Raw genomic sequence first — 144,179 nt, 5'->3', positions numbered from 1 at the left:
ATATTGTTGGTTTATTATTTTTTTCTTTGTCACAGAGCAAGGGTCTTCAGCCAGTGGATTGAGCGTACAATAAAATGTTGCAACAAACGGTGTGTTTATTTCATTAAAAGACTTTTTAATAATGTGTGTGTGTTTTTTTTAACTCTTTCATACAATTGGATTAATAATGGATAGGTGTCAGAATTGACGCCTCTCCATTATTAATCTGGCTTAATGTTACCTTACAATAGCAAGGTGGTATTAACCCTTCATTACCCCATATCCCACCGCTACACGGGAATGAGAAGAGAGTGGCCAAGTGCCAGAATAGGGGCATCTTACAGATGTGCCTTTTCTGGGGTGGCTGGGGGCAGATGTTTTTAGCCAGGGGGGGGGGGGGGGGCAATAACCATGGACCCTCTCCAGGCTATTAATATCTGCCCTCAGTCACTGGCTTTACTACTCTGGCGGAGAAAATTGCGCGGGAGCCCACGCCAATTTTTTCCGCCATTTAACCTTTTAATTTAATAGCTAGAACAACCAAATTTTGCACATACACACTACTAACATTAGTAGTGTGGAATATGCAAAAAAAATGGGGATATGACATGGTTTGCTGTATGTAAACCATGTCACATATCATGTCGGGTTTAGGAAGGAGATAGCAAAAGCCGGCAATTGAATTACCGGCTTTTAAGCTATCTCGCGCTGGATGAAATATTAATATATATCTATATATATAATTGCCTAAGGGTTTTTCCGTCTGTCTGTCTGTCTTTCTGTCTGTCTGTCCTGGAAATCCCGCGTCTCTGATTGGTCGAGGTCGCCAATCAGGACGTCACAAAGGACATAGAAATCCCACGTTTCTGATTCAGCGACGGGCACAGTATCGACGTAGATGTCATAATGGTTGCCATGGCGACGATGATGTCATAAGGGTTGCCTCGACCAATCAGCGACGGGCACAATCTGCCGCGAATTCTGGAATCATCATTGTCCATATACTACGGGGACATGCATATTCTAGAATACCCGATGCGTTCGAATGGGGCCACAGCATGGCGACGATGATGTCATAAAGGTTGCCTCGACCAATCAGCGACGGGCACAGTCTGCCGCGAATTCGCCTCGACCAATCAGCGACGGGCACAGTATCGACGTAGATGTCATAATGGTTGCCATGGCGATGATGATGTCATAAAGGTTGCCTCGACCAAACAGCGACGGGCACAGTCTGCCGCGAATTCTGGAATCATCATTGTCCATATACTACGGGGACATGCATATTCTAGAATACCCGATGCGTTAGAATCGGGCCACAATCTAGTATATATATATACTAGCTATTGAACCCGTTCTACGCCCGGGTGGCGAGCATTTATATTGGTATATGGTCTCCATCCTGGTATGTGCTGCTCCATCCTGCGCCCCCATCCTGTCATGTGCTGCTCCCATCCTGCGCCCCCGTTCTGTCATGTGCTGCTCCCATCCTGCGTCCCCGTTCTGTCATGTGCTGCTCCCATCCTGCGCCTCCATTCTGTCATTTGCTGCTCCCATCCTGTCATTTGCTGCTCCCATCCTGCGCCTGTTCTGTCATTTGCTGCTCCCATCCTGCGTCCCCGTTCTGTCATTTGCTGCTGCCATCCTGCGCCCGTTCTGTCATGTGCTGCTCCCATCCTGCGCCCGTTCTGTCATGTGCTGCTGCCATCCTGCGCCCGTTCTGTCATGTGCTGCTGCCATCCTGCGCCCGTTCTGTCATCCTTCGCCCGTTCTGTCATGTGCTGCTGCCATCCTTCGCCCGTTCTGTCATGTGCTGCTGCCATCCTGCGCCTGTTCTGTCATGTGCTGCTGCCATCCTGCGCCCGTTCTGTCATGTGCTGCGGCCATCCTGCGCCCGTTCTGTCATGTGCTGCTGCCATCCTGCGCCCATTCTGTCATGTGTTGCGGCCATCCTGCGCCAGTTCTGTCATGTGCTGCTGCCATCCTGCGCCCGTTCTGTCATGTGCTGCGGCCATCCTGCGCCCGTTCTGACATGTGCTGCTGCCATCCTGCGCCCGTTCTGTCATGTGCTGCTGCCATCCTGCGCCCGTTCTGTCATGTGCTGCTGCCATCCTGCGCCCGTTCTGTCATGTGCTGCTGCCATCATGCGCCCGTTCTGTCATGTGCTGCGGCCATCCTGCGCCCGTTCTGTCATGTGCTGCTGCCATCATGCGCCCGTTCTGTCATGTGCTGCTGCCATCCTGCGCCCGTTCTGTCATGTGCTGCGGCCATCCTGCGCCCGTTCTGTCATGTGCTGCTGCCATCCTGCGCCCGTTCTGTCATGTGCTGCTGCCATCCTGCGCCCGTTCTGTCATGTGCTGCTGCCATCCTGCGCCCGTTCTGTCATGTGCTGCTGCCATCCTGCGCCCGTTCTGTCATGTGCTGCGGCCATCCTGCGCCCGTTCTGTCATGTGCTGCGGCCATCCTGCGCCCGTTCTGTCATGTGCTGCGGCCATCCTGCGCCCGTTCTGTCATGTGCTGCGGCCATCCTGCGCCCGTTCTGTCATGTGCTGCTGCCATCCTGCGCCACCATTGTATTATATGCCCCCCGCTCCAGTGTGTATGCCCCCGAATGCTGCTGCCATATAAAAAAAAAAAAAAATACCATACTCACCTATCGTCCGGCTCCACTGCAGGTATGTCTTCAAGAAAATGGCGCCGGAAAGCGGGGACTGCGCAGGCGCCAATTCCGGCAGCAGGAATCGGCGCCTGCGCAGTCCGCGCTTTCCGGCGCCATTTTCTTGAAGACACACCTGCAGTGGAGCCGGAGTGTGTCTTCAAGAAAATGGCGCCGAAAGCGCGGACTGCGCAGGCGCCGATTCCGGCAGCAGGAATCGGCGCCTGCGCAGTCCGCGCCCTCCGGAGCCGGGAGCAGAGGAGCCAGGAGACGGAGCCGCAAGCAGCGCTGGAACCGGGAAAGGTGAGTATACTTACCCTCCCTCCTGGCGGTCCCTGACTCTCCGGTGGAGATGGCGGTATGCGTTCAGTGCTTACGCATACCGCGATCTCCCGGGAGCGTCGCTCTGTGAGGCCCAGACTGCGCCGGCGCTTGCGCTTGCGCAGTCTATAGAGGCTTCGGACAGAGTGACGCTCCCAGCGTTATATTATATATATATATATATATATATGTGTGTCTCACTAACATATATATATATATATATACAGTATATATGTTTTTATTATTTTTTGAGCACGTGGATCCCTTGTATATCCGTGTTTTGCGAGCCTGCGAGAAAATCTCGCAGTACGGATGCCATACGGATTACATACGGAGGATGCCATGCGCAAAATACGCTGACACACCCTGCCTACGGAGGAGATACGGACCACTATTTTGGGGCCGTAAATTACGGACCGTATTTTTATACGCTGAGTGTGACGCCGGCCTTCTAAGTGACATCCTCTCTTCAGACTCTCAAAGTCATACTGCTCTCTGTGTGACACAAAAGTGACTTTTACAATGTAAGCGTATGGTGTCTCAGAATGAAGATTCATAGACTTTTTTCAGAGTGAGCCGGCTAGTCTGAAAAGTGGTGACGTCCCTGAGAAAAGGAGCGGAATAGCGCTGGATCCTAGAGAAGGTGGCGGTAGGTGAGTATATTAACATTTACATAGTACACTACAATAACATACTGTATACACATATTTATACAGTGGGTACGGGAAGTATTCAGACCCCTTTAAATTTCTCACTCTGTTTCATTGCAGCCATTTGGTAAATTCAAAAAAGTTCATTTTTATCTCATTAATGTACACTCTGCTCCTCATCATGAGTGAAGAAAAAAAAACAGATGTAGAAATTTTTGCAAATTTATTAAAAAAACAAAAAATTGTAATAGAAAAATTGCATAGAAAATTACTATTTAGTTTTACTGTACAATCAACTATTAAATGGTAGTTTAGTTATAGAGTTTTTAATTCAGTACATGCTACTGTCCCCGAAATCTGTGGTCTAAATGTCCACATTTCTCTTGAAACCAAAGTGTTATGAAAATATCATAACATAGTCATGTAATCATGTATGGAGACCAAGTCTTATTTATTGTGGTGTCATGTTAGGGCGCCTGCAGATGAGCGTATGCATCAGACACTTGACATCTGATTCTTAACCCCTTAATCCCATATGACGTACTATCCCGTCCAGGTGACCTGGGACTTAATTCCCATGGACGGGATAGTACGTCATATGCGATCGGCCGCGCTCACGGGGGGAGCGCGGCCGATCGCGGCCGGGTGTCAGCTGCCTATCGCAGCTGACATCCGGCACTATGTGCCAGGAGCGGTCACGGACCGCTCCCGGCACATTAACCCCCGGCACACCGCGATCAAAGATGATCGCGGTGTGCCGGCGGTGCAGGGAAGCATCGCGCAGGGAGGGGGCTCCCTGCGGGCTTCCCTGAGACGATCGGTACACGGTGATGTGCTCACCGTGTACCGAGCGTCTTCTCCCTGCAGTCCCCGGATCCAAAATGGCCGCCGGGCTGCATCCGGGTCCTGCAGGGAGCACTTCCGGGTCAGGATCAGGCTGCAGCTGCAGCTCTAATCCTGCCCGGCTGTATGTCAGATCACCGATCTGATAGAGTGCTGTGCACACTGTCAGATCGGTGATCTGTGATGTCCCCCCCTGGGACAAAGTGAAAAAGTAAAAAAAAAAATTTCCACACTTGTAAAAAAAAAAATAAAAAAAAAATTCCTAAATAAAGCAGAAAAAAAAAAATATTATTCCCATAAATACATTTCTTTACATAAAAAAAAAACAAAAAAACAATAAAAGTACACATATTTAGTATCGCCGCGTCCGTAACGACCCGACCTATAAAACTGGCCCACTAGTTAACCCCTTCAGTGAACACCGTAAGAAAAAAAAAAAAAAAACGAGCCAAGAAACAACGCTTTATTATCATAACGCTGAACAAAGAGTGGAATAACACGCGATCAAAAAGACGGATATAAATAACCATGTTACCTCTGAAAACGTCATCTTGTCCCGCAAAAAACGAGCCGCCATATAGCATCATAACCAAAAAAATAAAAAAGTTATAGTCCTCTGAATAAAGCGATGCCAAAATAATTATTTTTTCTATAAAATAGCTTTTATCGTATAAAAGCGCCAAAACATAAAAAAAATGATATAAATGAGGTGTCGCTGTAATCGTACTGACCCGAAGAATAAAACTGCTTCATCAATTTTACCAAACGCGGAACGGTATAAACGCCTCCCCCAAAAGAAATTCATGAATAGCTGGTTTTTGGTCATTCTGCCTCACAAAAAAATCGGAATAGAAAGCGATCAAAAACGGTCACGTGTCCGAAAATGTAACCGATAAAAACGTCAACTCGTCCCGCAAAAAACAAGACCTCACATGACTCTGTGGACCAAAATATGGAAAAATTATAGGTCTCAAAATGTGGAGACGCAAAAACTTTTTTGCTATAAAAAGCGTCTTTTAGTGTGTGACGGCTGCCAATCATAAAAATCCGCTAAAAAACTCGCTATAAAAGTAAATCAAACCCCCCTTCATCACCCCCTTAGTTAGGCTAGGTTCACATTGCGTTAATGGGTTAACGCTAACGGACAGCGTTGCACGGCGAAAATGTCACAATTAACGCCGTGCAACGGGTCCGTTAGCACAACCATTGACAGCAATGTGATTTTCAGGTGTAGCGCATCGCTAGAGCGTGCCATTTTCGGCTCGCGCTAGCAAGGTGCCATTCTTTTGTGGCGCGCCTCAGACGCTGCTTGCAGCGTCCGCGGCGCGCCCGAGGTCCGATCCCCGATCTTCCAGAGCGGGGACGTTAACGCGACCACTAAACACGACACCTAAAAAGACATTGTGTTAGCGCAATCCGCTAGTGCTAAACGGATTTCCCTAACGCAATGTGAACCTAGCCTTAGGGAAAAATAATAAAATTAAAAAAAATGTATTTATTTCCATTTTCCGGTTAGGGTTAGGGTTAGGGCTAGGGTTGGGGCTAGGGTTAGGGTTTGGATTACATTTACGGTTGGGATTAGGGTTGGGATTAGAATTAGGGGTGTGTCTGGGTTAGGTGTGTGGTTAGGGTTACAGTTGGGATTAGGGTTAGTGGTGCGTTTGGATTAGGGTTTCATTTATAATTGGGGGGTTTCCACTGTTTAGACACATCAGGGGCTCTCCAAACGCGACATGGCGTCCGATCTCAATTCCAGCCAATTCTGCATTGAAAAAGTAAAACAGTGCTCCTTCACTTCCGAGCTCTCCCGTGCGCCCAAACAGGGGTTTACCCCAACATATGGGGTATCAGCGTACTCGAGACAAATTGGACAACAACTTTTTGGGTCCAAGTTCTCTTGTTATCCTTGGGAAAATAAAAATTTGGGGGGCTAAAAATCATTTTTGTGGGAAAAAAAAGGATTTTTATTTTCACGGCTCTGCGTTGTAAACTGTAGTGAAACACTTGGGGGTTCAAAGTTTTCACAACACATCTAGATAAGTTCCATGGGAGGTCTAGTTTCCAATATGGGGTCACTTGTGGGTGGTTTCTACTGTTTGGGTACATCAGGGGCTCTGCAAATGCAACGTGACGCCTGCAGACCAATCCATCTAAGTCTGAATTCCAAATGGCGCTCCTTCCCTTCCGAGCTCTGCCATGAGCCCAAACAGTGGTTCCCCCCCACATATGGGGTATCAGCGTACTCAGGACAAATTGAACAACAACTTTTGGGGTCCAATTTATTCTGTTACCCTTGTAAAAATACAAAGCTGGGGGCTAAAAAATCATTTTTGTGAAAAAAAAAAGAATTTTTATTTTCACGGGTCTGCGTTATAAACTGTAGTGAAACACTTAGGGGTTCAAAGTTCTCACAACACATCTAGATAAGTTCCATGGGAGGTCTAGTTTCTAATATGGGGTCACTTGTGGGGGGTTTGTACTGTTTGGGTACATCAGGGGCTCTGCAAATGCAACGTGACTCCTGCAGACCAATCCATCTAAGTCTGCATTCCAAATGGCGCTCCTTCCCTTCCGAGCTCTGCCATGCGCCCAAACAGTGGTTCCCCCCCACATATGGGGTATCAGCGTACTCAGGACAAATTGGACAACAACTTTTGGGGTCCAATTTATTATGTTACCCTTGTGAAAATACAAAACTGGGGGCTAAAAAATTTTTGCGAAAAAAAAATAAATTTATTTTAACGGCTCTGCGTTATAAACTGTAGTGAAACACTTGGGGGTTCAAAGCTCTCAAAACACATCTAGATAAGTTCCTTAGAGGGTCTAGTTTCCAAAATGGTGTCACTTGTGGGGGGTTTTAATGTTTAGGCACATCAGGGGCTCTCCAAACCAACATGGCGTCCCATCTTAATTCCAGTCAATTTTGCATTGAAAAGTCAAATGGCGCTCCTTCCCTTCCGAGCTCTGCTATGCACCCAAAAAGTGGTTTACCCCCACATATGGGGTATCGTCGCACTCAGGACAAATTGCACAACAACTTTTGTGGTCTAATTTCTTCTCTTACCCTTGGGAAAATAAAAAATTGGGGGCGAAAAGATCATTTTTGTGAAAAAATAAGATTTTTTATTTTTACGGCTCTGCATTATAAACTTCTGTGAAGCACTTGTTGGGTCAAAGTGCTCACCACACATCTAGATAAGTTCCTTAAGGGGTCTACTTTTCAAAATGGTGTCACTTGTGAGGGGTTCCAATGTTTAGGCACATCAGGGGCTCTCCAAACGCAACATGGCGTCCCATCTCAATTCCAGTCAATTTTGCATTGAAAAGTCAAATGGCGCTCCTTTCCTTCCGAGCTCTGCCATGCGCCCAAACAGTGGTTTACCCCCACATATGGGGTATCGTCGCACTCAGGACAAATTGCACAACAACTTTTGTGGTCTAATTTCTTCTCTTACCCTTGGGAAAATAAAAAATTGGTGGCGAAAAGATTATTTTTGTGAAAAAATATGATTTTTTATTTTTACGGCTCTGCATTATAAACTTCTGTGAAGCACTTGTTGGGTCAAAGTGCTCACCACACCTCTAGATAAGTTCCTTAAGGGGTCTACTTTCCAAAATGGTGTCACTTGTGGGGATTTCAATGTTTAGGCACATCAGGGGCTCTCCAAACGCAACATGGCATCCCATCTCAATTCCAGTCAATTTTGCATTGAAAAGTAAAATGGCGCTCCTTCCCTTCCGAGCTCTGCCATACGCCCAAACAATGGTTTACACCCATATACGGGGTATCAGCGTACTCAGGACAAATTGGCCAACAATTTTTGAGGTTCAATTTCTTCTCTTACTCTTGGGAAAATAAAAAATTGGGGGCGAAAAGATCATTTTTGTGAAAAAATATGATTTTTTATTTTTACGGCTCTGCATTATAAACTTCTGTGAAGCAATTGGTGGGTCAAAGTGGTCACCACACATCTAGATAAGTTCCTTAGGGTGTCTACTTTCCAAAATGGTGTCACTTGTGGGGGGTTTCAATGTTTAGGCACATCAGTGGCTCTCCAAACGCAACATGGTGTCCCATCTCAATTCCTGTCAATTTTGCATTTAAAAGTCAAATGGCGCTCCTTCCCTTCCGAGCTCTGCCATGCGCCCAAACAGTGGTTTACCCCCACATATGGGGTATCAGCGTACTCAGTACAGATTGTACAACAATGTTTGGCATCCATTTTATCCTGTTACCCTTGGTAAAATAAAACAAATTGGAGCTGAAATAAATTTTGTGTGAAAAAAAGTTAAATATTCATTTTTATTTAAACATTCCAAAAATTCCTGTGAAACCCCTGAAGGGTTAATAAAGTTCTTGAATGTGGTTTTGAGCACCTTGAGGGGTGCAGTTTTTAGAATGGTGTCACACTTGGGTATTTTCTATCATATAGACCCCTCAAAATGACATCAAATGAGATGTGGTCCCTAAAAAAAAATGGTGTTGTAAAAATGAGAAATTGCTGGTCAACTTTGAACCCTTATAACTCCCTAACAAAAAAAAATTTTGGTTCCAAAATTGTGCTGATGTAAAGGAGACATGTGGGAAATGTTACTTATTAAGTATTTTGCGTGACATATCTCTGTGATTTAAGGGCATAAAAATTTAAAGTTGGAAAATTGCGAAATTTTCAAAATTTTCGCCAAATTTCCGTTTTTTTCACAAATAAACGCAAGTTATATCGAATAAATGTTACTACTAAAATGAAGTACAATATGTCATGAGAAAACAATGTCAGAATCGCCAAGATCCGTTGAAGCGTTCCAGAGTTATAACCTCATAAAGGGACAGTGGTCAGAATTGTAAAAATTGGCCCGGTCATTAACGTGCAAACCACCCTCGGGGCTTAAGGGGTTAATCATACAGCACACTGACCCATGTTATTCAATAGCGCTGTTCAGATGAATGTCTATTTTTCTTGGTCTGAGTGTACATAATAAAAAAATCACAGCATGCGCTACTTTCATTCTAGATTCAGATGAGACTCACATATTCAAGTCTACGGGTGTGACAAAAAAATCGGATCCCCCTGTAGGCATCGTTAGAGGAATAATTAGGAAGCATGGGTATACATTTTGAAGCAAAACATAGATGCTTCCAGCTACATCTTTATATCAGTGAATGTATACTCCACCTGCACACAGACTACTTGCTAATGCAGTTTTCTCATTCCCTTAAATGGGTAAAATTGCAAAGTGCTTGAAAAATTAGCAGCTTTCAATTTACCCCTTATTAAAATTCCTCTCCCTTCTCAACAATGAATTGACTTTTAATTCTGTTGTGTGCTGCTCGTTGCGTAGTTACCAGCCACAATGCAGTCCCAGTATGGCCTTTGTTCTGGTCAAGGAGTGTGCGGCATTAGCAAGTTTTATGCTTTAGGTCGGGGTCACACTAGTGTATTGCATCCGATGCGAGAGCATCAAATGCGATATTCTAATGACCCTCGGCTCCTGCTCGGCTCTGAGTGGTGTGCACTGTCAGGCTGCCTTCACACTAGCAGTATTTGGTCAGTATTTTACATCAGTATTTGTAGCCAAAACCAGGAGTGGGTGATAAATGCAGAAGTGGTGCATATGTTTCTATTATACTTTTCCTCTAATTATTCCACTCCTGGTTTTGGCTCACAAATACTGATGTAAAATACTGACCAAATACTGCTAGTGTGACGGCAGCCTCACACTCGCACCCATAGGCTTATATGGGTGCGAGTGAGCCGACAGTCGGCCAAGTGTCCGTGACAATCGCAGCATGCTGCGATTGTCTCGGACCCAGGAAAACAGCCCAAAAAAAAAAAATCGGCTGCTGGGATCTGCCCCCTAGCTTAACATTGGAACGAGTGCAATGCGATTTTCAATCGCATTGCACTCGTCCGTTTAAGTCGCTGGTGTGACCCCCGCCTTACAGCCAGCTCACACCAAGCTAAAACTTGCTGCTCATTAAAGTGGTTTACTCATCCTCATAAGAGCTCACTGTTAGGCCGGCGTCACACTACTGTGTTTTACGGACGTAAGAGGGGTGCTGAAAATACGGATTGCATACGGTACAATGCTTCTCTATGCCCCTGCTCCTATCAGCCGTATTTTACTGATCCGTATTATACGTTCTTCTACGGCTGTAGAAAATCGCAGCATGCTGCGTTTGTCACCGTATTGCGAAAAAAAAATATGCCAATGAAAGTCTATGGGGGCCAGAAAAATACGGAATACACACGGACCAGCAGTGTGACTTGCGAGAAATACGCAGCTTTGTTAGAGAGAAAAGCCGGCAATTCAGCTCGGTGTACAGTAAAATCACACTGACAGCTTACAATAGAATAGGTAGAATAAATGTGCACACATAGAATAGGTATATATATATATATATATATATATATATATACTAGACTGTGGCCCGATTCTAACGCATCGGGTATTCTAGAATATGCATGTCCCCGTAGTCTATGGACAATGATGATTCCAGAATTCGCGGCAGACTGTGCCCGTCGCTGATTGGTCAAGGCAACCTTTATGACATAATCGTCGCCATGGCAACCATTATGACATCATCACACAGTCACACACTACACTTCACACTCCGGCCACCAAGGGGAGGAAAGGGCACTATGTACTAGGCCACTCCTCACACTGGTAAAACTGGGGGTTGGATAGGAAGTTAAGTAAGAACGCAGCCTGGGAGAGTTTCAGGGAGGACCTGTCAGAACTGGGAATCTGGCAGGTACCTAGCAGAAAGGACAGTTTGTTATGGGACCGCGCCTGCACTACCTTGCGGCGGTATCTCAAGGAAGGACATGAAGAGAAGGATATTGTGGAGAAGTGGGATCATAGTACGAAGGAGATAGAACCAGAAGGAGTTGTGCCCCGAGATTGGCAACATCCTTCTGAGGCACGTAGCCGATTGCCGGAGCACCGAGGAAGTAACAGACTCCACGCATTACTTCAAACAGCGGCAGGACAGTTGATTACAGGTTGGCTGTCTACCTTAAATCACCTAAGAAGACATAGGAGGTAATCTTGGGAGAGGGGCATCTCTAGGGTCCCAGAATAACTCCAGGCCTACCTGTCATAAAGGTGCGTCCTAGCCATATAATCTGGGAGACGGAGAGAGAGAAGGAACAGATACGACAGTTGTGAGGACTATCCCATGGTGCTCAGCAGGGAAGGACTACAACACACAGGCGCTAGAAGGTAGACACTGATTCCCACCTGCAAAGGGAACTCTGGATGTGCCCTCGGACCGGCCGGTCTCAGCCAGCCCCGTTAGCAGTGCTCTGGACTGCAGACCCTGAAGCCTTCAGTAAAAAGGTAAAGAGACTACAACCCTGTGTCCTCGTTATTCCTCGCATCTTGCACCACGCACCATTACCTTTCATTGGACGCCCCTTAGCAGGATCACGGACCGGGTCTAGCCACCGTGACAACCCCGGATCGAGTACCCTGTGGCCCTGTGTCTGGGGGTGCTCCAACTACACGTAAGTCAAACAGGGATAACAAAAAGCAACTTAGAGAGGAATAAAGGGAAGGATAGGAAGGTACAAACCAAATGGGAATAGGACAATGGAGAAAACATACACTCAAAAACAGTAGACAACAATCTCAAGCAGCGATTACGAACTCCAACTTCAGCACACCAACTACAGCCAGACAGGAAGTAAAACTTTCACAGGCAGGGATGAGAAGGTTTGGCCAGGTTTTATAGGGAGAGAAAATGAGCAGGTCAGGAGCAGCTGTGAGATGGAGCTGCATGTCTCTAACCACCATACAAAGAGTCGTTAACCTCTTCAGCGCCAGAGGAAGCAAAGTCCATTTAATATGAGAAGCAAAAAACACAGGCTAAATGAAAGACCTTCGATTCACAGTACGTAAAGATCGCTTAACCCCAGATTCCACAGGAGGACGTGACACACTATGCAGATCGTATTCAGTCATGAAAGTCAGTAAGTGCATGGAAAACATGTGACTGCACTCGCATGACATTTGAGTGCAGTCTGATTTCCACGGATTGACACAATGGACAAGATGGAGACATTTTTTTCTCCATCTTCTCATCATCCTAGAGAATCAGCTCACACTCTGATCAAACTCTGATCACATTTATATAATCTGCTTGATTCTCTTGGATGAAAGAATATATAGTCATATGATCCTAACCTAAATGGGCAAAACTGTAAAGTGCTTTTAAAAACAAGCAACTTTGCAATTTAAAGTAACTCTTATTAAAAATCTTCTCTGTTATCATGAAATAAAGTATTTTCATATAGGTTACTGCTCGTTGCCTAGGTTACCGGCCACCTCTTCAATTTATCATATGGGTCCAATTTTCTAGGCAGGGAGCATGCACTTGCAAAGAGTTTCAGTGCCCCCGCACTACTCCTTTGCTGCCATTGGTCTGAACTGTCAATCGTTCAGGAGTCTCTTGGCAAGAAGGAAGGCAAGAGAGCGGTGCAGTGAAGACCTATAATGAGAATATCCCTTTGTCACAATAAGGTCTGGGTCAGACAGGCATATGTTCTCTCATGCGAGATAATCTGGCCGGTTAGACTAGTGTCACTGTTCAAACTCTGTCCAAGTTGGAGCCGAGTGTCATTTGAGTCTGATCCGATTCTCTTGCATGAGAGAATCGCAGCACAGATGCGATTAACTTTATATATCCATCTTCTCCATTGTCTATGTGCGTGTACATAGGACTGCACTTGGATAACATCCTAGTGCAGTCTGATGTTTCACATGCACCTATAAACCAGTATGGGTGTGCATGGTCCAAATATTGGATGCACTTGCAGCATGCTGCGATGGTTTTCTCATGACAAATCTGCATGGGAAAAAAATTGCAGATCTGCACTGTCTCATAGTAAAACATTAGGCCAATTTCTATCCTATAAAACATCGGCTAACACTCGTCCGAGTTATACGCTAGTGTCGCGCACCCTTAGGCCGGGATCACATATGAGAGAAATATGGCCGAGTCTCGCATGTTAATACCCGGCATTGCCGCCGTCACTCAGGAGCGGAGCGTCGGCCGCATAACAATACATGGAACCACACGCTCTGCTCCTGAGTGACGGCGGCAATGGCCGGTATTAACATGTGAGACTCGGCCGTATTTCTCGCATGTGTGATCCCGGCCTTACCCTGCTTCTCAGGCCCCTCAGCACATTGAGAAATGGTCTGCTGTGTATTTACACATGCACAGGAGCTTGTCAATCAGCACCCTGAAGAGTTCTCCTTATCTACTATATAATTGTCTACGGGTCACTTCCGTCTTTCTGTCTGTCTGTCCTTCTGTCATGGATATTCATTGGTCGCGGCCTCTGTCTGTCATGGAATCCAAGTCGCTGATTGGTCGTGGCAAAATGGCCACGACTAGGGTTGAGCGAAACGGATCGTTAATTTTCAAAAGTCGCCGACTTTTGGCAAAGTCGTGTTTCATGAAACCCGACCCGACCCCTGTGTGGGGTTGGCCATGTGGTACGCGACTTTCGCGCCAAAGTCGCGTTTCAATTACGTGAAAAGCGCCATTTCTCAGCCAATGAAGGTGGACGCAGAGTGTGGGCAGCGTGATGACATAGGTCCTGGTCCCCACCATCTTAGAGAAGGGCATTGCAGTGATTGGCTTGCTGTCTGCGGCGTCACAGGGGCTATAAAGAGGCGTTCCCGCCGACCGCCATCTTACTGCTGCTGATCTGAGCCTAGGGAGAGGTTGCTGCCACTTCGTCAGAAGCAGGGATAGCGTTAGGCAGGGTCCATTAACCACCAAACCGCTTGTGCTGTAGCGATTTCCACTGTCCAACACCACCTTTTGTTTGCAGGGACAGTGGAAGCTACATTTTTTTTCCTCAGCGCTGGAGCTCATTGGGCTGCCCTAGAAGGCTCCCTGATAGCTGCATTGCTGTGTGCACGCCGCTGTGCAAACCAACTGCTTTTTTCAAAGCACAAATCCTGTTGTTCCTTCCTTTCTGCACAGCTATCTTTTTTGTTTGTCCACACTTTTGATGTAATTTGTGCAGCAGTCCACTCCTTATTGCTGCCTGCCATACCTGGCTGATATCACTGCAGGGAGATAGTAATTGTAGGACAGTCCCTTTTTTTTTTTTTTTTTTTTTAATTCTCCCTAAAAAAATAAGTTGTGGGAGATTAAGATTGGCATTTCTGCTAGAGTGCCATCCCTGTGTGTGCCATCTCTCTCACATAGTGGGCCATAGAAAGCCTTTTTTTTTCTTTTTTTATTATTGGGTTTATAAATTATCCCTGAAAAAAAAAACAGTGGGAGATTAATATTGGCCTTTGGGCTTGTGTGCCAGTCCTGAGTGTGCCATCTCTCTCTCAAATAGTGGGCCATAGAAAGCCTATTTATTTTTTATTTTTTTAATTTGGTTTCTAAATTCTCCCTGAAAAAATAACAAAAAACCGTGGGAGATTAATATTGGCCTTTCTGCTTGTGTGCCAGTCCTGACTCCTGAGTGTGCCATCTCTCTCTCAAATAGTGGGCCATAGAAAGCCTATTTCCTTTTTTTTTATTTGGTTTCTAAATTCTCCCTGAAAAAATTAAAAAAAACAGTGGGAGATTAATATTGGCCTTTTTGCTTGTGTGCCAGTCCTGACTCCTGAGTGTGCCATCTCTCTCTCAAATAGTGGGCCATAGAAAGCCTATTTACTTTTTTTTATTTGGTATTTTTTATTTGGTATTTAAATTCTCCCTGAAAAAAAAAAAAAAAAAAGTGGGAGATTAATATTGGCCTTTTTGCTTGTGTGCCAGTCCTGACTCCTGAGTGTGCCATCTCTCTCTCAAATAGTGGGCCATAGAAAGCCTATTTTTTTATTTGGTTTCTAAATTCTCCATGAAAAAATAAAAATAACAGTGGGAGATTAATATTGGCCTTTCTGCTTGTGTGCCAGTCCTGACTCCTGAGGGTGCCATCTCTCTCTCTCAAATAGTGGGCCATAGAAAGCCTATTTTTTTATATTTGGTTTCTAAATTCTCCCTGAAAAAATAAAAAAAAAACAGGGGGAGATTAATATTGGCCTTTCTGCTTGTGTGCCAGTCCTGACTCCTGAGTGTGCCATCTCTCTCTCAAATAGTGGGCCATAGAAAGCCTATTTTTTTTTTTTTTGGTTTCTAAATTCTCCCTGAAAAAATAAAAAAAAAAACAGTGGGAGATTAATATTGGCCTTTCTGCTTGTGTGCCAGTCCTGACTCCTGAGTGTGCCATCTCTCTCTCAAATAGTGGGCCATAGAAAGCCTATTTTTTTTTTTTATTTGGTACTAAATTCTCCCTGAAAAAATAAAAAAAAAACAGTGGGAGATTAATATTGGCCTTTCTGCTTGTGTGCCAGTCCTGACTCCTGAGTGTGCCATCTCTCTCTCAAATAGTGGGCCATAGAAAGCCTATTTATTTTTTTTTATTTGGTTTCTAAATTCTCCCTGAAAAAATAACAAAAAACCGTGGGAGATTAATATTGGCCTTTCTGCTTGTGTGCCAGTCCTGACTCCTGAGTGTGCCATCTCTCTCTCAAATAGTGGGCCATAGAAAGCCTATTTCCTTTTTTTTTATTTGGTTTCTAAATTCTCCCTGAAAAAATTAAAAAAAACAGTGGGAGATTAACCCCTTCCCAACCTGTGACACAGCGTATGCGTCATGAAAGTCGGTGCCAATCCGACCTGTGACGCATATGCTGTGTCACAGAAAGATCGCGTCCCTGCAGATCGGGTGAAAGGGTTAACTCCCATTTCACCCGATCTGCAGGGACAGGGGGAGTGGTAGTTTAGCCCAGGGGGGGTGGCTTCACCCCCTCGTGGCTACGATCGCTCTGATTGGCTGTTGAAAGTGAAACTGCCAATCAGAGCGATTTGTAATATTTCACCCATTATAACGGGTGAAATATTACAATCCAGCCATGGCCGATGCTGCAATATCATCGGCCATGGCTGGAAATACTAGTGTGCCCCCACCCCACCCCACCGATCGCCCCCCCAGCCCCCCGATCTGGCCGGTACACTGCTCCGGCTCCCCTCCATCCAGTGCTCCGGTCCCCCCCGTGCTCTTGTCCGCTCCCCCCGTGCTCCAATCACCCCCCCGTGCTCCAATCACCCCCCCTGCATTCAGATCCACCCCCCCCCGTGCTCCGTTCCACCCCCCCATGCTCCGTTCCAGCCCCCCCGTGCTCCGTTCCACGCCCCCCGTGCTCCGTTCCACGCCTGCCGCGCTCCGATTCCCCCCCCCGTGCTCCGATCCCCCCCCGTGCTCCGATCCCCCCCCCCCCCGTGGTCCCCCCCACCCCATCATACTTACCGATCCAGCCGGGGTCCCGTCCGTCTTCTCCCTGGGCGCCGCCATCTTCCAAAATGGCGGGCGCATGCGCAGTGCGCCCGCCGAATCTGCCGGCCGGCAGATTCGTTCCAAAGTGCATTTTGATCACTGAGATAGATTATATCTCAGTGATCAAAATAAAAAAAATAATACATGACCCCCCCCCCCCTTTGTCACCCCCATATGTAGGGACAATAAAAAAATAAAGAAATTTTTTTTTTCCACTAATGTTAGAATAGGGTTAGGGTTAGGGGTAGGGTTAGGGTTAGGGTTAGGGCTAGGGTTAGGGTTAGGGCTAGGGGTAGGGTTAGGGGTAGGGTTAGGGCTAGGGTTAGGGCTAGGGTTAGGGCTAGGGGTAGGGCTAGGGTTAGGGGTAGGGCTAGGGTTAGGGTTTCGGTATGTGCACACGTATTCTGGTCCTCTGCGGATTTTTCCGCTGCGGATTTGATAAATCCGCAGTGCTAAACCGCTGCGGATTTATGGCGGATTTACCGCGTTTTTTTCTGCGCATTTCACTGCGGTTTTACAATTGCGCTTTTCTATTTGAGCAGTTGTAAAACCGCTGCGGAATCCGCACAAAGAAGTGACATGCTGCGGAATGTAAACCGCTGCGTTTCCGTGCAGTTTTTCCGCAGCATGTGTACAGCGATTTTTGTTTCCCATATGTTTACATTGAACTGTAAACTCATGGGAAACTGCTGCGGATCTGCAGCGTTTTCCGCAGCGTGTGCACATACCTTTAGAATTAGGCTATGTTCACACGGTGCGGATTTGGCTGCGGATTGGTCGCTGCGGATTCGCAGCAGTATTCCATCAGGTTTACAGTACCATGTAAACATATGAAAAACCAAATCCGCTGTGCCCATGGTGCAGAAAATACCGCGCGGAAACGCTGCGTTGTATTTTCCGCAGCACGTCAATTCTTTGTGCGGATTCCGCGGCTTTTTACACCTGTTCCTCAATAGGAATCCGCAGGTGAAATCCGCACAAAAAACACTGGAAATCCGCGGAAAATCCGCAGGTAAAACGCAGTGCCTTTTACCCGCGGATTTTTCAAAAATGGTGCGGAAATATCTCACACGAATCCGCAACGTGGGCACATAGCCTTAGGGTTAGGGTTGGTTGTGGTTAGGGTTGTGATTAGGGTTATGGCTACAGTTGGGATTAGGGTTAGGGGTGTGGGGGGGTTAGTGTTGGAGGTAGAATTGAGGGGTTACCACTGTTTAGGCACATCAGGGGTCTCCAAACGCAACATGGCGCCACCATTGATTCCAGCCAATCTCGTATTCAAAAAGTCAAATGGTGCTCCCTCACTTCCGAGCCCTGAAGTGTGCCCAAATAGTGGTTTACCCCCACATATGGGGTATCAGTGTACTCAGGATAAACTGCGCAACAATTACTGGGGTCCAATTTCTCCTGTTACCCTTGTGAATCTAAAAAAAATGCTTGCTAAAACATCATTTTTGAGGAAAGAAAAATGATTTTTTATTTTCACGGCTCTGCGTTCTAAACGTCTGTGAAGCACTTGGGGGTTCAAAGTGCTCACCACATATCTAGATAAGTTCCTTGGGGGGTCTAGTTTCTAAAATGGGGTCACTTGTGGGGGGTTTCTACTGTTTAGGCACATCAGGGGCTCTGCAAACGCAACGTGACGCCCGCAGAGCATTCCATCAAAGTCTGCATTTCAAAACGTCACTACTTCAATTCCGAGCCCCGGCATGTGCCCAAACAGTAGTTTACCCCCACATATGGGGTATCACCGTACTCAGGAGAAACTGGACAACAAATATTGGGGTCAAATTTCTCCTGTTACCCTTGGGAAAATTAAAAAATTCTGGGCTAAATAATTATTTTTGAGGAAAGAAAACGTATTTATTATTTTCACGGCTCTGCATTATAAACTTCTATGAAGCACTTGGGGGTTCAAAGTGCTCACCACACATCTAGATAAGTTCCTTTCGGGGTCTAGTTTCCAAAATGGGGTCACTTGTGGGGGGTTTCTACTGTTAAGCCACATCAGGGGCTCTGCAAACGCAACGTGACGCCCACAGAGCATTCCATCAAAGTCTGCATTTCAAAGCGTCACTACTTCACTTCCGAGCCTCGGCATGTGCCCAAACAGTGGTTTACCCCCACATATGGGGTATCAGCGTACTCAGGAGAAACTGGACAACAACTTTTGGGATCCAATTTCTCCTGTTACCCTTGGGAAAATAAAAAATTGCAGGCTAAAAAATCATTTTTGAGAAAATAATTTTTTTTTTTTTTTTTCATGGCTCTGCGTTATAAACTTCTGTGAAGCACTTGGGGGTTCAAAGTCCTCACCACACATCTAGATTAGTTCCTTTGGGGGTCTAGTTTCCAAAATGGGGTCATTTGTGGGGTATCTCCAATGTTTACGCACACAGGGGCTCTCCAAACGTGACATGGTGTCCGCTAATGATTGGAGCTAATTTTCCATTTAAAAAGCCAAATGGCGTGCCATCCCTTCCGAGCCCTGCCGTGCGCCCAAACAGTGGTTTACCCCCACATATGGGGTATCAGCGTACTCAGGACAAACTGGACAACAATATTTGTGGTCCAATTTCTCCTATTATCCTTGGAAAAATAGGAAATTCCAGGCTAAAAAATCATTTTTGAGGAAAGAAAAATTATTTTTTATTTTCATGGCTCTGCGTTATAAACTTCTGTAAAGCACCTGGGGGTTTAAAGTGCTCAATATGCATCTAGATAAGTTCCTTGGGGGGTCTAGTTTCCAAAATGGGGTCACTTGTGGGGGAGCTCCAATGCATAGGCACACAGGGGCTCTCCAAACGCGACATTGTGTCCGCTAACAATTGGAGCTAATTTTCCATTCAAAAAGTCAAATGGCACGCCTTCCCTTCCGAGCCCTGCCGTGCGCCCAAACAGTGGTTTACCCCCACATATGAGGTATCAGCGTACTCAGGACAAATTGGACAACAACTTTCGTGGTTCAGTTTCTCCTTTTACCATTGGAAAAATAAAAAAATTGTTGCTAAAAGATCATTTTTGTGACTAAAAAGTTAAATGTTCATTTTTTCCTTCCATGTTGCTTCTGCTGCTGTGAAGCACCTGAAGGGTTAATAAACTTCTTGAATGTGGTTTTGAGCACCTGGAGGGGTGCAGTTTTTAAAATGAGGCGAAAAGAATTTTTTTGTGAAAAAAAAGTACTTTTTCATTTTTACAGATCAATTTGTGAAGCACCTGAGGGTTTAAAGTGCTCACTAGGCATCTAGATAAGTTCCTTTGGGGGTCTAGTTTCCAAAATGGGGTCACTTGTGGGGGAGCGCCAATGTTTAGGCACACAGGAGCTCTCCAAACGCGACATGGTGTCCGCTAACGATGGAAATAATTTTTCATTCAAAAAGTCAAATGGCGCTCCTTCCCTTCCGAGCCTTACCATGTGCCCAAACAGTGGTTTACCCCCACATATGAGGTATCGGCGTACTCAGGAGAAATTGCCCAACACATTTTAGGATCCATTTTATCCTGTTGCCCATGTGAAAATGAAAAAATTGAGGCTAAAAGAATTTTTTTGTGAAAAAAAAGTACTTTTTCATTTTTACGGATCAATTTGTGAAGCACCTGGGAGTTCAAAGTGCTCACTATGCATCTAGATAAGTTCCTTGGGGCGTCTAGTTTCCAAAATGGGGTCACTTGTGGGGGAGCTCCAATTTTTAGGCACACGGGGGCTCTCCAAACGTGACATGGTGTCCGCTAAAGAGTGGAGCCAATTTTTGATTCAAAAAGTCAAATGGCGCTCCTTCCCTTCCAAGCCCTGCCGTGCGCCCAAACAGTGGTTTACCCCCACATATGAGGTATCAGCGTACTCAGGACAAATTGGACAACAACTTTCGTGGTTCAGTTTCTCCTTTTACCATTGGGAAAATAAAAAAATTGTTGCTAAAAGATAATTTTTGTGACTAAAAAGTTAAATGTTCATTTTTTCCTTCCATGTTGCTTCTGCTGCTGTGAAGCACCTGAAGGGTTAATAAACTTCTTGAATGTGGTTTTGAGTACCTTGAGGGGTGCAGTTTTTGGAATGGTGTCACTTTTGGGTATTTTCAGCCATATAGACCCCTCAAACTGACTTCAAATGTGATGTGGTCCCTAAAAAAAATGGTTTTGTAAATTTCGTTGTAAAAATGACAAATCGCTGGTCAAATTTTAACCCTTATAACTTCCTAACAAAAAAAAATTTTGTTTCCAAAATTGTGCTGATGTAAAGTAAACATGTGGGAAATGTTATTTATTAACTATTTTGTGTCACATATCTCTCTGGTTTAACAGAATAAAAATTCAAAATGTGAAAATTGCGAAATTTTCAAATATTTCGCCAAATTTCTGTTTTTATCACAAATAAACGCAGAATTTATTGACCTAAATTTACCACTAACATGAAGCCCAATATGTCACGAAAAAACAATCTCAGAACCGCTAGGATCCGTTGAAGCGTTCCTGAGTTATTACCTCATAAAGGGACACAGGTCAGAATTGCAAAAAACGGCAAGGTCTTTAAGGTCAAAATAGGCTGGGTCATGAAGGGGTTAATATTGGCCTTTTTGCTTGTGTGCCAGTCCTGACTCCTGAGTGTGCCATCTCTCTCTCAAATAGTGGGCCATAGAAAGCCTATTTACTTTTTTTTATTTGGTATTTTTTATTTGGTATTTAAATTCTCCCTGAAAAAATAAAAAAAAAAAGTGGGAGATTAATATTGGCCTTTTTGCTTGTGTGCCAGTCCTGACTCCTGAGTGTGCCATCTCTCTCTCAAATAGTGGGCCATAGAAAGCCTATTTTTTTATTTGGTTTCTAAATTCTCCATGAAAAAATAAAAATAACAGTGGGAGATTAATATTGGCCTTTCTGCTTGTGTGCCAGTCCTGACTCCTGAGGGTGCCATCTCTCTCTCTCAAATAGTGGGCCATAGAAAGCCTATTTTTTTATATTTGGTTTCTAAATTCTCCCTGAAAAAATAAAAAAAAAACAGGGGGAGATTAATATTGGCCTTTCTGCTTGTGTGCCAGTCCTGACTCCTGAGTGTGCCATCTCTCTCTCAAATAGTGGGCCATAGAAAGCCTATTTTTTTTTTTTTTTTGGTTTCTAAATTCTCCCTGAAAAAATAAAAAAAAAACAGTGGGAGATTAATATTGGCCTTTCTGCTTGTGTGCCAGTCCTGACTCCTGAGTGTGCCATCTCTCTCTCAAATAGTGGGCCATAGAAAGCCTATTTTTTTTTTTTATTTGGTACTAAATTCTCCCTGAAAAAATAAAAAAAAAAAACAGTGGGAGATTAATATTGGCCTTTCTGCTTGTGTGCCAGTCCTGACTCCTGAGTGTGCCATCTCTCTCTCAAATAGTGGGCCATAGAAAGCCTATTTTTTTTTTTATTTGGTTTCTAAATTCTCCCTGAAAAAATAAAAAAAAAAACAGTGGGAGATTAATATTGGCATTTCTAATTGTCTGCCAGTCCTGACTCCTGAGTGTGCCATCTCTCTCTCAAATAGTGGGCCATAGAAAGCCTATTTATTTTTTTTTATTTGGTTTCTAAATTCTCCCTGAAAAAATAAAAAAAAAACAGTGGGAGATTAATATTGACATTTGTGCTTGAGTGAGAGTCCTGCGTGTGTGGCATCTCTCTCATTTGGTGCCACAGAAAACAGAGTGTGTAACATTGTGCCTGATTTTCCTTGCGGTCTCACCCACCTGTAAAGGGATATCTAAATCATACTGAAGTTATAGCTCACCGTGTAAGTTGTTTGACAGCAACAAATACCGTTACTTTGGTTACGTTTTTAAAACAATGAGGAAGTCTAGTGGAAGAGGTCGTGGCCGTTGGCATTCATTGCCAGCTGGTAATGTTGGTAGTGGTAGTGGAGCATCAGGTGGTCGTGGGAAAAAAAATATAGCACCTAAGTCTGGAGCTGTGGAGCCAGGTTCATCGTCTGGCTACACAAGGCCTCGAACGCTCCCTTTTCTGGGAGTAGGAAAACCGCTTTTAAAGCCAGAGCAGCAAGAGCAAGTGTTGGCTTACCTTGCTGACTCAGCCTCTAGCTCTTTTGCCTCCTCTTTTGAAACTGGTAAATGTAAAAGCAGCGCGTCGTTAGTGGATGTTCACGGTCAGGGACAAGTCGCTTCCTTGTCCTCTTCAGCAAAAACAACAACAGAGAAGGATGCAGCAGGCGACACAACGGGTTACTCCATGGAGCTCTTTACACATACCGTCCCTGGCTTAGAAAGTGAAACAGTTAACAGGCCATGCCCATTACTAGTTGAATCGGACATAGAGTGCCCTGATGCACAGCCACAGCCAGACTACTATGCCTTTGACTCAGACCACAACATTGCCCTCGCAGGATACTGATCCAGAATCAGACCCTGATGAGACTATGGTGCCCCGTCACGAACGCTATACCACCGACTTACAAGGTGACACAGACGAAGTTGCACACGAGATAGAAGAGGAGGTTATAGATGACCCAGTTGTTGACCCCGATTGGCAGCCATTGGGGGAACAGGGTGCAGGCGGCAGTAGTTCTGAAACGGAGGAGGAGGGGCAGCAGCAGGCATCAACATCGCAACAGGTTCCATCTGCCGGGCCCGTATCTGGCACAAAACGCGTGGCAAAGCCAAAACCTGTTGGAGGACAGCGTGGCCATCCGGTTAAAGCTCAGTCTGCAATGCCTGAAAAGGGATCCGATGCTAGAAAGAGTGCAGTCTGGCATTTTTTTAAACAACATCCAATTGATCAGCGCAAAGTCATCTGTCAAAAATGCTCAACTACCTTAAGCAGAGGTCAGAATCTGAAAAGTCTCAATACAAGTTGCATGCATAGACATTTAACCACCATGCATTTTCAAGCCTGGACTAACTACCAAACGTCCCTTAAGGTTGTAGCACCCTCGGCCAATGAAGCTAGTCAGCAACGCTACATCCCTTCAGTCACTGTAAGGCCACCATTTTCTGCACCACCTGCAGTATCTGTGCAGGTTTCTTTGCCAGGCCAAAGCAGTCAGGGTCAGGGAATCACCAGTTTCGTAGTAGGAAACACTGCATCTAGGGCACCGGCGGAAACAATACCGTCTCCAACCGTCTCTCAGTCTGCCATGTCCACCGGCACACCCGCTAGTTCCACGATCTCCAGCTCTCCAGTCCAGCTCACCCTACATGAGACTCTCGTTAGAAAAAGGAAGTACTTATCCTCGCATCCGCGTACACAGGGTTTGAACGCCCACATAGCTAGACTAATCTCGTTAGAGATGATGCCCTACCGGTTAGTTGAAAGCGAAGCTTTTAAAGCCCTGATGGACTACGCTGAACCATGCTACGAGCTACACAGTCGACACTTGTTTTCGAGAAAAGCCATCCCAGCCCTCCACCAGCATGTTAAAGAGCGCATCGTCCATGCACTCAGGCAATCTATAAGTACAAAGGTGCACCTGACAACAGATGCATGGACCAGTAGGCATGGCCAGGGACGTTACGTGTCCATCACGGCACACTGGGTGAATGTGGTGGATGCAGGGTCCACAGGGGACATCAATTTCGGGACAGTTCTGCCTAGCCCACGGTCTAGGAAACAGTTGGCTGTAGGCATTCGCACCCCTTCTCCTCCTCCTCGTCCTCCTGCAGAAGCGAGAGCTCGTCCACAGACCGCAGTCGCCCAACCACTCCATCCGCAGCTGCCACTGTTGCACACCAGTTGTCCCATTATGGGGCAGCTACTGGCAAGCGTCAGCAGGCTGTATTGGCTATGAAGTGTTTGGGCGACAACAGACACACCGCGGAAGTTCTGTCCGACATCTTGCAGAAAGAAACACAGTCGTGGCTGGGCACAGTAGATCTTGAGGCAGGCAAGGTAGTGAGTGATAACGGAAGGAATTTCATGGCTGCCATCTCCCTTTCCCAACTGAAACACATTCCTTGCCTGGCTCACACCTTAAACCTGGTGGTGCAGTGCTTCCTGAAAAGTTATCCGGGGTTATCCGACCTGCTCCTCAAAGTGCGCGGACTTTGCTCACATATCCGCCGTTCGCCCGTATACTCCAGACGTATGCAGACCTATCAGCGGTCTTTGAACCTTCCCCAGCAGCGCCTAATCATAGACGTTGCAACAAGGTGGAACTCAACACTGCACATGCTTCAGAGACTGTGCGAACAGAGGCGGGCTGTTATGTTTTTGTGGGAGGATACACATACACAGGCAGGCAGTAGGATGGCAGACATGGAGTTGTCAGGTGTGCAGTGGTCGAAGATACAAGACATGTGTCAAGTCCTTCAGTGTTTTGAGGAATGCACACGGCTGGTTAGTGCAGACAACGCCATAATAAGCATGAGCATCCCCCTAATGCGTCTGCTGATGCAAAGTTTGACGCACATAAAGGATCAGGCGTCTGCAGCAGAGGAAGAGGAAAGCCTTGATGACAGTCAGCCATTGTCTGGTCAGGGCAGTGTACAGGACGAGGTAGTGGGCGAAGACGAGGAGGAGGACGAGGAGGATGATGGGGATGAGTATATTTTTAATGAGGAAGCTTTTCCGGGGCCACTGGAAATTGGTGGCGTGGCAAGGCCGGGTTCTGTTTTTTTGAGGGACACAAATGACGTAGATTTGCCTGAAACTGCCCCTCAACCAAGCACAACCACAGATTTGACAACTGGAACTTTGGCCCACATGGCGGATTATGCCTTACGTATCCTCAAAAGGGACACACGCATTACTAAAATGATGAACGAGGACGATTACTGGTTGGCCTGCCTCCTTGATCCTCGCTATAAAGGCAAATTGCAAAATATTATGCCACGTGAGAACTTGGAACTAATATTAGCAACCAAACAATCAACTCTTGTTGACCGTTTCCTTCGGGCATTCCCAGCACACAGCGCCCGTGATCGACCTCACACGAGCTGCAGGGGGCAGCAGACCAGAGGTGTTAGAGGTGCAGAAATCAGAAGTGGCGTTGGCCAGAGGGGTTTTCTGACCAGGTTGTGGAGTGATTTTGCTATGACCGCAGACAGGACAGGTACTGCTGCATCAATTCAAAGTGACAGGAGACAACATTTGTCCAGTATGGTTACTATTTTTCATCCTTTATCGATGTTCTACCTCAACCGTCATTCCCATTTGATTACTGGGCATCCAAATTAGACACCTGGCCAGAATTGGCAGAATATGCATTGCAGGAGCTTGCTTGCCCGGCAGCTAGTGTCCTATCAGAAAGAGTATTCAGTGCTGCAGGTTCAATATTAACCGAAAAAAGGACTCGTCTGGCTACCCAAAATGTTGATGATCTAACCTTTATTAAAATGAACCACAACTGGATTTCGAATTCTTTTGCCCCACCTTGCCCAGCCGACACCAAGCTTTCCTATGAAAAGGTCTTGCCTGTGGACTACTCTGAATGACTTTTCCAATCTCATAATTTGCAGCAGCTGATTGTCCAGCATACGACATGTTTACACCTCCCTAAATGGCCAACCTCCCCACACGGGGCCGTGGTATCGCCACTTGGCGCAAGCACCCGTGAGAGTGCTGTTTGTCTGAAGAGGTGGGTGTGCCCGCTTTTGGTCGACGGCACTGCCACTGGGTCCCTCATAGTACAATAAAGTGTCTCTGGCGGTGGTGGTGCGCACCCAACGTCAGACACACTGTTGTAACATGAGGGGCCCTGGGCCTGTACCGCCGGCCACAAGAGAGTTCCCCCACTCCCAGCTCAAACATTGCTCTACCACTTGCACAATTATCTCTCACAGTTCCACTAATGTTTAGTCTATGCGCGGACATCCTTAAATTCCTGCCACTGACAATACCATTGTGTTGACATGTATGATGTTACTTAACATATTCAGGGGCAGTGTCCTATATTTACCCAAGTAAATACTTTGCGCCAAATTACTAGGTCTGAAACTACGCAGAGGAGCCCACCCCTGTACCTAATGATTGCACCCTTTTGTGTTTTCGTTTTGTTGTAATGCGTGACATTAACATGTATTTATTGTTTGGGACTACTAACTGGCAGACACTCATTACAATCGGCCTCCGCTGACAACACCAATGCTGCCTGTGTACCCCTGCAAGAGAATTCCAAGTGCCTACAGCCATATTTTATTATGTTAGGCCTTCGAAGCCTGTCTGCGGGCCCTCCTTCCACTAGTCCTCCACTGACCAGACCACTGCTGCCCGTGTACCCCTGGAACCAATTTTAACCCCTTCATGACCCAGCCTATTTTGACCTTAAAGACCTTGCCGTTTTTTGCAATTCTGACCAGTGTCCCTTTATGAGGTAATAACTCAGGAACGCTTCAATGGATCCTAGCGGTTCTGAGATTGTTTTTTTGTGACATATTGGGCTTCATGATAGTGGTAAATTTAGGTCAATAAATTCTGTGTTTATTTGTGATAAAAACGGAAATTTGGCGAAAATTTTGAAAATTTCGCAATTTTCACATTTTTAATTTTTATTCTATTAAACCAGAGAGTTATGTGACACAAAATAGTTAATAAATAACATTTCCCACACGTCTACTTTACATCAGCACAATTTTGGAAACAAAATTTTTTTTTGCTAGGAAGTTATAAGGGTTAAAATTTGACCAGCGATTTCTCATTTTTACAACGAAATTTACAAAACCATTTTTTTTAGGGACCACCTCACATTTGAAGTCAGTTTGAGGGGTCTATATGGCTGAAAATACCCAAAAGTGACACCATTCTAAAAACTGCACCCCTCAAGGTGCACAAAACCACATTCAAGAAGTTTATTAACCCTTCAGGTGCTTCACAGCAGCAGAAGCAACATGGAAGGAAAAAATGAACATTTAACTTTTTAGTCACAAAAATGATTTTTCAGCAACAATTTTTTTATTTTCCCAATGGTAAAAGGAGAAACTGAACCACGAAAGTTGTTGTCCAATTTGTCCTGAGTACGCTGATACCTCATATGTGGGGGTAAACCACTGTTTAGGCGCACGGCAGGGCTTGGAAGGGAAGGAGTGCCATTTGACTTTTTGAGTGAAAAATTGGCTGCACTCTTTAGCGGACACCATGTCACGTTTGGAGAGCCTCCGTGTGCCTAAAAATTGGAGCTCCCCCACAAGTGACCCCATTTTGGAAACTGGACCCCCCAAGGAACTTATCTAGATGCCTAGTGAGCACTTTAAACCCTCAGGTGCTTCACAAATTGATCCGTAAAAATGAAAAAGTACTTTTTTTTCACAAAAAATTTCTTTTCGCCTCAATTTTTTCATTTTCACATGGGCAATAGGATAAAATGGATCCTAAAATTTGTTGAGCAATTTCTCCCGAGTACACCGATACCTCATATGTGGGGGTAAACCACTGTTTGGGCACACGGCAGGGCTCGAAAAGGGAAGGCGCGCCTTTTGACTTTTTGAATGGAAAATTAGCTCCAATTGTTAGCGGACACCATGTCGCGTTTGGAGAGCCCCTGTGTGCCTATGCATTGGAGCTCCCCCACAAGTGACCCCATTTTGGAAACTAGACCCCCCAAGGAACTTATCTAGATGCATACTGAGCACTTTAAACCCCCAGGTGCTTCACAGAAGTTTATAATGCAGAGCCATGAAAATAAAAAATAATTTTTCTCTTCTCAAAAATGATTTTTTAGCCTGGAATATCCTATTTTGCCAATGGTAATAGGAAAAATTGGACCACAAATGTTGTTGTCCAGTTTGTCCTGAGTACGCAGATACCCCATATGTGGGGGTAAACCACTGTTTGGGCACACGGCAGGGCTCAGAAGGGAAGGCAAGCCATTTGGCTTTTTAAATGGAAAATTAGCTCCAATCATTAGCCATGTCGCGTTTGGAGAGCCCCTGTGTGCCTAAACATTGGAGATCCCCCACAAATGACCCCATTTTGGAAACTAGACCCCCAAAGGAACTAATCTAGATGTGTGGTGAGCACTTTGAACCCTCAAGTGCTTCACAGAAGTTTATAACGCAGAGCCATGAAAATTTTAAAAAAAATTTCTTTTCTCAAAAATGATTTTTTAGCCCGCAATTTTTTATTTTCCCAAGGGTAACAGGAGAAATTTGACCCCAAAAGTTGTTGTCCAGTTTCTCTTGAGTACGCTGATACCCCATATGTGGGGGTAAACCACTGTTTAGGCACATGCTGGGGCTCGGAAGTGAAGTAGTGACGTTTTGAAATGCAGACTTTAATGGAATGCTCTGCGGGCGTCACGTTGCGTTTGCAGAGCCCCTGATGTGGCTAATCAGTAGAAACCCCCCACAAGTGACCCCATTTTGGAAACGAGACCCCCCAAGGAACTTATCTAGATGCATACTGAGCACTTTAAACCCCCAGGTGCTTCACAGAAGTTTATAATGCAGAGCCATGAAAATAAAAAATAATTTTTCTTTCCTCAAAAATGATGTTTTAGCAAGCATTTTTTTATTTTCACAAGGGTAACAGGAGAAATTGGACCCCAGTAATTGTTGCACAGTTTGTCCTGAGTATGCTGGTACCCCAGATGTGGGGGTAAACCACTGTTTGGGCACACGTCGGGGCTCGGAAGTGAGGGAGCACCATTTGACTTTTTGAATACAAGATTGGCTGGAATCAATGGTGGCGCCATGTTGCGTTTGGAGACCCCTGATGTGCCTAAACAGTGGAAACCCCTCAATTCTGACTCCAACACTAACCCCAACACACCCCTAACCCTAATCCCAACTGTAGCCATAACCCTAATCACACCCATAACCCCAACACACCCCAAACCACAACCCTAATTCCAACCCTAACCCTATGTGCCCACGTTGCGGATTCGTGTGAGATTTTTCAGCATCATTTTTGAAAAATCAGGCACTGCGTTTTACCTGCGGATTTACCGGGGATTTCCAGTGTTTTTTGTGCGGATTTCACCTGCGGATTCCTATTGAGGAACAGGTGTAAAACGCTGCGGAATCCGCACAAAGAATTGACATGCTGCGGAAAATACAACGCAGCATTTCCGCGCGGTATTTTCCGCACCATGGGCACAGCGGATTTGGTTTTCCATATGTTTACATGGAACTGTAAACCTGATGGAACACTGCTGCGAATCCGCAGCGGCCAATCCGCTGCGGATCCGCAGCCAAATCCGCACCGTGTGCACATGGCCTAATTCTAAAGGTATGTGCACATGCTGCGGAAAACGCTGCGGATCCGCAGCAGTTTCCCATGAGCTTACAGTTCAATGTAAACCTATGGGAAACAAAAATCGCTGTACACATGCTGCAGAAAAACTGCACGGAAACGCAGCGGTTTACATTCCGCAGCATGTCACTTCTTTCTGCGGATTCCACAGCGGTTTTACAACTGCTCAAATAGAAAATCGCAGTTGTAAAACCGCAGTGAAATGCGCAGAAAAACCGCGGTAAATCCGCGATAAATCCACAGCGGTTTAGCACTGTGGATTTATCAAATCCGCAGCGGAAAAATCCGCAGAGGAACAGAATACGTGTGCACATACCGAAACCCTAGCCCTAACCCTACCCCTAACCCTACCCCTAGCCCTAACCCTACCCCAAACTTAGTGGAAGAAATTTTTATTTTTTTTTTTATTGTCCCTACCTATGGGGGTGACAAAGGGGGGGGGGCATTTACTATTTTTTTTATTTTGATCACTGAGATAGGTTATATCTCAGTGATTAAAACTCACTTTGGAACGAATCTGCCAAACGGCAGATTCGGTGGGCGCACTGCACATGCGCCCGCCATTTTGGAAGATGGCGGCGCCCAGGAAAGAAGACGGACGGATCCCGGGAGGCTAGGTAAGTATAAGGGGGGGGGAGATCAGGGCACGGGGGGGCGTCGGAGCACGGGGGGGTGGATCGGAGCATGAGGGGGTGGATCAGAACACGGGGGGGTTGATTGGAGCACGGGGTGGGGGATCGCTGTGCAGGGGGGTGGATCGGAGCACGGGGGGGAATCGCTGTGCGGGGGGGTGATCGGAGTGCGGGGGGGTTTGATTGGAGCACGGGGGTGTGATTGGAGCACGGGGGGAGTGGACAGGAGGACGGGGGAGCGGAGCACAGGACGGAGGGGAGCGGACCACAGATCGGAGGGCTGGGGGGGGCGATCGGTGGGGTGGGGTGGGTGCACATAAGTGTTTTCAGCCATGGCCGATGATATGCAGCATCGGCCATGGCTGGATTGTAATATTTCACCAGTTTTTTAGGTGAAATATTACAAATCGCTCTGATTGGCAGTTTCACTTTCAACAGCCAATCAGAGCGATCGTAGCCACGGGGGGGTGAAGCCACCCCCCCTGGGCTAAACTACCACTCCCCCTGTCCCTGCAGATCGGGTGAAATGGGAGTTAACCCTTTCACCCGATCTGCAGGGACGCGATCATTCTGTGACACAGCATATGCGTCACAGGTCGGATTGGCACCGACTTTCATGACGCATACGCTGTGTCACAGGTCGGGAAGGGGTTAAAGTGCCTACAGCCATATTTTATTATGTTAGGCCTACTACGCCTGTCTGCGGTCCCTCCTTCCACTAGGCCTCCACTGACTAGACCACTGCTGCCCGTGTACCCCTGGAACCAATTTTAAAGTGCCTACAGCCATATTTTATTATGTTAGGCCTACTACTCCTGTCTGCGGTCCCTCCTTACACTTGTCCTCCACTGACCAGACCACTGCTGCCCGTGTACCCCTGGAACCAATTTTAAAGTGCCTACAGCCCAATTTTATTATGTTAGGCCTACTACGCCTGTCTGCGGTCCCTCCTTCCACTAGGCCTCCACTGACCAGACCACTGCTGCCCGTGTACCCCTGGAACCAATTTTAAAGTGCCTACAGCCATATTTTATTATGTTAGGCCTACTACGCCTGTCTGCGGTCCCTCCTTCCACTAGGCCTCCACTGACCAGACCAATGCTGGCCGTGTACCCCTGGAACCCAGCTGAAAACGCATGGAGCCTACTTTTTTTCTTTGTTTTATATTTATAAAGCCCAGATGAACTATGCTGTACCACGGTTCAAGCTACCCAATCGACACTTCTTTTGCGAGAAAAGCCATCCCAGCCCTCCACCGGCATGAAAAAGTCTGCATTGTCATAGCACTCAGGCAATCAAACAGTAGAAAGGTGCACCTGACAAGAGATGCATGGACCAGTAGGCATGTCCACAAAAAGTTTGGTGTCCATTACGGCGCACTGGGTTAATGTGTTGGATGCATGGTCCACAGGGGACAGCCTACAAAGTCTGTCTGCAGTCCCTAATTCAAATTGTCCTCCGCTGACCACACCACTGCTGCCCGTGTACCCCTGGAACCAATTTTAAAGTGCCTACAGCCTAATTTTGTTATGTTAGGCCTACTACGCCTGTCTGCGGTCCCTCCTTCCAATACTCCTCCACTGACCACACCACTGCTGCCCGTGGACCCCTGGAACCTATTTTTAATTGCATAGAGCATCCTTTTTTTAATAGTAGGCGTACAAAGTCTGTCTGCGGTCCATAATTGAAATTGTCCTCCACTGACCAGACCAATGCTGCCTGTGTACCCCTGTAACCTTTTTTAAACTGCATTGAGCCACATTTTTGGTTTAAGGCCTACTACCTGTGTCTGTCTGCGCCACTCAATACAGCTGTCCTCCTTTGAAAAAAGCTGAGCGTCAATAGTCTGGTTTTCAGCCTCTAGGAATTTGAAAACTGCATTGGGGCTACTACTTCGGTAGGGCCTACTAACGGTGTCTGCCGCTCCAAGGTGTTCCCCAGGTTTCCTCGCCATTGCTTCAATCTTCTGACTCTCGTTTAGTAGTTGTTGAAAACTACACTGCATTAGGCCTACAAATTGGGTATGGGGTGTAGACACGGTGTGTTCCACTCCAAGGTGTTCCCCAGGTTTCGTCTCCATTGCTTCGATCTTCTGGCTCTTCTTAAGTAGTTGTTGAAAACAACACTGCATTAGGCCTACTAGTTGGGTTGGGGCCATCTATCTGTGTCTGCCGCTCCTTGCTGTTCTCCTACAGTGAACAAAGCTGTGCCGCCGGTTTACTACTGTTGCCAATTTTGAACTGCATTTAGAATACTTACTGATTTGGGCCTACTCTCTGTGTCAGCCTCTCATTCCAGTTGTCCTCCACTGAACAAAGCAATGCCCCCTGGTTAGTCCTGTTACCAATTTTGAACTGCATTTAGCCTACTTTATTCTTTGGGCCCATGTCTGTTTCCCCCTCATCCTGCCCATTGCCCAGCCAGTGATAGATGAGTCTGCTGGTACATTGACCCATAACGCAACATTCCCCGTGCATGCTACACTGCAAGATTGTGACCCTGCTGAAAGTCAGGTCCCCCTTCCCGCATACCATACCACATTACACGGGGACAAAGAGGAAGGTGAAGATGAAGGTGCAGGTTCCTTCATCAGGTGGGGGGAGGAATACTCGTTGGCGACGTCACTGGCACAGGGCCTCTCATAGTACGCAAAAGTGTTGCTGCCGGTGGGAGGCGCCCCCGCCGTGCAAACACACCGCTGTACTTTGAAGGGCCTTGTGCCAGTGCCAACGAGTGGGCCCCCCCTGCTTGCTCAGGATCACAGCACTTGCAAAGTTGAAATACTTACCTCTCCCTGCTCCACTGCCGTGACGTGGTCCAGATGTCCTGGGCCCACTAATTGCTTGTACCAGTCCTACCCCCCACAACTTTAGCCAAATGACCCCCAATTTCAAATGCCTTACAATTATAAGCTAAATTACGATTGACAAGCTTCAGTAGCAAGAATGGATGTTTTTGCCAATACAATGGGCTCTGTACATGTTTTCCTGGCCTCTACTCACTGCCGACTATGCTCCCCCATTGACTTGCATTGGGTTTCGTGTTTCGGTCGATCCCCGACTTTTCGCGATAATCGGCCGATTCCACTCGACTCGACTTTTGAGATAGTCGGGTTTCGCGAAAACCGGCTCGACTCTAGAAAGGTCAAGGTCGCTCAACTCTAGCCACGACCATTGCCACGACCAATCAGCAACGGGCGCAGTCCGGCAGCATCATGGCTGCTCCTTCCTCCCCGCAGTCAGTGCCCGCTCCATACTCCTCTCCAGTCAGCGCTCACACAGGGTTAATGGCAGCGCTAATGGATCGTGTTATGCCGCGATGTAACGCACTCCATTAACGCTGCTATTAACCCTGTGTGACCAACCTTTTTACTATTGATGCTGCCTATGCAGCATCAATAGTAAAAAGATCAAATGTTAAAAATAATTTAAAAAAATCATCATATACTCACCTTTCGGCGCCTTTCCCGCTCCTCGCGACGATCCGGTGACCAGTCCATGCATTGCGATCTCGCAAGATGATGACGTAGCGGTCTCGAGACTGCAATGCACTCTTGAGACCGGAGCGCGCGAGGAGCGTCGGTAAACGCTTCCTGGATCCAGGGGCAAACGGAGGGTGAGTATATAACTATTTTTTATTTTAATTCTTTTTTTTAACAGGTATATGATGCCCACATTGCTATATACTACGTGGGCTGTGCAATATACTACGCGGGCTGGGCAATATACTACGCACGCTGGGCAATATACTACGCGGGCTGGGCAATATACTACGCGGGCTGGGCAATATACAACGCGGACTGTGCAATATACTACGTGACTGTGCAATATACTACGTGACTGCAATATACTACGTGACTGTGCAATATACTACATGACTGGGCAATATGCTACGTGACTGGGCAATATACTATGTCGCTGGGCAATATAGTACGTGACTGGGCAATATAGTACGTGACTGGGCAATATAGTACGTGGTTGGGCAATATAGTACGTGGTTGGGCAATATAGTACGTGGTTGGGCAATATAGTACGTGGTTGGGAAATACAACATGGCTGGGCAATATACTACGTGGGCTGTGCAATATACTACATGGACATGCATATTCTAGAATACCAATGCGTTAGAATCGGGCCACCATCTAGTAAATACATAAGATCCATACAGTATGGGGCATATTTGGCAAGGTAAATACATCACAAATAAAACTGTCTTTCATGACTTGCATCATATTCAATAATATATTTTAAACACTTTTTACGTCTTGTTCAACAAGGCGGTGTTGCTCAATTAAAATAAATGGGCATGGCCTCACATAAGACATCGTACAACAAAAAATTAGCCAAAATTGTGGCACTTATTTCTGGCATAAAGAAAGCCAACTAATGTGTGGTGTAAACTCAGACTAAACCGTCTTAAAATTAGATTAGATTTATAAATCAACATGAAAAACTAAACAATTTGGTGCATTTTAACTCTGTCTAGTCTTTTGGCTCTATCTAAATATTAGGTAACGTTGATAAATATACCCCACTGTGACTTGGGTATTCTTTCAGTACTTTTTTTTACTTTTTTGTCTGCTTGGAATATTGTTCTGTAACCTTAATATAATGCCTTTACAGCAGCCTATAAAAGCACAAAATCCCCAGAGAGGATAGTTGGGGTGATGGTTTATCGCTGCAGTATAATTGCTCATACATAAGACAAAGCTTGTGGCACAAATAAAGTGACACTAAGGCAAAGGTTTTTACAGTACCCGAGTGTCTTGAAATAATTAAATGTTGGGTGGAAGGGCTAAAAAAGTATGTTGTTCTAAGGCTTGCTTTCTATGCAAACAAAAAAACCAGCCCTCCTAGCCATTCCAGTGCTGCCTCTTTATTGATTCCCATTAGTCTATGTTTACATGCTCGCAATCTACCTCTACAACACATGACCTCTGCAGCTAATCACTGAGCTTAGCTGTATCTTTACATCAAATGTCATGTCTGCTCAGCGATTGGCTGCAGCAGTCATGTGCCATAGATGTGATGTCACCCCTGCCGCTATGTCAACAAAGACCATCAGTGAATAGCGAGCAATAGGTGATGTTGAAGTTGTGTTATTTTCCATAAAGATCAAACTTTGAGGAGATCAAGCTTTAAGGGAAACACCACTTTAGCCTTATAGCGGTGAAATGCTACATTGCTGAAACAAATACTATATGCAATTTTGTTGTAATGTACGATTTTTCCTTAAATAGATGACAGGACATGTGGTAATGCAGTGGTTCTTGGCTAGAGAATGCTAATTGGTTACTACTGCCATGTACTTACGACACTGTGGCATGTTTGTGTTAGGTGGTCCATCTCATAGTTCCTCCCCATATTCCTCCATCCTAGTGATCAGTGGGGGTCCCAATAGTTGGACCTTCATCAATCTAACAACTATCAGCTATCTCTTTAATGCAGTCACAATTTGGGGTCCCAGCTAAGTTGTAGTTTGCAGCTACTTGATTATAGATGAGGGATCCAGGTGTTAGGCGCACAGAAACAATATTAAAAAATCATCCAAAAATGAAAAAATATTTAAAAACATGTATTTAAAACCACAATGTGTTTTGAATGCGAACAGCCTTCCTCAGGTGTCTGGAAGACCTCAAGGATAATTATCTCATTAGCTTTTCAGACAGCTGAGGAAGGCTATTGGCAAGCGAAACGCGCTGTCATTTTAAATAAATTTTTAAACCTTTTCTCCATTTTCGGATGAATTTTTTCTATTGTTTGGGAGCGCCTAGCACCTGGATCCCTCATCTCTGATTGCTCTCTGCTGGAATTTATCCTAGAAGATTTCCTTACAGCACACCAGGTCAGCTGCAACTACACTTGCTTCTAACACACGTATACGGAGTTGTGCCCTATCTGCATTACTTCACCAGGTGAGATACTTTACTCACCATTATGATTTTAATTTCACACTTATTATGCTCAGAAAGCCCTACCATTTCTCCCTTTCCTGCAGGGATTATCCACATATCATATATAAGCTACTTGACTATGAACATGTAGTCGTGGCAACTCCAAACAGGCCACTTGTTCTAGCCACATTATAGTGGTAGGCTCCAAAGCAAATGATCAGGCTATAATACTTCAGTGACTTATGTAGGTTAGATGACATGTATATATTCTGTAATATGCAATGTCCCTAAAGATTTGATACAGATGCAGTATATGGATTTCTCCCCAGGAGCGGAGAAGAAAAGACTTTGTATTTATTAATATTCATGTATAGATCAGGGAGATTGTACATTTCTCTATAGTGTGACTATATGAATACAAAAACTTATCACAGTTTGCATAGTTGAAAATCATATTTGTAATAAAATACTGATTGGTTGTATCATCTGAGGCAGTTACATGGTAAAGACAAACTGTAAGAAATGGTCCACATTAATCAGATTTTTCCTGAACTTGTGTAATGGTAGCTGTAAAGGGGACGTGTCACTCAATTCATGCTGCCCAAACCACAGACGGCATGAATCTGGGCCTGACCGCACGATTACAGCCAGGTATTTTCTCTCTTAAATGTTTCATGTAAACAGATTGAAGAGGGGGCCGGGGACTATAGGGAGAGACTGACTTGTCCGGCTTCTTCTCGCCCCGCTGTAGTTGATCGACAGGTCTCTTCTATGTTTGTGCATAGCCAAGGACCTGTCAATTAACTGTAGTAGGATGAGGAGGACCCAGACTAATTGATCTCTACCTACAGGATCCATGTGGTTCTTCAAACTATGTTCTATCTGAAACAATGCAGAAATTAAAAGAAAAACATATCAGGCTGCCAGGCTCTGATTCATGCTGCTCATGGTTTGGGCAGCATAAATCAAGTGACAATTTCCCTTTCACCTGAGATTTGTTTTACACCATCCATGTTTTCTTCATAATCAAACAGAAATTGCTAATATGCTAAATCTGATGAATTCATTATCAAAAAGGAGACACACGTGTCTTATAATGGCTGAAGAAACGTTTACAATAAACATTACCTGGCAATATGATTCTTTCAGATCATAATTTTTAGTTTAGACGGATTACAACAAGACACCCCGTCCTCTGGAGAAAGTGCCCCATTGATCACGTGATTTCACCTGAATCTCCAGCAATGAGCTGATATCGCTGGAGTGAAATTTCAGCTATCCAGACATTTATATAATATTACGTGCCAACCCAGATTTTTTTCATAGGAATCTTGGTGAATGCCATTTCACACTGAAGTTTTAGGCTATGTGCACACGTTGCGGATTAGGCTTAGGAATTTCTGGTGTGGATTCTGCCTCTCCTGGCAGAAAACGCACCTGCGGATTTGTCGTGTTTTTTGTGCGGTTCCGCAGTGGTTTTTGTGCATTTTTGCTGCGGTTTTCTTGCGGATTTGCTGCGGTTTTTACCCCTGCGGTTTTCTATAATGGAATGGGTACAAAACCGCTGCAGATTCACAGAAAAGAAGTGACATGCTACTTCTTTTAAACCGCAGCGTTTGCATTTTCCGCAAAGTGTGCACAGCATTTTTTTTTTCTCATTGATTTACATTGTACTGTAAATCAATTGCGGATCTGCAGCGTTTCTGCACTGCAAAAAACGCTGCGGATCCGCAGAGAATCCGCAAAGTGTGGACATACCCTAACAATGCATTCCTAGCTGAGGCCCTATGTATGCACAATGTTACCTTTAACTAAAGCACAAAACTGACATATTTATCACATATTATTAAACACCTATAGCTGCTATAGAATTATCTAACTATAACCAAGCAACAACACCCAACAAATATTTCCTTGACAGCAATTTACAACACGTATGTAAAATCATGTGCAAACCACACAGTGTTCAGTCCAGCAGCTCCATCCACCGGATCAGTCCCTGCTGTCAGTGGCTTATTCTAGATTGTGAGTGATGATCCCGTGTGACCCCAGAAGCCGCAGGCTACAAACCTGAGCACACATTTATTGTATCCGGGCCATTTTCTCCAGTAAAAGATCGCTAATTAATACATTAGATGAAATGGATCCAGCTCTGCTCACAGTCTTTTGGCATTTTAAGTCTATGGCTCTTTGATATAAAAGTATAGTTTTTACCATAGTTGTTATCCCAATAATCTTTGCCAGCAACCTGGTACCTTATGGCAAATTGGACCACAGAGCAAATTTGCTGGAGGAAGGGTGGTAACGGAATAACAAAGGCAAATATATCTGTGCCAGGAACAACTGTGGCGTCGCTTTTTTGCCAAGTAGCTTTTGCTTCATAATGAGTTTTCCAGTTGGTGAATGAATACCTCACTAAAACCATTTTCTCAAAGGCAAGATTTACCACTCGAATGGTGCCAGAAATGCCCAGCTCTTCCGAGCTGGTAACCTTCTCTAAGCAGACACAATATTGATGGAGACGCTCCGGAAAATCTCCACCCTCCACAGGCTGTTTGAAGTCGGGCTCCAAATATTGGATGGAAACTTCGAAATCTTGACTGCAACACAAGTCTGAGTTGATGGACAACCGGGAGAGAACATGGAGAGGGATGAATGGATTGTCCCCAGTGTTGAATACCTTCACTTCAGCCAACTCCAAGCCAAGTGAATCTGCAAACCTGACTTTCTGGCACCGAGGCCGACATTTGGCAGCAGTCTTTCTCTCCGGAGAACTAGGCAGAGATTTTGTTCTGCGCCGCATAATAGGCCGCAGTTCTGGGTCGCAGCTGTTGCTCACCTTATTCTCTGGCCGAGGTGGCAGGCTTGATCTGTGTTGCTCTTTGATTAAGGAAACTCCTGGTGAACCAAATCCTTCTGGCAGTTGTGCATGTTGGTAAAGGTTATTGATATAACTTATGCTGCGGGGGATACTGAGCTCAGCTTTTTCTTTGCGAGTTATTATAGAAGGATGCATCGTGAAAGACATGATGAGTTGAAAATCGTCACATACTGGAATTTCTCCAACAGCTTTCATTTCCCATGTTGCTGACCTGTGAAAAGTTGAAAGCAGCAGATACTTTAGTCCCAGAATGTGAACAAATGCTCCTCTAAGGGTATGTTTTCACGTTCAGGAAACGCGTTTTGACGCAGCGTTGAGCCGCGTCAAAAACGCAGCATCCAGATGTTACAGCATAGTGGAGGGGATTTCATGAAATCCCGTCTCCACTATGCATTAAAAGACGCATGCGGCATACCCACAAAAACGCACATGCGGCGCGTCTTTTAAGAACGCAACATGTCCTTACATTGCAGAAACAACGCAAGGACAGCGCAGGTGACCTGCCAGTGACCTCAGGTGCAGATTTGGTCAGGATTTTACCTGCATAAAATCCTGACCAAATCCTGATGCAATCCTGAACGTGGACACATACCCTAATTCCAGATCAGTAGACTGCATGAGGGTTAACGCACCTTTTCCATTTCCGGGTGTAGCTGCAGCAGTCTGCTCATCACACCCCTAGCCTGGGAGGCACTGGCAGCAGTCTGCTCACACCCCTAGCCTGGGAGGCACTGGCAGCAGACTGGTGACACCCCTAGCCTGGCAGGCACTGGCAGCAGACTGGTGACCTTATGAATGAACACTCCCACCTGACAGACAGCAAGCAGCATTGGAGGAGCAGCAGTCACAACTAGCTTACAACCTTTCTGTATGGGGAGGGCATGGGATTGTATTCAAATGTCCTTTCTGGTGATTGGATCAGACAGTGCACGGTCACACTGTGCTGACCCAGCCTCCATAGGGTAGAACCTTTCCTCATTCTGATGCCAAGAAATGGAACCTTGCAGAAGCAGTTCTTATCCAGTCTTCAGATTATATACAGCCTTCAGTCACTCGGTACCAGTATGATGTAGCCTAGGGAGTCCTTTGAAACGTATACGTGCCTCTTGGCATGCTCACCAAAGTGGATTCTAGGAAACGAGCAAGAGCAGCTGCACATCATATGTCACAGCTATGTGTGCATTGTCTCAGGTATCAGCAGCTCTACTGTGGCAGGCACTACCCATAATCCTCTGCTCTGGGAATGCCAGCCCTGTCCCTTTGAGGTTGGAGGGGAGGAGTGATGCGCTTTATTTACTCACCTCATAGCAAGACCATCTCCCTGTGACAGCAGCACAACAAATGGTGGCAGGAATGGCACATGACGGAGATGGGCAGGCAAGTAAAGAGTGCACAGTGTGCTGATACTGTGTCTGTGCACAGGGTGTGTGATGTCGGGATGGATCTGTTCTACATTTTACAATAGAGGGGCTTATTTCCTGCAATCTGTGATGGGATCCCAAGTCCAGGATTGCCAGTTGATAGGATGCCCTGCATGGTAATGTAAATGTTGGTATCCTACATGCTTCGTCATTGCTGTAGACTGAGCATGGATATGGTGATAGCTGTGTTTTCTGTTCTCTCACTTTTAATATGACCATATGGTGCACATGAAATCAAGGGCTTATTATTAGGATTTTAGTCCAGGTTTCCTAAAGCCTGAAACATCATTATTGGGAAACCGCATTCATATTAAAATGTTGCAGTAATCAACATTAAATGTTGATAATACATGTAAAGTACACACTGGTCATCCTCAAAAAAGTTTTGGTTTGCATTACGTTTAGGGCAGGTGCAGACGACCGTATGTTCTCCATCAGAGAAAAACGGTCCAACTATGCTAATCCGATTCTGATCAGAGATTGCTCAGAGTGGCATCCGTTTTTCTAGGATGTGGAGAATAAAAAAAAAAAAAGTTTCTCCATTCAGGCTGTTCTTGAAAATCTCCATCTGATTATTGGAAGCAATTCATGCATGCTGCGATATTATTCATTTGACCATTTGGAGGAAAAAATTGGATATGTGCACAGCCCAATAGAATAACATTGATCCTAGTGCGATCCGATGTTTTGATGGATCGCACTCATACCGAAACTAGATTGTCTGCACGAACCCTTAGGGTATTTGTCCACGTTCAGGATTGCATCAGGATTTGGTCAGGATTTTACGCAGGTAAAATCCTGACCATATCTGCACCTGAGGTCACTGGCAGGTCACCTGCGCTGTCCTTGCTTTGTTTCTGCAATGTAAGGACATGCTGCGTTCTTAAAAGACGCGCCGCATGTCCTTTTCTGCAGGTATGCCGCATGCGTCTTTTAATGCATAGTGGAGACGGGATTTCATGAAATCCCCTCCACTATGCTGTAACATCTGGACGCTGCGTGTTTGATGCTGCGGCTCTACACAGCGTCAAACACACAGTGTTTCCTGAACGTGGAAACATGCCCTTAGTGTAAGTTGCTAATACGGAAAGTCAGATTAATTATTTCATTTTCCCACAGTTAGGTTCTACTGTATAATGAATTAAGATTTGTATTTTTAATCAAATCTTTTAGATCTGTCAAGATGCCCAATTCTGAATGCAGCATGTGACACTCGCTGATTTTAGCAGACTGCCTCTTATATATTTTTTATGTCACGGTTGTGCAACGTTTACAGCCAGCAGTTGGGAAGATTTAACATATTTTCCCCCTTACCACAACAGCACCACGAGAGAGAGGGTACGCTACTGGGAATGGAAACCTGTAGATAAAAAAAGAAATGTCTCCTTCCCTAGCGTCAGTGCTTTCTTGTCCCTATGGGACATACCTGGAAGTAACTGCCGTGCTGCTGGAGCTCTTTCTTTGACTTGCTTTAGAGAACACTCTTAAGGCCGGTTTCACGCGTCCTGATATTTCTGGTACTGGGAATAAAAAACGGTACTGGAGATGACAGTGTCCTTGTGTGTAATACTTGCGGCACACGTGAGCCGCATCAGTACCACACGGACAGGTGCCAGGGAAGAAGCACTACAATAAGAGCTGTTCCCCGGCGCCGGGTGCTGAAGACGGCTCTCACCATTCTCCCCTACTCTGCTGGTGATCAGTGAGAACAATGACAGCTGCTGTTGCTAATAACAGTGACAACAGAAGAGGCTGATTGGAGGATTCATCACCCACCGCCTGCCCTATAAGTAAATAAATAAAAGAAAAAAACAGCGTGGGTTCCCCTGTATTTTCTATAACCAGCCAAGCAAAACTCACAGCTGGGGTCTGCAACCTTCAGCTGTCAGCTTCAGCAAGGCTGGTTATCAAGAATAAAGGGGTCTCCATGCTGTTTTTTTTTTTTTTAATTATTTAAATAATTAAAAAATATGGCGTGGAGTACCCCTCTCATTTTTGACAACCAGCCTTGCTGAAACTGACAGCTGTGGGCTGGTATTATCAAACTGGTAACGCTACTTTCACATTAGCGCCGTGCACTGCACGTCGCAATGCGTCGTTTAGGAGAAAAAACGCATCCTGCAAAATTGCTTGCAGGATGCATTTTTTCTCCATTGACTAACATTAGCGTCGCATTGCGACGCTTTGCCACACGTCGCAACCGTCGTGTGACGGTTGCGCCGTGTTGTGGCGGACCATCGGCAGCAAAAAACGTTACATGTTTTTTGCTGGGTTGTGTCCGCCATTTCCGACCACGCATGCGTGGCCGGAACTCCGCCCCCATCTCCCCGCAACTTACAATGGGGCAGCGAATGCGCTGGAAAAATGCATCCGCTGCCCCCGTTGTGCGGCGCTTGCACAGTATGCGTCGGTACGTCGGGCCGACGCAGTGCGACGGCCCCGTACCGACGCTAATGTGAAAGTAGCCTTAGGGGCCATTGATATAGGCACACCCAGCCTAAAAATGGCAGCCCGCAGGTGCCCAGAAAAGGTTAATCTATTAGATGAGCCAATTCTGGCTCTTTGCCCGGTTCATCCCACTTGCCCTGTAGCGGTGGCAATGGGGGTTCATATTTGTGGAGTTGATGTCACCTTTGTATTGTCAGATAACATCAAGCCCACGGGTTAGTAATGGAGAGGCGTCTATAAGACACCGATCCATTACTAATCCTATGGTTACATGGTAAATAAAGACACAGCCAAAATAAAGTCCTTTATTAGAAATAAAACAAAACACAGTTTTCCATTTTTATTAAAAAATAGAATACACAGTTAGGCTACGTCCCCACGGTCAGGAATCAGCAGCGCTTTGGACGCAGCACATGTCCGCTCTGTCCAAAGCACTGCTGGCTTTTGAACGCAGGTGATTCCGCAAGTTTATTGGTGATATTTATCATGCGGGGACTGAGTGTCTCCACAAGATAAATAGACCTGTTGTGGTCTAGAAAGATGCGCTGCATGTCTGTCTCCGCAGGAAAGCTGGAGGCGTCCGTGCACGAATAGTGGAGATGGGATTTATTGAAATCTCATCCACTGTGCTGTAACATCTGGCCACTGCGTTTTGGACGCTGTGTATGTTCGCAGCGTCCAATCCGCAGCATTTACTGACCGTGGGAACATATCCTTATACTCAAAATATATATATATATATATTCCACTGGTGCTAGACACAAGGTTCTTTGGGGGTTCTAGCTGCCTGTTTGGGTGACAACAACCACCTGTTGTCAAGAAGTAAAAATTAGAATAAAAATAGTAAAAGTCCAAAACAGGTCTAAGAAACCAGTTGCTATGCCACTAGTGGTATAGCAAATCCTCAATTAAAAAGAACGTATGTCCTGATATGGAAGTGTTCCAAGGGCCAGTACAGACCCTTACGTTACCTGATAGACCTCACCATAGGTACAGGAGTGATGTCACTACCTTAACTAGTAGCGGTATGCACCGCGTAGGTCAACCGGCAGTGATTCTTGCACACTTGCCACCGGCCAGGGCAGCGTTCGTTCATTATCACTGCCCAAACTAAGCCCCTTCTAGCACTTTTGAACTTCATCACAATTGTCATCCTTGGACCAACATGAAGCAGGTCAGTGGATAGTATCTGCTGGTGCGATCGTCTGCTTGAACCGGCAGCACAGTCTGATTGACACCACCGCACCCAGCTTTCCACAGAAGTCTTCAAGGTGTGACTTTCCTAACATCCAGTGCAACTAGCTTTTCCAACATTGATCGTTAGGCCGGGATCACACACAGCGAGATACGGCCGAGTCTCACAGGTTAAAACCCAGCTCTGGCACCTGTACTCCAGAGCGGAGCGTGCGTCTCCATGTATTGCTATGCGGCCGCACGCTCCGCTCTGGAGTGCCGGTGCCAGAGGTTAGTTTTAACCTGCGAGACTCGGCCGTATCTCGCTGTGTGTGAGCCTGGCCTGACCCATTTTCTCTTTACAACTAACACAGCAGCACAGCCAGATTGCTACCACCACACCCAGCTCTCCACAGCAGTCATTATTAGGGTTGAGCGAAACGGGTCGTTCATTTTCAAAAGTCGCCGACTTTTGGCAAAGTCGGGTTTCATGAAACCCGATCCGACCCCTGTGCGGGGTCGGCCATGCGGTACGCGACTTTCGCGCCAAAGTCGCGTTTCATTGACGCAAAAAGCGCCATTTCTCAGCCAATGAAGGTAAACGCAGAGTGTGGGCAGCGTGATGACATAGGTCCTGGTCCCCACCATCTTAGAGAAGGGCATTGCAGTGATTGGCTTGCTGTCTGCGGCGTCACAGGGGCTATAAAGGGGCGTTCCCGCCGACCGCCATGTTACTGCTGCTGATCTGAGCTTAGGGAGAGGTTGCTGCCGCTTCGTCAGAAGCAGGGATAGCGTTAGGCAGGGTCCATTAACCACCAAACCGCTTGTGCTGTAGCGATTTCCACTGCCCAACACCACCTTCGGTGTGCAGGGACAGTGGAAGCTACATTTTTTTTTTTTTCCCCTCAGCGCTGTAGCTCATTGGGCTGCCCTAGAAGGCTCCCTGATAGCTGCATTGCTGTGTGTACGCCGCTGTGCAAACCAACTGCTTTTTTCAAAGCACAAATCCTCTTGTTCCTTCCTTTCTGCACAGCTATCTTTTTTGTTTGTCCACACTTTTTATTTAATTTGTGCATCAGTCCACTCCTTATTGCTGCCTGCCATACCTGGCTGAGATTACTGCAGGGAGATAGTAATTGTTGGACACTCCCTGTTTTTTTTGTTTTTGTTTTTTTTTGTGGGAGATTAAGATTGACATTTCTGCTAGAGTGCCATCCCTGTGTGTGCCATCTCTCACTCAGTGGGCCATAGAAAGCCTATTTATTTTTTTGCTTGATTTGGGTTATAAAATCTACCTGAAAAAATCACTACATCAATCAGTGGGAGAAAAATATTGGCCTCAGGGCTTGTGTGCCACTCTTGACTCCTGTGTGTGCCATCTCTCAGTCAGTGGGCCATAGAAAGCCTATTTATTTTTTTGCTTGATTTGGGTTCTAAAATCTACCTGAAAAAATCACTACATCAATCAGTGGGAGAAAAATATTGGCCTCAGGGCTTGTGTGCCACTCCTGACTCCTGTGTGCATCATCACTCACTCAGTGGGCCATAGAAAGCCCATTTTTTTTTTTTTTTTTTATTTATTTGGGTTCTAAATTCTACCTGAAAAAATCAATAAATCAATCAGTGGGAGATTAATATTGGCCTTTGGGCTTGTGTGCCAGTCCTAAGCGTGCCATCTCTCTCTCTCAGATAGTGGGCCATAGAAAGCCTATTTATTATTTTTTTTATTGGGTTTATAAATTTTCCCTGGAACAAAAAAAAAAAAAGTGGGAGATTAATATTGGCCTCTGGGCTTGTGTGCCAGTCCTGAGCGTGCCATCTCTCTCACAAATAGTGGGCCATAGAAAGCCTATTTATTTTTTTTTTTTGGTTTTATAAATTCTCCCTGAAAAAAAAAAGGGAGATTAATATTGGCCTTTGGGCTTGTGTGCCAGTCCTAAGCGTGCCATCTCTCTCTCTCAGATAGTGGGCCATAGAAAGCCTATTTATTTATTTTTTTATTGGGTTTATAAATTTTCCCTGAAAAAAAATAAAAAGTGGGAGATTAATATTGGCCTCTGGGCTTGTGTGCCATTCCTGAGCGTGCCATCTCTCTCACAAATAGTGGGCCATAGAAAGCCTATTTATGTTTTTGGTTGATTTGGGTTCTAAATTCTACCTGAAAAAAATCAATAAATCAATCAGTGGGAGATAAATATTGGCCTCTGGGCTTGTGTGCCACTCCTGACTCCTGTGTGCGTCATCTCTCACTCAGTGGGCCATGGAAAGCCTTTTTTTGTTTTATTTGTTTTCTAAATTCTCCCTGAAAAAATCATTTTATTTTATTTGGTTTCTAAATTCTTCCTGAAAAAATCATTTTATTCTATTATTTTTTTTTCCTAAAGTCTCCCTGAAAAAAAAAAAAAAAAAAAAATCAGTGGGAGATTAATATTGCCCTTTCTGCTTGTGTGCCAGTCTTGACTCCTGGGTGTGCCATCTCTCTCTCTCTCTCCAATTGTGGGCCATAGAAAGCCTAATATTTTTTTAGCTTGATTTGGGTTCCAAAATCTACCTGAAAAAATCACTACATCAATCAGTGGGAGATAAATATTGGCCTCTGGGCTTGTGTGCCACTCCTGACTCCTGTGTGCGTCATCTCTCACTCAGTGGGCCATAGAAAGCCTTTTTTTGTTTTATTTGTTTTCTAAATTCTCCCTGAAAAAATCATTTTATTTTATTTGGTTTCTAAATTCTTCCTGAAAAAATCATTTTATTCTATTATTTTTTTTTCCTAAAGTCTCCCTGAAAAAAAAAAAAAAAAAAATCAGTGGGAGATTAATATTTACATTTGTGCTTCAGTGACAGTCCAGCGTGTGTGGCATCTCTCTCATTTTTTGCCACCAACAACAGAGTGTGTAACATTGTGCCTGATTTTCGTTGTGGTCTCACTCACCTGTAAAGGGGTAGCTAAATCATACTGAAGTTATAGCTCACCGTGTAAGTTGTGTGACAGCAACAAATACCGTTAGTTTGTTTACGTTTTTAAAACAATGAGGAAGTCTGGTGGAAGAGGTCGTGGCCGGGGGCGTTCATTGTCAGCTGGTAATGAGGGTAGTGGTAGTGGTGGAGCATCAGCTGGTCGTGGGAAAAAAAATATTGCACCTAAGTCTGGAGCTGTGGAGCCAGGTTCGTCGTCTGGCTACACAAGGCCTCGAACGCTCCCTTTTCTGGGAGTAGGAAAACCGCTTTTAAAGCCGGAGCAGCAAGAGCAAGTTTTGGCTTATCTTGCTGACTCAGCCTCTAGCTCTTTTGCCTCCTCTCGTGAAACTGGTAAATGTCAAAGCAGCGCGTCGTTAGTGGATGTTCACGGTCAGGGACAAGTCGCTTCCTTGTCCTCTTCAGCAAAAACAACAACAGAGAAGAATGCAGCAGGCGACACAACGGGTTACTCCATGGAGCTCTTTACACATACCGTCCCTGGCTTAGAAAGTGAAGCAGTTAACAGTCCATGCCCATTACAAGTTGAATCTGACATGGAGTGCACTGATGCACAGCCACAGCCAGACTACTATGCTGGTCCTTTGACTCAGACCACAACATTGCCCTCGCAGGGTAATGATCAAGAATCAGACCCTGATGAGACTATGTTGCCCCATCACGAACGCTATACCACCGACCGACACGGTGACACAGACGAAGTTGCACACGAGCTACAAGAAGAGGTAATAGATGACCCAGTTCTTGACCCCGATTGGCAGCCATTGGGGGAACAGGGTGCAGGCGGCAGCAGTTCTGAAGCGGAGGAGGAGGGGCCGCAGCAGGCATCAACATCGCAACAGGTTCCATCTGCCGGGCCCGTATCTTGCCCAAAACGCGTGGCAAAGCCAAAACCTGTTGGAGGACAGCGTGGCCATCCGGTTAAAGCTCAGTCTGCAATGCCTGAAAAGGTATCCGATGCTAGAAAGAGTGCAGTCTGGCATTTTTTTTTAAACAACATCCAATTGATCAGCGCAAAGTCATCTGTCAAAAATGTTCAACTACCTTAAGCAGAGGACAGAATCTGAAAAGTCTCAATACAAGTTGCATGCATAGACATTTAACCACCATGCATTTGCAAGCCTGGACTAACTACCAAACGTCCCTTAAGGTTGTAGCACCCTCGGCCAATGAAGCTAGTCAGCAACGCAACATCCCTTCCGGCAGTGTAGGGCCACCATTTTCCGCACCACCTGCAGTATCTGTGCAGGTTTCTTTGCCAGGCCAAAGCAGTCAGGGTCAGGGAATCACCAGTTTCGTAGTAGGAAACACTGCATCTAGGGCACCGGCGGCAACAATACCATCTCCCACCGTCTCTCAGTCTGCCATGTCCACCGGCACCCCCGCTAGTTCCACGATCTCCAGCTCTCCAGTCCAGCTCACCCTACATGAGACTATGGTTAGAAAAAGGAAGTACTTAGCCTCGCATCCGCGTACACAGGGTTTGAACGCCCACATAGCTAGACTAATCTCGTTAGATATGATGCCCTACCGGTTAGTTGAAAGCGAAGCTTTCAAAGCCCTGATGGACTACGCTGTACCACGCTACGAGCTACCCAGTCGACACTTTTTTTCCAGAAAAGCCATCCCAGCCCTCCACCAGCATGTTAAAGAGCGCATCGTCCATGCACTCAGGCAATCTGTGAGCACAAAGGTGCACCTGACAACAGATGCATGGACCAGTAGGCATGGCCAGGGACGTTACGTGTCCATCACGGCACACTGGGTGAATGTTGTGGATGCAGGGTCCACAAGGGACAGCAAGTTTGGGACAGTTCTGCCTAGCCCACGGTCTAGGAAACAGTTGGCTGTAGCCGTTCGCACCCCCCCCCCTCCTCCTCTTCGTCCTCCTGCAGAAGCGAGAGCTCGTCCACAGACCGCAGTCGCACAACCACTCCATCCGCAGCTGCCACTGTTGCACACCAGGTCTCCCATTATGGGGCAGCTACTGGCAAACGTCAGCAGGCTGTATTGGCTATGAAGTGTTTGGGCGACAACAGACACACCGCGGAAGTTCTGTCCGAGTTCTTGCAGAAAGAAACGCAGTCGTGGCTGGGCACTGTAGATCTTGAGGCAGGCAAGGTAGTGAGTGATAACGGAAGGAATTTCATGGCTGCCATCTCCCTTTCCCAACTGAAACACATTCCTTGCCTGGCTCACACCTTAAACCTGGTGGTGCAGTGCTTCCTGAAAAGTTATCCGGGGTTATCCGACCTGCTCCTCAAAGTGCGTGGACTTTGCTCACATATCCGCCGTTCGCCCGTACACTCCAGCCGTATGCAGACCTATCAGCGTTCTTTGAACCTTCCCCAGCATCGCCTAATCATAGACGTTGCAACAAGGTGGAACTCAACACTGCACATGCTTCAGAGACTGTGCGAACAGAGGCGGGCTGTTATGTTTTTGTGGGAGGATACACATACACGGGCAGGCAGTAGGATGGCAGACATGGAGTTGTCAGGTGTGCAGTGGTCGAAGATTCAAGACATGTGTCAAGTCCTTCAGTGTTTTGAGGAATGCACACGGCTGGTTAGTGCAGACAACGCCATAATAAGCATGAGCATCCCCCTAATGCGTCTGCTGATGCAAAGTTTGACGCACATAAAGGATCAGGCGTCTGCAGCTGAGGAAGAGGAAAGCCTTGATGACAGTCAGCCATTGTCTGGCCAGGGCAGTGTACAGGACGAGTTAGCGAGCGAAGAGGAGGAGGAGGACGAGGAGGATGATGGGGATGATTATATTTTTAATGAGGAAGCTTTTCCGGGGCCACTGGAAATTGGTGGCGCGGCAAGGCCGGGTTCTGGTTTTTGGAGGGACACAAGTGACGTGGATTTGCCTGAAACTGCCCCTCAACCAAGCACAACCGCAGATTTGAGAACTGGAACTTTGGCCCACATGGCGGATTATGCCTTACGTATCCTCAAAAGGGACACACGCATAACTAAAGTGATGAACGATGACGATTACTGGTTGGCCTGCCTCCTTGATTCTCGCTATAAAGGCAAATTGCAAAATATAATGCCACATGAGAACTTGGAACTAATATTAGCAACCAAACAATCAACTCTTGTTGACCGTTTGCTTCTGGCATTCCCTGCACACAGCGCCCGTGATCGTTCTCACACGAGCTGCAGGGGCCAGCAGACCAGAGGAGTTAGAGGGGCAGAAATCAGAAGTGGCGTTGGCCAGAGGGGTTTTCTGACCAGGTTGTGGAGTGATTTTGCTATGACCGCAGACAGGACAGGTACTGCAGCATCAATTCAAAGTGACAGGAGACAACATTTGTCCAGTATGGTTACAAACTATTTTTCATCCCTTATCGATGTTCTCCCTCAACCGTCATTCCCATTTGATTACTGGGCATCAAAATTAGACACCTGGCCAGAATTGGCAGAATATGCATTGCAGGAGCTTGCTTGCCCGGCAGCTAGTGTCCTATCAGAAAGAGTATTCAGTGCTGCAGGTTCAATACTAACAGAAAAAAGGACTCGTCTGGCTACCCAAAATGTAGATGATCTAACCTTCATTAAAATGAACCACAACTGGATTTCGAAATCTTTTGCCCCACCTTGCCCGGCTGACACCTAGCTTTCCTATGAAAAGGTCTTGCCTGTGGACTATTCTGAATGCCTTTTCCAATCTCGTAATTTTCTGCACCTGATTGTCCAGCATACGACATGTTTACACCTCACTAAATGGCCAAACTCCCCACACGGGGCCGTGGTATCGACACTTGGCGACAGCACCCGTGAGAGTGCTGTTTGTCTGAAGAGGTGGGTGTGCCCGCTTTTGGTCGACGGCACTGCCACTGGGTCCCTCCTAGTACAATAAAGTGTCTCTGGCGGTGGTGGTGCGCACCCAACGTCAGACACACCGTTGTAATATGAGGGGCCCTGGTCCTGTACCGCCGGCCACAAGACAGTTCCCCCCCCCCCAGCTCAAACAGTGCTCTACCACTTGCAAAAATTATCTCACAGCTCCACCAATGTTTAGTCTATGCGCTGACATCCTTCAATGCCTGCCACTGACAATACCATTGTATTGACATTTTTGTTATGTTAGGCCTTCGAAGCCTGTCTGCGGTCACTCCTTCCACTATGCCTCCACTGACCACACCACTGCTGCCCGTGTACCCCTGGAACCAATTTAAAATTGCCTACAGCCAGCCCAATTTTTTTATTTTAGGCCTTCGATGCCTGTCTGCGGTCCGTTCTTTCTACTACTACTACACTGACCAGGCCACTGCTGCCCGTGTACCCCTGGAACCAATTTAAAATTGCCTACAGCCATGTGTTATTATTTTAGGCCTTCGATGCCTGTCTGCGGTCACTCCTTACAATATGCCTCCACTGACCACACCACTGCTGCCCGTGTACCCCTGGAACCAATTTAAAATTGCCTACAGCCATGTGTTATTATTTTAGGCCTTCGATGCCTGTCTGCGGTCACTCCTTACAATATGCCTCCACTGACCACACCACTGCTGCCCGTGTACCCCTGGAACCAATTTAAAATTGCCTACAGCCAGCCCAATTTTTTTATTTTAGGCCTTTGATGCCTGTCTGCGGTCCGTTCTTTCTACTGCTACTACACTGACCAGGCCACTGCTGCCCGTGTACCCCTGGAACCAATTTAAAATTGCCTACAGCCAGCCCAATTTTTTTATTTTAGGCCTTCGAGGCCTGTCTGCGGTCACTCCTTCCACTAGGCCTCCACTGACCACACCACTGCTGCCCGTGTACCCCTGGAACCAATTTAAAATTGCCTACAGCCATGTGTTATTATTTTAGGCCTTCGATGCCTGTCTGCGGTCACTCCTTCCACTAGGCCTCCACTGACCACACCACTGCTGCCCGTGTACCCCTGGAACCAATTTAAAATTGCCTACAGCCAGCCCAATTTTTTTATTTTAGGCTTTCGATGCCTGTCTGCGGTCCATTCTTTCTACTACTACTACACTGACCAGGCCACTGCTGCCCGTGTACCCCTGGAACCAATTTAAAATTGCCTACAGCCATGTGTTATTATTTTAGGCCTTCGATGCCTGTTTGCGGTCACTCCTTCCACTAGGCCTCCACTGACCACACCACTGCTGCCCGTATACCCCTGGAACCAATTTAAAATTGCCTACAGCCAGCCCAATTTTTTTATTTTAGGCCTTTGATGCCTGTCTGAGGTCCGTTCTTTCTACTACTACTACACTGACCAGGCCACTGCTGCCCGTGTACCCCTGGAACCAATTTAAAATTGCCTACAGCCAGCCCAATTTTTTTATTTTAAGCCTTCGAGGCCTGTCTGCGGTCACTCCTTCCACTAGGCCTCCACTGACCACACCACTGCTGCCCGTGTACCCCTGGAACCAATTTAAAATTGCCTACAGCCATGTGTTATTATTTTAGGCCTTCGATGCCTGTCTGCGGTCACTCCTTCCACTAGGCCTCCACTGACCACACCACTGCTGCCTGTGTACCCCTGGAACCAATTTAAAATTGCCTACAGCCAGCCCAATTTTTTTATTTTAGGCCTTCGATGCCTGTCTGCGGTCACTCCTTCCACTAGGCCTCCACTGACCACACCACTGCTGCCCGTGTACCCCTGGAACCAATTTAAAATTGCCTACAGCCAGCCCAATTTTTTTATTTTAGGCCTTCGATGCCTGTCTGTAGTCCGTTCTTTCTACTACAACTACACTGACCAGGCCACTGCTGCCCGTGTTCCCCTGGAACCAATTTAAAATTGCCAACAGCAATGTGTTATTATTGTTAGGCCTTCGATGCCTGTCTGCGGTCACTTCTTCCACTAGGCCTCCACTGACCACACCACTGCTGCCCGTATACCCCTGGAACCAATTTAAAATTGCCTACAGCCAGCCCAATTTTTTTATTTTAGGCCTTCGATGCCTGTCTGCGGTCCGTTCTTTCTACTACTACTACACTGACCAGGCCACTGCTGCCCGTGTTCCCCTGGAACCAATTTAAAATTGCCAACAGCAATGTGTTATTATGTTAGGCCTTCGATGCCTGTTTGCGGTCACTCCTTCCAATAGTTCTCCACTGACCAGACCAATGCTGGCCGTGTACCCCTGGAACCCAGCTGAAAGTGCATGTAGCCTCCTTTTTTTCTTTGTTTTATATTTAGAAAGCCCAGATTAACTACGCTGTGCAACGGTTCAAGCTACCCAGTCGACATTTCTTTTGCGAGAAAAGCCATCCCAGCCCTCCACCGGCATGAAAAAGTCTGCATTGTCATAGCACTCAGGCAATCAAACAGTAGAAAGGTGCACCTGACAAGAGACGCATGGACCAGTAGGCATGTCCACAAAAAGTTACGTGTCCATTACGGCGCACTGGGTTAATGTGTTGGATGCATAGTCCACAGGGGACAGCCTACAAAGTCTGTCTGCAGTCCCTAATTCCAATTTTCCTCCGCTGACCACACCACTGCTGCCCGTGTACCCCTGGAACCAATTTTACAGTGTCTACAGCCTAATTTTGTTATGTTAGGCCTACTACGCCTGTCTGTGGTCCCTCCTTCCAATACTCGTCCACTGACCACACCACTGCTGCCCGTGGACCCCTGGAACCTATTTTTAATTGCATAGAGCATCCTTTTTTTAATAGTAGGCGTACAAAGTCTGTCTGCGGTCCACTATTGAAATTGTCCTCCACTGCCCAGGGCACTGCTGCTTGTGTACCCCTGTAACTTTTTTAAGCTGCAGTGAGCCACATTTTTGGGTTAAGTCCTACTACCTGTGTCTGTCTGCGCCACTCAATTCAGCTGTGTTCCTTTGAAAAAAGCTGAGCGTCAATAGTCTTGTTTTCAGCCTCTAGGAATTTAAAAACTGCATTGGGGGTACAACTTTGGTAGGGCCTACTAACGGTGTCTGCCTCCCCAAGGTGTGCCCCAGGTTTCCTCGCCATTGCTTCGATCTTAATGCTCTCGTTTAGTAGTTGTTGGAAACTACACTGCATTAGGCCTCCAAATTGGGTATGGGGTGTAGAGAGATGGTGTGTTCCACTCCAAGGTGTTCTCCAGGTTGCCTTTCCTGAGCTTCGATCTTCCGGCTCTCGTTTAGTAGTTGTTGGAAACTACACTGCATTAGGCCTTCAAATTGGGTATGGGGTGTAGAGAGATGGTGTGTTCCACTCCAGGGTGTTCTCCAGGTTGCCTTTCCTGAGCTTCGATCTTCCGGCTCTCGTTTAGTAGTTGTTGGAAACTACGCTGCATTAGGCCTACAAATTGGGTATGGGGTGTAGAGAGATGGTGTGTTCCACTCCAAGGTGTTCTCCAGGTTGCCTTTCCTGAGCTTCGATCTTCCGGCTCTCGTTTAGTAGTTGTTGGAAACTACGCTGCATTAGGCCTACAAATTGGGTATGGGGTGTAGAGAGATGGTGTGTTCCACTCCAAGGTGTTCTCCAGGTTGCCTTTCCTGAGCTTCGATCTTCCGGCTCTCGTTTAGTAGTTCTTGGAAACTACACTGCATTAGGCCTACAAATTGGGTATGGGGTGTAGAGAGATGGTGTGTTCCACTCCAAGGTGTTCTCCAGGTTGCCTTTCCTGAGCTTCGATCTTCCGGCTCTCGTTTAGTAGTTGTTGGAAACTACACTGCATTAGGCCTACAAATTGGGTATGGGGTGTAGAGAGATGGTGTGTTCCACTCCAAGGTGTTCTCCAGGTTGCCTTTCCTGAGCTTCGATCTTCCGGCTCTCGTTTAGTAGTTGTTGGAAACTACGCTGCATTAGGCCTACAAATTGGGTATGGGGTGTAGAGAGATGGTATGTTCCACTCCAAGGTGTTCTCCAGGTTGCCTTTCCAGAACTTCTATCTTCAGGCTCTCATTAAATTGTGGTTAAATGGAACAACTGCATTTGGCGTACTAGTTGGTTTGGGGCCTACTATCGGTGTCTGCCACTCCTTGCTGTTCTCCTGGTTTCCTGTCCTGAAATTCCATTTTCAGGCTCTCGTTAAGTAGTTGTTAATGTTAGACTGCATTTGGCCTACTAGTTGGGTTGGGGCCTACTATCGGTGTCTGCCACTCCTTGCTTTTCTCCTCCACTGAACAAAGCTGTGCCGCCTGTTTACTACGGTTGCCAATTTTGAACTGCATTTCGACTACTTACTGATTTGGGCCTACTCTCTGTGTCAGCCTCTCATTCCAGTTGTCCTCCACTGCAATGCCCCCTGGTTAGTCCTGTGTTACCAATTTTGAACTGCATTTAGCCAACTTTATTCTTTGGGCCTATATCTGTGTTTCCTCCTCATCCTGCCCATTGCCCAGCCAGTGATAGATGAGTCTGCTGGTACATTGACCCATAACGCAAAATTCCCCGTGCACGCTACACAGCAAGATTGTGACCCTGCTGAAAGTCAGGTTCCTCTTCCCGCATACCATACCACCTTACACGGGGACAAAGAGGAAGGTGCAGATGAAAGTGCAGGTTCCTTCATCAGGTGAGGGGAGGAATACTAGTTGGCGACGTCACTGGCACAGGGCCTCTCATAGTACGCAAAAGTGTTGCTGCCGGTGGGAGGCGCCCCCGCCGTGCAAACACACCGCTGTACTTTGAAGGGCCCTGTGCCAGTGCCAATGCCAACGAGTGGGCCCCCCCTGCTTGCTCAGGATCACAGCACTTGCAAAGTTGAAATACTTACCTCTCCCTGCTCCACTGCCGTGACGTGGTCCAGATTTACTGGGCCCACTAATTACTTGAACCAGCCCTACCCCCCACAACTTTAGCCAAATGACCCCCAATTTCAAATGCCTTCCAATTATTATAAGGTAAATTACGATTGACAAGCTTCTTTAACAAGAATGGATGTTTTTGCCATTAAAATGGGCAGTGTAGGTGTTTTCCTGGCCTCCACTCACTGCCGACTATGCTCCCCCATTGACTTGCATTGGGTTTCGTGTTTCGGGCGATACCCGACTTTTCGCGATAATCGGCCGATTCCACTCGACTCGACTTCTAAGATAGTCGGGTTTCGCGAAACACGGCTCGACTCTAAAAAGGTCAAGGTCGCTCAACCCTAGTCGTTATGGTGTAGCTCTCCTAACAGCCAGTGTACCCAGCTTTCCTAACATTGATCGCTATCCATCTGCTTTCTACAATCAACGCACCATGCCAGGAACAACTTACATTAACTAAGGTAATTCCTTTATTGCAACCAATTACATGGTATAAAATATCATTTTTAGTAGTGGCATTTAAGGCACCAGATCATTGGAAAATTCACTGGGTTAACCCAGGGACCTTATCTGAGTCATTATATACAATTTTTTGTGTTCACTTTATACTCTGGAATTTCACCAAACTTTTGGAGTTATACTGGCACACTGCTGCCCTAATTTATCGTGTGGACCTAGTTGTTTCCACTTCTTCCACCTTCCGGTAATATTAAATATATTTTCCCACAGCGTGATTTCAAGAACGGTATTGCTACTTGAACCAGCAGCACAGTTAGATCGACACCACTGTACCCAGATTTCCACAACAGTTATTAGGGTGTGGCTCTCCTAACAGTCAGTGCACCCAGCTTTCCCAACATTGATCGGCATCTATTTTCTCTTTACAACCAACGCCTCATCAGCAGCACAGCCAGATTGCTACCAGCACACACAGTTTTCTACAGCAGCCATTATGGTGTGGATCTCCTAACAGCCAGCGCACCCAGCTTTGCCAATAGTGGTTGCTATCCATCTTCTCTCTACAGCCAACACACTGTGCCAGGAACAACCTACATTCACTAAGGTAATTCTTTTAATAATTACACGGTATAAATATTGCTTTTAGTAGTGGCACTTAAGGTACTGGATCATTGGTAAAATTCACTTGTGTGACCCAGGGACCTCATATATTTTATCGGAGTCATTATATGCAATTTTTTGTGTTCATTTGTACTCCTGGAATTTCACCAGACTCTTGGTGATGCCACTAGCACACTGCTGCCCCAATCTATACCTTTATTGTGTGGACCTAGTTGTTTCCACATCTTCCACCTTCTGGTGATATTAAATATACGGTACTTTCCCACAGCGTTGTTCCAAGTGCAGTATATTCTTGTATACTGGCCCTTGGAAAACTTCCATATCAGGACATACGTTCTTTTTTTTCTTGTGGATTTGCTATACCACTAGTTTCATAGCGACTGGTTTCTGAGCACCGTTTTGGACTTTTACTATTTTTATATCCTTATACTCGCCTAACGACTAATTCCACCGAAGCCATCGTCTTCTGTAATAAAACAAAATCAACAATATCCCTCACCTGTCAGTCGTTCTGTCCCACACTGTAATCCATGTCTGGGGGATAAATAGTTTTCAACCTGAACGGTGCCAAGATGCGACTGTCCAGACTGAGAACCACTGATGAATGAGCGCAGCATCATTGACCAGGTTACCGCCAGTCAGTGAGGCTATGTTCCCAGCAGGGCTGAAATGTATTGACCTCAGCACCATGGGAAAAGTCAGTGATCAGGTCACCACAATTCAAGCTCAGTGAGTTCACAGCAGATCACGGTGAGGAGCCGCTGATGAGAGTATTCATCATACGCCGCCTGCGCTATAAATGAAAAACCCAGCGTGGGTTCCCCTGTATTTTCTATAACCAGCCAGGCAAAACTGACAGCTGGAGGCTACAACCCTCAGCTGTCAGCGTTAGCAAGGCTGATAACCAGGAATAGAGGGGTCCCCACGCTGTTTTTTTAAATTATTTAAAGGGACACTGTCACCTGAATTTGGAGGGAACAATCTTCAGCCATAGAGGCGGGGTTTTCGGGTGTTTGATTCACCCTTTCCTTACCCGCCAGCTGCATGCTGGCTGCAATATTGGATTAAAGTTCATTCTCTGTCCTCCATAGTACACGCCTGCGCAAGGCAAGATTGTCTTGTGCAGGCATGTACTACGGAGGACAGAGAATGAACTTCAATCCAATATTACAGCCAGCATGCAGCCAGCGGGTAAGGAAAGGGTGAATCAAACACCCGAAAACCTCGCCTCCATGGCTGAAGATTGTTCCCTCCGAATTCAGGTGACAGTGTCCCTTTAAATAAAGCTTGAGAACTTATAGCACACAATGTACGTGTTTTGTAACATACTTTTGCATAGATAAGTGTAGGCAATTATGTTTTTCCATACAGTTCCGGAGAAAGAGCACCAGCTTGTTGGATGCCAAAAGGGTATTCTTGTGTGGAGTAAATGGAAAATTTCTTGGTCACATGCCATATACTGAACATACACTACAAGTGGAGTTTGAATATAGCCTTTTAGCTCTTCTGCTGCCCTATCTTTATTTGCGCGCTATTTGTGCAGTGTTATCACCAGTGTTTCTTAAGGTACCTTCACACATAACGATTTTGTTAACGATATCGTTGCTTTTTGTGACGTAGCAACGATATAGTTAACGAAATCGTTATGCGTGACAGCGACCAACGATCAGGCCCCTGCAGGGAGATCGTTGGTCGCTGGGAATGATCAGGTCCTTTTTTTTGGTCGCTGATCACCCGCTGTCATCGCTGGATCGGCGTGTGTGATGCCGATCCAGCGATGTGTTCACTGGTAACCAGGGTAAATATCGGGTTACTGAGCGCAGGGCCGCGCTTAGTAACCCGATATTTACCCTGGTTACCATTGTAAAAGTAAAAAAAAAAAAACAGTACATACTCACATTCCTGTCACGTCCCCTAGCGTCAGCTTCCCTGCACTGTGTCAGCGCCGGCTGTAAAGCAGAGCACAGCGGTGACGTCACCGCTCTGCTTTACGGCCGGCGCTTACACAGTGCAGGGAAGCTGACGCTGGGGGACGTGACAGGAAGTGTGAGTATCTAGTGTGTTTTTTTTTGTTTTTTTTTACTTTTGTAATGGTAACCAGGGTAAACATCGGGTTAATAGGCGCGGCCCTGCGCTTAGTAACCCGATGTTTACCCTGGTTACCCGGGGGCTTCGGCATCGTTGGTCGCTGGAGAGCTGTCTGTGTGACAGCTCTCCTGCGACCACACAACGACTTACCAACGATCACGGCCAGGTCGTATCGCTGGTCGTGATCGTTGGTAAATCGTTTAGTGTAACGGTACCTTTAGCTTCCAATTTTATGTACTGTAGATGACAAAACATTATTGTCAAAGGTTATCCTGCATTTTGATTTAGTTCTTGTTTTTATTTTCCAGGAAGGAATTAAATTATAACTGCTATGAAAAAAACAACAAATCCTCAGTCATGCATACCAGGTAGTTTTTCTACTTTTTATGTAGTTTTAGCCTTCTAGAAACACTTTATGGTTTCTCCAAATTTAACACAAAATGCCTCTCTAATGATTCCTGCAGTCTCAGAATTACCCAACTCCCTGATTAGAAGCCCTCATAACAGAGCACATTTGCAAATCCGGTTTTATCTGATGTAACTAATCTAGAGGCTAGCTGGTCATGAAAACAAACACATTAAATGCCTAGACTGACTTGGGTTTTTTACTTTGTTTGATTGCAAGTCAGAAATATGGCCAAAAAGTAGTCCAAGTTACAAAATGTTATTAGAAGCGATCATTACCTTGCACAACAATAAGAAAAAGTTACAAAAAGCTTGAAATTTAATGTTTCTAGAAATATAGATGGAAGCATAGTTTAAGTTAAAAGGGGTTGTCCATGCTTTTCAGAAAAGTCGTTATTCACTCTGTATGACTCCAGACTTATGAATCCACAGCTGGAGTCGAGTGTTATTAGCATATCGCATCCAATGTTATACGCTAGTGTCACTCTGACCTAAGAGACTAGTCGACTTATTACCGCAAGTATGACCTACCCCCTCGCATTGGGACTGTAGGAGAATTATGACAAGTGTTTTCATCACACACTGTTATGATCCAGAAGTCTGTAGGCAGATGGAGTGGCTTCAGACACTAACTGGAAGTTCCAAAAACAAGAAGTTGTCACCAGATTGCTGAGGAGGCAGGTAGTTGGAAACCCTTAAGTGACTGCAGCAATATTTGGTGGTAGCGTATACTGAGGTTTCAGTGTATACCTCAAAGTCCACCAAGACTTGGTGTCAGAAGAAGTCCTGGAACATCCTGGAAGGCCAGCAAGATTTTCCTGACTTGATCCCCATAGAAAATCTTTGCTGGGATTTGAAGAAAGTGGTTTCTGCACACAAACCGAAAAACATTAGAGAACTGGAGGTCATGGTTGAATGGGCTAAGATTCCGCAGGAACACTGCCATAAACTAGAGTCTGGTATGCATCACGTTTGCAGCATGTAAAAAAATCCAACAGGGCTCTTCTAAATACTAAAGAGGTTTGTCATGAAGGGGGTGAATAATTCTGATACTGCCATGTTCAGTAAAAGTGTCATTTTGCGATGAATTTGTTGAAACCACTTTTCATATTATGTGTGTTGAGATATTTAAATCCTTCTTGTTTCTGTGGTTTATTGCAAACAGAAGAAAATGTGTATGTTTTGCAAATAAATCTAATTTACTATGGGAGGTGAATAATGTTGTATCTTGATAGACATCATGAATTAACATGTCAGCATACTCTTTCAGCACTACAGTCTTAAGATTTGGCCCACAACATCAAACAACCATTCCTGAATCTAAAATTAAAATATTGCGCTCGTTTTCCCATTCTATGGTACAAAAGGAGCCTTCTTTAAGTTACACCTAATTCATTCCCAGCGACACCTTCTGTGAACACGAAGTCTTATCTGGATAATCCTCAACAGCTGATATCGCATATACTCTTGCTGACTGTCCTCTACCGGTATCTCATGTCTTGTTACTCCCTTGCTTGAGCGAACCGCAATAAAGCATTCATTACCACTTTCATATTATATTCATGAATGAAAGGCCATAAAGCAATTTGTTTCACCACTTTATATACCTGTAATTGGAGATTTTTTGTTAAACAGTGTAATCATTATAGCTCTTGAGTATCAGGCTATGGGGATAATGTTCGGAAATCAATTGCCTATGGTATAGTGTGAATGGTACTGGGCACATTAACAATGCAAATTGCAACTGGAACCAAAACTGTTTACTTTTTTATTAGACAGCATTTACTTACAGTGTTAAGTCCAAATGAAATCTGGGGACCTCATGATGAATTATCACACATTGTCTAGTAAAGGCGAACCATGAAAATTCAGATGTTTTCATACAGTATATTCTTTCCATTGTCTGAATGTTTATTAGCAATGGAAACAGGAAAAGACTAACAGGATTTCTGGGTTGGGAAAAATGGGTCATTTTCTCATTGCAGTTATTTTATATCTAGGTTCACATTGCATTAGCAGCAGCCTGTTCAGCACATACGCTAACGGGCTGCTGCTAGCGCAAGTGCCTGCGCTACATCACGCTAGCGCAGATGGAGCATCTGCTAGCTCCATCTGCGCTAGCAGTGACGGACCCGGAAACGCTGCAGTCAGCGTCTCGGGTCCGGCACTCAAACGACGGCACATCGCTAGCGCATGCCCATTGTGGGCGTGCGCTAGCGATGCGTTCGCCATTGCATTCAATGGCGGCGTTAACTGACTACGTTACACCGCATTATGCCGCGGTGTAACGTAGTCCGTTTAACGTAGTCAATGAACGCAATGTGAAACTAGAACCTAATTTCTCAACGCATCCGCTGCCCAGTCTATGTCCTGGGGAGGAGGGGGCGGAGTTACGGCCATGCATGCGCGGTCAGAAATGGCGGACGCGACGTACAAAAAAAGTTACATTGAACTTTTTTGTGACGACGGTCCGCCAAAACACAACGGATCCAGTGCACGACGGACGCGACGTGTGGCCATCCGTCGTGATCCGTCGGCAATACATGTCTATGGGCAAAAAACGCATCCTCTGGGCACATTTGCAGGATCCGTTTTTTGTCCAAAATGACGGATAGCGACGGATGCCACACGACGCAAGTGTGAAAGTAGCCTTAGGGCTAGGGTTAGGGTTGGGGCTAAAGTTAGGGTTAGGGTTGGGCTAGGGTTAGGGTTGGGGCTAAAGTTAGGGTTGGGGCTAAATTTAGGGTTAGGGGTGGGGCTAAAGTTAGGGTTATGGTTGCAGCTAAAGTTAGGGTTAGAGTTGGGATTAGGGTTATGGTTTGGATTAGGGTTGGTATTAGGGTTAGGGTTGGCATTAGGGTTATGTTTGGGATTAGGGTTAGGTTTGGGATTAGGGTTAAGGTTAGGGTTGGGATTAGGGTTAGGGGTGTATTGGGAATAGGGTTAGGTTTGAGGTTAGGGTTGAGATTAGGATTAGGGGTGTATTGGATTTAGGGTTGAGATTAGGGTTGTTTTGGGGTTAGGGTTGTGATTATCGTTAGGGTTGTGATTAGGAATATGGATCGGGTTGGGATTAGGGTTATGGGTGTGTTGGGGTTAGGGTTGGAGTTAGAATTGGGGGGTTTCCACTGTTTAAGTACATCAGGGGGTCTCCAAACACGACAGCCAATTTTGCGCTCAAAAAGTCAAATGGTGCTCCCTCCCTTCTGAGCTCTGCCGTTTCTACTGTTTAGGTACATCAGGGGCTCTGCAAACGCAACATAATGCCCGCAGACCATTCCATCAAAGTCTGCATTCCAAAACGGCGCTCCTTCCCTTCCGAGCTCTGCCATGCGCCCAAACAGTGGTCCCTCCCACACATGGGGTACCTGCTTACTCAGGACAAATTGTACAACAACTCTTGGGGTTCAATTTCTCTTGTTACCCTTGTGAAAATAAAAACTTGGGGGCTAAAAAATCTTTTTTGTGGAAAAAAAAATATTTTTTTATTTTCACTACTCTGCATTATAAACTTCTGTGAAGCACTTGGGCATTCAAAGTTCTCACCACACATCTAGATAAGTTCATTAGGGGGTCTAGTTTCCAAAATGGGGTCACTTGTGGGTGGTTTCTACTGTTTAGGTACATCAGGGGCTCTGCAAACGCAACATAACGCCCGCAGGCCATTCAATCAAAGTCTGCATTCCAAAACGGTGGTCCTTCCCTTCCGAGCTCTGCCGTGCGCCCAAACAGTAGTCCCCCCCCCCCCACATATGGGGTATCGGCCTACTCAGCATGAATTGCACAATAAATTTTGGGGTCCAATTTCTCCTGTTACCCTTGTAAAAGTAAAAATTTGGGGGTGAAAAGATCATGTTTGTGGAAAAAATATGATTTTTTTTTTATTTTCATGGCTCTACATTATAAACTTCTGTGAAGCAGTTGGGGGTTCATAGTGCTCACCACACATCTAGATAAGCTCTTTGGGGGGGTCTAGCTTCCAAAATGGGGGTCACTTGTGGGGGGTTTCTACTGTTTAGGTACATCAGGAGCTCTGCAAATGCAACATGACGCCCGCAGACCATCCCATCAAAGTCTGCATTCCAAGCGGCGCTCCTTCCCTTCCGAGCCCCGATGGGTGCCCAAACAGTGCCCCCCCACACACATATGGAGTATCAGCATTCTCAGGACAAACTGGTCAACAGATTTTGGGGTCCAATGTCTCCTGTTACCCTTGAGAAAATAAAAAATTCCAGGCTAAAAAGTCATTTTTGAGGGAAAAAAAAAGGATTTTTTATTTTCACGGCTCTACATTATAAACTTCTGTGAAGCACATGGGGGTTCAAAGTGCTCACCAAACATCTAGATAAGTTCCTTAAGGGGTCTAGTTTCCAAAATGGGGTCACTTGTGGGGGGTTTCCTCTGTTTAGGCACATCAGGAGCTCTCCAAACGCGACATGGCGTCCCATCTCAATTCCAGCCAATTCTACATTGAAAAAGTAAAACGGCACTCCTTCTCTTCCAAGCTCTGCGGTGCGCCCAAACAGTGGTTTACCCCCACATATGGGGTATCGATGTACTCAGGAGAAATTGCACAACAACTTTTGTGGTCTAATTTCTCCTGTTACCCTTGTGAAAATAAAAATTTTGGGGCAAAAAGATTATTTTTGTAGAAAAAATGGGATTTTTTATTTTCTCGGCTCTACATTATAAACTTCTGTGAAGCACCTGGGGGTTTAAAGTGCTCACCACACATCTAGATAAGTTCTTTATGGGGTCTAGTTTCCAAAATGGTGTGACTTGTGGGGGGTTTCCACTGTTTAGGCACATCAGGGGCTCTCTAAACGTGACATGGCATCCGATCTCAATTTCAGCCAATTCTGCATTGAAAAAGTCAAACGGCGCTCCTTCACTTCCAAGTTCTGCGGTGCGCCCAAACAGTGGTTTACCCCCACATATGGGGTATCGGCGTATTCAGGAGAAATTGCACAACAAAATTTATGGTTACATTTCTGTTTTTACACTTGTGAAAATAAAAAAAATTGTTCTGAAGTAAAATGTTTGCAAAAAAAAGTTAAATGTTCATTTTTTCCTTCCACATTGTTTCAGTTCCTGTGAAGCACGTACAAAGGTTAATAAACTTCTTGAATGTGGTTTTGAGCACCTTGAGGGGTGCAGTTTTTAGAATGGTGTCACACTTGGTTATTTTCTATCATATAGACCCCTCAAAATGACTTCAAATGTGATGTGGTCCCTAAAAAAATGGTGTTGTAAAAATGAGAAATTGCTGGTCAACTTTTAACCCTTATAACTCCCTAACAAAAAAAAAATTTGTTTCCAAAATTGTGCTGATGTAAAGTAGAATGTTATTTATTAACTATTTTTTGTGACATATCTCTGATTTAAGGGCATAAAAATACAAAGTTTGAAAATTGCAAAATTTTAAAAATTTTCACCATGTTTTTTTTCATAAATAATCGCAAGTTATATCGAAGAAATGTTACCACTAACATGAAGTACAATATTTCACGAAAAAACAGTCTCTGAATCAGCGGGATCTGTTAAAGCGTTCCAGAGTTATAACCTCATAAAGTGACAGTGGTCAGAATTGTAAAAATTGGCTTGGTCATTAAGTAACAAATTGGCTCTGTCACTAAGGGGTTAATATATATTTGACTCTCTAATCATTAACATTGGGGGAACAGCACTGTGGGTATATACCCTGTAGGCCGGAGTCACATTCAGCGTAGGGAAATACGGTCTGTAGTTTACATGCGTAATACACAGAAATATTCCCAAAATAGGGATCCATATGTCATCTGTAGGCAGGGTGTGTCAGCGAGATATATATATATATATATATATATATATATATATACCGTATATACTCGAGTATAAGCCGACCCGAGTATAAGCCGACCCCCGTACTTTTGCCACAAAAAAATGGGAGAACTTATTGACTCGAGTATAAGCCTAGGGTAGGAAATGCAGCAGCTACCGGTGAATTTCAAAAATAAAAATAGATGCTCTATACCGTTCATTATTGCCCCATAATATGCTCCATATAAAGCTGTGCCACATATAATGCTGCATACCGTTCATTATTGCCCCATAGATGCTCTGTATAAAGCTGTGCCACATATAATGCTGCATACCATTCATTATTGCCCCATAGATGCTCTGTATAAAGCTGTGCCACATATAATGCTCCATATTGTTCATTATTGCCCCATAGAAGCTCCATATAAAGCTGTGCCATATAGTGCTCTGCACCGTTCATTATTGCCCCATAGATGTGCCATATAAAGCTGTGCCATATAGTGCTCTGCACCGTTCATTATTGCCCCATAGATGCTCCTTATAAAGCTCTGCCATATAGTGCTCTGCACCGTTCATTATTGCCCCATAGATGCTCCTTATAAAGCTCTGCCATACAGTTCTCTGCACCGTTCATTTGTGCCCCATAGATGCTCCTTATAAAGCTCTGCCATATAGTGCTCTGCACCGTTCATTTGTGCCCCATAGATGCTCCTTATAAAGCTCTGCCATACAGTGCTCTGCACCGTTCATTTGTGCCCCATAGATGCTCCTTATAAAGCTCTGCCATATAGTGCTCTGCACCGTTCATTTGTGCCCCATAGATGCTCCTTATAAAGCTCTGCCATATAGTGCTCTGCACCGTTCATTTGTGCCCCATAGATGCTCCTTATAAAGCTCTGCCATACAGTGCTCTGCACCGTTCATTTGTGTCCCATAGATGCTCCTTATAAAGCTCTGCCATATAGTGCTCTGCACCGTTCATTTGTGCCCGATAGATGCTCCTTATAAAGCTGTGCTACCGGTATATATAATGCTGCAATAAAAAAAAATGCCGTACTCACCTCTCTTGCTTGCAGCTCCCGGCGTCTCGTCCCGGCGTCTCTCCGCTCTGACTGATCAGGCAGAGGGCGGCGCGCACACTATATGCGTCATCGCACCCTCTGACCTGCACAGTCAGTGCGGAGAGATGCCGGGAAGATGGAGCGGCGCCCGGCGTGTGGAACGGGGATAGGTGAATATGCGATACTTACCTGCTCCCGGCGTCCCGCTCCTTCTCCCGGACAGCTGGTCTCCGGGTGCCGCAGCCTCTTCCTCTGTCAGCGGTCACCGTTACCGCTGATTAGAGAAATGAATATGCGGCTCCAACCCTATGGGAGTGGAGTCCATATTTATTTCTCTAATGAGCGGTCCCACGTGACCGCTGAACAGGGGAAGAACTGCGGCACCCAAAGACCGTGGGACTGCAGGGACAGCGCCAGGATCGCCGGGACTAGGTGAGTATGCCTCAGCCCTCTCTCCCCCCTCTCCCGCCGACCCCACCGCCGACCGTGACTCGAGTATAAGCCGAGAGGGGCACTTTCAGCCCAAAAATTTGGGCTGAAAATCTTGGCTTATACTCGAGTATATACGGTATATATATACATACATATGTGTATATATATATATATATATAAAGAGAAAAAAAACCAACCAGCACTCCCAATGTGAACACATGCAAGCTGCATCATATAGATATAAAGAAACACAGCAGCACATGTATATGAATCTAGGCCATGTGCTGCTGTGTTTCTTTATATCTATATGATGCAGCTTGCAGCTTCCATGTGTTCACATTGGGAGTGCTGGTTGGTTTTTTTTCTCTTTGGTTTTCACATGGCCTAGATTCATATACATGTGCTGCTGTGTTTCTTTATATCTATATGATGCAGCTTGCAGCTTGCATGTGTTCACATTGGGAGTGCTGGTTGGTTTTTTTTCTCTTTGTTTAGTGTATGGATGTGGCTGCATCCAGACTGATCTTGCACTCCTCCCATTGACCTTGCAGGTGGCGGTAATCATCTCTACTTGCCCATAAATTGTAGGTTTAGCCCAGAGTGACATGTTTGTCCTAAGTTGTAGGCTGGTGGCCCAAGAGTGGCATGTACAGTAGAGTTAGGACCCATCAGAGGGAGATCACCTTGCCGTGGTTGATGGGCACACATGAATTGGCCAATTTATGCGCTAAGAATCTTCATTTTATCTATAACTGTAAGTTTTATGAAAAAAAAATTTTTGAAAATTTTTTTTTATGAAAAAATATTTTTGAGTAGTATGATTCATATCGAATATTTGTCTGTGTTTTCACATGGCCTAGATTCATATACATGTGCTGCTGTGTTTCTTTATATCTATATGATGCAGCTTGCAGCTTGCATGTGTTCACATTGGGAGTGCTGGTTGGTTTTTTTTTCTCTTTGTTTAGTGTATGGATGTGGCTGCATCCAGACTGATCTTGCACTCCTCCCATTGACCTTGCAGGTGGCGGTAATCATCTCTACTTGCCCATAAATTGTAGGTTTAGCCCAGAGTGACATGTTTGTCCTAAGTTGTAGGCTGGTGGCCCAAGAGTGGCATGTACAGTAGAGTTAGGACCCATCAGAGGGAGATCACCTTGCCGTGGTTGATGGGCACACATGAATTGGCCAATTTATGCGCTAAGAATCTTCATTTTATCTATAACTGTAAGTTTTATGAAAAAAAAATTTTTGAAAAATTTTTTTTATGAAAAAATATTTTTGAGTAGTATGATTCATATCGAATATTTGTCTGTGTTTTCACATGGCCTAGATTCATATACATGTGCTGCTGTGTTTCTTTATATCTATATATATATATATGTATATATATATATATATATGTATGTATATATATATATATATATATATATATATATATATATATACAGTACAGACCAAAAGTTTGGACACACCTTCTCATTTAAAGATTTTTCTGTATTCTCATGACTATGAAAATTGTACATTCACACTGAAGGCATCAAAACTATGAATTAACACATGTGGAATTATATACTTAACAAAAAAGTGTGAAACAACTGAAAATATGTCTTATATTCTAGGTTCTTCAAAGTAGCCACCTTTTGCTTTGATGACTGCTTTGCACACTCTTGGCATTCTCTTGATGAGCTTCAAGAGGTAGTCACCGGGAATGGTCTTCCAACAATCTTGAAGGAGTTCCCAGAGATGCTTAGCAGTTATTGGCCCATTTGCCTTCACTCTGCGATCCAGCTCACCCCAAACCATCTCGATTGGATTCAGGTGTGGTGACTGTGGAGGCCAGGTCATCTGGCGTAGCACCCCATCACTCTCCTTCTTGGTCAAACAGCCCTTACACATCCTGGAGGTGTGTTTAGGGTCATTGTCCTGTTGAAAAATAAATGATGGTCCAACTAAACGCAAACCGGATGGAATACCATGCCGCTGCAATATGCTGTGGTAGCCATGCTGGTTCAGTATGCCTTCAATTTTGAATAAATCCCCAACAGTGTCACCAGCAAGGCACCCCCACACCATCACACCTCCCCCTCCATGCTTCACGGTGGGAACCAGGCATGTAGAGTCCATCCGTTCACCTTTTTTGTGTCGCACAAAGACACGGTGGTTGGAACCAAAGATCTCAAATTTGGACTCATCAGACCAAAGCACAGATTTCCACTGGTCTAATGTCTATTCCTTGTATTCTTTAGCCCAAACAAGTCTCTTCTGCTTGTTTCCTGTCCTTAGCAGTGGTTTCCTAGCAGCTATTTTACCATGAAGGCCTGCTGCACAAAGTGTCCTCTTAACAGTCGTTGTAGATGTGTCTGCTGCTAGAACTCTCTGTGGCATTTACCTGGTCTCTAATCGGAGCTGCTGTTAACCTGCGATTTCTGAGGCTGGTAACTCAGATAAACTTATCATCAGAAGCAGAGGCGACTCTTGGTCTTCCTTTCCTGGGGCGGTCCTCATGTGAGCCAGTTTCTTTGTAGGGCTTGATGGTTTTTGCAACTGCACTTGGGGACACTTTCAAAGTTTTCCCAATTTTTCAGACTGACTGACCTTCATTTCTTAAAGTAATGATGGCCACTCGTTTTTCTTTACTTAGCTGTTTTTTTCTTGCCATAATACAAATTCTAACAGTCTATTCAGTAGGACTATCAGCTGTGTATCCACCAGACTTCTGCACAACGCAACTGATGGTCCCAACACCATTTATAAGGCAAGAAAACCCACTTATTAAACCTGACAGGACACACCTGTGAATTGAAAACCATTCCCGGTGACTACCTCTTGAGGCTCATCAAGAGAATGCCAAGAGTGTGCAAAGCAGTCATCAAAGCAAAAGGTGGCTACTTTGAAGAACCTAGAATATAAGACATAATTTCAGTTGTTTCACACTTTTTTGTTAAGTATATAATTCCGCATGTGATAATTCATAGTTTTGATGCCTTCAGTGTGAATGTACAATTTTCATAGTCATGAAAATACAGAAAAATCTTTAAATGAGGTGTGTCCAAACTTTTGGTCTGTACTGTGTGTGTATGTGTGTATGTATGTATGTATGTATGTATGTGTATATATATATATATATATATATATATATATATATATATATATATATATATATATATATATATATATATATATATATAATTTCATACAGCGCTAGATAGCATAAAAGCCGGTAATTCAATTGCCGGCTTTTGCTATCTCCTTCCCAAACCCTATAACACATTAACCCCTATTGTATATTAATCAATGAGGTAGAGCGTTTTTTCAAAAATATCAATATTTTATTATATATATATATAAACAAGATTCATTTACATGGGAATAGAGTACCACAAACCAAGCAAGTTAAAAGGGGAGTAAAACCAGGTATGTTACAAGTAACAATTTATACCATCAAAATTTAATGAAGTATTATTATGTAAACATAAATGCCAAGACCACCATAAAAGGTTTCATATATATCGAAACCAAGTTTTTTGTGCAAAGTTGCTGTGTATAGTGAGAAACCAAAGATGTCTGGCCCTTTAAGAGGGAAGTACGGTAAATGTAGAGTGACCAAGGGCGCTTATATGTATACAGCTAATTTATCCTAGATGCTAACTAAAGCTGATAGGAAATCAAATATAATCTGCAAGTGCGGTATAATACAACCCCACTACCGGGTAAGTTCCAAGTGCTATGCAGAGATTAAGAGCCTAAGTTATACAGCCTGTATTGGAATATAGCTTACTTCAAAATGGAGACCTGGACCCCTACCCTGGAGACCTATTCTGTGTAGACATTTATTTTAGCTATTCTATTCTAACCTGTCAGTGTGATTTTACTGTACTGAATTACCTGCTTTTCTATAGAACACTGCTGCGTATTTCTCGCAAGTCACACTGATGGTCCGTGTGTAATCCGTATTTTTCTCGCCCCCATTGACTTTCATTGGCGGATTTTTTGCGCAATACGCTGACAAACGCAACATGCTGCTATTTTCTACGCCTGTAAAATACGGCAGAGAAATATACGGCAGATAGGAGCTGCCCCATAGAGAATCATTGGTCTGTGTGCAATGCGTAGTTTTTCCGCCTCTCATACGTCCGGAAAACTCGCTAGTGTGAGCCCGGCCTTAATAGGAGTCTGACACTGTAGAATATCAAATCCCCTACCTGCTGGCTGTACCCTCTCCTCCAATTCTAAACATTTATGCCTAATCTGTGATGGAGGCAGACAGAACCTGTGTCTAGTCTGCTGCTTTTTTTAACCCCTTTGTGACCGGGCCAAATTTTTAAAATCTGACCAATATCACTTTATGTAGTAACTAGATGGTGGCCCGATTCTAACGCATCGGGTATTCTAGAATATGCATGTCCACGTAGTATATTGCCCAGCCACGTAGTATATTGCCCAGCCACGTAGTATATTGCCCAGCCACGTAGTATATTGCCCAACCACGTAGTATATTGCCCAGCCACTAGTATATTGTCCAGTCACGTAGTATATTGCCCAGCCACGTAGTATATTGCCCAGCCACTAGTATATTGTCCAGTCACGTAGTATATTGCCCAGCCATGTAGTATATTGCCCAGCCACGTAGTATATTGCCCAACCACGTAGTATATTGCCCAGCCACGTAGTATATTGCCCAGGCACGTAGTATATTGCCCAGTGACGTAGTATACAGCACAGCGCCACGTAGTATATTGCCCAGCCACGTAGTATATTGCCCAGCCACGTAGTATATTGCCCAGCCACTAGTATATTGTCCAGTCACGTAGTATATTGCCCAGCCATGTAGTATATTGCCCAGCCACGTAGTATATTGCCCAACCACGTAGTATATTGCCCAGCCACGTAGTATATTGCCCAGGCACGTAGTATATTGCCCAGTGACGTAGTATACAGCACAGCGCCACGTAGTATATTGCCCAGCCACGTAGTATATTGCCCAGCCACGTAGTATATTGCCCAGTTACGTAGTATATTGCCCAGTGACGTAGTATACAGCACAGAGCCACGTAGTATATTGCCCAGCCACGTAGTATATTGCCCAGTTACGTTGTATATTGCCCAGTGACGTAGTATACAGCACAGAGCCACGTAGCATATTGCCCAGCCACGTATGTCACAGGTTAAAAAATAAAAAACATATACTCACCTTCCGAGGGAGCCCTTGTAGTCATGTCACCTGTGTGCGGTGCACTCGGCAGCTTCTGGTCCCAGGGTTGGTAGCACAGGACCCGTGATGACGTCGCGGTCACATGACCGTTAAGTCATGGCAGGTCCTTCTCGCACAGGACCTGTGATGAGGTTGCGGTCACATGACCGTGACGTCATGGCTGGTCCTTGTCACATACCATCCTTGCCACCGGAACCTGCCGCTTGCATGGAGCGGTTACCGGAGCGTCGCGAGGAGCGGGGAAGGCGGCGGAAGGTGAGTTTATAATAATTTTTTTATTTTTTTAATTATTTTTAACATTAGATCCTTTTACTATTGACGCTGCATAGGCAGCATCAATAGTAAAAAGTTGGGGACACACAGGGTTAATAGCGGCGGTAACGGAGTGCGTTACCTGCGGCATAACGCGGTCCGTTACCACTGGCATTAACCCTGTGTGAGCGCTGACTGCGGGGAGTATGGAGCGGGCTCCGGGCACTGACTGCAGGGGAGTAGGGAGGGACTAATCGGACTGTGGCTGTCGCTGATTGGTCGCGGCAGCCATGACAGGCAGCTGGCAAGACCAATCAGCGACTTGGATTCCATGACAGACAGAGGCCGCGAGCAATGAATATCCGTGACAGACAGAAGGACAGAAAGTGACGGTGTCCGTGTGCTCACGTAGGCAATCCGTGTGGGATACGTGTGATGTCCGTTAGTACGTTTTTAGGGTCCGTGTGCTGTACGTGTATCCGTGTATTGCAACAATTTTTACCCTATGACAGGAAAAACGCACACGGACAGCACACGGATGGCACACGAACATCATCCGTGTGCGGTACTTGTTTACACGGACCCATTGACTTTAATGGGTCCGTGTGATCCGTGCGCTCCCACGAACACTGACATGTCTCCGTGTTTTGCAAACGGACACACGGTCCGTGAAAACACGTTGACATGTGCAGAGACACATTTATTTTAATGTGTCTATGTGAGTCAGTGTCTCCCATACGTGAGGAAACTGTCACCAGACTCACCACACGTACCGGAGCCACTGACGTGTGAAACCGGCCTAATGTTTACTTTACATCGGCAACATTTGTAAAATGTTATTTTATTTTGTTAGCATTTTAGGAGGTTTAGGCTATGTGCACACATTGCGGATTTTGCTGCGGATCCGCAGCGTTTCTGCAGCTGCTGATCCGCAGCGTTTCCGCAGCTGCTGATCCGCAGCAGTTTCTCATGAGTTTACAGTACAATGTAAACTTATGGGAAACCAAAAACGCTGTGCCCATGCTGCGGAAAAAGCCGCACAGAAACGCAGCGGATTATTTTCTGCAGCATGTCAATTCTTTGTGCGGAATCCGCAGCGGTTTTCCATCTGCTCCAATAGAAAAAAGCAGATGGAAAACCGCAGCAGAATCCGCATTAAAAACCGCGATAAATCCGCAGTAAAAACCGCAGCAGTTTTGCACTGCGGATTTATCAAATCCGCTGCGGAAAAATCTGCAGCGGATTTTTCTGCATGTGCACATAGCCTAAAAAATGCCGCAGCAGCAATTTTTCATTTTTTTCATGGAAATCTACAAACTTTTTTTTTTTTAGGGACCTATCCAAGTTTGAAGTGACTTTATATTGGAAAAAAAACCAAAGTTAGGGTATGTTCACACGTTCAGGATTTCCATCCTTTTTTTTTCCTGACTGTTTTTTAAAAAACTGCAGCTCTTGGCAGAAAACGCAGGTCCTTTTTTTGGTCCTTTTTTGGTCCGTTTTTGATGCGTTTTTTGATGCGTTTTTTGATGCGTTTTTTTGATGCAGTTTTCTAGCCAGAGTCTGTGTGTTTTCTAGGAATTTTTTTAGGGTTAAAATGGCTGAAAATACCCTAACCCTACCCCTAACCCTACCCCTAACCCTAACCCTACCCCTACCCCTAACCCTACCCCTAACCCTACCCCTAACCCTACCCCTAACCCTAACCCTAACCCTACCCCTAACCCTACCCCTAACCCTAACCCTACCCCTAACCCTACCCCTAACCCTACCCCTACCCCTATTCTAACCTTAGTGAAAAAAAAAAAAAAAAAAAATTCTTTATTTTTTTTATTGTCCCTACCTATGGGGGTGACAAAGGGGGGGGTGTCATTTACTATTTTTTTATTTTGATCACTGAGATAGGTTATATCTCAGTGATCAAAATGCACTTTGGAACGAATCTGCCGGCCGGCAGATTCGGCGGGCGCACTGCGCATGCGCCCGCCATTTTGCAAGATGGCGGCGCCCAGGGAGAAGACGGCCGGACGGACACCGGGACGCCGGGTGAGTATAAGGGGGGGAGATTAGGGCACGGGGGGGGCATCGGAGCACTGGGGGGGGGCATCGGAGCACGGGGGGGGGGGGGCATCGGAGCACGGGGGGCGGGATCGGAGCACGGGGGGGGCAGCCACACTCCGCCCACGCACTTCCGCCCGCTCCCCGCACTTCCTGCTGCAGCGGTTCTGCACATCAAACCGCAGTAAAACCCGCAGATATATTTTTGATCTGCGGGTTTTACTGCGGTTTGGACCTCACAATGGAGGTCTATGGGTGCAGAACCGCTGCGGCTCCGGAAAAAGAATTGACATGCTCCTTCTTTTTTCCGGGAGCTATTCAGCGCGTCTTTTTTTTTTTCAATTTCCGGACCATGTGCACAGTGTGTCGTGTTTTCCATAGGGTACAGTGTACTGTACCCTGCATGGAAAACAGCTGCGGAACCGCAGCGGCAAAACCGCCGCGGTTCCGCGGTAAAAAACGCACTGTGTGAACATGGCCTTATACCATTTTAAAAACTGCACCCCCTGACATATTTAAAACTGCTGTCAGGTAGTTTATTAATCCTTCAGGTGCTTTTCAGGAATTAGTACAAAGTGGCATGATAGGAATGAAAAAGTATATTTTTTATCTCCTATAATGGTGCTGACTTCTGAACAGGCCTCTATAGCCGGCAGACTCTAATGCCACTATTTGGCTGTGAACTGCCATGGCAAACATCAAGACCACACAATTATAATCTCAGGGTACCAGTGGGGATAAAGAGGGAGCCCCCACACTCTTTTAACCATTTATATCATATAATCATTATTGACAGCATCATCTAAGGGGTTAAACAGATATGGAAGGTGCCAACACTGATTTTGGCTGATGCAGCAAATTGTCAGCTATAGTGTACAGCCGACAGCTGCTGGATTGTCACCTGTATGGGGATGCTATTCTCTTATATTTCAGGTCAGTAAAAAGACGTATTGGCTGTCATTAAAGGGTTTAACCTTTCTTTTTTGTTTTTTTACTACTTTATATTCTCTTTTTTATGCTTTGTGGATGTCTCCTATGTTTATTTTGTTTTGTCCAGGTAGGCTACAGTTTTACTTCACACTAGTAGATCCTTCCTGGGGGATGTCAACTGTGGTTCCCTGAAAAATGCCCATATGAAAATTGCCCACATGAAAAATGCCCACATGAGAATTGCCCAGACGGAAAATTGCCCACACGGAAATTTGCCCACACGGAAAATTGCCAATTGCAGCATCACAAAGTTTCAGATCTATGATATATGAGGTGAAAGGTGAGGATATTCACATGATGTGTGATCAACTTGTGATTTACAGCTGACCTAGTGCAAAACTGCAAACATGCTGAAGATCTGTGGTTTGTAGCAGTCTGTCATTAACAGCAATAGATAGATCTAGTCTGCTCTCATCTCTCACTCATTCTGCCTTACTCCTCCCACCAGCCCAGAACAGCAGCACATGCATAAACAGCAGCAGTGGGATCCAGAGGAGCCATCACTGCTATCAGTACCCACAAAAGAATCGCTGTATTATCTGTGGAGTTACATGGGACTGCGGGTCAGATCTAGTAGATTATCATCTCAGTCGGTGCCCACCAAAAGCAGGGTGCTGCTGGTTGAAATAGATGGTCCTGGAAGCCCAGAAGGCACCGCAGAAAGGTGAGATTCTGTCAGAGGAGCGGAAGTGCCATAGCAGCACTGCTCTCCCATTGACTTCAGTGGCAGTGAATCTGGGGCCTGCACTTCCTCCCCTGTCCACTTATGACTACCAAGAGTAAGGCTGCCGTCACACTAGCAGTATTTGGTCAGTATTTTACATCAGTATTTGCAAGCCAAAACCAGGAGTGGAACAAATAGAGGAAAAGTATAATAGAAACATATGCACCACTTCTGCATTTATCACCCACTCCTGGTTTTGGCTTACAAATACTTATGTAAAATACTGACCAAATACTGCTAGTGTGACGGCAGCCTAAGAGTGAACAGACCCTACCTAGTTATGTATCATACACATATACTGCAGGTGCATATGAACTCATATGAACTCGAGCGTGGGAAAATATTCTGAAAAGTTCTCAGGCTCAAGTTCATATGAGTTCATCCAGCAGAGGGCGCATCACCGCGACTTGAGTGTTAAACCTGTCACCCCGAAAATCGCGGGTGAGGTAAGCCCACCGGCATCAGGGGCTTATCTACAGCATTCTGTAATGCTGTAGATAAGTCCCCGATGTTACCTGAAAGAGGAGAAAAAGACGTTAGATTATACTCACCCAGGGGTGGTCCCGCTGCTGGTCAGGTCGGATGGGCGTCTCCGGTCCGCTGCGGCGCCTGTTGTGAATTCCGCTCTTGGGCTCCCTCCGGTGGTTGTAAGTGGCACTTTTGTGAGTTCTGCTCTTGGGCTCCCTCTTGTGGTTTCAAGTGGTATGGCTGCTCCTTGGAGTTAGCTGTCTTCAGCTGCTTCCACTTATCGTCTTTTCTGCTCGCCTATTTATGTCTGCTCTGTCCTTCAGCCAGTGCCACTTGTAATTGGTTCCTGGTTGGATTCACATCTCTTTGGAGTTCCCTGTTATCCTGACCAGTTCAGCTAAGCTAAGTTTTTGCTTGCTCTTTTCTGTCCATAGTTTGTGGACTTATCCATTCTGTGCTTTCTATGTTTGTCCAGCTTATCAGTGTGAATTTATTCTGTCTTCCTGGAAGCTCTGGGAGGCAGATTTGCCCTCCACACCTTTAGTCAGGTGTGGAGATTTTGTGTAAACTCTGCGTGGATTTTTGTAGTGTTTTATACTGACCGCATAGTATTCCATCCTGTCCTATCTATTTAGCTAGACTGGCCTCCTGTGCTCATCCTGGTTTCATTCTGTGTATGTCTTTTTCCTCTCCACTCACAGTCATTATTTGTGGGGGGCTAATCTATCCTTTGGGGATTTTCTCTGAGGCAAGATAGCTTTCCTGCTTCTTTCTTTAGGGGTAGTTAGCTCGTAGGCTGTGACAAGATGCCTAGGGAGAGTTAGGAGCATTCCACAGCTACTTCTAGTGTTGTGTTGAGCTTAGGGACTGCGGTCAGTACAGTTACCACTTCCTTCAGAGCTCGTTCCATGTTGCTCCTAAACCACCATATCATAACAAGCGCCTCCCATCTTCATTACAAAACGTCCTCTTCTGATCTTCAGCCACGGCACCGGCGCAGGCGTACTTTGCTCTGCCCTCTTGAGAGCAGAGGATAGTACTGCAGTGCGCAGGCGCCGGAAAGGTCAGAGGCCCGGCGCCTGCGCACTGCAGTACTTTGTCTGCCCTCAACAGGGCAGAGCAAAGTACGCCTGCGCCGGAGCCGTGGCTGAAGATCAGAAGAGGACGTCTTGTAATGAAGATGGGAGGCGCCGCAGCGGATCGGAGACACCCATCTGACCAGCAGCGGGACCGCCCCTGGGTGAGTATAATATAACGTCTTTTTCTCCTCTTTCAGGTAACATCGGCGGCTTATCTACAGCATTACAGAATGCTGTAGATAAGCCCCTGATGCCGGTGGGCTTACCTCACCCGCGATTTTCGGGGTGACAGGTTCCCTTTAAATATTAATTGAATCATTCATATTCTCAATTCTGTACTGAGCACATTGCTTCTTGCGGACATTACAAAAGCTATTTCTGTGTATGTAGCTCAGAGCATAAGTTATCACCATATACAGGGAACACGTGATCTGTGTTGGACATATAAATAACGTCTCTAAGGAGGGTGTGGGAGCCTTTTGTCACGTGGGACTGTCACCCCTGCCTCCACCATGGACGTCGGACAAAGAAGCAACAACAGTTGATAGCCATGATGACTTCAGACTTCACACAGACAGACGGTTTTACCATTCAGAACCTTGGGAAAGATGAGTAACAAGACAAGCGCTGATTTTTACACATGTGTAAGAGGGTAGTGCTGTTATGGACGGAAACACGCTGCCACTTTAATAGACAGCAGCCCCTTGTCTGGTACGATGGAATGTCCTGCTTCCCCCTGCTAGACGGTGGAGAGGGGAGGAATTGAGCCTGAACTGTGGTTTGTGATCAGAAGCAGCAAGAGAGAGAGGCTGCAAGAGAGAGAGAACTGTGTGTTATTTTGCTACAAGAAAGGTCCCACAGCTTGGGACGAAAGTTTACTTGTGAACTTTGCAAGACTATTCTGGGTTACAGCAGAGGTGGCCGACCTGTGCTAGTTTGTGAAGCCACGAAGATACTGAGAAGGGGACTTACAATTTCCGGGAGCATCCCTAGGATCCTGAGGCAAGGAGAAGACCACGCTTCGCAGAGCTGACAGGAATCTGTGCGCACCACTGTTTTGGACTTCGGGGGCCCCCTGGGACTGTACTGGTGTCCCCAACATCACCGTGAGTTGTTCCTGTTTGGTGCACCTGTTAGGGCCTAGTGCAGGCTCCAGTAGTTAGAGCACGGTAGCCGTGTGGCCTGCGTAGTAAAGGCCAGAAAGGTTATATGCAGAGTAGCCTCAATATACAGTGGGGCAAAAAAGTATTTAGTCAGTCAGCAATAGTGCAAGTTCCACCACTTAAAAAGATGAGAGGCGTCTGTAATTTACATCATAGGTAGACCTCAACTATGGGAGACAAACTGAGAAAAAAAAATCCAGAAAATCACAGTCTGTTTTTTTATCATTTTATTTGCATATTATGGTGGAAAATAAGTATTTGGTCAGAAACAAAATTTCATCTCAATACTTTGTTATATATCCTTTGTTGGCAATGACAGAGGTCAAACGTTTTCTGTAAGTCTTCACAAGGTTGCCACACACTGTTGTTGGTAGGTTGGCCCATTCCTCCATGCAGATCTCCTCTAGAGCAGTGATGTTTTTGGCTTTTCGCTTGGCAACACGGACTTTCAACTCCCTCCAAAGGTTTTCTATAGGGTTGAGATCTGGAGACTGGCTAGGCCACTCCAGGACCTTGAAATGCTTCTTATGAAGCCACTCCTTCATTGCCCTGGCGGTGTGCTTTGGATCATTGTCATGTTGAAAGACCCAGCCACGTTTCATCTTCAATGCCCTTGCTGATGGAAGGAGGTTTGCACTCAAAATCTCACGATACATGGCCCCATTCATTCTTTCATGTACCCGGATCAGTCGTCCTGGCCCCTTTGCAGAGAAACAGCCCCAAAGCATGATGTTTCCACCACCATGCTTTACAGTAGGTATGGTGTTTGATGGATGCAACTCAGTATTCTTTTTCCTCCAAACACGACAAGTTGTGTTTCTACCAAACAGTTCCAGTTTGGTTTCATCAGACCATAGGACATTCTCCCAAAACTCCTCTGGATCATCCAAATGCTCTCTAGCAAACTTCAGACGGGCCCGGACATGTACTGGCTTAAGCAGTGGGACACGTCTGGCACTGCAGGATCTGAGTCCATGGTGGCGTAGTGTGTTACTTATGGTAGGCCTTGTTACATTGGTCCCAGCTCTCTGCAGTTCATTCACTAGGTCCCCCCGCGTGGTTCTGGGATTTTTGCTCACCGTTCTTGTGATCATTCTGACCCCACGGGGTGGGATTTTGCGTGGAGCCCCAGATCGAGGGAGATTATCAGTGGTCTTGTATGTCTTCCATTTTCTAATTATTGCTCCCACTGTTGATTTCTTCACTCCAAGCTGGTTGGCTATTGCAGATTCAGTCTTCCCAGCCTGGTGCAGGGCTACAATTTTGTTTCTGGTGTCCTTTGACAGCTCTTTGGTCTTCACCATAGTGGAGTTTGGAGTCAGACTGTTTGAGGGTGTGCACAGGTGTCTTTTTATACTGATAACAAGTTTAAACAGGTGCCATTACTACAGGTAATGAGTGGAGGAAAGAGGAGACTCTTAAAGAAGAAGTTACAGGTCTGTGAGAGCCAGAAATCTTGATTGTTTGTTTCTGACCAAATACTTATTTTCCACCATAATATGCAAATAAAATGATAAAAAAACAGACAATGTGATTTTCTGGATTTTTTTTTTCTCAGTTTGTCTCCCATAGTTGAGGTCTACCTATGATGTAAATTACAGACGCCTCTCATCTTTTTAAGTGGTGGAACTTGCACTATTGCTGACTGACTAAATATTTTTTTGCCCCACTGTACCTTTTTATTGTGTAAAGTTGCTTGTGAGACAGATACTGAGTTTCTAATTGTTTAAGCACTGTGTTATTTTACAGAGAAGATTATTCATGTGCATAATCTTTTGTTACTGTAATCCCCTGTTTGCACCTTCCTTGTCCCTTCCATTCCCTGTCTCCCAATAAATCTGTCCTTTGTTGTTAGCACCTCATCTTGTGTACAGTAGTCTTTCTGCACCGTGGTGGTCCATCGGCCATCGCTTTTAACCCCTTACCGGCATCGGACGTACTATACCGTCCGATGCCGGCTCCCCTGCTTTGATGCAGGGCTCCGCGGTGAGCCCGCACCAAAGCCGGGACATGTCAGCTGTTTTGAACAGCTGACATGTGCCCGCAATAGGCGCGGGCAGAATCGCGATCTGCCCGCACCTATTAACTAGTTAAATGCCGCTGTCAAACGCAGACAGCGGCATTTAACTACCGCTTCCGGCTGGGCGGCCGGAAATGACATCATCGCTGACCCCCGTCACATGATCGGGGGTCGGCGATGCTTGTGAATGGTAACCATAGAGGTCGTTGAGACCTCTATGGTTACTGATTGCCCGTCGCTGTGAGCGCCACCCTGTGGTCGGCGCTCACAGCACACGTGCAATTCTGCTACATAGCAGCGATCAGCAGATCGCTGCTATGTAGCAGAGCCGATCGTGCTATGCCTGCTTCTAGCCTCTCATGGAGGCTATTGAAGCATGGCAAAAGTTAAAAAAAAAAGTTTAAAAAAATGTGAAAAAAATAAAAAAAAACATAAAAGTTTAAATCACCCCCCTTTCGCCCCAATCAAAATAAATCAATAAAAAAAATATCAAATCTACGCATATTTGGTATCGCCGCACTCAGAATCGCCCGATCTATCAATTAAAAAAAAGTATTAACCTGATCGCTAAACAGCGTAGCGGGAAAAAAATTCGAAACGCCAGAATTACGTTTTTTTGGTCGCCGCGACATTGCATTAAAATGCAATAACGGGCGATCAAAAGAACGTATCTGCACCGAAATGCTATCATTAAAAACGTCATCTCGGCACGCAAAAAATAAGCCCTCAACCGACCCCAGATGATGAAAAATGGAGACGCTACGAGTATCGGAAAATGGCGCAATTTTTTTTTTTTTTTTTTTTAGCAAAGTTTGGAATTTTTTTTCACCACTTAGATAAAAAATAACCTAGTCATGTTAGGTGTCTATGAACTCGTACTGACCTGGAGAATCATAATGGCAGGTCAGTTTTAGCATTTAGTGAACCTAGCAAAAAAGCCAAACAAAAAACCAATGTGGGATTGCACTTTTTTTGCAATTTCACCGCACTTGGAATTTTTTTCCCGTGTTCTAGTACACGACATGCTAAAACCAATGATGTCGTTCAAAAGTACAACTCGTCCCGCAAAAAATAAGCCCTCACATGGCCAAATTGACAGAAAAATAAAAAAGTTATGGCTCTGGGAAGGAGGGGAGCGAAAAACGAACACGGAAAAACGAAAAATCCCCCGGTCATGAAGGGGTTAATGGACAATCTGTTCATAACTATTTCATCTACCTTTATGTTTTTGCTGCAATGGTGGATAATTCAATTAACCACTATATTTTTCATGAGAATACCGTGACATTTTTCTTTTAACCCCTATCTGACCTTGGACGGGATAGTACGTCCAAGGTCAGATCCCCTGCTTTGATGCAGGGCTCCGCGGTGAGCCCGCATCAAAGCCGGGACATGTCAGCTGTTTTGAACAGCTGACATGTGCCCGCAATAGGTGCGGGCAGAATCGCGATCTGCCCGCACCTATTAACTAGTTAAATGCCGCTGTCAATCGCAGACAGCGGCATTTAACTACCGCATCCGGCCAGGCGGCCGGAAATGACGTCATCGCCGACCCCCGTCACATGATCGGGGGTCGGCAATGCGTCTCCATTGTAACCATAGAGGTCCTTGAGACCTCTATGGTTACTGATGACCGGTGGCTGTGAGCGCCACCCTGTGGTCGGCGCTCACAGCACACCTCCATTTCTGCTACATAGCAGCGATCAGCAGATCGCTGCTATGTAGCAGAGCCGATCGCGTTGTGCCTGCTTCTAGCCTCCCATGGAGGCTATTGAAGCATGGCAAAAGTAAAAAAAAAAAGTTAAAAATGTGAAAAAATTAAAAAAATATAAAAGTTTAAATCACCCCCCTTTCGCCCCAATCAAAATAAATCAATAAAAAAAAAATCAAATCTACACATATTTGGTATCGCCGCGCTCAGAATCGCCCGATCTATCAATTGAAAAAAAGCATTAACCTGATCGCTAAACGGCGTAGCGAGAAAAAAATTCGAAACGCCAGAATTACGTTTTTTAGGTCGCCGCGACATTGCATTAAAATGCAATAACGGGCGATCAAAAGATCGTATCTGCACCAAAATGCTATCATTAAAAACGACATCTCGGCACGCAAAAAATAAGCCCTCAACCGACCCCAGATCACGAAAAATGGAGACGCTACGAGTATCGGAAAATGGCGCAATTTTTTTTTTTTTTTTTTTTTAGCAAAGTTTGGAATTTTTTTTCACCACTTAGATAAAAAATAACCTAGTCATGTTAGGTGTCTATGAACTCGTACCGACCTGGAGAATCATAATGTCAAGTCAGTTTTAGCATTTAGTGAACCTAGCAAAAAAGCCAAACAAAAAAACAAGTGTGGGATTGCACTTTTTTTGCAATTTCACCGCACTTGGAATTTTTTTCCCGTTTTCTAGTACACGACATGCTAAAACCAATGATGTCTTTCAAAAGTACAACTCGTCCCGCAAAAAATAAGCCCTCACATGGCCAAATTCACGGAAAAATAAAAAAGTTATGGCTCTGGGAAGGAGGGGAGTGAAAAACGAACACGGAAAAATGAAAAATCCCAAGGTCATGAAGGGGTTAAGAGTAAGCACCTGGTGAATAGTCCTGATTAAATATTTTTGCGAAATAATCATTTTTAACATTGAGGTAACTACAGTACATTCCCCTGCATTCTATTCATTCACCAAGGTTTACCGGCAGGAGCATAGCTGCATTAGCAGAGCTCCTGGGTGTAAAATGATTTAACCCCTTCAGATGGATTTACAGCGTGGGACAAGACTGTAATGACGGAAGGTATGGAATATTGTTTGTTTGTTTTTTTAACTTTGTTTCAGGTGACAAGGGTCTTCAGGTGGATTAAGAGTATAATAAAGTATTAAAACACCATGTGTCTTTATTTCATTAAAATACTTTTTAATAATGTGTGTGTTTTATTAACCATTTCGTACTATTTGATAAATGATGGATAGGTATCATAATTGACGCTTCTCCATTATTAACCTGGCTTAATGTCACCTTAAAATAGCAAGGTGACATTAACCCTTCATTACCCCATATCCCACTGCTACACGGGAGTGGGAAGAGAGAGGCTAAGTGCCGGAATAGGCGCTCCCAATCTGGCGGAGAAAATTAAGCGGGAGCCCACGCCAATTTTTTCTGGGATTTAACCCTTTAATTTAATAGAGACCCCAAATTTGACACAAAGACACTTCTTACATTAAAGAGGAATATGTAATAGAAGAAGGGATATGAGATGGTTTACTGTATGTAAACCATGTCTCATATTCTGTCGGGTTTGTGAAGGAGATAGGAAAAGCCGGCAATTGAATTACCGGCTTTTATGCTATCTAGCGCTGAATTAAATATATACCTATACTATGTGTACACAATTATTCTACCTATTCTATTCTGTCAGTGTGATTTTACTGTACACCGCGCTGAATTGCCGGCTTTTCTATAGAACACCGGTGCGTATTTCTCGCAAGTCACACTGATTGTGTGTAATCCGATTTTTTTTTCTCGCCCCCATAGACTTTCATTCGCAATTTTCGGCCAAGATACGCTGACAATTGCAGCATGCTGCGAGTTCACTCAGATCCTGAATACGGACGAGAAAACAACGGATAATAGGAGCTGCCCCATTGATTAACATTGTGCCGATTGCTATGCGATTTTTTTTTTTTTTATCGCATTGCACTCGGACGTATTACGGTCTAGTGTGACTCCATAGAAACAGCTAGAAGAGCATAACCCAATAGAATAAAACGTAACTTTTACTAATAATATTAAAAAGTGGACAAAACAATACAACATATAAAATAAGTGCTCACGCCGAAAACTGTGCTCAGATAAAAAATGGTTTGATCTCACCAATTATGGACAAAGGGCCAATGATGTTTCCTAAACCCCTGTCGTGCCCCAGTAATGACTCCTGTCCTCACAAGGACAGGCCCAAATCAGTCCCACTACGGACACCCTCCAAAAAGTATTAGATGTAGATAGCGCCTCCCTACGCGTTTCTTCTCCAATCACGGAGATTCATCAGGGGAGTTTTCAATGGCCAACTGGCCCAGATACAGCTAACAAGTCCGTGGATAATAGTTAACAGTCCAAACGAGCAGAGCCTATACGCAGTGGCTGTACGGCTTCCCAAGTAAAGGCAGACCTGTGTGCTGTCTGCCAGCATAAATTGAGTGACTCCAGCCTAAGGCTGCTAAATTGTACCCACCAAACCATGTAGAATCTTCCTAAGGCCGGTTTCACATTTGCGGTTGTGTCCGCAACGTTTGTGCCGCAATTTTCCGCCTGCGTCGTGTATTCCTATATTTAAAGGGAACCTGTCACCCCGTTTTTTCAGATTGAGATATAAATATAAATATATAAGATATAAATATAAACGCTGTGCGTTACTATAGTGTATGTAGTGTACCCCGATTCCCCACCTATGCTGAGAAATACATTACCAAAGTCGCCGTTTTCGCCTGTCAATCAGGCTGGTCAGGTCAGGTGGGCGTGGTGACATCGCTCTTTTCTTCCCCAGCTTTCCGTTGGTGGCGTAGTGGTGTGCGCATGTCCAAGTTCCGAATTCCCTGCGCGCACGTGAAGAAACAGCGCGCGATCTGCGCTGTTATCCCTTTCATCGGTGGGGGCGGCCATCTTCCTGGGGCCGCGCGTGCGCAGATGGAGTGCTCTGCTGCACCGGGCTTCAGGAAAATGGCCGCGGGATGCCGCGCGTGCGCAGAAGAGATCGCGGCGGCCATTTTCCCAAAGCCGAGTTTGCATCTCATGTGTCTGTGATCGGTTGCGTTTTGCCGCGTTTGACGACACATGCGTCGTTTCGTCATCTGTGGTTTGGCGCGGTAAACGCTGCATGTGTAATTTTGGAGGCGTCAATTTGCCGCCTAGAAACGTGTGCGGTTGTTAGCGGCAGGAATGTGGAAAAAAAATGCATTGCTGTCTATGTCAACGCATGCGTTCACAAGCGCATGCGTTTGTGAACGCATGCGTTGCACCACAGGAAAACATGTCTAGACACTGATTAGCCACCGCCCACATACAAAGTGATAAAGGGAGGGAGTGGACATTTGCAGATCACTACCCAGCAGACAGACAAGCAGAGCAGATGCAGGCAAGAACCTTGGAGGAAACAAGACACTGAACAATGTGAGTATATCCTAGCCAATGTCTTTATTTTCTATTTTCTGTCTCTATATGTCCTAATTTCTGCTATTTTTTTCTTTCTGAGTGCAACAGAATGTTATCTTCTGATGAGGAGCAACGCCCTGGGCCTGCACAAGCCGAACATGTCAGTGAAGTGAGTACTCACCTCCTCAGATTAGTAAGTATTCACTGTCACATCTACACATATGACAATTTTTTTTTTTTTAGAGCAATTCTTCCACTGCAGCAGAGGCTGAGCAAGAGCAGCGGGGTCACGGTCGGGTGGCAAGGCAGCAGCGTGTACATATACGTGGCTGACTTTTTATTGTATCCTCACTTTACTATTTTTGAATATTCATTTCTTTACTTTCCTCTTTCTTTACTTTTTTTCTTCTTGACTCCTTTCTTTTCTTGAGTTTCTGTTTTTCTTTATTTTCCTTATGTTAATGTCTCCAACATTAATGTCTTTATTTATTTTTTAGGTTCCAGAACGGGATGAGGACCTCATTGAAAATGACCTCCTTATCTCCCTGGTCCATGAGCAAGTCCCGTTGTGGGACACCCGTGTTCCGCAGCACTCGGACAACGTCACGATCCGGCGGCTATGGAATTAGGTGGCCAAAGCGATGTGGGATGGCTGGGACAACGCCCCGACTCGGGTCCAAAATGCATTTTGTAAGTATTGCAATGCAGTGTGATGCAGCAGTGACCTTGGCCGTGATCACTCAACTGTGTGTGATGAGAGAAACTCTCTGGAGTTTCTCTCATCACACAGAGTTGTGTGATCCCGGCCAAAAGTCCATTGTCTAACCATTCTTTTTTGTTTTCCAACAGTGCTCAAAGTCAAAACACATTGGCGTTCGATGAAGGATCGCTTCAACAAGGACCTTCGTCAAGAGAGCCGGGTACCTAGTGGTTCTGGAGCAAGGATCCAAAAATATAAATACCACCGCATCCTGGCATTTTTGAGACCGGTCCTTGCCCAGAGAACATAAGTATTTTTTTGGTGTATTAGGTTGTGTTGTATTGCCTTAATCTGTATGTTTCTATTCCACAGGAGTTGGCGCTTAACTTTTGTAAATGTTTGGTATTAATTTTTTTTTCTTCTTTTTTCACAGCACATGGAGCAGCACTCTTGACCCTGGTTCTGGAGTGGTCCTTCATCAGACAGCCACGGACCCGTCCCAGCCATCCAGCAGCACTGCAGCAAGTGGGCCTGCCACACAGACTGGAGACCAGGAAGCTGGTCCATCAGGTGTTCCCCTGTCCCAGTCCTCTGCCTCTGCCCCTTTTTTGGGGGGCTCCTCCCGGCAGCGGCAGAGGGCCTCGGACAGGTCACGCATGCCCGAGTTTTTGCAATTGAGCTCGTTTTTTTATGATGGACTCAAGGCGATGGGTGACCGACTGGATACTGCCATTAGCCATATGAATACACGTATCCAGGAGGTTACCAAAAGCCTTGAACAAGTAAAGGCCGACCTCCAGAAGCCAGCACATAATTTTTTAAATCAAATTGAACAGGGCATGTCGGAACACCTTACTCCTGATCTCCAGCTTAGTGTTATGCAGGCCTGCAATGCTGCTTACGTGCAAGCTATGCAGCAGAGTCGGTATTTTCAGCATACAGTGGCGGCATATCCACCTGTGCCTACACTGTCACGCTTGACGTCAATGCCGAGCTCTGCTGCATACCACTGCACGGCTACCTCCATTCCAAGCACTGCCGTACACCACTACAGCACCACCACCATACAATTCACATAGGTTGCCCCTCAGTAGAATACCCCTGAATTGGGGATATAAGTACCACTAGATACTAGAACATAAATCACATAGTTTTGGTGATAATACTACACAGCAATCCCAAAACAAAAGGTACTTTCTAATAAAATATAATTTATTATACAAAAATAAAACATACATAGACATCAAATGACAAAAAATATATAAACACAAAATCACAAAAATTCACAAAAAAAGGGTACAAAGACCATTAAAAAGAGGGACATATCCATAGGAGAACCACTAAATACTATGATGCTGCGGTGCTGTGAAGTAAAGAGAGGCCAAATACCTCACTAATAGAAAAAGATCATAGTCTAGTATGGACCATATGTAGTATCATGTGTTCCTGTCTAAATTTTTAGACCATCCTATATTGTACAAGTGACACATATGGTACTCTAAGGGGAGAAACCCCTATGACTAAAGTGATAAGTGCCGATATCGGCATAAAAAGATGTTAGTTACCCGCAGTATGCAGTGTAGTCTCTCCTCGGCGTCCCTCTGCCCCAACGCGCGTTTCACTGACGGCTTCTTCAGGAGGCGTGTCTAGGCAGGGGGATAGCCGGTTTATATACGCAAGGGAGCTATTCTCATTGGAGAAAACATAAGCAATAGGTGGGTCCTTGGTGCAGTCACTTCCGCTTTAGCCCTGCTATCAGCGCACATCGCGCGTGCGCGGAAAAGTCCCCGCGAACATAAAGGTGCATATATACATAGTAACAGTCTGATCACCCCAGTTGAAATGCAGCTGGCGTTGCGCATGCGTGGGAAGTTACCGCACGCACCAGTATATGCGCGCGGAAATCCCCGTAAATACTATAACCGGCCATAGCGCGAGCGCACTTAATGCCAAAATGTAACAGGCATTGCGCATGCGCAATAAATCCCCACCATATAAACAGCAACCGTATATCACGCACGCGCCAAATGCCGTACATCGAAGTATACTTCTAAGGTGAGTATAGAGGATTAACCACGGAGATGTTTAACAGCACAACCGCTAAAAATGTGATACAGCGCTATAAATGTGATTCGGCTCCGCTACACTAGAGGTGACTACAGCGGAAACCATAATATACAACCAATGGACCAACCTATAAATGTATAAGGAGCAATATCAAAACTGAAAATAATAAAAGGGGAGGAAATACAGCAGCCCATATGACAATGTCACGGCTACAATAAAAATTACCTAGATGGATATCATAATGTGAAACTAATGGATCAAACTAAAAATACTGAAAGTGCAAAACTAAGCTACGGATAATAAAAGGAGGAGATACAACGGCACATGTACCAATGGTAGACTGGTGAAAAAACGGAGATGAGTCGCAGACAGGCGGTATCCAGGACCCATCATCAATTTGATGACAAGGACCATGGAAGCGCCAGTGTCCGTCCCCCATCTCCTACCAAAGTCCACACATCGAGGCATGTGCTCCACTCCTAATAAGAAAAACTGAATTAGATTGTAAGGTCGAATAAGACCGACATAACGCAATAATTTCATGATTAGTGATGATAACGTAAAAACCAATCTTTTGCCGTTATATAAGAGGAATTAATGCAAAAAGTGCCATGTGCTAAAGTGCTTTAAATATCTTACTCAAGGTTAAACTGTACTAAGCTGAATGATTACTGATATAATCCATATAAACCATCATATGATGGTACATATATATAAGAATGGCACCTAATTAGTGCACTCAAAAAAAAATTTTGTATCTCACTTATGGGTTTCCTTTAGCCCTTTTTAGTTTATTTTTTCTTCTCTTTTCTGTTTGTGGTTGTTTTTTAGTACTGTTGCTAATTATTAATCATCTGTTAAAATAGGGTATTAATATGTTGTCTACCCAGCACTGTATGCAAAAATAGGGCACTAATATGTAATTTACCCAGCACCTATATGTCACATTTGAGTGCACTAATTAGGTGCCATTCTTATATATATGTACCATCATATGATGGTTTATATGGATTATATCAGTAATCATTCAGCTTAGTACAGTTTAACCTTGAGTAAGATATTTAAAGCACTTTAGCACATGGCACTTTTTGCATTAATTCCTCTTATATAACGGCAAAAGATTGGTTTTTACGTTATCATCACTAATCATGAAATTATTGCGTTATGTCGGTCTTATTCGGCCTTACAATCTAATTCAGTTTTTCTTATTAGGAGTGGAGCACATGCCTCGATGTGTGGACTTTGGTAGGAGATGGGGGACGGACACTGGCGCTTCCATGGTCCTTGTCATCAAATTGATGATGGGTCCTGGATACCGCCTGTCTGCGACTCATCTCCGTTTTTTCACCAGTCTACCATTCTAAGGTTTCTCCCCTTAGAGTACCATATGTGTCACTTGTACAATATAGGATGGTCTAAAAATTTAGACAGGAACACATGATACTACATATGGTCCATACTAGACTATGATCTTTTTCTATTAGTGAGGTATTTGGCCTCTCTTTACTTCACAGCACCGCAGCATCATAGTATTTAGTGGTTCTCCTATGGATATGTCCCTCTTTTTAATGGTCTTTGTACCCTTTTTTTGTGAATTTTTGTGATTTTGTGTTTATATATTTTTTGTCATTTGATGTCTATGTATGTTTTATTTTTGTATAATAAATTATATTTTATTAGAAAGTACCTTTTGTTTTGGGATTGCTGTGTAGTATTATCACCAAAACTATGTGATTTAAGCACCACCACCATGCCAAGTGCTGTTGGACAGCCCACCGCCACTTCCATGACAACTGCTGCTCCTGCTTGGACATCCTCCACTGCCACCAGCATGCAGCAGCATCAACAGCAGCATCGGACCCTGGAATGGCTTTCCGAGCCACCACCATGCAGCAACAGATGGACCCTGGCATGGCCTTCCACACCACCACCATGCAGCAGCAGATGGACCCTGGCATGGCCTTCCCCACCACCACCATGCAGCAGCAGCCGGACCCTGGCATTGCCTTCCCCACCACCACAACCATGCAGCAGCAGCGGCACACGGACCCTGACAGGTCGGCCACCATGACCAGGCCGCAAGAAATTAGCCTACTGAGGCTCCCCAGACAGCAGCATTGATCCCAAAAAGGGAAAAAAATAAAAAGCAGCGTACTATCTTGATTCCTCCCCCCTCACCTCCCAATGTGTCTGTAATGTCAGGTTTGTCTCACCCTTCCAGTGTCTCTCTGGCCTCTCATGCGTCAAGCACCATCCCTGAACTGCCAGACCCCAGTACTTTAATTGCCCCTTCTCCTGCCACCCCTGCGTCGTCCACAGTTAGCTAGGCCTCACAGCTACACGCACACCCTTTCCGGCGCTCTACCCCAAGCAGGCGCAGTTAAATAAATTTGTTGTTCAAAAATAAATAATAATGTTTTTTGCCCCCAATAATGTTTGGTTAATTGTGTATTTCGCCGCCGGCAACACACACCGTGTGCCTAATAAAACAATACGCCGCACATTTTTTTTTTTTTTGCCAACTCATAACTCGGTTAGTTATTAAGTAGAACACCGCACCTTTTGTGTGTTTAGTATAGAGCTATGAGGTGGCAAAAAAACCCAAAATTACTTGTATTTTCTCCATAATCTCTTTTTAGTATGATTAATCTGTGTCGCACATTGAAGATAAAATGGCGGTAATATAAAGCAGAACTATACTGAACAGGTCATGTTTAAAAAAAATAAAAATTATTTATGACACCTGACCTGGTGAGTATAGAACTGCCTTGTATAACCTCCATTTTCTCTTCTGTGTACGTAATCTATTTCACACAAAGTGAAGGGACAATGGAGGTCATACAAGGCATATCTATAGTCACCTGGACATGTATCAGAAATAGTGAATTCATGAGGCTGTTATTTGTGCATCGTGAATTCATTATTTCTGACACCTGACTTGATGAGTATAGATCTGTTTTATATGAAACCCCCATCGTCTCTTCTGTCTGCGTCCAATAGATACTGCAGAACAGAATCAGGATGCAATGACGTCAACTACCTTATCACTAGCAACCTAAATGGTTTTTAGAGGAAATACATAGGAGACACGGTCAAGATATCAAAACACGTACTTTATTAACAACAAATATTAGTAACATTTAAAACCTAACTGGTACAGACCCAAACCCAACATGAAATTTTACACAATATTGTCTTGCCATGCCACACGTCCAATATCAAAATAAAAAAAGGCAGCAAATTGGTCCCGCATGTGGCCAACTTGAACAGTTGACTGCAGCTGGTGATGCTGGTAATGCAATGGGTTTGCAACTGGTTCATCCAGTTCAATGTTGGGTCGCTCCTTAGCCATTATGTAATTGTGGAGAACCACACAGGCTTTGACCACCTCATCGACAGTCTCCATTTTTAGATTAATGGCTGTTGCAAGAATGTGCCATTTTGAGACTAGAATCTCAAAGGTACTCTACTGTTCTTCTGGCCCTGGTCAGTCTGTAGTTATAGATCCTTTTAGTGTGGTTCAAGTCCCGACTGGAATATGGCTTCAGTAGGTTTGCACACATCTGAAAGGCCTCATCCCCAACCATAACAAATGGCATCGGTGGGCCTTGAGTGTTGGGGAGAGGTCGTGGCAGTGGAAAATAAAAATTTTCCCTTCCCCCATGAACGGCACACCTGAGAGAGGGGATCCGCCCAGCCAGGACAGGAAACCCTACTGAAAATAAAAGGGCGGTACCTCTCCCTCGCTTCAGTTGGGTTTCCTGTCCTGACAGGGACCCTCTTACTGAACACGGCGGTTCACTTACCCAGGTCCCGTCCCGGCGTGGAAGTATCAGGCAGCGCCTGTGCGTCGGGTTCGGGAGTCTGGAAGCGCCGTCCGCAGGTCCCCCGGGTCTCTGCGTCCGAGCGGGCGTTGAGCAGCATGGTCAGAGGGCTGTGTTCCCTTCCATGGCTGCCACGCCACCCTCCCCTCTCTGCCGGCGTCTAGGTGCGGTGGCCGCTTCCGGGTCGCTCGTCTGACGTCACGCGCAAGGCACGCTGGGAATGGGCGTGCCCGCGTGACGTCGGGGGCGGGCGCCGGATCCAAGATGACGGCGCCCATGATGAGAACGCCGGCCGGTGAAAGGGAACTCCGGCGGCACGGCAGAGAGTGGGAGGGGGTTAATTTGGGCACCGAAGGAGGCGGGGAGTGCAGTGGTCCCCCCATAAAAGGGGGTTAGACCACAGAAGACGCGCTCATGTCCATAAACTTTACCATGGAAGTAGGACAACAGGAGCAGCAGCAGCAGCCGCCTTCACAGCAGCAGCAGCAGCAAATGGAGCTCTCACCAGATGCCTTGCCGAGCCACCAGCATACCAAGAGCAGCCGCTCAAGTGGTAGGAACAGCAGTCGTTCTGTCCAGCAGGATTCGTCGGCGTCCAGGAGGGACGCTTCACGTGCATCTGTCCAGCCTCCAAAATCGGGGTCCAGGAAAGCGGTTGGTAAAACAAAGAACCGAGAGTGTGCCCTTTGTAGAAACCCGCTTGCAGTTCAGTGGCAGAAGGATCTCTGTGCTGACTGCATTACTAAAACCATACAAGAAGAGACCCCTAATTTTGCCACTAGCCTAAAAGCCATAATACAGGCTGAAATAAAAGACTCCTTAAAATTGGCCCTTAGCGAACCAAGAAGGAGAAGCCGTAAGGCGTCCACAGACTCAGATGCCTCTCAGAGACAGGGGAGTCATAAAACATCCCGGTCTCCCTCTACCTCCTCGGCCTCTGTCCAGTCTTCAGATTCCTCCTCGGACAGTGATTCAGGAGGTCGTCCATGTTTCCCAACTGAGGACGTAGATAAACTGGTCAAAGCAGTTAGATCTGCAATGGGGCTTAAAGAGGAGAAGACACCTAGGTCACTAGAAGATGTCATGTTTGGTGGCCTAGAAGAGAAAAGGAAACGCACGTTTCCGGTTAATGCAAAAATAAAAGCATTAATTGACAAAGAGTGGAAAAAGCCCGAAAAAATGGGTTCCTTGCCCTCTTCATCCAAAAGGAGATATCCTTTTGAGGATAAAGACTCTGAGTCCTGGGAGAAAATCCCTAAGATTGACGGGGCAGTAGCCAAATGTTTAAAAAGATCATCCCTTCCGTTAGAGGACTCTGGTGTTCTCAAAGACCCGCTTGATAAGAAAGCAGATAGTTTCCTGAGACACATCTGGGAAGCCTCAGCGGGGGGCCTTAAGCCGGCGATTGCGGGAACATGTACGGCCCGTGCCCTAATGGTTTGGCTACATCAGGTAGAAGATCAGCTGAAAAATAAAGTACCCAGAACTGACATCCTTGCAAATATTTCTTTGCTACAAGGAGCAGCAGCTTTTTTGGCAGACTCTTCTGCGGATTCCGCAAGACTAACAGCTAGAGCCGCGGGTTTGTCCAACGCGGCAAGAAGAGCCCTCTGGCTCAAAGGTTGCCCAGGGGATTTGCCATCTAAACACAAACTGTGTTCTATTCCATGTGACGGCCAACTTCTCTTCGGGAAAAAACTTGAAGACATCCTGGAACATGCAGGAGATAAGAAGAAAGGTTTTCCCAACATCCCTAAAGATCCTAAAAAACCTTTTTTTCGGGGGAGAAGATATAATAGAGGTCGCCCCCCAGGGGAGAGGAAAAATTGGGACTTTAGAGATAAAAGAGGATCGGGCTATATGTTTAAAGGCCCCTCCACATCGGCAAAAAAATCCCCCCAATGACATTACGCCAGAAGTGGGAGGAAGACTCTCCCTCTTCTTTCCGGCCTGGGTAAATATCTCCCCCAGTATCTGGGTCACGAACATCATCAGAGACGGCCTAAAAATAAAATTTGTCTGTCCTCCCAGACGAAACTTCATAATAACTCCCCGACGGAAGTCTCAGCAGGAACAATCTGCCCTAGAAACCGAGATCTTGGGACTTGTCCACAAAAAGGTTCTTCAGGAAGTCCCGGTTCAGGAGGAAGGAGAGGGGTTTTACTCCCCCCTCTTCTTGATCCAAAAACCGGATGGTTCTTGGAGAACTATTATAAATCTAAGGAAGCTCAACCAATCCATAGAGAACTACACTTTCAAGATGGAGTCTATAAACACGACCATAAAACTTCTCTTCCAACACTGCTTCATGGCAGTAATAGACTTAAAGGATGCTTACTACCATATACCAATACATCAGGAATATCGGAAATACTTGAGGGTAGCTCTCTATATTCAAAATCAGGTAAAGCATTTTCAATATACAGCTCTTCCATTCGGCCTGTCTACAGCCCCCAGAGTTTTCACCAAAGTGATGGTGGAAGTGATGTCATACCTCCGGTCCCGGGATGTAGTAATTGTCCCATATCTGGACGATTTCCTGGTAATAGGGAGGTCAGAGTCCCACTGCACTCATCAAATATCAGTGGTAACATCAACTCTAATGGAGCTGGGTTGGATAATAAACATCCCCAAATCCGGACTACTGCCAGTAAAAATACAGTCCTTCCTGGGGTTAATACTGGACTCCGAGCGTCAGCTCTGCCTCCTTCCACAAAACAAAGTGGACAAGATAATAAACCTGACCAGTACAGCAATACGTCAACCCGCAATGACTCTCAGAAAAGCGATGTCCCTTCTAGGCTCGTTAACATCGTGTATACCGGCAGTAGAATGGGCACAATTCCACCTAAGACATCTACAGTGGGAAGTTCTCTCAGCTCAAAGACTGTTAAGAGGGCATTTAGAAGGAAATCTATGTCTCTCCCTGAGCGTAAGGGATTCCCTAGCTTGGTGGACTGTAGAACACCACCTGACAAAGGGGGTCCGGTGGAAAAATCCGGTCATAGACATCATGACGACCGACGCAAGCGGTACAGGTTGGGGAGCTCATCTGAGATCTCACTCTGTACAAGGTACCTGGTCCATACGAGAAAAAAACTATGGATCAAACGAAAAAGAGCTATGGGCAGTGGAGAAAGCCCTAAGACATTTTCTCCCTTTACTCCAGGGTCGCCATACTCGAATCCTAACAGACAATCGAGCAGTGGTGGCGTATGTCAATCATCAGGGGGGAACGAGGTCCAAAGGCCTCATGAATGCATCAAAACTCCTCTTCCAACTGGCGGAACAACACCTGTTATCTCTGTCGGCACTACACATCAGGGGCATAGAAAACACTCAAGCAGACTTCCTGAGTCGCAGAGGCTTATGACAGGGGGAATGGTCCCAGATATTTCAACAAATAGTCCAAGCCTGGGGCTCACCAGAAATAGACTTGTTTGCCAATTCTCACAACAAAAAAGTCAGAAAATTCTGCTCCTTGAATCCAAGAGAACATCCCTTCGCATTAGATGCCCTACTAATACCTTGGAAGTTTTCTCTGGCCTACGCATTCCCCCCGATAGTGATGATCCCAGCTGTGATCCGGAAGATCAGAGAGGATCAGACGAGGATTATCCTCATAGCTCCATTTTGGCCAAGGAGACCATGGTTCTCCCTTCTAAGACAGATGTCGGTAACGGATCCATGGATTTTGCCAGAAATTCCGGACCTACTAACCCAGGGCCCAGTAACCCACTCTCAGGTGAAGGGCTTCCATCTGGCAGCCTGGAATTTGAGAGGGCGTTACTAAGTCGCCATGGATTCTCACCAGGTTTAATCTCCACCCTGTTGAAAAGCAGAAAACCCATAACTTCTAGAATCTATGGTAGGACATGGAAAAAATTTCTTGACTTCCTGGGTGAACCATTGGGGGAGGTGGCTCCAGTGGGTCCTATCCTAGAATTTCTGCAAGCAGGATTACATCTTGGGTTAGCAACCAGCACCCTTAAAGTTCAGGTTTCAGCCTTGGGGGCCCTGTATAACTGTAATCTTGCCTCAAATAGATGGGTTTCACGATTCATAAAATCTTGCAGTAGATCTCGGCCGGTCGTTATCCCAAAAATCCCTCCTTGGGATCTAAATTTGGTCTTAGAAGCTCTAACTAAACACCCTTTCGAGCCCTTACAGGAGTTATCACCTAAGTTACTTACCTTTAAAACAGTTCTTCTAGTAGCCCTAACATCGGCACGTAGGGTAAGTGATTTGCAAGCCCTGTCAATATCCCCTCCTTATACTCAGGTTTTTGATGACAGGATCGTTCTAAGACCAGACCCGGCTTATCTCCCCAAGGTGGTTCAAAAGTTCCATAGGAGTCAAGAGATTACCTTACCATCTTTCTGTAGTAATCCCAAAAATCCAGGGGAACAAAAGTTCCACATGCTAGATGTGAGAAGATCTATGTTACAATACATATCTATGACTAGTCAGTGGAGGAAAGACCAAACCCTATTCATAGCCTTTCAGGGTAGCAAAAGAGGGTGTGGGGTAGCTAAAAGTACTATTGCTAGATGGATTAGGGAGGCCATTAGTTTATCCTACTCTGCGGGTGGCACTCCGGTTCCTGAAGGCATCAAGGCTCACTCTACCAGAGCCATGGCTACCTCCTGGGCGGAAAAGGCTGAGGTATCAATTGATCAAATTTGCAAGGCTGCTACCTGGTCCTCACCTTCAACTTTTTTCAAGCACTACCGGCTAGACCTTTCCTCCTCTGCTGACCTAACCTTTGGTAGAAGGGTACTCCAAGCGGTGGTCCCTCCCTAAGGTTTCATTCTACAAAAGTCTCTCAGGTGTGCCGTCATGGGGGAAGGGAAAACACCAGGGTTACTTACTGGTAACAGGTTTTTCCGGAACCCATGACGGCACCTGTATATTCCCCCCCTTTATCACCTTTTCGGTGTGCACTATTGTTTTGGGTGCTTTTTTAGTTAATATGATGTGGTGTTGGATTGCCATGTGTACTAACCAGGGGGGCCTCTCATGCTCTGAAAACCAACTGAAGCGAGGGAGAGGTACCGCCCTTTTATTTTCAGTAGGGTTTCCTGTCCTGGCTGGGCGGATCCCCTCTCTCAGGTGTGCCGTCATGGGTTCCGGAAAAACCTGTTACCAGTAAGTAACCCTAGTGTTTTTGCCATACACACGTCGGCGCATATCAGAGTTCTTGAAAGTCTGGGAGTCGTTGCCACGGCCAGAAGCTCCAATGTCCACGGCGATGAAGCGACAGTCCACATCTGCTATTGCCATGAGCACAACAGAAAAATATTTCTTGTAGTTAAAGTACTCCGATCCAATTCTGGCTTGTTTGATAATGCGTATGTGCTTTCCATCCACCGCACCCAAACAGTTGGGGAAATCACACACACTCCAGAATTTCTCTGCAATTTCCATCCACACTTCCTCGGTGGGTATGGGTATAAATTCATCCCGGAGATCGTTCCACAAAGCCCGTCAAGTGTCCGCAACTATTGCAGACAGGGTGGAAATTCCAAACCAGTTCTGAAAGTGGTTCTGAAAGTGGAGGGATGATAAACTCTCTCCGGTTGCCAGAAATCTGAAATAAAATAAAAAAATAAAATTACAATCCCATTTATGGTGGTGTTCTGCTAAAGACATAAAGGAAAATACAAATAATACATGGCAGACCAACAATAATTATAACTGGCATTTGTTTAGAATTATTACATACCTTAGTGTGACCAGGAGACGTTCCGCTGCAAAAATCGCTCTACGGAGCTGGGTGTCCTGTCTCCGGATGGCTCCTTGGACACGACCAAGCAAATCTCGAAAAGAGTCTTGAGACATCCGAGTATATTACGGGAATTTGTCCGGGTTGGCATTAAGCTCGCCTTATAGCATGTGATAGGCTCCACGGCTCTCCCGGAGTTCAATAATGGGGTGTCTCCAAAAACACCGACGCCGTGTCCTTCTCCGTCGTTGTCTATTTGTTGCTCCCAAGCAATCGCATGGGCAAGAAACAGCTTGATGTTCAAATCCAGGTTGAAATAAAAGCTCTCCATGCGAAGATCCATTATGACACAGGATACAGTAGCAAACTGTTAAGATTTCTGCAGTCCAAGGGTCTATATATAGATATCCCATAATACACGCCCTCTCTAGTCCCATTGGCGGTGTCTGGTTATCTAGATTTTTCTCCTGTTAAAGGGAACCTGTCACCTGAATTTGGCGGGACTGGTTTTGGGTCATATGGGCGGAGTTTTCGGGTGTTTGATTCACCCTTTCCTTACCCGCTGGCTGCATGCTGGCTGCAATATTGGATTGAAGTTCATTCTCTGTCCTCCATAGTACACGCCTGCGCAAAGCAATCTTGCCTTGCGCAGGCGTGTACTATGGAGGACAGAGAATGAACTTCAATCCAATATTGCAGCCAGCATGCAGCCAGAGGGTAAGGAAAGGGGGAATCAAACACCCGAAAACTCCGCCCATATGACCCAAAACCAGTCCCGCCAAATTCAGGTGACAGAGTCCCTTTAAATTTTCCACCATGCGCACAGGAAACGCAAATGCATGCAAAACGCATGGAAAAGCGTGAAAAGCCGCATTTTTTTAACCGCATGCGTTATCTTATGCGTCTAAAAAAAAACGCTGCGTTTGTACGCGTTTCCATGCGATTTTTCCTGTACTTGCGGTTGCGGACTAAACGCTGCAGATTCTAACACAAATGTGAAACTAGCCTAAGCGCTTCCTCCCCTGTTCGGGGATTCATCAGGGGAGAGAAATATAGAAAATGTGGGTTTGTGTTCAGACTATTTTTCTGTGCCTAAGGCAGCAGAAAAAAAAACTAGAAACTTGGTGAGATGAAACTATTTTTTTATTGAGAACTAGTAATTTTGAGCACTGTTGCACTTTATCACAGGTTGTTTGTTGTGAATTATCCATTGTTTTTAATGGGATATACGTATTAAAAGTTATGTTTTAGTTTAAAATTGTCTCTCCTGGCTAATTCTGATAATCACATAGAGAGGACATTTAGGTGTGTCAAATAGATTACGCTTTATTGCTGATCCTTACATTGTCCATTTTTTTCCACAGATTCATTGACTTGCTTTGGCTAGATTGATTCATAACATGGATTACAAACACTTATGTCTCGATTTTTCTTGTTTTTTTTTTCCCCCTCAAACATTCTGTACGCAATAGCTTCACAGACTATGAGTATTTGATCTGTTCGTGAAAAACACTGATAGAACAAATATGTGAAAAACGGATGTATGAATGAAGGCTTACATTTTTTTTGCCACAAAACTGATTCCTGATTATTTAAGGAAAGATTATAGCCCACCGGGCAGAGACAACCCTTTTTTCTGCCTATCCTCTGCCTCGTGTTAGGACTGTATCCATCATGCTGCTTCCTCCAATCTATGAAGACACAAAAAGAGCACAGTGAGGTCAAAAAATACTCTGTTGTAATGAAGTCACAGAAAATGAGCAAGTGCTAGTCAAAAAATGAAAAAAATACAGGGTATTTAGTTAATACGTTTTTTTGCAAAAAAATGTATATTAAGCTGCTCCACCAATCGCCAAGGTATACCCATAATAGAGCAGTCCTATCTAATGTATATAATCCCTATCTGATGTATTAAAAACTTGATCATCTGTATAGTACCTGTATAAGCAGGCTTCAGAGAGAAAATATCCATGTGGACATCCAGGGTGGAACAGCTTCTATGCAAATGGCCCACAGAGGAGTGGTGGACTCCCCAGTCTTGTAGAAACAAGAGAACAATTATAGAACCAAAAACACATGGGCTACTTGCACAGTGAACAAGTCTGTAGAAACCTGTTCACACCACGGAAAAAACAAAACTTGAAGACACAAAAAGAGCACAGCGAGGTCAAAAAATACTCTGTTGTAAAGAAGTCACAGTAAATGAGCAAGTGCTAGTCAAAAAATGAAAAAAATACAGGGTATTTAGTTAATACGTTTTTTTGCAAAAAAAATGTATATTAAGCTGCTCCACCAATCGCCAAGATATATCCATAATAGAGCAGTCCTATCTAATGTGGAACAGCTTCTATGCAAATGGCCCACATTGTGTTTTCAAGCCCATGTGTTTTTTGGTTCTATAATTGTTCGCAGGTGAGTATATAACTATTTTTTATTTTAATCATTTTTTTTAACAGGGATATGGTGCCCACACTGCTATATACTACGTGGGCTGTGTAATATACCGCGTGGCTGCTATATACTACCTGGCCAGTGTTATATACTGCGTGTGCTGTGCTATATATTACATGGCCAGTGTTATATACTGCGTGGCCTGTGTTATATATTACGTGGCCAGTGTTATATACTGCATGGCCGGTGTAATATACTACGTCGCCTGTGTTATATACTACGTCGCCTGTGTTATATACTGCGTGGCTGTTATATACTGCATGGGCTGTGTTATATAGTACGTGGGCTGGGTTATATACTGTTTTGGGCTGTGTTATATACTGCGTGGCCACTGTTATATATTGCGTGGCCTGTATTAACGCATCGGGTATTCTACAATATGTATGTATGTTTGTATATAGCAGCCACATAGTATATAGCACAGGCCACGTCGTATTTGTCTGCTGTATACTACATGGCTCCTATATACTACGTGGCCTGTACTATATACTATATGGCTGCTATATACATACATACATATTCTAGAATACCCGATGCGTTAGAATCGGGCCACCATCTAGTTTATTATATGATAGTGTCTTTACGGCAAGCAGAAAAATCTATTTACTTTTTTCAATATATATAAAATCGCCACCATGTGAAAATGATTATTTGTGATATTTGTTGTACAGATATAGATTTTCTGTATGTCTACCAATGTGTGACATAAGAGTACAGTATGTAGGCACAAGTCATGATGAGTTTTAATAAAAATTATATTTCTTCTTGCTTAAACAGATTTTATAGTTTCATTGTTATATAAAAGATGTCTGTTTTTTTTGTTTTTTTTTCCCCAGTTCTAGTTTTTCTTCTTATGAAAAAATTAAACTGCAAACGATGAAAAAGGAGTCATTAAATGAATGTTGTTATGGAAACCAGAATATAAATGACACCCCTACTGCAGAAAACAGTTCAGAACATTTTTCCAACACTGCAGACTACAGTAGCTTGCTACAACCTGTTGAATCCTGGGAACAACCGGAGGCTGCATGGGCTCTAAGAAAGATGTCATCCGCTGAGAATGTGACTTGCTCTCAATACAGAAGACAATCTTTTGAAAATCTATTCCTGGACTTTGAATCGGTTCGGCTCTCAAAAGAAGATGAAGACAGCGCCAGTGACCTTTCGGATTCAGAAAGAGTTCCCATCCCACCATCACCACTTACACCTCCTAAACTCAATTTACGAGCTGAAGAAATCAAACCTGGATATTTCAGTGAATATGTTGAACATAAAAGCAAAGAATACGAGTATCCAGATTTCCTTCCCCCGCCTTACAACACCTGGAACCTTCGTGAGGTCTCCATGTATGTAAATAAAGAAGGCAAAAATACACTACAATCCAAAGCTTCAGCCCCCCTAGAAAGATATGTTGACCGTCTTCTCCATTTAGAATGGCTTCAAATGCAAACTGTGCAATCTGAAAAGACAAAAATGGGAAAGTCGAGACCTCAGACGGTTCCTGCACCGTGCCGAAATGGAAAATCTCCGGGAAAATGTAAACCATGGCCCAGTCCATTGCCTAGTAAAAATGTGTCTAATTCAGACAATGTCACCAAAACAAGCACCGGACAAGATAAAAATTATCATAAAAAATATACCCATCGGGAACCTTATGGTGCAACGTGTTTGCGGAAAAATTGCCCAAAAGTTTTTGGAACAGTGGATGTACACCAATCTGCACCAAAACAAACTCAAGATGTTAGATGTAAGAAAAAATCAACCACAAGCTGTCCGCAAACAAAAAATGTGTTAATAAGTGATCCTAAGATACAGTGTGCTGGCAATATTAGACCCCAGAGGCAAACGTTTGTTTCCAGTAGTGCTGAAAGCATCCCAAAGCACACAAAAGCCAGCAAAATAAGGAAAAGTGAACTGTCAGTCAGTAATCATGTCACAAATAGACACTGTATATTAGAACGAAAAAAGTAAAAAACAAATATTGTTACCTAAAGTAAAAAGATAGTATATATGGCATGGTCTATCTTTCTTCTTTTAAATATAGGGAAACCGGAAAGCACTTACACAGATCAAAATAAGGCTCAGTTCACATCATGTCTGAACCTTCCCTTAGGCTACATATACACATCTACAGGTGCTTCTCACAAAATTAGAATATCAAAAGTTAATTTATTCCAGTACTTCAATACAAAAAATTAAACTCATTATTATTATTTACTAGATGGCAGCCCCATCGGGAGTCTAGAATCCATATATACTTTATTTATTCAAATGTAAGAATAATACAATTAATAAATAATAGTAAGAAAGAACAAAAAATGGCTGCACTCACCAGCTCTTGACAATTCTTGTTATTTAAGGTACAGTTACACAGGATCCATGAACATGCTTATGAGGGGAGGCAGTATATAGAGAAAACACCAAACAAAAGTTCAAAATTGGTGTGAAAATGTCACTGAACCACTTCACAACTAAATATATATAGTTTTGGTAAATGGTATTATCATTTTTTTGACGAAATTCGGCAGGAGCTTGAAGAGCAACGTCACTGGGCCCGCCTCCACGCAGTAGAAACTTGCTGTGAGGTAAAAATTCAAAAATCACACCAAAATGGCGGGCGGAGTGTGTCACAGTACGGCACGTTTCTGATTGGTCGCTCGCAGCAGGCGGCAACCAATCAGACACTGGACACTGTTGATGTCACTTATCTCCGGACATTAGCTCCGGACATTAGCTCCGGACATTAGCTCCGGACAAAGCCACGGAAGTTGGCACAAATTGCAGGAAGTAGTATTCTAGGCAATTATATATTAGATTATTATACTGCCATTTATTCTATAGCGCTTTACATGTGAGGAGGGGTATACATAATAAAAAACAAGTACAATAATCTTAATCAATTCAAGTCACGATGGGTACATAAATAAAGGACCCTGCCCGCGAGAACTCACAATCTATATATTATATACAGGTCCTTCTCAAAAAAATAGCATATAGTGTTAAATTTCATTATTTACCATAATGTAATGATTACAATTAAACTTTCATATATTATAGATTCATTATCCACCAACTGAAATTTGTCAGGTCTTTTATTGTTTTAATACTGATGATTTTGGCATACAACTCCTGATAACCCAAAAAACCTGTCTCAATAAATTAGTATATTTCACCCATCCAATCAAATAAAAGTGTTTTTTAATAACAAACAAAAAAACCAACAAATAATAATGTTCAGTTATGCACTCAATACTTGGTCGGGAATCCTTTGGCAGAAATGACTGCTTCAATGCGGCGTGGCATGGAGGCAATCAGCCTGTGACACTGCTGAGATGTTATGGAGGCCCAGGATGCTTCAATAGCGGCCTTAAGCTCATCCAGAGTGTTGGGTCTTGCGTCTCTCAACTTTCTCTTCACAATATCCCACAGATTCTCTATGGGGTTCAGGTCAGGAGAGTTGGCAGGCCAATTGAGCACAGTAATACCATGGTCAGTAAACCATTTACCAGTGGTTTTGACACTGTGAGCAGGTGCCAGGTCGTGCTGAAAAATGAAATCTTCATCTCCATAAAGCATTTCAGCCGATGGAAGCATGAAGTGCTCCAAAATCTCCTGATAGCTAGCTGCATTGACCCTGCCCTTGATGAAACACAGTGGACCAACACCAGCAGCTGACATGGCACCCCACACCATCACTGACTGTGGGTACTTGACACTGGACTTCAGGCATTTTGGCATTTCCTTCTCCCCAGTCTTCCTCCAGACTCTGGCACCTTGATTTCCGAATGACATGCAAAATTTGCTTTCATCAGAAAAAAGTACTTGGGACCACTTAGCAACAGTCCAGTGCTGCTTCTCTGTAGCTCAAAAGTGGCTTTACCTGGGGAATGCGGCACCTGTAGCCCATTTCCTGCACACGCCTGTGCACGGTGGCTCTGGATGTTTCCACACCAGACTCAGTCCACTGCTTACTCAGGTTCCCCAAGGTCTGGAATCGGTCCTTCTCCACAATCTTCCTCAGGGTCCGGTCTCCTCTTCTCGTTGTACAGCGTTTTCTGCCACATTGTTTCCTTCCAACAGACTTACCATTGAGGTGCCTTGATACAGCACTCTGGGAACAGCCTATTTGTTGAGAAATTTCTTTCTGGGTCTTACCCTCTTGCTTGAGGGTGTTAATGATGGCCTTCTTGACATCTGTCAGGTCGCTAGTCTTACCCATGATGGGGGTTTTGAGTAATGAACCAGGCAGGGAGTTTATAAAAGCCTCAGGTATCTTTTGCATGTGTTTAGAGTTAATTAGTTGATTCAGAAGATTAGGGTAATAGGTCGTTTAGAGAACCTTTTCTTGATATGCTAATTTATTGAGACAGGTTTTTTGGGTTATCAGGAGTTGTATGCCAAAATCATCAGTATTAAAACAATAAAAGACCTGACAAATTTCAGTTGGTGGATAATGAATCTATAATATATGAAAGTTTAATTGTAATCATTACATTATGGTAAATAATGAAATTTAACACTATATGCTAATTTTTTGAGAAGGACCTGTAGAGTCATTACAAACAGAGTGATCTATTTCAAGTGTTTATTTCTGTTAATGTTGATGATTATGGCTTACAGCCAATGAAAACCCAAAAGTCATTATCTCAGTAAATTGAATACTTTATAAAAGCCGCTTGAAAAATGATTTTAAAATCCGAAATGTTGGCAAACTGAAATGTACAGTAAATGCACTCAATACGTGTTCGGGGCTACTTTTGAATCAATTACTGCATCAATGCGGTGTGGCATGGTGGCGATCAGCCTGTGGCACTGCTGAGGTGTTATGGAAGCCCAGGTTGCTTTGATTGCAGCCTTCAACTCATCTGCATTTTTGGGTCTGGGGCCTTTCATCTTCAACTTGACAATACGCCATAGATTCTCTATGGGGTTAAGATCAGGCGAATTTTGCTGGTCAATCAAGCACAGTTATACTGTTGTTTTTAAACCGGGTGTTGGTACTTATTGTAGTGTGGACAGGCGCCAAGTCCTGCTGGAGAATGAAATTTCCATCTCCAAAATGCTTGTCAGCAGAGGGAAGCATGAAGTGCTCTAAAATTTCCTGGTAGACGGCTGTGCTGACTTTGGTCTTGATAAAACACAGTGGACCCACACCAGCAGATAACATGGCTCCCCAAACCATCACTGATTGTGGAAACTTCACATTAGACCCTAAGCAGCTTGGATTGTGGCTGGCCTCTCCACTCTTCCTACAATCTTCTTTATTTCCAAATGAAATGCAAAATTTACTTTCATCTGAAAACAACACCTTGGACCACTGAGCAACAGTCCTGTTCTTTTTCTCCTTGGCCCAGGTAAGATGCTTCTGGTGTTGTCTATTGGTCATGAGTGGCTTAACACAAGGAATGCGACACTTGTAGCCCATGTCCTTTTACATCTGTGTGTGGTGGCTCTTGAAGCAATGACTCCAGCAGCAGTCCACCCCTTGTTAGTGATGAGCGAATATACTCGTTACTCAAGATTTCTCAAGCACGCTCGGGTGTCCTCCGAGTATTTTTTAGTGCTCGGAGATTTAGTTTTTTTGCCGCAGCTGAATGATTTACATCTGGTAGCCAGCATAAGTACATATGGGGTTTGCCTGGTTGCTAGGGAATCCCCACATGTACTTATGCTGGCTAACAGATGTAAATCATTCAGCTGCGGCAATAAAAACTAAATCTCCGAGCACTAAAAAATACTCAGACGACACCCGAGCGTGCTCGAGAAATCTTGAGTAACGAGTATATTTGCTCATCACTACTCCTTGTGAATCTCCCCCAAATTTTTGAATGGCCTTTTCTTAACAATCCTTTCAAGGCTGCACGGTTATCCCAGTTGCTTGTGCACGTTTTTCCACCACACTTTTTCCTTCCACTCAACTTTCCACTAATATGTTTGGATACAGCACTCTGTGAAAAGCCAGCTTCTGTAGCAATGACCTTTTGTGGCTTACCCTCCTTGTGGAGTGTGTCAATGACTGCCTTCTGGTCATCTGTCAAGTCAGCAGTCTTCCTCATGATTGTGGAGCCTACTGAAACAGAGGGATCTTTTTAAACGCTTAGGAAGCCTTTGCAGGTGTCTTTTGTTAATTATTCTAATTTGCTGAGATAATGACTTTTGGGTTTCCACTAGCTGTAAGCCATAATCATCAACATTAACAGAAATAAACCCATGAAATCGATCACTCTGTTTGGAATAAATAATAATAATAATATGAGTTTAACTTTTTGTATTGAAGAACTGAAATAAATTAACTTTTTATTGATATTCTAATTTTGTGAGAAGCACCTGTATATTTCTCCTCCATGTGCTGCCCGTTTTTATTACAGACAGCACACTGACCTAAAGAGTTTGATGAAACCAGTCACACATTTTATTTATTGGATCCATATGTCTGTTTTATTAAACCCAGTGCATGTCCTATTTTCCTCAGTTCATGTGGATTAGACTTGGCCATTCAAGTGTTCGGGGATCCATCAAAAACTGATGAAAATTGGAAGATATCCATTATTTGTCTGTTTTCCAACCTCTTTTAACTTATCCATTACTAAGTGTCAATTACAAGGAAAGTGTAGACTGTTTACCACTTTCAATTTTTAAAAACAGATGGGTTGTAACAATGGAAACAAAATGGGTGACACGTGTGAGAAAAACGATCCATTTTTTATGGAAGTAAAAACAATAACAGATGCATGAATGTAACGTACGATGCATACACCTCTGATGGAAAGCTACAAAGTATACCACTGTACACACTGGCATTTGTTTTCCCTTACGTCCCATCATTAATCAATGTGTGGGTCATTTTCTGGCAGCTTACGGTATGATAATGCAGCAGACTAAAGTTTCCTGTACAATATATGTACAGTATATACAGGTATATATATCACATATATATAATTAAACACGCACATGTCTCATGGATGCTAAAAGGCCACTATTAGGATCCCAGAGTCAGATCAAAATTAGCAATGCAAGTCAGTGGGTCAGTGAAAAATCAGACTGCATTCGGATGACAGACTGCACACGGACTGTCAGAATGGAGAAGGTGGAGAAACTTTTTTTTTTTAAGTTCTCCACGTACGAGATGACACTCATAGCACAGTTTGATCAAAGTAATCGGGTTTAAAAAAAAAAGAACTTCAGAATAAGCCCTTATTCTGCTTCTTTGTTAATTGCAAGCACCCTTTGCCGAGCCTGATTTATAGCGAGTGGCTAAGGCCAATCTAACACGTCCAGATAATTCCGGTACCGGAAAAATCGGTACCGGAATTATCCGTGTCCGTGTGCTCACGTTGAACATCAGTGTGGCACACGTGCGGCAGCCATGTTTCGCCCGTGTGCCGACTGAGGACCACACGGACCGTGTAGGAGACAGCGCTAGAGTTAAGCGCTGTCCCCTGCATGCGGTGCAGAACCCAGTATTCATTCCTTCTCTCCAGCAGCATTTGCTGGAAAGAAGGAATGAATTATCTTTTTTTTATTTTTAAAATAAAGTTGCCGGTAATCTGCCCCCTCCCTCCCTCCCCCCCTGACATTAAAATACTTACCCAGCTCCCTCGGCGCTTACATCCTCTCAGCTTCGCAGTTCTTCCTGTATGAGCGGTCACGTGGTGCCGCTTATTGCAGTAATGAGTATGCGGCTCCACCCCTATGGGAGGTGGAGCCGCATATTCATCACTGTAATGTGCGGCACCACGTGACCGCTCATACAGGACAAGCAGCGACGCTGAGAGGATGTAAGCGCCGAGGGAGCTGGGTAAGTATTTTAATATATATTCTTTCTTGGTTGTGAGTGGTTGCCACTTTTTTCTTTTTGCTCAAGACACCGTGGGGAACTAATTTCATTATATAAGTATTTAGAATATTTATCTATAGCCTTACCTTGGATTTGGGTGCTTCTTTTGCATTTTTTCTAATCCCTGCAACGTATGCAGCGCCTCCCTCTTCTGATTAGTAAGCCACTGCAATGTTATGTTGTGGTGGGTTTTGCATTTAATAGGAAGTATGCGGGGTGCTGGTACAGCAGCCAGGGACTGTGAATATTTTTGCTCATCTCTATTAGTGACAAATTTATTTTAAAAAATGCCAAATATTAAGACTTGAGCGTTTTCTGCTGTGGTTTTGCAAAATCCACAGTGGATTTAAAGGTGTTTTTCACTTTAAGAAAAGTACTTACGGTACTCTTCCCAGTTCCAGCGCTGGCTTGGTGTTTCAAGTGAAACAGTGATGTCATGTTGACAACACACATTAATACTGGCAACAATCATCAAGCTCTGCCAATGTAGACTGTGCAAAGTGTCAAGCTCAGCGATTGACTGCAGTGGTGATGTGAGCAGTCAACTTCACAACTGTAGTCAAAAACTGGAGCAGTGGTGGAGAGACAATGCAGGACCCATAAAAGGGAGAGTGTCTGCTCTATTTACTAAGTTACAGTACATATATAAAAGTGTTTGAGGTCCACTTTTGCTAAACAATTTAATGCATATCTGAGATATGTGAACATAGTCTTAATATGAATGTATCATCAGAAAAAGAGCTATTGTTGAAATCAGGTTTTGGTTTTAAATGTATTTTTGGCAATGTTTTTTTTTTTTTTTTTTTTTTTTTATACAATATTTATTAAAAATAAAAATTAGAAATCTTGCAAATTTCACCCTTTTTTAGATTATAACTTTTTGTTTCAGGAAAAATACTTGTACATTAGCCACAATGAACGGACTCTGACCTTGTGTTTTGTATTGAAGCATCTAATGAATGTGTACAAAGGTAATTATGAAAGGAGGGGTGAGCTGTGACATTATTGTGATTCCTGTATACTGTGCTATAAGCTGTGTATATAGGTGTCACCTATCATAATATTCCTGCTGATGATAGAGAAACTGCCATAAACTGTTCTTTAACCCATTCACACTATGGCCATTTTTCATTTTTGTTTTTTCCCCCCCTCTTCTTCCAAGAGCCATAACTTTTTTTATTTCTCCACCAATATAGCAGAATGAGGACTTGTTTTTTGCAGGACAAGTTGTTCTTTTGAATGACACCATTAATTTCATCATGTGATGCACCAGAAAGCAGGAAAAAAATTTCCAAGTACAATTTCACAGTTGTTGTTTTTTTTTCTTTTCACCACGTTTACTATTTGGCAAAACTGAACAGGCAATGTGATTCTCCAGGTGAGTACGAGCACGCAGATAATAAGCATTGTATAATTTTTTTATTTAAGTAGTGAAAAAAAAGAAATTTGCAAGAAAAAAAAATTACTTTTGTTGCCATTTTCCGAGACCCGTAACGTTTTCATTTTTCTAGATATGGGGCTGGGTGATAGCTGATTTTTGATCACTGAGCTGAAGTTTTTACTGATTCTATTTTGGGGAAGATAAGATGTTTTGATCGCCTCTTAGGGTATGTGCACTTGTAGAATCGTCCACTGCGGATTTTTCCGCAGCGGATTTGATAAATCCGCAGGGCAAAAACACTGCGTTTTTCCTGCAGATTTAGGCTACTTTCACACTAGCGTCGTACGACGCACGACGTCGTGGCAACGTTCCGACGCATGCTGTGAAAGCGCAGCACCACAGGGGCAGTTTTACAACGCATCCGCTGCCCCATTGTGAGCTCCGGGGAGGAGGGGGCGGAGTTCCAGCCGCGCATGCGCGGTCGGAAATGGCGGACACAACGCACCAAAAAACGTTACATGCAACGTTTTTTGGTGCCTATGGTCCGTCACAACACAACGCAACCGTCACACGACGGTTGCGACGTGTGGCAATGCGTCGCTAATACAAGCCTATGGAGAAAAAACAACTTTGCAGGATGCGTTTTTTTCTGCAAAATGACGCATTGTGACGTGCGTCGTATGACGCTAGTGTGAAAGTAGCCTTACCGCGGTTTTTGTGCAGATTCCACTGTGGTTTTACACCTGCGGTTTTCTAGTATGGAGCAGGTGTAAAACCGCTGCGGATTCCGCACAAAGAATTGACATGCTGCGGAATGTAAACCGCTGCATTTCCGCACATTTTTTTCCGCAGCATGTGTACTGCGAATTGCGTTTCCCATAGGTTTACAATGTACTGTAAACGCATGGGAAACTGCTGCGGACTTGCAGCAAAATCCGCAGCGTGTGAACATAGCCTAACTGTACTTCACTGCAATTGGTATAGCAGGCAAAAAAAAAAAAAATTATTCTGGCGTTTTTGATCATTTTTTTTTTTGCGTTACATCATTTACCGATCTGATTAATTTTATTTTATATTGAGGTAAGACAAGCAGGTGTACTTAAATGATTGGCTCCACCAAGAAGCACCAAGTGGCGGGACTTAGTTTGAACAGTCATTCTGTGCTGCAAGTCCCTTTAAGAAACCTCCATTAGATTTTTTTTTCAGCCAAGAAAAACTGATGAAACTCTGACCTAATGCTGATGCTAAAACTGACATTCTGACCAAGCCGATGAAACTCTCTTAAAAAACTCACACCGTTTTTGCATACAAGAAAAATCAAAGACACCTGAATGTGACCTTACTAAGCTACTTACAGTGGCTTTTGAAAGTATTCCCTTGGCATTTTTCATGTTTTGCTACCTCACAACCTGTAATTTCACTGTCTTTTTGAGGGTTTGCATCAGTTTTTGTAAAGAACATGCGTACAATTGTGAACGTTTGTTTTTATTGTGAAGCAAACAAATAGGACAAAATAACTGAAAACTTCAGTGTGCATAACTATTCACCCCCCTAAAGTCTGGACTTTGTAGTGCTTCATTTTGCGGCAATTACTGCTGCAAGTCCCTTTGGATAAGTCTCTATGAGTTGTCCAAATCTTGCCACTGAGATTTTTGCCCATTCCTCAAGGCAAAACTGCTGAAGCTCCCGGAGACACATCCCGGAGACACATGTAGACCCATTTAAGTGAATGGATCTGTGCACATGTCATTGTGTTCCATGGATTGTGTGTCCGTCGGCAAAATACGCTGACGTATCTTTTTTTAACAGCAGCACAAGCTGCAAAATATCCCGCACACGGATGACATACAGGAATGTCATCCATGTGACATGTACCAGCTCCTGGGATGCAGTGGTACAGTTTGCGTTATTCCCAACGCCAGGTGATGAAGACTGCTCTCATCATTCTCACCTGCTCTGCCAGCAATCGGCGCCAGCAGGGTAGAATAAAGAGAGTTATATTCAACTGATAACAGCGACAGCAGGCGGCTGCTGATGGGACTATTAGGCCGGCGTCACACTTGCGAGTTTTACGGACGTAAGAGCGCAGAAACTACGTCCGTAAAACTCGCAAAAAATACGGCACAATTATTCTCTATGCCCCTGCTCCTATCTGCCGTATTTTACTGATCAGTATTATATGGCTTTCTACGGCCGTAGAAAATCGCAGCATGCTGCGTTTGTCACCGTATTGCGCAAATAAAACGCCAATGAAAGTCTATGGAAGCCCCAAAAATACGGATTGCACAGGGACCAGCAGTGTGACTTGCGAGAAATACACAGCGCTGTTAGAGAGAAAAGCCGGCAATTCAGTGCGGTGTACAGTAAAATCACACTGACAGCTTACAGTAGAATAGGTAGAATAAATATGTACACATAGAATAGGTATATATATATATATGTCAGTGAGACACATATATGTATATATATTCTTACTTCATACAGCGCGAGATAGCAAAAAGCCGGTAATTCAATTACCGGCTTTTGCTTTCTCCTTCGTAAACCCGACATGATATGAGACATGGTTTACATACAGTAAACCATCTCATATCACCATTTTTTTTGCATAATCCACACTACTAATGTTAGTAGTGTGTATCTGCAAAATTTGGCCGTTCTAGCTCTTAAAATAAAGGGTTAAATGGCGGAAAAAATTGGCGTGGGCTCCCGTGCAATTTTCTCCGCCAGAGTAGTAAAGCCAGTGACTGAGGGCAGATATTAATAGCCTGGAGAGGGTCCATGGTTATTGCCCCCCCCCCCCTGGCTAAAAACATCTGCCCCCAGCCACCCCAGAACAGGCACATCTGGAAGATGCGCCTATTCTGGCACTTGGCCACTCTTCCCGTGTAGCGGTGGGATATGGGGTAATGAAGGGTTAATGCCACCTTGCTATTGTAAGGTGATATTAAGCCTAATTTATAATGGAGAGGCGTCAATTATGACACCTATCCATTATTAATCCAATTGAATGAAAGGGTTAAAAAAAAAAACACACACATTATTAAAAATTATTTTAATGAAATAAAAACAAAGGTTGTTGTAATATTTTATTTAACGCCCAATCCAATCACTGAAGACCCTCGTTCTGGAAAAGAAAAAACATAATAAACCAACAATATACTTACCTTCCGCAGATCTGTAAAGTCCTACGATGTAAATCCTTCTGAAGGGGTTAAAACATTTTGCAGCAAGGAGTTCCGCTAAGGCAGGCTGCTCCTTGCTGCAAAACCCCGGGGAATGAAGCTAAATATAGGTCAATGATCTATATTTAGCTTCATTTGCGGTGAGGCGCCCTCTGCTGGCTGTTCATAGATCGTGGGAACTTTCCTAGAAAGCCTGGGATTAACCCTTCATTACCCCATATCCCACCGCTACACGGGAATGGGAAGAGAGTGGCCAAGTGCCAGAATAGGCTCATCTTCCAGATGTGCCTGTTCTGGGGTGGCTGGGGCAGATGTTTTTAGCCAGGGGGGGGCCAATAACCATGGACCCTCTCCAGGCTATTAATATCTGCCCTCAGTCACTGGCTTTACTACTCTGGCGGAGAAAATTGCGCGGGAGCCCACGCCAATTTTTTCCGCCATTTAACCCTTTATTTTAAGAGCTAGAATGGCCAAATTTTGCAGATACACACTACTAACAGTAGTGTGGATTATGCAAAAATAATGGTGATATGAGATGGTTTACTGTATGTAAACCATGTCTCATATCATGTCGGGTTTAGGAAGGAGAAAGCAAAAGCCGGTACGGCTTTTTGCTATCTCTCGCTGTATGAAGGAATAATATATATATATATATGTTTTTATTTTTTTTTTTAACACATGGATCCCTTGTATAGGCGTATGTCGGTTTGGCAAGCCTGCGATAAAAACACGCAGTACGGCTGCCATACGGATTACATACGGAGGATGCCATGCGCAAAAAACGGTGACACACCCTGCCTACGGAGGAGCTACAGACCACTATTTTCGGGACTTTTCAGCGTATTACGGCCGTAATATACGGACCGTATTTGCATACGCTGAGTGTGACGCCGGCCTTACTCCCATCATCTGATGCCGCTAATAACAGTGAGAGCAGGCAGCGGCTGATGGGAGTATTCATCACCCACTTCTTGTTCTGTAAATACATACAAAATCCGACATGGGTTGTTCCCCTGTATTTTCTATAACCATCCAGGCAAAACTGACTGCTGGGGGCTGCAACCCTCAGCTGTCAGCGTTAGGAAGGCTGATTATCAAATATAGAAAAACACACTTTTCTATTTTTATTTAAAAATAAGAAGCACAGTTACACTCCCCGAACGCCCATTCCATTGAAGCCCTTGTCTCCTGTAATAAAACAAAAATAAAAAACAATGTCCCCCTCACCTGTCCGACGTTTTGTCCCACGCCATAATCCAAGTCTGGTGATTAATGGTTTTCAACCTGGATGGAGCCACAATGCGACCGTCCAGGCTGAGAACTAATGGTGAATGAGCTGCTGCTAGCGAAGGATCAGTGAGCAGCGGTGACTTCAAACGTATTTCCGGTTTATGTACTGGAACTACTTCCATGTACAGGAAATACATTTGCCGCTGCATGTGCACTTCTGCTTTTCGGCTTTGCCCGCAGTTGGCAAGCATACTGCGCCAAAGCGAGACACGATTTGTCTGCGCAGTTGCAAAAATCCTCACAGCAATAAGGATGACGCAGGAGGAATCATCCACGTCCAGGATGCCGAGCAGCAGCCAGGGAGAGGTGTGGAGTGGCCCGAAGCCAGGCCCATCGGATCGGATTGACCAGATTAGAATACAGCGCAGGTGTAATACTATAAGAACTCTAGGATTCTGGTAGCGTGGGGCAATGAACAGAGAGACAGGTTTCTTTAGTGCAAATAGTGTATTTGTACCACAGCAATAACACCCAAAACAATATACTAATAACAAGTCCCTTTAACCATATACAGCAAATCGGCAGAGTTCTTAGGGCAGAGTCCTCGGCAAGGTGAGGGTGACGTGGTGCAGATCCAAAACACTGTTGGTGTAGAAAGTCAAATCCAGGTATGTAGTAAACACAGAGAAGTCCAGAACAAGTCCTCAGGTTAATCCCAGGTGTGGCATGAACATGAGTAAGTCCAGAAATGAGATCTCAAGTTGATCTCAGTTGTGGTATAAACACAGGTAAGTCCAGAACAAGTTCGCATTAAGGTATTATACTGGTGTAATTTCCAGTAGCTCCCACCGGGGGGAGTAAATGAAGGATTAAGTAGCAAAAACACAGTCCAGCAACATAGTTCCCAAACACTGTTCAAAACCGCATTCTTACCAGGAGGAGTGCACCATGGGTTAAGTTTCAAAGTCAACAGACTGAGTGTAGCTTACATAGGCAGAGAATGTCCAGAGCCACAAGTAGAAGCACAGAAGAAGATGATTGGATAAATCCCTTGGCTAAATTATCATCTATATATTCTCGTAATGTCTTTAATTCTGGAGCTGCCAACGGGTAAACATGGCCAACAGGAATTGCTGCCACAGGAAGCAGTTCTATGGTACAGTCATATGGTTTATGTGGAGGGAGTTGGTCTGCCTTCCTCTTGTTACAAACATCTGAGAATTCCTGGTAAACCAGAGGGAGAGTAGGTACCTGTATTGTTTCCTCCAAATTCTGGGTAACTGGAGCCGTTACCGTTGGACTGATGGTAGGGCTACACTTCGGAAGAAAGGATATCTCCTTGGTTTCCCAATTGATGTTTGGATTTTGTGACCGTAACCAGGGATTTCCTAAAATTACAGGAAAATGAGGAAAAGATATTAACATAGATGAAAGGGTTTCCTGATGGTCTGGTTCCAGCTTACACTTCAGAAGCGCCCGTTTCCCGGTCTACTGGCCCGGAAACTAATGGAGAACCATCCACCGTTTCCATGGTGACTGGTGAGCCTATCATAGCAGAACTTGGTATCCACTGTCGCTCCCACAGAATCTGAATAGGAAGAGAACCATGTGAGTATTTCTCCTCTTGATCTTTAGGGGAAGTCGACATCACTGTTAGGGGAACCACAGCATCTACATGTACACTGGTCTCCGAAACGTCTGACTCCGTGTCAGTATTGTCATAATCCCCTAATGCCGCCAACATTTTGTTAGGTCGCCTGGGACATTTAGGAAAATTCATAAGGAAATGATCTGATTGACCGCAGTAAAAATATAAGCGCTCACAAAAACGATATTCTCGGCGTTCATTACTCTCACGTTTTTGTAGTGAGTCCACTTGCATAGGCACCTCCTCAGCTTCCCGCGAGTTCTTGCTGGTAGTTTCCCTAGACGGAAGAGCAAAATTAGTGATGCGATTTAAAGCTGCCCATTTCTCTTGTCTGCGTTCCGTTAGGTGGATATCAATATGCACACAGTGTTGTAAAAATAACTCAAACTCCTGTGGAGACTGAGCGAGCTAGCTCATCCTTGATTGTACTGGACAACCCTTTCCTAAAAATTGGCAACAAAGCATTGATATCCCAGTTGGTATCCACCACTAACCTCTTAAATTCAGTAATATATTCTATGACTGAACGTTTCCCCTGGCGTAAGGAAAGCAAGGCAGTTTCAGCGGTGGCACGGCGGTTGGGATCATCAAACATTAACGCCATAGCTGCCAGAAAAACATCCAAATTATTTAGACGGACATCGCGACTTTCAACCATAGGATTTGCCCAAGCCAGTGCCCGTGATGTCAACAACATAATACCTTACATCTGTCAGACTGTTAGTAGGAGGCATGTACATCAAAAAATATGCATTGATTAACAAACCCGTGGAGTTGACTTTGGTCACCATTAAACCGGAAAAGAGGCAATTTAGGCATACTGGTGGGTGGTGTATGCTGAACAGGTGGTGTATGCTGAACAGGTGGTGTAACCTGAGCTTCTACCAAGGTACATAAATCTTGGAGAGCCTGACCAAACACCTGCGCATTGTGGTTAGCCCGGGAGTCCATGTCTCTAATCTTATTTTGTGCAGCCGCCACCTCCTGCTGCAAGGAGTTAATCATAGCAAACATCTTGTCTACCCATGTCTCTGTCATTGCCCCAGCAGAATCCTTTTTTGGCTGGAGTATCCTGTAATACTATTGTAGGAACTCTAGGATTCTGGTAGCGTGGGGCTGACGAAGGAGTTCCCCTCCGAAACGCGCGTCGGGCGGACGTGCAGCTTCGGGTCCTGGTGAGCATTAGCAGCCGCACTGAGAGGTACTGTACCATGTAGCAACTGGGTCTGCTCTGTAATATATGATTCATGGGTGTTTTCGGAGGGTTGTGGTGTGAGAGTTACTGGTAGCTATTAGAATGTTAGTTACACACTGGGTTTTTTGTTTTATTCCTGTGCATGGGTATTACCCCACCTCCGTTATAGCTTTACATACCGGCCCTTCTATGTGCACTTGCTTAATTTGGTAATTACCGTGCGGGCCCTGTCTGAGTCTTTTATACTGACGGAGTGGGGGAGGTGCCCTGTGTAACAGTGATACAGATATTACATAGTAGTTTACTCTCTAGCTAGTTTTCGCTTATCCTCATTACTTATTGAGTATTACAGTTTAATGCCAGGTCTGGTTCTGCATGTCCTCTTTGCACAGACAGCGTGTCCTTTTCAGTGATTTGTGCTGTCTAGGCACTGGGTCCTATGTTATGGTCCATTTTTTACTGTGTATGTTGTTTTGTACTAATAAAGATGTATTTTGTTACTTTTGTTCCTATTGTCGTTTTCTCTGTGGTATCCACAGTCCCCCTTGGTTTGCTTGTTAGTTTGACGACTAGGCTAGTATAAGTCCGCAATTGCGTGATCACGCACACACTGCAGCTACGTGATGTGGTCATTTAATGCCTTTTTCTCCATTTTAGCGTGGGGCAATGAACAGACAGAGATGGGTTTCTTTAGTGCAAATAGTGTTTTTTGCACCACAGCAATAACACCCAAAACAATATACTGATAACCCGCAATGAAACAAGTCCCTTTAACAATATACAGCAAATCGGCAGAGTTCTAAGGGCAGAGTCTTCGGCAAGGTGAGTGTGACGGGTGACGTGGTGCAGATCCAAAACACTGTTGGTGCAGAAAGTCAAATCCAGGTATGTAGTAAACACAGGGAAGTCCAGAACAAGTCCTCAGGTTAATCCCAGGTGTCACATGAAGACGGGTAAGTCCAGAAAAAAGTTATCAAGTTGATCTCAGTTGTGGTATAAACACGGGTAAGTCCAGAACAAGTTCACATTAAAGTATACTGGTGTAATTTCCAGTAGCTCCCACCAAGGGGAGTAAATGAAGGATTAAGTAGCAAAAACACAGTCCAGCAACATAGTTCCAAAACACAGTTCAAAAACAGCATTCTTACCAGGAGGAGTGCACCAAGGGTTAAGTTTCAAAGTCAACAGACTGAGTGTAGCTTACATAGGCAGAGAATGTCCAGAGCCACAGGTAGAAGCACAGTAGAACAAGCAGCTGGGCTGAAGGGGAAACGGAAGCAGAATACTCCAGCAAGGAGACTGACACCTGAGCCGGGTTTTTAATCAAACGAACAGGAAGTAGGGCAGACAAAAACAGCAAACTCCATCTTAACAAAGGGAAAAATCATTCACAAGGTAACATAGTAACATAGTAACATAGTTAGTAAGGCCGAAAAAAGACATTTGTCCATCCAGTTCAGCCTATATTCCATCATAATAAATCCCCAGATCTACGTCCTTCTACAGAACCTAATAATTGTATGATACAATATTGTTCTGCTCCAGGAAGACATCCAGGCCTCTCTTGAACCCCTCGACTGAGTTCGCCATCACCACCTCCTCAGGCAAGCAATTCCAGATTCTCACTGCCCTAACAGTAAAGAATCCTCTTCTATGTTGGTGGAAAAACCTTCTCTCCTCCAGACGCAAAGAATGCCCCCTTGTGCACGTCACCTTCCTTGGTATAAACAGATCCTCAGCGAGATATTTGTATTGTCCCCTTATATACTTATACATGGTTATTAGATCGCCCCTCAGTCGTCTTTTTTCTAGACTAAATAATCCTAATTTCGCTAATCTATCTGGGTATTGTAGTTCTCCCATCCCCTTTATTAATTTTGTTGCCCTCCTTTGTACTCTCTCTAGTTCCATTATATCCTTCATGAGCACCGGTGCCCAAAACTGGACACAGTACTCCATGTGCGGTCTAACTAGGGATTTGTACAGAGGCAGTATAATGCTCTCATCATGTGTATCCAGACCTCTTTTAATGCACCCCATGATCCTGTTTGCCTTGGCAGCTGCTGCCTGGCACTGGCTGCTCCAGGTAAGTTTATCATTAACTAGGATCCCCAAGTCCTTCTCCCTGTCAGATTTACCCAGTGGTTTCCCGTTCAGTGTGTAATGGTGATATTGATTCCTTCTTCCCATGTGTATAACCTTACATTTATCATTGTTAAACCTCATCTGCCACCTTTCAGCCCAAGTTTCCAACTTATCCAGATCCATCTGTAGCAGAATACTATCTTCTCTTGTATTAACTGCATTACATAGTTTTGTATCATCTGCAAATATCGATATTTTACTGTGTAAACCTTCTACCAGATCATTAATGAATATGTTGAAGAGAACAGGTCCCAATACTGACCCCTGCGGTACCCCACTGGTCACAGCGACCCAGTTAGAGACTATAACATTTATAACTACCCTCTGCTTTCTATCACTAAGGCTGGTTTCACACTAGCGTTTTTGAACGCATGCGTTTTTCTAAAAAAAAACGCATGCGTTTTTTTTCCCTATATTTAACATTAAAAACGCGTGCGTTTTTTGATGTCCGCGTTTGTCCGCGTTTTTGAACGCATGCGTTTTTTAACTGCATGCGTTCACTTTCTAAAATGCAACATGTAGTATTTTGCAAAGCGTTTTTTTTTTCCAAAAAAACGCATGCGTTCACATGCGTTTTTTTTTTGGAAAAAAATTGCATTGGAGTCAATGGAGACGCATGCGTTTTTTTGGACATGCGTTTGCATGCGTTTTTTTTTACGCATGCGTTTTTTTGAAGCATGCGTTTTTTTTGGCACCATAGTTAAGATAAGGTTGTCTAGACACTGATAAGGCTCCCCCATAGCTGAAGGGTTATAAAAGGAAGGCTGGGGGAAGTTTCTGGTCACTTCTCATCAGACTCCAAGGAAGACAGCACCCTGCCCGGATGCATTGTTGGACAAGACACAGAGCAATGTGAGTATATCCTTGCCAATGCATTATTCTTCAATTTTTTGGATCTACATGTCCTAATTTTTTCAATGTTTTTCTTTCAACACGCATCAGAATGTCTTCTCCGGTTTCTTCGTCTGATGATGAATTCCAGCCACGGCAATCAGAAGTGGATCACGTGAGCGAGGTAATTTTTTGTTCCGTCAGCTTGGTAAGTATTGACTGTCACATCGACACGAGGCAATTATATATTTTTTATTCTATAGAGCACTTCAACTGAGGGACAGAGAGGTACGGAGCAGCGGAGTCAAGGTCCAGGTGGAAGACGGCAGCGGGTATGTATACCAGGCAGACTGTCCTTATTTAAGTTGTCTTTCATATTTCTGCCCTTTCTCATTTTTTTTTTTTTTTTTTTTAAATGTGGTTGAGCAAACTTAATTTTTTTTTATTAAATTTTAGGTTTCACAACGGGACGATGACCACATCGATAATGACCTGCTAATCACTCTGGTACAGGAGCGAGTCCCGTTGTGGGACAGCCGGGATCAACAGCACTCCGTCAATAGTGTTATCCGTCGTTTGTGGAGTGAGGTGGCCCAAGCGTTGTGGGATGGCTGGGAGAATTCAACGCCACGGGTCCGTAATGCATTTGGTAAGTATTGCACGATAGTGTGAAGAAACAGACCTTGGCCATGCTCTCTTGACTGTGTGTGATGACAGAAACTTTTCGTAGTTTCTGTCATCACACACAGTCACGAGAGCATGGCCAAAAGTCCTGATTCTGACCATTATATTTTATTGTTATTTCACAGTGGACAAAGTAAGAACACGTTGGCGTTCCATGAAGGACCGCTTCAACAAGGACCTGCGTGCAGAGAAGAGTGCAGCTAGTGGTTCCGGAGCAAGGCATCGGCTGTACAAGTACCACCGTGTGCTGGCCTTCCTGAGACCGGTCCTTCTCTTGAGAACGTAAGTATTTGTCACATGCCTCCGGTTGTATTGCATTGACATAATCTGTCATTTTTAATTCCATAGGATGTACCGTCTTGTTATCGTTTGGTATTAATTTTCTGTTTTATTTTTTCACAGCACACACTGCACGACTGTCGCCACAGGTTCTGGAGCGGTCCTTCAGCCGACAGCCACGGACCCGTCCCAGCCATCCAGCAGCGCAGCACCAGGTGGGTCTTCCACAGTCACTGGAGACCAGGGAGCTGGCCCATCAGGTCTTCCCCTTTCGCAGTCCTCTTTCGCTGCACCCATTTTTGCGGGCTCATCCCGGCAGCGACAGAGGGCTTCGGATAGGTCCCTCATGCCCGAGTTTTTGCACTTGAGCTCGGTTTTACACGAAGCTATCAAGGCTTTAAGTGACAAAATGGATGTGTCCCATAACCTGTTACAGTGCCGCATCCAGGATGTCGCTAAAAGCCTTGATCAAGTTAAAGCCGACCTCCAGAAGCCAGCTCATCATTTTTTTAATAAAATCCACCAGAGCATGTCGGAACACCTTAGCCCTGATCTCCAGCTGAGTGTGATGCAGGCCTGCAATGTTGCTTTGGGGCAGGCTATGCAGCAGAGTCAGAGTCGTAATGTGGCGGCATATCCAACTGTGCCGTCACTGTCCGAAGTAAACACCATTCCTACCTCTGCTGCATACCACTGCACGGCCACCTCTATTCCCTCAACAGGTGTTCTCCAGTACAGCGCCAACACGATGACGAGTGCTGTTGGACATCCCACCGCCACCACCGTGACGACCGCTGCTCCGGCTTGGACCTCCTCCGCTGACACCTCTATGACGCAGGACCCTGGCGTGGCTTATCGGCCCGGCAACCTCCCGATGCAGCAGGACCAATCCATGCAATATCGGACCGGCCCACCCCCGATGCAGCAGGACCCATCCATGCAATATCGGACCGGCCCACCCCCGATGCAGCAGGACAGAGGCCTGGCATATCTGACCGGACCCACCCCGATGCAGGAGGACCGAGGCCTGGCATATCGGACCGGACCAACCCCGATGCAGCAGGACCGAGGCGTTGCTTTCCGGGCAGGAAACCCCCCGATGCAGCAGGACACATCCATGGCGTATCGCACCGGGCACCCCATGATGCATGACCAAGCCATACGTTTCCGGGCAGGACCCACCCCGATGCACCAAGAACCATCCATGGCTTTATGTTCCCCCCCACCAGCAATGCAGCAGGACGCTGGTATGGGATTTGTTTCCCCCACCCCAACGATGCCCCAGGACCCTGGGAGGGTGTTAATTCCCCCCCCCCCCCCAACGAGGCACCAGGATCCTGGGAGGGTTTTTGTTTCCCCCCCCCAACGAGGCACCAGGACCCAGGCGGGACTTTATCTTTCCCCCCATTGGACTCAGAGATTGCCGAGCGCTCCACAATGGAGACTGACTGTGAAATTGTGGAGCCGGGTCCTGACGTGTCTCCCACCCAAAGTTTACACCCTAGCCCCAAAAGACTTCCCCCAACCCGGAAAACACAGAAAACTGGCAAAACCCATAAGAAACAGAAAACTTTGTTTATTCCTCCCCCATCACCTTCCGATGTGTCTCAACCGTGCAGTTTGTCTCAAGCCCCTCATGTTTTAAGCCCCATCCCCGAACTTCCAGACCCTTCAAGTTTTGTTGCCCATTCTCCTGCAACCTCTGCCTCCTCCACGGTGAGCCAGGCTTCAGTTCTAAATACCCCCCAGTTACGGCACTCAACCCCAAGCCGGCGTGGTTCAACCCGGCGCGGTAAAAAAAAATAAATTTGTGTTTTTCCCCAATAAAAAAAAGTTTATTTTCAACAATTATGTTTGGTTTATTGTGTCTTTCACCGCTCTAAATACACACCAATAAACTGCGTTTACACACTTTTATTCTTTTGGCCTACACATATCTCCAGTAGTATAAAATACCAGACAACATCTATATGTGTTTCTTTAGTATACAGATATGAGTTGGCCAAAAAAATAGTAGTTATTTCCATACTCTTATTTTTAATTTTTAACTGGTGTAGTGTCACTGTACAAAGAGAAAATGGTGTAAATCAAGTTCAGAACTCAACTGAACCGGTCAGATGTCAAAATAGACACCTGACCTGTTTAGTTGATTACTGACTTGTATATTCACCATATTCTATATAGCACATTATGTGACAATGTTTGTCAAACTGATGGGACAATGGTTGGCACACGCTAACTATCTATCCTCACCTTGGCAGGTGTAAGAAATTTTGAATTCATGATCATGTTTATGTTCATCATGAATTCATTATTTCTTACACTTGACTTGACGGGAATAGAGAGCGTGCCAGTCGTGACGCAATGACGTCAAGAAGATTACCAATAAAGAAATTTAAATCTGGTTACATTATAAGTATGCGTGTTTATATCATTGTTTGTAAACCAAAATAGGGAGTGCAACAGAGGTCAATTATGATTAAAAAAATCAAATTATTACCTCATCAACTATCACCCACTCCTTGTTTTGGATTACAAATTATGATATACTACTACTGCCCATCTTTGTTCAACCTTTAGAGAGGAAAAAGACAGGAGACCTGGTGAACACAAAAAAGTTTATTAATTTGAAAAATTGGTATCAGTATTTAATATTTGGTAAACATTAACATACAACAGGACATTTAAACAACATTGTCCTGCCATGAAACCCGTCCAATATCGGACACAAAATAGGCCGCAAATTGGTCACGCATAAGACCAACGGCTGCAGTTGACCTCATCGGGTGATGATGAAAATCGGGCAATGGGTGTGAAATTGGTTCATCAAGTTCAATGTGGGGTCGCTCCTTAGCCATTATATAATTGTGTAGAACCACACAGGCTTTGACCACCTCGTCCACTGTTTCCACTTTTAGATTGATGGCTGTTGCGAGAATGCGCCATTTTGCAACCAGAATGCCAAAGCTGCACTCTACGGTTCTTCTTGCCCTTGTCAGTCTGTAGTTGAATATTCTGCGAGTATGGTCCAAGTCCCTACTAGAATATGGCTTCAGGAGATTTTCACACATCTGGAAGGCCTCATCCCCAACCATAACAAATGGCAGCGGTGACCCTTGAGTGTTGGGGAGAGGCTGTGGAGGTGGGAAATTAAAATTGTTGCCATACACACGGCGGCCCATATCAGAGCTCTTGAAGGTCTGGGAATCATTGCCACGGCCAAAAGCTCCAACGTCCACGGCGATGAAGCGACACTCCGCATCCGCTATTGCCATGAGCACTATCGAAAAATATTTTTTATAATTAAAAAACTCAGATCCGGTTCTTGCAGGTTTAACAATGCGGATGTGCTTCCCATCCACCGCCCCTAAACAGTTTGGAAAATCACACACGTTCAAAAATGTTTTGGATATTTCCCGCCACATGTCCACGGTGGGTACGGGTATAAACTCCTCACGGAGTACATTCCATAACGCACGACAGGTGTCCACAACAATTCCGGACAGGGTTGAGATTCCAAGGCGGTATTGGAAGTGCAGGGAAGATAAACTCTCTCCTGTGGCCAGAAATCTAGAAGGAAAAGAAACCAAAAAAAACATTATAAAACGGCTCTTATTTTATGTTGTTTTTCAATAAGAAAAATTTTAAAAAAACAACCCAAAATACATGTCATAACCCCAAAATTTGACTATCATTGGTTTATTTTTGGAACGTACCGTAATGTCACCAACAGACGTTCCTCGGGTGGAATTGCTCTACGGAGCCGTGTGTCCTGTCGCCGTATGGAACCTTCGACACGAGACAGTAATTCACGGAAAGAATCTTGCGACATTCTGGTGTAATCCTGGAATTTCTCCGGGTTGGCATTCAGCTCCGCATACAGGGTGTGATATGCTCCGCGGGTCTCACGCACTTCAATGATGGGGTGCCTCCAAAAACGCCGACGCTGTCTCCTTCTCCATCTTTGGCGGTTTCGGTCTTGCTCCCAAGCAAAAACACAGGCAAGGAAAATCTTGAAGCTGAACTCCAGTTGGAAATTAAAGTTCGCTATTGAAAGATCCATCGTGACACCGGAAACAGTAGCAAGCTCTGAAACTTTATGTACCCCTAGGGTCTATATATTGAGTCCCAATCATGTACGCCCTCTCTAGCCCACTCTATTCTCATTGGTTGGTTATTGTAACCTTTTTTTTTTTTTTTTTTTTTCCCAAAAATGCACAAAAAACGCAAACGCATGCAAAAACGCATGTAAACGCGTGTAAACGCTGCGTTTTTTTGACGCACGCGTTTAACGCGTGCGTCAAAAAAACGCAGCGTTTACACGCGTTTACATGCGTTTTTGTACCATGCGTTTTTTTAAAAAAACGCATGCGTTCAAAAACGCTAGTGTGAAACCAGCCAGTTACTAACCCATTTACACACATTTTCCCCCAGACCAAGCATTCTCATTTTGTGTACCAACCTCTTGTGCGGCACGGTATCAAACGCTTTGGAAAAATCAAGATATACCACGTCCAATGACTCACCGTGGTCCAGCCTATAGCTTACCTCTTCATAAAAACTGATTAGATTGGTTTGACAGGAGCGATTTCTCATAAACCCATGCTGATATGGAGTTAAACAGTTATTCTCATTGAGATAATCCAGAATAACATCCCTCAGAAACCCTTCAAATATTTTACCAACAATAGAGGTTAGACTTACTGGCCTATAATTTCCAGGTTCACTTTTAGAGCCCTTTTTGAATATTGGCACCACATTTGCTATGCGCCAGTCCTGCGGAACAGATCTTGTCGCTATAGAGTCCCTAAAAATAAGAAATAATGGTTTATCTATTACATTACTTAGTTCCCTTAGGTGACTTGGAAAACCAGGAATACTGACAGCAGGAAAAATAAAAAAGGTTTTTCAGGGCTATACATGGTGAGTTAGGGGGTTACATAAGTATTTAGGGAATGCATTTCAGATGACGAGTAAGATGATATTTTTAGCTGGTATGATACAAAAATGGTGACCGGTTCCCTTTAATGGTGTTGCAGCCACTGTGGCCTTTCAGAAAAGCTGTGTATATACTAACAGACCACGTGACATTGACATTGCACACAGGTGGACTTCCTTTCATTAAGCATTTGACTTATGAAGGGAATTGCTTGCACCAAAAAATTTTAGGGGCTTCATAGCAAAAATAGTGAATGCATATGCACATGTCAATATTTAGTTATTTGATCCCATAAATGTAATTTATACCTATATTTTTCCTACTTCACTTTACCAAGTTAGACTGTTTAGTGCTGATACATCACACACAAATTAAATTACAAAACTATTTAAACACAGGTTGAAATGTAAAAAAATAGGTAAAAAGCCAAGGGAAGGGGTGAATACTTTCTCAAGCCACTGTAGGCATTGTCCCAGAATTACAACTAACTTCACTTATACACAGGATTGGTAATGAGTGTCTGAATACTGAGGATCTTACCCCTAACAATCACAAAAATGAGGTGCACTGATGTCTGTATCAGAGGAGCTGTAGTTTTTCATGTGTTTAGTCTCTATGGAAATGTTAATCCGGGTACTCATCTTTAGGCCCTTGGACAGTAAATGGAGCAACAGCATGCTTGCGTGACAGCTGTGTTATTTATTTGTAGACATAGGACCCCTTTCTTTCCCAGAAATGTAATCCCCAGTAATCAGACACTTAAAGGGAATCTGTCAGCAGGTTTATGCTATTTAATCTGAGAGCAGCATGATGTTGGAACAGAGACCTTGCGTCCAGTGATTTGTCACTTACTGGGCTGCTTGTTATATTTTAAATAAAACCACTGTTTTACTAGCAGAGGATTATCCCTACAGCACTAGTTGTCTCCTGCGATGTAGTCCTACTGTTAGGTGTAATCCCTTCCCCATAACAGATTTCTGCCTATGCATAGTATACACAAAAATCTGCCAATCAGTGGTGTGGGAAGGGTTATACACAGCTCGGCTGTTTGCGTGGGTTTCCTCTTAGTACTCCTGTTTCCTCCCACATTCCAAAGACTTACTGATAGGGAGTTTAGATTGTGAGACCCATCGAGGACAGCGATGATAATTTGTGCAAAACTGTAAAGTGCTGAGTAATATGCGCTATATAAAAATAAAGATTATTATTATTGATAATGTCTCCTTCACTGCAGTCCAAGGTGAGGCCTGCTCCTTGCTAGTAGCCCTGAAGACATGGATACATCTGGGGGGCTGGCTGCTGCTACCAGTAGTCAGAAGCAGACCACACCCCTTCACCATTGGATTACAATGAAGAAGAGATCAGAGGACTTGCTGCTACTAGAACCCAGGAGCAAGCCATGCCTCCTGATCTGTGATGTAACATCCCATAAGGGAGGAGCAGCAGCTCTATGTCACACAGAATTACAAGTACTCAGAGGGTAAGGCCATGTTCACACCATCCTTTTTTTCATGCGGAATCGCCGCGATTTTCCCGCTGCGGGTCCGCAGCTGTTTTCCATGCAGGGTACATTACAATGTACCCTATGGAAAACAGGAACTGCTGTGCCCACATTGCGGAAAATCGCGAAAAAAGCCGCACTGAATAGCCGCGGTAAAAAAGAAGTACCATGTTACTTCTTTTTGCGGAACTGCAGCGGTTCTGCACCCATAGACCTCCATTGTGAGGTCAAACCCGCAGTAAAACCCGCAGATGAAAAAAATATCTGCGGGTTTTCTGCGGTTTGTGGTGCAGAACCGCTGCAGTGTGGCTGCCCCCCCGTGCCCCAATCCCACCTCCCATGCTCCGATGCCACCCCCCCGTCCTCCGACGCCCCCCCCGTGCCCTCATCTCCCCCCCTTATACTTACCCGGCCTCCCGATGTCCGTCCGGCCGTCTTCTCCCTGGGCGCCGCCATCTTGCAAAATGGCGGGCGCATGCGCAGTGCGCCCGCCGAATCTGCCGGCCGGCAGATTCGTTCCAAAGTGCATTTTGATCACTGAGATATAACCTATCTCAGTGATCAAAATAAAAAAAATAGTAAATGACCCCCCCCCCCCTTTGTCACCCCCATAGGTAGGGACAATAAAAAAATAAAGAATTTTTTTTTTTTTCCACTAAGGTTAGAATAGGGGTAGGGTTAGGGTTAGGGTTAGGGGTAGGATTAGGGTATTTTCAGCCATTTTAACCCTAAAAAACTTCCTAGAAAACACACAGACTCTGCATAGAAAACTGCATAAAAAAACGCTTCAAAAAAGCACCAAAAAAAGGACCTGCGTTTTCTGCCAAGAGCTGCGGTTTTTAGTCCTGAAAAAAAAGGAGGGAAATCAGGAACGTGTGAACATAGCCTTACAAATAGCAGTTCATATCTTTATTGTTTTCAAAAGCTAGGCAATTATAATATTTTTTATCTCCCCGGAGTGTCCCGTTAATGTTGTAGAGGATTCAGTGACAAGCTGGCCTCAGCTGTTATTAAAATTAAATCTAATTTTCATAAAAGCTGCCAGTTTTACAAAACATAACTATGACTCTCTGTCTAAGTTATAGGAGGCCTTTTAAAATACATTATTGAAATACACAACTCTATAATGAAAAAAATCTGACAATGTACAGTGGGTATGGAAAGTATTCAGACCCCTTTATATTTTTCACTCTTTGTTTCATTGCAGCCATGTGGTAAATTCAAAAAAGTTCATTTTTTTCACATTAATATACACTCTGCACCCCATCTTGACTGAACCCCCACCCCCCACCCCCCTAGAAATGTAATTTTTGCAAATTTATTAAAGAAAAACTGAAATATCACATGGTCATAAGTATTCAGACCCTTTGCTCAGACATTCATATTTAAGTCACATGCTGTCCATTTCCTTGTGATCCTTCTTGAGATGGTTCTACTCCTTCATTGGAGTCCAGCTGTGTTTAATTAAACTGATAGGACTTGATTTGGAAAGGCACACACCTGTCTATATAAGATCTCACAGCTCACAGTGCATGTCAGACCAAATGAGAATCATGAGGTCAAAAGAACTGTCCAAGGATCTTACAGACAGAATTGTGGCAAGGCACAGATCTGGCCAAGGTTACAACAGAATTTCTGCAGTACTCAAGGTTCCTAAGAGCACAGTGGCCTCCATAATCCTTAAATGGAAGAAGTTTGGGACCACCAGAAGTCTTCCTAGACCTGGCTGTCCAGCCAAACTGAGCAATCGAGGAAGAAGCTCCTTGGTGAGAGGGGTAAAGAAGAACCTAAGATCACTGTGTCTGCGCTCCAGAGGTGCAGTAGGGAGATGGGAGAAAGTTCCACAAAGTCAGCTATCACTGCAGCCCTCCACTAGTCGGGCCTTTATGGCAGAGTGGCCCGATGGAAGCCTCTCCTCAGTGCAAGACATATGAAAGCCCACATAGTTTGCTAAAAAATACATGAAGGACTCCCAGACTATGAGAAATAAGATTCTCTGGTCTGATGAGATGAAGATAGACCTTTTTGATGATAATTCTAAGCGGTATGTGTGGAGAAAACAAGGCACTGCTCATCACCTGCCCAATACAATTCCAACAGTGAAACATGGTGGTGGTGGCAGCATCATTCTATGGGGGTGTTTTTAAGCTGCAGGGATAGGATGACTGGCTGCCAGGGCCGGCTCCAGGTTTTCATGGGCCCTGGGTGAAAGAGTCCCGGTGGGCCCCTTTATAGTCCTCTATACAGAATAATGAGCCCCATGTATTGCTCCAAACAGAATGAGCCCCATATATTGCTCCAAACAGAATAATGAGCCCTATATTATGATCCATACAGTATAATGGGCACCACAAAGTGCTCCATACAGAGCCGCATATATTGCTCCATATGGAATTGACCCCATGTAATGCTCCATACAGTATAGTGAGCCACATACAATTCTCCATACAGTATCTGATGGGCCCCATATATTGCTCCATACAGAATGGGCCCCATATGATGCTTCTTACAGAATGGGTCCCATATAATGCTCCAAAAATAATTGGCCCCATAAGATGCTCCATGTATAATGGGCCCCATATAATGCTCCATATATAATTGTAATATCAAAAGAGTCTAATCAAATAACAAGTGGTACTTCCTAACCACACATGCATTAACCACTAGATGGCAGCAAATCCCTGACATCTATAAAGAAGCCGACCAACAAATCACGATAAAATAAGATATTTATTGCAAAAAAATGATACAGACAATACACAAACATCTAAAAAAGAGAAAACTACAGCAAATCATCCTGGCAATACCCCATGGGAAGGCGGGGAGGATCCCAAAAAGCAAATACCAGTGGGTATAACAGACCACCTCAGTTACATAGTGAAATATCGGTGCCAAAAAGCATCCTTATAATCTCAGGTTCTCTAACCAAAAGGCAGTCCTACCACCACTCCAATCCCCCTTATCTAATTAAACCTATTCAAAAATGCATACAGGTAACATGCAAACAGGGAGAGAAGATATAGATAATTACCGATGGTATGCTAAATGAAGAGCGTCCTCCCACGTCACTTTCCCAGCGCCCCGACGCGCGTTTCGCTCTGGCTTCTTCCGGGGGCGTGTCTATACCCAGGTTGAGTGACCTTACATACTCCCCCACAACCAATCCCATGCTGCCATCCTGTCACATGTTATCACTGACATAATGATCACCAGAGTCCGAGAGTGGCCAAACGGCGCATGCGCAAGTAACCTCTAATCCGGATGAATACGCGCTTCTAGACAACCGCCGGGTGGACCGCAAGCTGGAACGCAAGCGGCAACCACCAGTGACGCTGTCTGAAGCGCACGGAGAGGAAAACCCGCGCATGCGCACAGCCACAAACGGACAGCCTGGCGAGCAGATGAACTAAAGGTCCCAGATAACGACCATCAATATAGAAATAATAATAGTAATAATACTACCAAAAGTAGACAGGATAAAAGAGGATAAAATATGACATTTAGCCAGGGGTCAGAACAAAATGATAATAAAAAATGGGCTAAGGAACGGAAAATGTATACAAGTATATACAGTGGGGCAAAAAAGTATTTAGTCAGTCAGCAATAGTGCAAGTTCCACCACTTAAAAAGATGAGAGGTGTCTGTAATTTACATCATAGGTAGACCTCAACTATGGGAGACAAACTGAGAAAAAAAAATCCAGAAAATCACATTGTCTGTTTTTTTAACATTTTATTTGCATATTATGGTGGAAAATAAGTATTTGGTCAGAAACAAAATTTCATCTCAATACTTTGTAATATATCCTTTGTTGGCAATGACAGAGGTCAAACGTTTTCTGTAAGTCTTCACAAGGTTGCCACACACTGTTGTTGGTATGTTGGCCCATTCCTCCATGCAGATCTCCTCTAGAGCAGTGATGTTTTTGGCTTTTCGCTTGGCAACACGGACTTTCAACTCCCTCCAAAGGTTTTCTATAGGGTTGAGATCTGGAGACTGGCTAGGCCACTCCAGGACCTTGAAATGCTTCTTACGAAGCCACTTCTTCGTTGCCCTGGCGGTGTGCTTTGGATCATTGTCATGTTGAAAGACCCAGCCATGTTTCATCTTCAATGCCCTTGCTGATGGAAGGTTTGCACTCAAAATCTCACGATACATGGCCCCATTCATTCTTTCATGTACCCGGATCAGTCGTCCTGGCCCCTTTGCAGAGAAACAGCCCCAAAGCATGATGTTTCCACCACCATGCTTTACAGTAGGTATGGTGTTTGATGGATGCAACTCAGTATTCTTTTTCCTCCAAACACGACAAGTTGTGTTTCTACCAAACAGTTCCAGTTTGGTTTCATCAGACCATATGACATTCTCCCAAAACTCCTCTGGATCATCCAAATGCTCTCTAGCAAACTTCAGACGGGCCCGGACATGTACTGGCTTAAGCAGTGGGACACGTCTGGCACTGCAGGATCTGAGTCCATGGTGGCGTAGTGTGTTACTTATGGTAGGCCTTGTTACATTGGTCCCAGCTCTCTGCAGTTCATTCACTAGGTCCCCCAGCGTGGTTCTGGGATTTTTGCTCACCGTTCTTGTGATCATTCTGACCTCACGGGGTGGGATTTTGCGTGGAGCCCCAGATCGAGGGAGATTATCAGTGGTCTTGTATGTCTTCCATTTTCTAATTATTGCTCCCACTGTTGATTTCTTCACTCCAAGCTGGTTGGCTATTGCAGATTCAGTCTTCCCAGCCTGGTGCAGGGCTACAATTTTGTTTCTGGTGTCCTTTGACAGCTCTTTGGTCTTCACCATAGTGGAGTTTGGAGTCAGACTGTTTGAGGGTGTGCACAGGTGTCTTTTTATACTGATAACAAGTTTAAACAGGTGCCATTACTACAGGTAATGAGTGGAGGAAAGAGGAGACTCTTAAAGAAGAAGTTACAGGTCTGTGAGAGCCAGAAATCTTGATTGTTTGTTTCTGACCAAATACTTATTTTCCACCATAATATGCAAAAAAAATGATAAAAAAACAGACAATGTGATTTTCTGGATTTTTTTTTCTCAGTTTGTCTCCCATAGTTGAGGTCTACCTATGATGTAAATTACAGACGCCTCTCATCTTTTTAAGTGGTGGAACTTGCACTATTGCTGACTGACTAAATACTTTTTTGCCCCACTGTATATGTGTATAGCTGATAGGATATACGTGCATATCAGATATATCCCACAGTAAATAACTCAGAATAATATATAAAGTGCATAGTGGACTTAGAATATTCAAAAAAGTGCACAGTGAACTATGAATATTCAATAAAGTTCATTTGCATATAGAGCAAAACGTAAAGTGCATGGATATAGGACTATGAGGTCCCCAAAAGAAGGTGCATCAAAGATTAGATCCATATAGAGACCTGTTCAGGAATATATAGTGTGAATGGATAAGCTAATCCCTATAAAGTGCATAATAGTGAAAATCCACATGTGTATAACATATGTGAAAAAGCTAATCTCTATAGAGAGAAGGGGAGGGACTAAAGAAATAAATAAATAGATAAAAAATCCAGAAAAGTGCTGTAACTGCAGTAACGTATAAAAAGAGGACCAGTGCATACTATACCGCGGAAACCAGACAGTGACTGAAAGAATAAAATTTATTCAAAGAAGAAATAAAAACAAAGTGTGGGAAGCCCATGATTAACATATAGATTAAAAATTCATATAAAATATAACTATAAAGACCCCATAGGCATAAACCTACATATATCATATAATTGTCCTGCCTACGATTATATAATAAGCAAACATCCGGATTAGAGGTTACTTGCGCATGCGCCGTTTCGCCACTCTCGGACTCTGGTGATCATTATGTCAGTGATAACATGTGACAGGATGGCAGCATGGGATTGGTTGTGGGGGAGTATGTAAGGTCACTCAACCTGGGTATAGACACGCCCCCGGAAGAAGCCAGGGCGAAACGCGTCGGGGCGCTGGGAAAGTGACGTGGGAGGACGCTCTTCATTTAGCATACCATCGGTAATTATCTATATCTTCTCTCCCTGTTTGCATGTTACCTGTATGCATTTTTGAATAGGTTTAATTAGATAGGGGGATTGGAGTGGTGGTAGGACTGCCTTATGGATAGAGAACCTGAGATTATAAGGATGCTTTTTGGCACCGGTATTTCACTATGTAACTGAGGTGGTCTGTTATACCCACTATATATGGTATTTGTTTTTTGGGATCCTCCCCGCCTTCCCATGGGGTATTGCCAGGATGATTTGCTGTAGTTTTCTCTTTTTTAGATGTTTGTGTATTGTCTGTATAATTTTTTTGCAATTAATATCTTATTTTATCGTGATTTGTTGGTCGGCTTCTTTATAGATGTCAGGGATTTGCTGCCATCTAGTGGTTAATGCATATGTGGTTAGGAAGTACCACTTGTTATTTGATTGGACTCTTTTGATATTACTATTATTTGCTGTTTTCGTAACAGATTGTCCGTACAGTATGGATTTGAAAGCCAGAGAAAATGCCTGGCGGTTGAAGGCTACAGACATTTTTTCTAGGAATACCCCAGCAGTTTCGCAGAATACCTCTCAGGAATTAAAGGATTTGGTATATAAATATAGACACAATTTACAACGTAAAACCAAAATATGGTGGAATAAGATTACATTGGAAAATTATTTGGATAAAAAAATAGTCCCTAGAGGACTGAGAGTTCAACTATACCCCACGTATGAGTTGGGAGAGAAAGAACTAGTTACTAGATGGATAACAGCAGCGTCTAAATGCTCTCTGGAATTCATTGAAATCTTAATCGAAAATAATGCTTCCTCATTATTAGAATTGGATAAAGAATTGGAATCCATTTCAGCTTTATTGGCTAAAGATATGAGTACGGATCAATTTAATAAATGGTCCAAGGATCTGGAAGTAGATCCTCAAAAATGGGAAGAGAAAATTAGCCAGGAAAAATCTAAGAAATATCAACGGGATGTTGAAGATTATGACTCCAATAAAATCTTTAGATGGCAATTGAAAGGAATAAAAGGTGGTACTAGAGGTAGAATCAGGACACAGTCTGACAGATCCTATGCTTCCGAGGTGGAGAGTACTGCATCTACAAGTGATGTAGAGGGGGTACGGGACCCCTTACCAAAAGGAACGGAGAAAAGGAAAAAGTTTCCTGATATGTTCCAAAAGGCACAAAAAGGTGGTAGACCAGGAGATCGCTATCAGGTGATTAATTTATCGAAACATGTCTTAACCAAGGAACAGATGGAGGTGCTACAACGTGGACTGACCTTTTCCCCTTCTAATAATTTAGACCCGTTCACATCGATAAAAGATACCCATTTGTTTGCAAGAAAATTAGTACTGAAGAAATTACATGCTCCGAAGAGTGAGAGAGATTCGGTTTCTACAACAGTTGAAGAAGAGGCCTTGGAGGCCCTGATTTCCCTGGAGGAGGAAAATATGGGTACATCGGGTGTAAGTATGATTCCTAAACATCTATTTACTAAATGTAAAACCTTCCCAGCATTGAATCTCTGCCCTGCAGTGGAGATCTTCACCAAACTAGTGACACATGATATAGAAGATTTGGCCCGGAAACATGGTGGCAAATCTAATCTCACTAAATCTGAGTGGTTGGCTTTAAAAGAAATGCGGATGTGGGATGACGTAGTATTCAAACCCGCTGATAAAGGGGGTAATCTGGTGATCTGGCCAACCAGCCAATATGAGAAACAAGCTAATAAAATGTTGAATGACCCTAATTGTTATCGGCTATTATTTTTTAATCCTGTGTCCCCTTTTCAGGAAGAACTGGCTGAAATTTTGGAAAAAGCTTTGTTTAAAGGCCTGATCACCAAGAAACTGGTGGAACAGATCCGGGATAGTCACCCTAGACTTCCAACCCTTTATCTAATACCAAAAATCCACAAAAATGAATTGGATCCCCCGGGTCGTCCCATTGTGGCAGGTAATGGAGGACTCTACGAGGTGATTGGGAATATTATTGATCATTTCCTTAAACCACTAGTAACTACTCTGCCATCATATATCAAGGATACTACGTCGGCATTACAGCGTCTGGAACAATTGTGTCTGGAGGAGAATATGATCTTTGTAACTGCCGACGTAGAGTCACTTTATATGTCCATACGACATCCGGATGGCTTGGAGGCAGTACGATTTTTTCTGGGCACAGGTTCTTTGGAGGCGGACATGGTGGAATTAATTCTAGACCTATTGGAATTTTTATTGACTCACAATGCTTTTACGTTCAATAATCGGATTTATTTGCAGTTGCAAGGTACTGCGATGGGGGCCTCATGTGCCCCCTCGTATGCAAATTTGTTTTTGGGAGCCTGGGAGAGGGAGGTTTTCCAAAATGATCACAACCAGGAAATCTGCTATATTCATAATTGGATGAGATACATCGATGATGTTCTGTTCATATGGGAAGGTCCCTTGGAGGGCCTTGAACGTATGATGCAACATCTAAATAATAACACCAAGAACATCAGGTTATCCTTTAAACATGGAAGGGAAATTGATTTTCTAGATATCAAGATTGGGGTAGATTCTAATGGTGTGGTCAATACTGATATTTTTAGGAAATCCACATCAACCAACTCTTTTCTTTACGCAGATTCCTCCCACCCCATCTCTACAGTTTGTGGTATTCCGGTGGGGCAATTTCTCCGGGCTCGGAGAATTTGTTCAGATGAGTTCAAATTTGAAAAACAATCAATGGATCTCACAAGAAGATTTACCGAAAGGGGTTACAGCAAAAGGATGATCAGAAGGGGATATCTCAGGGCATCCAAGACCGCACGTGATCAACTGTTGTATAAAGATTCAGCCTCTATTGAAAAACAAAACCGCTCAGAAGAAATACGTTTTATTTCAACCTATAATAACAAGTGGAAAGAATTACAGGACATTATTCTGAAACATTGGAAAGTGTTACAGGTGGACCCTACCCTACGACAGATTTTACCGGATCGCCCATCTTTTGTTGCAAAAAGATCTGCTAACCTCAAAGATACTTTGGTTCAAAGTCATTATGAGCAGAAGAGAGGAGAGAGGAATATGGGCAGACCCGTTTTTTTCCCTTGTGGACTGTGCAAGGGTTGTGGTAATCATATTAAGGCTACTAGCTTCTGTAATTTTGATGGATCCAGAGAGTATGAAATCCGTAAACATCTAAGCTGTAGCTCTCAAGGAGTTGTATATCATGCACAATGTCCCTGTGGGAAAGTATACATCGGGCTCACAACAAGGGAATTAAAGGTAAGGACCAGAGAACATGTTTGGGACATCTTAAAAGCAAAAGATGTTAAGGATGATGTGCCTCTGAAACCCATCGCTCGGCATTTTAAATTCTACCATGGTAGCAATGCGAGGGGTTTAGTAATTAAGGCTATAGATCAAGTCACTCTAGGCATTCGAGGGGGAGATCTGGCTAAAATTCTTGCCCAGACGGAAAGTAAATGGATTTTTCGCCTAGGTACTCTCAGTCCTAATGGTTTGAATGAAAACCTGGGGTTCTCAGCATTTTTATAATATCAGATTATATAGGTATTACTTGATGAGGTATTTCTTAAGGGTTAGGGTGATTTTAGATATATTTTTATATGTGTGTTATGTAGATTTATTCTCATTTTGTTTTTGTGTTCATTTACTTTTAGCATATACTTACGGTCCATTCCTTTTCTCGTTGCTGCTTGGAAGAAGATTTTGAGACCTTCACAGCTATCCTTGTCTTGAAAGCCTCCCTGGAAACAAAACCAGAATTGATTATTATTATTATCTAATATTATTGAAATATATATGCGTATGGGTATGTGGGAGTGATGTATATGTGGCACCCCTAGGGGTATTTGTCACAAAAATAGTTACTGACAGTAAATACAAATACTAAAATAGCAAGACTGCACTACCACCTCCGGCCAGAAGGGGGAGCTCCAGAGACTCCCTTGATCCATTCTGGTCTGAGAGAAGAAATGGCAGTTGGGCTAAGGAGCTGAAAGTGAGAGGTCATACAGTTGAATCTCTAACAGCCCTGTGACTGTTACCAGGCCTAAATCACCGGCCTGAGGAGAAGAGGGATAGAGAAAAAGGACATTGTGAGAACCGGGTAGCATTAATCACTACCCAGAACAGGCGCAAAGACGGATACCGGATCCATGGCTGTATTCATTATATATAATTTTTAATCTATATGTTAATCATGGGCTTCCCACACTTTGTTTTTATTTCTTCTTTGAATAAATTTTATTCTTTCAGTCACTGTCTGGTTTCCGTGGTATAGTATGCACTGGTCCTCTTTTTATACGTTACTGCAGTTACAGCACTTTTCTGGATTTTTTATCTATTTATTTATTTCTTTAGTCCCTCCCCTTCTCTCTATAGAGATTAGCTTTTTCACATATGTTATACACATGTGGATTTTCACTATTATGCACTTTATAGGGATTAGCTTATCCATTCACACTATATATTCCTGAACAGGTCTCTATATGGATCTAATCTTTGATGCACCTTCTTTTGGGGACCTCATAGTCCTATATCCATGCACTTTATGTTTTGCTCTATATGCAAATGAACTTTATTGAATATTCATAGTTCACTGTGCACTTTTTTGAATATTCTAAGTCCACTATGCACTTTATATATTATTCTGAGTTATTTACTGTGGGATATATCTGATATGCACGTATATCCTATCAGCTATACACATATATATACTTGTATACATTTTCCGTTCCTTAGCCCATTTTTTATTATCATTTTGTTCTGACCCCTGGCTAAATGTCATATTTTATCCTCTTTTATCCTGTCTACTTTTGGTAGTATTATTACTATTATTATTATTTCTATATTGATGGTCGTTATCTGGGACCTTTAGTTCATCTGCTCGCCAGGCTGTCCGTTTGTGGCTGTGCACATGCGCGGGTTTTCCTCTCCGTGCGCTTCAGACAGCGTCACTGGTGGTTGCCGCTTGCGTTCCAGCTTGCGGTCCACCCGGCGGTTGTCTAGAAGCGCGTATTCATCCGGATTAGAGGTTACTTGCGCATGCGCCGTTTGGCCACTCTCGGACTCTGGTGATCATTATGTTAGTGATAACATGTGACAGGTGGCAGCATGGGATTGGTTGTGGGGGAGTATGTAAGGTCACTCAACCTGGGTATAGACACGCCCCCGGAAGAAGCCAGGGCGAAACGCGCGTCGGGGCGCTGGGAAAGTGACGTGGGAGGACGCTCTTCATTTAGCATACCATCGGTAATTATCTATATCTTCTCTCCCTGTTTGCATGTTACCTGTATGCATTTTTGAATAGGTTTAATTAGATAGGGGGATTGGAGTGGTGGTAGGACTGCCTTTTGGTTAGAGAACCTGAGATTATAAGGATGCTTTTTGGCACCGATATTTCACTATGTAACTGAGGTGGTCTGTTATACCCACTGGTATTTGCTTTTTGGGATCCTCCCCGCCTTCCCATGGGGTATTGCCAGGATGATTTGCTGTAGTTTTCTCTTTTTTAGATGTTTGTGTATTGTCTGTATAATTTTTTTGCAATAAATATCTTATTTTATCGTGATTTGTTGGTCGGCTTCTTTATAGATGTCAGGGATTTGCTGCCATCTAGTGGTTAATCCATATATAATTGGCCATATAAAATGCTCCCTATATAATTAGTCCCATAAGATGCTTCATATATTATTGGCCCCATATACTGCTCCATATGTAATTGGCCCCATAAGATGCTCAATATTAAATTGGCCCCATAAGATGCTCCATATTAAATTGGCCCCATATAATGCTCCCTATATAATTGGCTTCATAAGATGCTCCCTATATTATTGGCCCCATAAGATACTCCATATAGAATTAGCCCCATATATTGCTCCAAATCTTTAAAAAAATTGAAATATTCACATCTCGTTGCTTGATGCTGCTCTGCTCTGGACTCAGCATCGGCGTCTTCCTGCTCTCTGTGCTGCGACTGCTCAGGCAGAAGGCGCGCACTGGTGACGTCATCGCACCCTCTGACCTGAAGGTCGCAGTCCGAGAATGGAAGACACTGCAGCGCTGGAACCGGGAGAGGTAAGTATCGCAAGTGCTGGGCCCGGAGCAGGCGGGGGTCCACTCACGGGGGCCGGCACTATAGCGCGCCAGTGTCCCCGACAGCGAGTGGGCCCCCTGCCTGCTCAGGGCCCCGGCACTTGCGATACTTACCTCTCCCAGTTCCAGGAAACATGAATGCTGCCAAGTACAGAGATATCCTGGATGAAAACGTCTTCCAGAGTGCTCTGGACCTCAGACTTGGCTGAAGGTTCACCTTCCAACAGGACAATGACCCTTAGCACACAGGTAAAATAACAAAGAAGTGGTTTCAGAACAACTCTGTGACCATTCTTGACTGGCTCAGCCAGAGCCCTGACCTAAACCCAATTGAGCATATCTGGAGAGACCTGAAAATGGCTGTCCACCAACGTTCACCATCCAACCTAAGGTGTGAAAAACTTGTTGCATCATTCCCAAGAAGACTCATGGCTGTATTAGCTCAAAAGGGTGCTTCTACTCAATACTGAGCAAAGGGTCTGAATACTTATGAATATGTGATATTTCAGTTTTTCTTTTTTAATAAATTTGCAAAAATGTCTGGCTTTCTGTTTTTTTTTTCCAGTCAAGATGGGGTGCAGAGTGTACATTAATGACAAAAAAAAATGAACTTTTTAGAATTTATCACATGGCTGTAAAGAAACAGAGTGAAAAATTTAAAGGGGGCTGAATACTTTCCGTACCCTGTGTACACTGGCATATCTGTCCCAGGTCTCCTGGGGGAGAGGACAACTTAACATTAACAAGAGCATAGTAAGGTTGGAGACTTGGTCCTATTTACCTTTAATCGTACCCCCAGGACAGGGATAGTTAGGGATTCTCGGTTCCAGGGATATTTTAAGTTGAGGCCCCAGGTACAGGCCCCATATTTCTTTATTCTGACATGGATCCTGTTGCTAGCCTTGCATGACAGCTGCAGGGTTTGTATTGTGAGCTATCAGACCTACGGTCTAAGGTTTCTTCACAGCAGACAGTTGGACTGGAACCTAAAGTGGCACTCCTGGTCCTGGATAGGTTTTCGGGGGGTCAGGGCCTGTAAGCTCCATTTCAGGCTTTGTTTGTGGTCATCTGGGAATGACATACAGAGGGTGGGGATTGTTGTCTCCCTCCTTCAAGGAGATCCTCAATCATAGGCCTTCTCACTCCCATCCGACTCATTTTCACTCTAGTCGGGGGATGGATTTTTGGGGGCTCTTGACCTCGTTTATGATGACCAAGATCGGGTCTTTCTTGCGGAACCTAAACTAAATAAGATCCAGCAGGGAGACCGACCGGCAAAGGAATTTTGCTTAGAATTCCGTAGATGGGCCACTGACACCCAGTGGAATGACCCCGCCCTTAGGTGTCAGTTTTGTCAGGTCCTGCCTAAACAGTTAAAAGACACATTGGTGCTGTACGAAACTCCAGCGTCGTTGGAGGCCACCATGACTCTTGCCATACATATAGGCAGATGCCTCTGGGATAGACCAGTAGTGACCCCACCCCGTGTTGTACTTCCTAGGACTGAAATTCTCCCCATGTTCTCTGAAGACCCTATGCGGTTAGAGGGGGCTTCTCCCCATTATGGCTCTCTTGGGGTTGGCAGCAAGATGGGGGTGTGCTTTTACTGTGGCATAATGGGTCGTTTTATTGGGGTTTGTCCATCTATACTTGAACACCAGAAACTGTCAGAAAACGTTTTTGGGGAAACAGGATGGGGGACATATATGAAAAGAAGGAACCTGTTATGGACCTGGTGGTTAGGAGCACCCGGCACGACCTGATAGTTAAACTCACACAGGACAAGCTCTGGGATGGGGGAGCTCTGCTGACCGCAACCCCTAATCCTATCACGCAACTAGAAATAGCCGTGGAGCGTTCCTGACTCTCCCTAGACGCCTCTTCACAGCCTAAGAGCTAGCTAGCCCTAGAGATAGAAAATAAAGCCTACCTTGCCTCAGAGAAATTCCCCAAAGGAAAAGGCAGCCCCCCACATATATTGACTGTGAGTAAAGATGAAAGTCACAAACGCAGAAATGAAACAGGTTTCAGCAAAGGGAGGCCAGACTTACTAAACAGACAGAGGATAGGAAAGGTATCTTTGCGGTCAGCACAAAAACCTACAAAAGACCACGCAGAGTGTGCAAAAAGACCTCCGCACCGACTAACGGTGCGGAGATGCCACTCTGCATCCCAGAGCTTCCAGCTAGCAAGGTAAAATCATAATATGCAGCTGGACAAGGAAACAATGAACAAATAATAACAAGCAGGAACTTAGCTTCTGCTGGAGTAGATAGGTCACCAGAAAGATCCAAGAGCGAACTGAACCAATGCAGGAACATTGACAGCTGGCATGGAGTAACGATCTGAGTGGAGTTAAAGGGAACCTGTCACCTGAATTTGGCGGGACTGGTTTTGGGTCATATGGGCGGAGTTTTCGGGTGTTTGATTCACCCTTTCCTTACCCGCTGGCTGCATGCTGGCTGCAATATTGGATTGAAGTTCATTATCTGTCCTCCATAGTACACGCCTGCATAAGGCAAGATTGCTTTGCGCAGGCATGTACTATGGAGGACAGAGAATGAATTTCAATCCAATATTGCAGCCAGCTTGCAGCCAGCGGGTAAGGAAAGGGTGAATCAAATGGTGGCCCAATTCTAACGCATCAGGTATTCTAGAATATGTATGTCCACGTAGTATATTGCCCAGCCACGTAGTATATTGCCCAGTCACGTAGTATATTGCCCAGTCACGTAGGATATTGCACAGTCACGTAGTATATCGTACAGTCACGTAGTATATTGCCCAGCCACGTAGTATATTGCCCAGTCACGTAGTATATTGCCCAGTCACATAGTATATTGCCCAGCCACGTACTATATTGCCCAGCCACGTATGATATTGCCCAGCCACGTAGGATATTGCCCAGCCACGTAGTATATTGCCCAGTCACGTAGTATATTGCCCAGCCACGTAGTATATTGCCCAGCCACGTAGTATATTGCCCAGTCACGTAGTATATTGCCCAGTCACGTAGGATATTGCCCAGCCACGTAGTATATTGCCCAGTCACGTAGTATATTGCCCAGCCAAGTAGTATATTGCCCAGCCACGTAGTTCACGTAGTATATTGCCCAGTCACATAGTATATTGCCCAGCTACGCACAGAGCCACGTAGTATGCAGCACAGAGCCACGTAGTATACAGCACAGAGCCACGTAGTATACTGCCCAGTCACGTAGTATACTGCCCAGTCACGTAGTATACAGCACAGAGCCACGTAGTATACAGCACAGAGCCACGTAGTATATTGGCCAGCCACGTAGTATGCACTAGGGTTGAGCGAAACGGATCGTTCATTTTCAAAAGTCGCCGACTTTTGGCAAAGTCGGGTTTCATGAAACCCGACCCGATCCCTGTGTGGGGTCGGCCATGCGGTACGCGACTTTCACGCCAAAGTCGCGTTTCAATGACGCGAAAAGCGCCATTTCTCAGCCAATGAAGGTGGACGCAGAGTGTGGGCAGCGTGATGACATAGGTCCTGGTCCCCACCATCTTAGAGAAGGGCATTGCAGTGATTGGCTTGCTGTCTGCGGCGTCACACGGGCTATAAAGAGGCGTTCCCGCCGACCGCCATCTTACTGCTGCTGATCTGAGCCTAGGGAGAGGTTGCTGCCGCTTCGTCAGAAGCAGGGATAGCGTTAGGCAGGGTCCATTAACCACCAAACCGCTTGTGCTGTAGCGATTTCCACTGTCTAACACCACCTTTTGTTTGCAGGGACAGTGGAAGCTACATTTTTTTTTCCTCAGCGCTGTAGCTCATTGGGCTGCCCTAGAAGGCTCCCTGATAGCTGCATTGCTGTGTGTACGCCGCTGTGCAAACCAACTGCTTTTTTCAAAGCACAAATCCTGTTGTTCCTTCCTTTCTGCACAGCTATCTTGTTTGTTTGTCCACACTTTTGATTTAATTTGTGCACCAGTCCACTCCTTCTTATTGCTGCCTGCCATACCTGGCTGAGATTACTGCAGGGAGATAGTAATTGTAGGACAGTCCCTGTTTTTTTTTTTTTTTTTTTTTTTTTTTTTTTTAATTCTCCCTAAAAAAATAAGTTGTGGGAGATTAAGATTTGAATTTCTGCTAGAGTGCCATCCCTGTGTGTGCCATCTCTCTCACATAGTGGGCCATAGAAAGCCTTTTTATTTTTCTGTTTTTTTTTTTTGAGGGGGGGGGGGTTTATAAATTCTCCCTGAAAAAAAAAAACAGTGGGAGATTAATATTGGCCTTTCTGCTTGTGTGCCAGTCTTGACTCCTGGGTGTGCCATCTCTCTCTCTCAAATAGTGGGCCATAGAAA

General features: G+C 44.6%; 2 protein-coding genes across 4 annotated transcripts; one reads left to right on the top strand and one right to left on the bottom strand.

Annotated features, from left to right (window-relative positions):
* Nucleotides 1–36,805: 36,805 nt before the first annotated feature.
* On the bottom strand, nucleotides 36,806–40,202 carry PPP1R3D (protein phosphatase 1 regulatory subunit 3D). 2 transcript variants are annotated; one of them, XM_069751214.1, is made up of 2 exons: nucleotides 39,965–40,202; nucleotides 36,806–39,583 (listed from the first exon to the last, which is right to left on the bottom strand). In XM_069751214.1, the coding sequence occupies exons 1-2, from the start codon at nucleotides 39,988–39,990 to the stop codon at nucleotides 38,623–38,625; spliced, it is 987 nt and encodes a 328-aa protein (XP_069607315.1). In that variant the 5' UTR covers nucleotides 39,991–40,202; the 3' UTR covers nucleotides 36,806–38,622. The 2 variants fall into 2 exon arrangements, with proteins under 2 accessions (XP_069607315.1, XP_069607316.1); XM_069751215.1 differs by having other exon boundaries at nucleotides 40,005–40,202.
* Nucleotides 40,203–40,464: 262 nt separating this feature from the next.
* FAM217B (family with sequence similarity 217 member B) lies at nucleotides 40,465–102,877 on the top strand. Of its 2 annotated transcripts, none has more exons than XM_069751211.1 (3): nucleotides 40,465–40,563; nucleotides 59,592–59,651; nucleotides 101,700–102,877. In XM_069751211.1, the coding sequence occupies exons 1-3, from the start codon at nucleotides 40,484–40,486 to the stop codon at nucleotides 102,832–102,834; spliced, it is 1,275 nt and encodes a 424-aa protein (XP_069607312.1). In that variant the 5' UTR covers nucleotides 40,465–40,483; the 3' UTR covers nucleotides 102,835–102,877. The 2 variants fall into 2 exon arrangements, with proteins under 2 accessions (XP_069607312.1, XP_069607314.1); XM_069751213.1 differs by having other exon boundaries at nucleotides 40,516–40,749.
* The last annotated feature ends 41,302 nt before the right edge of the window (nucleotides 102,878–144,179 follow it).

The sequence above is a fragment of the Ranitomeya imitator genome, chromosome 2 (assembly GCF_032444005.1).
Source record: "Ranitomeya imitator isolate aRanImi1 chromosome 2, aRanImi1.pri, whole genome shotgun sequence".
In the NCBI taxonomy this organism is placed as follows: domain Eukaryota; kingdom Metazoa; phylum Chordata; class Amphibia; order Anura; family Dendrobatidae; genus Ranitomeya; species Ranitomeya imitator.
The sequence above is the reverse complement of the archived record's forward strand: the minus strand, read 5'-3'. Positions and strand labels throughout refer to the sequence as shown.

Excerpts from the sequence above, each read along its gene's own strand:
- PPP1R3D (XM_069751214.1), bottom strand. The coding sequence starts at position 39,990 with ATGCAGTCTACTGATCTGGAATTAGG. Across the intron at positions 39,584-39,964 it reads TCTACTGATCTGGAATTAGG|GTCAGCAACATGGGAAATGA; the intron begins GTATGTGTCCAC and ends AACTTTTCACAG.
- FAM217B (XM_069751211.1), top strand. The coding sequence starts at position 40,484 with ATGCTCACCAAAGTGGATTCTAGGAAACGAGCAAGAGCAGCTGCACAT. Across the intron at positions 40,564-59,591 it reads CTATGTGTGCATTGTCTCAG|GAAGGAATTAAATTATAACT; the intron begins GTATCAGCAGCT and ends TTTATTTTCCAG. Across the intron at positions 59,652-101,699 it reads TCCTCAGTCATGCATACCAG|TTCTAGTTTTTCTTCTTATG; the intron begins GTAGTTTTTCTA and ends TTTTTTCCCCAG.